We start from the raw sequence: 144,179 nt of genomic DNA on the forward strand, positions 1-144,179 counted from the left end.
TTTTATAATTATCAATATCTTTTTTGGGGAAAAAAAAACCTTCTGCAGATTTAGATTTAAAATTATGGGAATTTTTGAAGATGAATAATTTGAAAAGCTTATCCAAATGAATGTGGGGGTCGTTTTGATCCCCATAGGCTTTTCTTTTTAATTATTTGCCCTCTGGAATATGCTTAAAAAAAACAGAATTATCAACAGCTTGTAGCTGTCGAATCCAATAGGTTTATTTGCCGAGGCTTACCGTATATATTCAATATAAAATATAGGCTTCCGAATTAATATTCAAAACAATATTTTTTCACTCCCAATAAGCATTAAACTACTTGAATTTATTTGATCTAAACCATTAAATTCCTTATCGGGAGGAAAAACCTGCTGATACATGTAATTGGCTGATGTGTATTTAAAGACATAGTTGGTTAATACAGATTAGACGACTTAAATAATAACTTCAATTCATATTAATTCATTAGCTAAATAATTAAAGCAATACAGTAAAACCATGATAAGTTGTCACTACCTATAGTATTGACAATAAGAGATAGCATAATCAGTACAGAGGATTTAACTTGGACCTCAGGGGAATCTATAAGTAGTAATTCTAGACTCAAATTAAGAGTTTCCAAACAGAGTGAGTTGCAAATGGAGAAATGGCAAGAAAAAGAATTGCTAAGAGGAGAGAAAAAAAGATTACAAACATTAAAAATGTCAGTAGTCTAAGATTCCACGTTACACAAATGTAATCAGTATGGGCCCCACAATTTATGAAACTGTGTGGTTTTGTCATGTATTTGCAGTATTAGCCATTTATAACATTACGAGACAAAGATTCTTAAAATGCTCGCTACCTAGCACTTTGTGATTGAAAAAATATTAACATAACATGTATTTGAAGCAAAGGATGCATAGCTAGCATAGAAACATATCATAGCACAGCAATGTTGTGTATATATTGCTTTGCAGACAAATGAAAAATGTAAAATGTGTACGATTTGTGTTTTTCACTTATTCCTTTATAAAAAAAAAAAAACATGTGTACATGAAAATCTTTAAACAGAACATAGTGTCCTTTATCTTGGAATATTTGACACAGGATCTGAAATGTTAGTACAAAGAATAAATAAAAAGAAAATATTTTCTCACAGTAGATGTGATACGAAGAGATAAATAAAAATGGTCAAATATCTTGCTTATATTTCTAAACTGTGAAGGCATTACTAGCAGCGCTGCTTACAAAAAATGACAACAAAATGTAAAAAAATTTCTGCATTTGAACATAATCCCCACACAGAGTAAATACAGTTAAATCATATATTTCTTAAATAAAGGAAACTACTATTGCAATCTTTATCAATATGTGAATGATAATGCAATGCTGGCAGTGAAATGGTTATGTCCATTAACTTCACCCCTACAATTGTAGGAATGATACACCCCATTGAAACTTCCTTTATTGGTGTAATTAGGGGGTGAGCTTACATTTTAAGCAAATTTGTAGGCATATTATATCAATGACTAGTGGCTTCTGGTAGACATGACTATGTCACTCTGCAGGCTGGTAGTCATAGCTAAAGTATAACTGAGGATGAGTGGGGCTTTATGAAATAAATCTCATTCCGCAACATAAATGAAAATATAATGTTTATACTTGTTTATGCTGCTCTGCTTCAGTTGCCTAAGGGACACCATAAAATAATTTTAAAACAGAAAAGTAAATTCTTCCATCACTGTTCCAGTTATTTCTATTTTGTCATGTAATAAGTTCCTCTAGTAGTAGATATGGATATGGTCTCACCAATCTGTGCTACTATTGAACTTCCCCAAACATCTATATCAGGGGTAGGCAACCTTCGGCACTCCAGATGTTCTGGACTGATTCTCCCCTGATGCCTTCCCCAATATCTATATACTATTGTAATTGTATTTATTTTGTCATTTATTTGATTACATTTTATATACATATTGTGATAAGGTGCATGGTGTTATCTGTCGTGGCGTGTATATTCTTTCTAGATTTTGTAGAGAGGCATATGGTGTTTAGCCCCAGGAGAAGTATATGCTGTGTGCGACATAATGAGAAATAAGGTTATATGTGGGTCCCTGGGGTAGAGTGTTCAGAGAGTAAGGCGGGCCGGTGCTCCACTCCGCAGTTTACAGACAACTGAGAAAAACAGAGTCCAGGCCAGGAGTTCAGACTGACTCCAACACACTGCTCAGGTAAAAGTAATTAGCAACAGGAAATGAAATAAATCCCTGCTTGGTAGATAGGCAATGAAGACTTTTATTTTGTTTTCTCTTGTGAGGACTGGAATAAGCATACTTGGCTGCAAGTGAGGGCTTGAGTGCAGCAAACTCTGGCATGCTATAAGGTAGGTGAAATGTGTTTTATTAAGTTTGAACCCTGATATCTATGTAAGTAGGAGCTCAGATGAGCTAGGATTTTCTTTTGTGAATTATATTTCTACTGCTGCCTCCTGAAGTGGACTGTACAATAAATTGTCTGCATTTTCATTGATTCTGCAAGACAGTGCCTATTTAAAACCATCGAGGACTGTGCTATTTGCATGGACATAGTACCCTGTGTGGTTACATGATAACTATATATTCTGATGAAAGTCCCAGACAGGGACTGAAATGTTGATCACCTTTGACCATATGCTTCTTTAATAAACTAAATATTTCATTGGAAGACAGTGATTACATGCCTCTTGGACTGGCACCCGGAAATTTTACCACATGACAGGAGGCTTCATATTTGCATATCTTTCTTTACTGAAAACTCCAGCAGCATAGAAACATAACAACCAATCAGAAAAAAGTTATGATGCCCATAAAAGGCCCTGTCTATGACATCACTTCCTCTTTCTTTGCCGCTCCAGCCTACAACAGGTCAGAGTATTATTACCTCTCTGATGTATTTATATATTTTTAATCTACCTTCACTTTGTAACTTAATATTTATCCATCTACTGCTCCTTGCTCCCTTTCCCTGTCCCCCTGTCTCCCCATATTCAGTCTGCTACTACCACTTTATCTAATTTTGGTCGGGCGGTCCGCGGGCGTCACAGCTGTCCGTGCCGCGCTCGCCGCACGGACCTGCCCTGCTGACACTCAGGGGACTGTGTGGGGACGGGTGGAGGGTGGCCGGGGCGGTACTGCGTTTTTCCGCCACGTTTTTTCTGCTTACTCGCGGCCGCAAACGAGTAAGCACTGCTACACGCGGCCATCTTGGATCTCGCGGCTCGCGAGACCCACGACGGCCGCCTTCCCTGCTCACACGGTGGTTCGGGAATCACCCGATCACCGCTCCCTGCATCTGCATTAACCCCTTCAGGGGTCCCCCTCTCTAGGCACTTTCATTCTTGGTTGAAATAAAAAAAAATTCTTCTCTGCTGTGACTGCCATATGAATTTAACTCTCTCTTAGTGCCTTACACTGGATGATTATGTTGAGCATGCAAACAATTTAAATGTATAATGGTTCAGTCCATACAATACCACTATTACTATTCAAACAATTACTGTGACATATACAGAATCAACTATATCACTGTACCCTTCCATGGGCATATTGCGTTACTGTACCCTACACAGGGCATATGATCTTGTATTATTGTACCCTATAGAGGGTCATATTATACTACTGTACCTGACGGTGCAAATTTATGTGGGTGTCCTCTGGGTATTTTTTCATGGCACACAACCTGGGGTGACCCCCCAGATATGCATGCAAGGTCACTGGCTGACCATTACCTCTTATGTGGGTGTCCTCTGGTTTACCACGGCACGCCACCCGGGTTGAACCCCGATCATATGCACGGAGGCCTACGCCTCAACTTTACCACTGATTAATACAGGCATATATGGATGTTTAAACACTGCCTGTCAGTTTTACATTAAAGCAACAGTACCATGCTGGATACGATTTGACGGCAGGATCACTAAGGAAACCGAGTGTATTACGGTGTACCCTTCACAAGGAAGCTTATATGTATATTTTTCTGTGCCTAGTGTACATATTGAACGTGGGTGTCCTCTGGGTAATTTTTCATGGCACACCACCTGGGATGACCCCCAGATATGCATGCAATGCTTGGAAGGTACCAATAATTATAATATGGGTGTCCTCTGGGTTACCATGGCACACCACCTGGGATGAACCCAGCCGAATAGACGTGGGTCCTGCGGCTGCAGACCTTATGGAGACAGGCCCCACGCGCCTCTATAATAAGCCTGTATAGTTAAAAACCATGCATACAGCTCTGGCGTAATTTGTGGAGAACCCGGCTAACCAGACCAACACCACTACCAGTCAGTCGCGCCTGCACCGCGACTCTCAGTAGCCAGATTAATCTAATAGAGGTGACCCCTCTACACTTGGCACGAGTATTCATACTCTCAGACAAACTACAACAGGCAATTCAGACCGTTTTACCTGGGTGATCCCCAATTCTACCAGGAGTCTAGCACCCCTACGTGCTGACCCTCAAGCGCTACTCCCACTGACTACCACTATCTCCAAATAGATCGGGAACGAGTCATGGTGGACACTCTCACCCTTTCCAAGATTTCTAGGCAATGATAAACGCCACAGTAGCGGCCTCAGTGGAGAAGGTTCTGTTATAAGCTCTGCCCCACACCGCTTGATGGAGACCTCAGGCCCACAAGCCTTCGAGTCGAACGGCAAGGGAAGGGCTCCAGCCCCCCTGCCACTAAGGTCAAGGGCAAGATGCCCATCAAACAGACCAAATAGGCGGAGCATCGGATATCCAAACCCCGTCCGCCACAATCTTCCAACTAAGAAGACTATTGCCCACCACGTACTTTGGACGGACACTATGAGCTGCGCAACCCTCTGGGGATGGAAGTATGCGCATGCCTCAAGACCGAATACCCCAGACCACTGCTACCAGAGAAGTGGCAGTTGCGCCCGGGCTCAACAACACTGGGGTAGTCTTCATTGCACGCTCGGGACGAAACCCTGCAATGGTGGGGAGAAAGGCCTGAGGTTGACACACTATAAAGTACTTGATTTACCAGGCCTAATTGCAAAGATGCTCTATTTTGCGGATCTGGCGCTCAACCAGGGTACACAACTCAACCCTAACACCATAAGAGAATGGGCTCAATGCTCGATATGCCTCCTGGACGGCGCGAATGACGCACTACACGTCGAAAGACGCAAATCTGTACTGGTCCGCATCGACAACACTATTGGACTTAGGTACAACATGATTTCGGCCCAGAAGCACAAGGCCTCCTATTTGACATAGTGTTCATTGCAGAACGCAAGAAACACGTGAATTTATTCACCACACTAAATTAAACCCAAACCTCGCTAAAACAAGTCTTCCACACCCCCACGGGGAAAGGTGGTTTTGGGAGGACTGGTCGGTAACGGAACCGAGCCACCAGCCGCTTCTGGGCGACAGGTCCCAGATCGTATTCACAATCCTCATTTTTCTCCCATCTACTACACACAGGACCCCATCCGCTTCATCTACTAGTGAGTCAACCTACATAACTAACTGTTTCCAATTTTATGACCGGCAACCTGTCTCTGTTTTACAGAATTGGGAGGCGATTACCAAAGCCACCTGGGTCCTCCAGACAGTACAAGGCTATGTCATGGAGTTTTTATCACAGCCGTTCAGGTCACCCCTTCACCTCCATTACGCATGCTGGTGGAAAAGCAACACCACGTGGACAAGGAAATCCGCACCCTCTTCAAGAAGGGCGCAATTCAACATGCTCCGAAGGGGAAGGCCTCCTAACCAGAATTTTTCCTGGTCAAGAAGAAGCCAGGAGACTAATCAATGGAACTCCTACTTGATATACAACCGCTTCGAGATGGAGGACATTCATCTTCTACGAGACCTCCTAAGCGATAACGACTGGTTTGGCACATCTGGACCTCAAGGACGCACTCTTGTCAGTACCCGTTGCCCTGGACTGCCGAAGTTTCCTCCGGTTCCAATGGTTAGGACAAACATGGCAATTTACGACTCCGTGGTGCTCGTGAAGATACTGAATCCAGTGAGGGCACACATCCGTAAATTTGGGCGCGCGATGCCTCGTTTCCCTGGAAGACTTGCTGCTCCTTTACGAATCCAGGCTACGGTTGCAGACAAATTTGTCGTTCACTTTCTGGACTCCATGGGTTTTTTGTAAGTACACAGACAAAGATCGCTTCTCCATCTGAGTCGGGCCGGTTCCTCGTTTTCGACATCGGCTTGGAGAACTACGTTCCGCGCCGGTCTACGGCACAGATCGCCTCTATAAGGATAGTTGTTGGACACGCTCTAAGGTTGGATGCGATTCCTCTCAGGATACTCGCTGGATTATGGGATTCCTCTCCTCCTCTCCTCCTCCATACGAGCGATATTCCCTGGCCCACTACACTACAGGGCCATGCAACGACTGGTGGCGAGTTACGTCTGCACCGGTCACTCATACGACCACTGGATCCCACTGTCAGCAGAAGTGAGGACGGTATTTCGCTGGTGATTACTTCATATACAAACTTGGGTTGGCGAAACGATCTTTTTTTTTTTTTTTAAATTCTTTATTTTAAAGGTGCATGTCAACAATTCAAAAGCAGTGACAGAGGTTAAGCATGGTATATGGTACAAGACAGATTATTTAACTCGTCACATTGGTTTGCACACATTTTGTAATTTCTTTAACAAGTTGCGGTACACTATTGGTACGAGTGTTAACGATCTTTGAACTCTTCCTCCGGATGCGAAACAGTGGATGAACCCCTACAAGCGTGAACCAGCCGTTCTCCAAAATAGCAAGAGTGCTTCGATACACACGCACCCACAAGATATCGCTCCTGCTCATGACACCCCTCGGGCAGGGCTCGCCTGGGAATGTCTTGCGAAGACCGTCTACTACTCCCTACCTTCCCTCTACTTCCGACGGGACCTCGAGGGGAAGCCCACTCCCTTGTCATGGAAGGACAACTGGCATTAGTGGCCTGGACGATTTCAGGGGCTCCTCGTCAGTCCATGACCGATTGCATCAACTAGACCTCCTATGGGACTTGTAGGCTCCAGGCACCAGGAAATTATATATTTCTGTCGGGTCAGGCCTGGAGTGATTGGTGCGTGAAAAGGGATTCCGATCCCTTTATCGCAACTGTCCCACCGATCCTTGACTATCTGTCACGCCTGGTCTCATTGGGTCGTTCATATCGATCCCTCAACGTGATCAGGTCCGCCATATCGACGGCGCACGTTCCGGTACAGAGCAGACCAGTAGGTCAAGATACACTGGTTTGCCGACTACTACGGGGTACTGAATTATCGAGACCAATTCGGTCTCGATAATCCTTGTTTTGTCACTGAAACAATTTTCAGCCAAACTAGCCCTCTTATTATGCCTCGCCTCATTTAGACGGGTGGCGGACGTTAGGGCTTGAGATACGGATGGTTTCTCTCTCACACCAGACGGGGTTACCTTTACCATGTCGAGTCGAACTAAGCCCGATTCGTCTTCTGTGTCATACACCACACTATGCGTGGTCAGAACGCTAATGGGGTATACCGATAACACTACCCCCCTTGGTACTCATTCGACGGATCACCTCCTGACTTCTTACGTGAACACTCATGGACCGGCGTCTACTTGTTTCGGAGCCCACTCGGTCAGGGGAGCGGCGGCCTCACAGGCCTTTTCAGCCGATGCTTCCATAGCCGTCATTATACGCTGCGCGGACTGAGCGCGGGAGTGTACGTTTAGAAAGTTCTATTTCAGCAAACATCTCATGCTTCCTTCACATTGGTCAATTCAAAGCTTTAAAAATGCAAATATGAAGCCTCCTGTCATGTGGTAAAATTGAAGATTATATTAGCTTTAGTGTACTAATAATCTTAATTTTAGTAATGACAGGAGGCGAATATTTCCCACCCTATAGGATCCCTCCCATGTTTCTCGTGTTGAACAGAATATGTTCTTTATGTTCAGGAAGGTAAGTACGTTATGGTTGGTATGTTTGCTACTTAGACCTGTATCTTGAGGGTCTTGTATAGGTGAATATTAGACATGAACCTTGAATTATGTTGTGTTGATAGATTCTTAAATATCATTGCTTTAGAATTAATATGTATTGATATGTTTCACGTTCTAATGTTCGCCAGTATATCAGATGCTTAATGCTTATTGTATGCGGACAAGTTATCACGCCAGAGACAGAAACACACTAACACTAACAGACATACTCTCGCTAATGCACCTAATCATATGGGTGCCTAGAGAACATCGAATAATGTTGAGGACTACTTGCCCAACTCGAATTTGGATTTGGGACACAGCTGCCCAAAAATATGGGCTTGCGACGTTCCCTTCACCCCTGACTCCCTTTCTTCGTTACAGGGCTTTCCCCCCAGGCATCACGGCCCACAACTTTAAAAACCATAGAAAGAGCAGGATTACAAAGATTTGGCCATTTATACAAGGGAGGTGAATTCATAAAATTTGAGGACCTGAAACACAGGCACCACCTTACCCCGGCAGACTTCTTTTGATACTTACAAATTAGACTTTGCTAAAAACTCACACATTAAAGAAACGGCACATAAACACTTAACTTTCTTTGAGAGGATATGTCTGAGTGAATCCATACGAAAGGCCTAATCACCGCACTGTAAGCCCACATATGCACAGAAACAAAAAAACTGGGGCCCACTGACATACACAGAGCAATGGGGAAAAGATGAGGAATTAGAGGGCATTGAATGGCAAGAGATTTGGGAAGCCAGAAACTCCACGTCCATATGTGTATCCCACCAGGAACAATCATTTAAAAAATGTTCAGATGGTACAGAACCCCTGTTAAACTCTTTCGAATGCAAAAGACACTTGTTGGAGGGGATGTGGGCTTCGCGGTACGTACTTGCATATGTGGTGAGAATGCCCCCATATACAAGTGCTCTGGAAAGCCCTCCGAGACCTAATAACCCAGATTTTTCAAAGGGCGCCAGACTTAAACCCATGGGTTTACCTACTGAACAAGTCCATAGAAGGCTTAGCAGCTAGGAGAATGATGTCACAAGCCTGGCTGAAGCCACAGGTTCCCTCCATAGCAGTAGTTATAGTTGAAATAAAATATGCATGCCTCATGGATAACTTAACTGCATGGGTGCAGGGATCAATGAAAGCGATTGAGAAAACATGGGAACCCTGGGTGACTAGTTACCTAGCAACTGGATATCAGACTCCCCTATAAGACCCCTCAGCCCTACTGGAGATCGGGTGTGTGAATGCGTGCCTCCCGTCACCCCCCGCCCTCCTCCCCCCGGGCCGTTCTCTTCTCCATGTGTATGACCCAACTCATCTGTCTCTCTCTCCTCTCCTACCTCTACTCTTTCACTACGACCTCTACACACACATAAGCATACACAGAGGAACGCTAGTAAAAACCCTCCCTATATCTGTACCTCCCAAGTAGGGATACCATAACCTCACAATCCGAATGCAGATCAGGCCGAGCCTCTCTGTCAGTGCAATGGCTGATGCTGGGTGTGAGATACACTGCCGACGACCTACATCTTTTTTTTGTCATTCTTTCTTTTATTGAGGCAATTGTTTGTGGTGTATGCTAGTCGCGCCTGACACCTTGCGCCCTTTATCGCTGTCTTGCATTGCAACTATCTAGTTGTGTGGTACAATGTGCACTGTGCGGTTTATGCGACATGAAAAGCTATGTAGTTGCGTACCGTGTGTGCTGTGAGTTTGCTATTGATAGCGGTCAGTGGGGCATGAGGCTTAATTAAACCCATTATACTGAAGCGTGTCCTAGCGCTTACACACTGTCTGTGTTCATGTCCCAAGATGTCTGCCACCACGTTCGCACGTACGAACGCCAACCACCCAGCCAACCGATTAGAATGTTGAGGTGCTTGCGGTTACAGAGGTGTTAGCAGAGGTTAATAGGGTCAACAAGCAGCACACTCTGCATACGGGCGGTCTGTTGTTCGGTAGATTATTTGGTATTCAAAGTTAACATATGTGATGGATGTATTTCACCGACCAAACAGGCGAAGGGAACAAAGAGCTGTAAAATCCAGGGACAGGGAGGTCTGTCATAATAATTTTTTTATTTAATTTTTTACTTTCTTTTTAGTAACTTAATTTTTTATTTACAGGTTTCATCCCTAGTATTTTTGGTATTTTCAATTTTTTCTATTTACTTTCTTATCATTTGTTTCTTTCTTTATTTATTTTTTTAATTCTTTATTTTTGTAGTGCATGAGGTATACAAACTAGACAGGAGATATTCGTATAGCAATTATTGAGTTATACATAGGTCTTACATATGTTGCGGTGTGCACATTTTTTTGTTTTATAACAACATAGTAACAAAATATAAAGAGCAAACATAGTGAGGCAAACAAGCGTGTATGCAACAATCAATAGGAAGCCCTAAAATGAGTGGTTTCCGTATGTCAACGAGGGTTTTGCTTGGGTTAGTGTAGTGTGTAGACATGTGCAATTCGTTTCGGTCCGAAGTTGGAGTCTTCAAAGGCGAGAGGTGTATTGCCTTTTAGGGCTTGCATTATTTGGATTTTATCCTGAATTGTTAGGCAGCGTAGAATTACATCCCTATTCAGATTGGGTTTAGTGTGGGCTGTGCTGGGGATGCAGTATATTCCATCTACCGACCGTTTGCGTGCCATCGTGGGAGGCAGGATAGTGGCTAGGAGGTGGTACCCCCGGTTCTTGGGTGTCTGGTTCAGGGTTTGTCTCCCGCCGGTCGCCTGCTGGAGTTTGTCTGGGCAGTACAGGCCTTTGCAGCATTGCCCCAATGTCTCTGATGTACGGCCCAGGTGTGGGTTTCTGTGACCTGTGACCCATGGCTGGTATGTGGTGCTGTGTACGTGGTGAAGGGGCTCTCGGGTGGTCTGCAAAGTCTCAGCTGAGGAGTGCCTCGAGGCCAGGGATTGGCAGCGAGTGGTAGGCCCCAACTCTGCGTCGTCTTTTTGGCTGCTTTTGGGTTTGGAAAAAAGGCAGTAAATTCCGATACTGTGGATTATTGGGCTGGATTGCCCCCGAGATTGCAGATATCAAGCCGATTGCAATTTGCCTGGAGGAGCTCACTGCTGCTGTAGCCTGAGTCTTAGAGGTCTCTTTGGACATTACATAAGGATGCAATACACGATGGGAGTCATGCCACAGTGTGGAATGGCGAGTGTGTCCTTTGATATAAAATCAATTTATTTTTTATTCAACCAGGGCCTTTGAAGGAACAAGGATGGTCCCGAAGTCTCCCTAGCAAAAATGGCAAACTGCTGCATCTACCAAATATAATCTCTTCAGGACTCTGAATTCATTTAATCAGATTGGGTCACCCAACTGATTCTGCATACATACAGAGGAACTGTTTTACATGATCTACTGGCACATATATATATATATTTTATTTTTACTAATTTTTTTTTTGCGTTTTGGCTTAACAGTCATAGTACCAGCATACAAGCTTATGATTTAAGCAAATACTCGTGACATTACAGGCTGTGATATATATGTTTTATAACAGACTATAGTTTCTTGGACATTCCATTGGAACAAATACCTTTTCCCTTTAAGCATTTTGTAACTGGTCACATTCAAGTACGGGTAAAAGAAGTGCAGTACACAAATTCTACATAAATTTATGTTTAAAATATATTCAGATATTTTTTTTCTAAGAGATTATTGTGCTCAAGGAAAGAGAGTTTTCTGATATATACACAGCATCATATATTGTGAAGTTGTACTATAGTAAGATAAGAGACATATGTTTGGAATTTGTTGTAAATATCTGTTTAGATTATTTTCAGTGTTTCACATTTTGTCGTTATGGATCTCTAATACTACGTGTGTGCATCTTTTTTAAATGTCTATTCTACAACTATACAAATTTCCATTAATTAATGAGTATAATAAAGAAGCATTCGAGCATTTACACTTTATGTATATATTATTTGAGTGCGGTTTTATTTTCATGGTTTTGAAATGTCCAGGGACCAGAACAAACTATAAATATATATTGTATATATTCTTCATACATATACGCATGTATTTAAACGTGTTCCAATTTATTTTATTGCTTACTTACCTATGAGCTAATAGTGCAGGATATTTCTCTTATGTAAGTTGTCTGTGTATTAGAAACGTGAAACCCTGCTATGCCCTCTTAGCACTCACCTGAATGATTCTTTATTCTCTTACAATATTACAACATTATATACTGCCCAGAGCTTTTAAATATTTCAATATATTTGTTTCTAAATTGCCCAGGGGTCTACATTGCTGTCAGTGTCTCTGCGAAACAGTTTAAAATAACAAAAGATACAGGACAGTGATGCCCTTTAGCAACACAGTTATATATTTTATGAGTCAAACTCCTATGAAAATAAAATTAAGAAAATAAAAATATAGAAGAAAACATGGACTTTGCCAACTGGAAAACATTTGTAAAATTAAGCTAAAATTTCATACATGAAAAAATAAGAACAATATGAATTCTCTAAAGACTAGACAAAAAGTGCATTTGGTGTACAAAATGCCATGGAGAGTGTTGCACACTGACAAAGGGAGTTTGTCCCCAATTGTTTATCAGTGCGCTGGTGACAGATGTAATTTTTGCACAGATTTAACATGAGACACCGGTAGTTCCGGGCTGCCTAAGTCATGTATGTTGGGGATGTAACTAGCCTCTGTCACAAAAGTGCAAATATCTCTATATGTGCAGTGCTTCAAGCAGAAACACTGCACGTAGAGATTCCTAAGCTCTGTTTAGTGAATTTTCAAGTAGATGTTTTTTATGAACAAAGTTTATAATTAACACGCAACAGAAATTATGCTTTTTATCTATGATATCATACATTTACAACAAAGTTTATCAAGAACACACAATGGAAATTCTGCATTGTCACTTATTATTATTTCTTAAAGTAGGTATAATAAAATCTTATGGCATGTGTTCTAAACATGGGTGGAGGTACAAATGGTTGTCTCTTTTTACAAATCAGTGCAATAACAACGACTTCATGTTAATTTCTGGATAATTAATCACTGAGGTTTTTTTTTAATAATTCTTTATACATTCAACAAAAAATCAGGCTATGTGAAAGTCAAAAAATAAACACGAACAAAACTGATCTCATTTCTGACCAATATCAAAATATTGAGGACTCCACTTGCACTTTACCAACCCTTTACATTTTGCCTAGGAAAAATCATAGTTTGAATCATGCACTCAAACCGATAGAGGAAACATTTTGTATGTGTTTACAGAGCATTAAACAATTTTATCAATCTTGTTCCAAATGGTCATGAACGTTTTAATAAACAATAATGTCTATATTAGCATTTGCCATCACACATATCTACAGTTATACATTTTACAATTGTATTTGTTTAAATACAGCATTAGTATTCCTTCTTTGGTAATGTCACTGACATTCCCTGTAAAAGAAAAAAGAACGAAAAAGCTATTTTAACTTCTTTTTCATCCTTCAGCAAATGATGTTGGCCATTTGCAAATGTTGAAAATTGCTTTTCCTTGAACTAGCATACTGTGAACAAGAATACCTGACTGATTAGGTAGAACTAACCTAAACTGTAAAATGGTATGGATGTTGCTTATACAATTCAGCATGTAAGCGATTACATGAGAATCTTATATCAAAGCAAAACGTCCTTATTATATGTCATTGAAACTCTCTTTGAATTAAATTATTTTCTTCCAGAATAGCGAGAAATGAAGTGTTAAATCCTCTAGTACTAAAGGATTAATTAAATGTATTAAGCCATTTGGGATATTTTATTTGTTTCATATAATTTAAAAATAAAGTGATTAGAAAAGAATATCTTAGTATACGACACAATGAAATTGATACAATTCTACCAATTTAATAGTTTAACATTCTACAAAGATTTAAAAAGTGCTATCATGAAGAAGAGTTTATATGCTGCAAGAATTAATTTAGCTAACCATATAGTGATTCCAAAGAAATAAATGTTCTTCTTGTTTCATATTAATACTACATAAATCTTTTCTACCCTTAAAAGACACTTTTAAAAAATTCAGACTTCTTACTACCTATGTTACTGCTTTATTGTATACAGCAGAACTACAATATACATCTAGTTTGCATATCCCTTCATTGTAACTTTTGTGCTTGTGTAATATTCTCACTTTACATCAAAATTAAATAAAAAATTATACAACAAAAACACAAACTCCACAGTAAGTATATCAACTATACAAATAAACCAAGAAATGTAATGCATTTGATACGGTTAGGCCTCATGAACAGGCTGTATTTTTTGCAAAAAAAATAATTGCAGAAGTCTGCCTCCTTGGCCATACCGCTCAATTTTAGACAAAAAAAAAGCATAGCAATTGAAAGCTGAGTGAAGTTAATTGCTATGATCAATAAGCAGCCTGCTTTAGAAGAGAACACCCATGCATCACATAGTAAATAACAGTGGTGAATTTAAAGACAGTGTGGCAGAGACTCTGCTCCTAGAATTTGACTCTTTAGCCTAAGTATTTGGGCACTGACAAACTTACATCAACCGCAACCCCAAATGTACTCAACCTCTGGTGGAACTACCAGTGGTGCAGCCAGTGTGGCCACATATGGAGGCCCTCATACTTATGGCCACCCAATGGTCATCCTTGATTAGGGGGCATCCAGACTTAAATAGTGCACTGTACTTGCGGTGCTGGGAGTGAGATCAAGTCACTTCCATCAAACTGGCAGAAAGGGAGGGAGGCACAGAGAGTATGGAGAGGGAGTGAGAAAGCCTGGACTCTCAGACTTCTATAAGTCTTAGCTAGCCAACTCCAACATTCTGCAGTCAGCTTCCAATGACCCCCAGAGAAGTCACCATCTTGCACCCAAAACATTAGAAAACAGGAGAATGGCTAAACATATGTAAATTGTGACTTGCTTATGTTTGTCTACTCTATATCATACTCTGTGTCAGAGGCAGGATAGATGGGGAGAGTCATCCATCAGCCCACTCTTAAACATTTTGTTGGATTTCATCAATTGACCATGTCAAAAGATCAGGCTAACACAATCACCCTCCAGAAAGCCCAGCTGTCTGTAGTGGGAGTTCTTCAAGAAGCTGATAAGAGGCCTTTGCTTTGCATATGTCATTCCCTCGTAATTCATTTTTAGCAGGAACATAGTCCCATCACTGTACCATTCTTGAATGGTAAAATTTAAGGAGGAACTGGCTAAGACTGTAGGCCCATCCGTGCACTTCACCACAGATGTATGGAGTGCTCCTACTGGCCATCATGTCTTCCTCTCCTTGATGGCACACTAGGGGTGGCCCACAGTGCCTGGGTATGATGGTAGTGGAGTAGGTCCAACCATGGCAGACTGGGAGTGGATGTGTAAGCCAGCAGGGCTATTGATTTCTACTACCACATCCACTAGTCTATTGAATAGCCTCGTGTGTTCCAAAAATCACTTCATTAAAGTAACACACTAATGTTAATAATAAATATATTTCATTTTACTGTAAAGAGTGTTTCTTTCTAAATATTGATTACTGCTAAAAATCATCAATAAATGTACCATTATTCCAGCATCTCTGATAAAGTCATCAGTTCAAGTATTGGAAATATTCTTTTATTATGACATGCGTGAAGGAAGTGCATCTACTGGCTGTCACTTAGACAGCCACTGGAGGAGTAGTTTAGGCAAAATGTAAATATTGCAGTTTCTTAGAAATGACAATGCTTTTCATTACCAAACAAATGGAGCTGAAGGAACCGCACAATAACCTTGTAAAAGGTTAAAGTTTACAAGGCTACTTAAAATCACCTATCTCAGCAAACTAATATGGTGATTCAGTACCACCACATGGCCATATCAAGTTTAGCCTACCACTACATCACAGTACCCTAGTATGTGTAGGTCCTACACTCATTTTAATTAACGTGGGAGACACATTAAATAGTGCTAGTGCTAAATGAACTACACAGAGAATATATATAATGCAAAAGTAATGTGATAAAAATACAATTAAAAAAAATGCAGTGTCAAAATTAAATCTTAAAAGTGATAGCGCTTTGATGTATATACTCAAAATGCTGCTCTAAATCAAATAAAATTATTATTAAAGTTACATTGCTATCCAAAACCTCCTCAAATATATTATTCTTTGCTGTGGTCACCTCCAATGTGTGAATCGCTTTCTTGAGGTCATGCCACAGCATCTCAATCAGGTTGAGGTCAGGACTCTGACTGGGCCACTTCAGAAGGCGTATTTTCTTCTGTTTAACCCCTTAAGGACAGAGCTTCAGAAGCTTGACTTACGCTTAATGACACAAGCAATTTTTGCATTTTCTTGCTGTTTGCGTTCAACTGCAATTTGCATCTCTCTCATTTATTGCACCGACACATATTATATACTGTTTTTTAAAGGACAGAAGGGGCTTTAATTTGATATAACATATAAATATATAAATGCTTACTTATTATAAAAAAAATACAGAAAAATGCAAAAAAAATGAAAAATATTGTTTTTTTTTACAGTTTTTGCAATCATAATGTGTGCATAATTAGTGCAGGTTAAGGAAAGTAATTAAAAATAAATTCATTTAGTTGTTCTGATTTACAGAATATATAATGTGTCTGGGATTTTAAGTTTTTTTTGGTAGTTACAGGTCACAAAGCACAAGGAGTAAAATAAAATTTTAATATGGAGCGATTTTAGAATTTGGTATGTTTGTCTTGTAAGCCTAATAGCCATAAAATAAAACAAAATTGCCACACAAAAGTAGATATTTATATAAAGTAGACATCACAGGCTATTTACCTAAGGTTGTTTTGACACTTTCTACGTAGCCATTTTACCGCCAACCTCTGCTAAATATTGGAGTAAAATTGTGTTTTTGGGGGGTTTTCGCACACAAACGTATAACAAAGAACTTCTCATGTGTATTTTGTAAAGTTGTTGTGTGCTATTCCTGTACAAAGTTTTATTATGTGTTCAGTTACTTCTGCTGAGTACAACGGTACCCCCATTGTATGTCTTTGGCACTATTTTGTGAAGCTACAGTGCCATATAGGAGACCTGTCCTTTTCAGTATTCACAGTAGAATTTTGAGAGACGGATATAATGAGCCTATGCTTCCATTTGGGGTATTATAACAGTTTGACTGTTCAAAAACCCCCACAAAGGCCTACCATTTGTAAAAGTAGACACTACAGGGTATCTCATAAGGTGCATATTGTGCCTTAACATGCCCCCATTTTTTTACCATTACATGCCAAAGTATGTGGTAAAAAATAATTGTGTGCATTTTTTACATACGGATTGCATTTTTGCTGGGCATTTTGTATATTTCATATGTGCCACTAAGTTCAAACCCCCCAAATTATGCTCAGCTAAGTCTTCTGAGTAAAAGGACACCCCCATTGTATGTCTATGGCACTATTTCGTGAAGCTACAGTGCCATACAGGAGACCTGTCCTTTTCAGTATTCACAGTAGAATTTTGAGAGACGGATTTAATGAGCCTATGCTTCCATTCAGTGGCGTACATACCAGGGTCGCAGGGGTCGCGGCTGCGACCGGGCCCAGCCCACCAGGGGGCCCGGCCGCCCCTGCGACCCGGTATGTACCCATAGGGCCAGCCTCTTCTGCTGGGGGGCCCAGGAGCCGGCCACCTCCGGGCCCCCCGAGGCTGGCCCTGCTGTCACCCGGCTGGCGGGCGCGCGAGGGAGCACTGTCCCCTGGGTGCTCCCTCGCGCACCGCACTGAAACCGGAGCCGGAAGATGACGTCATCTTCCGGCTCCGGTATCAGTACGCGGCGCGCGAGGGAGCTGAAGAGGGAGCACCCAGGGGACAGTGCTCCCTCGCGCGCCCGCCAGCCGGGTGACCAGCAACACCACTGGACCCCAGGGAATCCCCCCAGCTCTCACACAGGTAAGGAGGCTGGGGGGATTAAATTAAAAAAAAAAAACAGAAAAAACGTGTGTGTGTGTTTAGTGAGTGTGTGTTAGTGAGTGTGTTAGTGTTAGTGAGTGTGTGTGTGTGTGTTAGTGTTAGTGAGTGAGTGTGTTAGTGAGAGTGTTAGTGAGAGTGTTAGTGAGAGTGTTAGTGAGTGTGTTAATGTGAGTGTGTTAGTGTTAGTGAGTGTGTTAGTGAGTGTGTTAGTGAGAGTGTTAGTGAGTGTGTTAGTGAGTGTGTTAGTGTTAGTGAGTGTGTTAGTGTTAGTGAGTGTGTTAATGTGAGTGTGTTAGTGAGTGTGTTAGTGTTAGTGAGTGTGTTAGTGTTAGTTTGTGTTAGTGTGTGTGTGTGTGTGATAGTGAGAGAGTGTGTTAGTGAGAGAGTGTGTTAGTGTTAGTGAGTGTGTTAGTGAGTGTGTTAATGTGAGTGTGTTAGTGTTAGTGTTAGTGAGTGTGTTAGTGAGTGTGTTAATGTGAGTGTGTTAGTGAGTGTGTGAGTGTTAGTGAGTGAGTGTGTGTGTTAGTGAGTGTGTTAATGTGAGTGTGTTAGTGTTAGTGAGTGTGTTAGTGAGTGTGTTAGTGAGTGTGTTAGTGTTAGTTTGTGTTAGTGTGTGTTAGTGAGAGAGTGTGTTAGTGAGTGTGTTAGTGTTAGTGTGAGCGTGTTAGTGTGAGCGTGTTAGTGTGAGCGTGTTAGTGTGAGCGTGTTAGTGTGAGCGTGTTAGTGTGAGTGTGTGAGTGTGTTAGTGTGAGTGTGTGTGTTAGAGTGTGTGTGTTAGAGTGTGTGTGTTAGAGTGTGTGTGTTAGAGTGTGTGTGTTAGAGTGAGTGTGTTAGAGTGAGTGTGTTAGAGTGAGTGTGTTAGTGTTAGTTTGTGTTAGTGTTAGTTTGTGTTAGTGTTAGTTTGTGTTAGTGAGTGAGTGTGTTAGTGAGTGAGTGTGAGTGAGTGAGTGTGTGTGAGTGATTGTGTTAGTGAGTGTGTTAGTTTTAGAGTGTGTTAGTGTTAGTGTGTGTGTCTGTTACTGAGTATGTTTGTGTGCGTCTGTCACTGAGTGTGTGTCTGTCAGTAAATGTGTGCGTCTGTCAGTAAATGTGTGCGTCTGTTCATGAGAGTGTGTGTGTGTGTGTGTCTAAAGCACTTACCTTTCTCCAGCGCCGGGCTCCCTTGGCGCTGGGGATCTCTCCGTCCCGATCCGCCTCTCAGCTCCGAATGCACATGCGTGGCAAGAGCCACGCGCGCATTCAAACCGCCCATATAGGAAAGCATTACTCAATGCTTTCCTATGGACGTTCAGCGTCTTCTCACTGTGATTTTCACAGTGAGAATCGCAGAAAATCCTCTAGCGGCTGTCAATGAGACAGCCACTAGAGATGGATTAACCCTCAGTGAAACATAGCAGTTTCTCTGAAACTGCTGTTTTCAGCTGCAGGGTTAAAACTAGAGAGACCTGGCACCCAGACCACTTCATTGAGCTGATTTGATCTGGGTGTCTGTAGTGGTCCTTTAAGTGTATGTGTTTATGCATGCACTGGCGTACATACCGCGGTCGCACGGGTCGCAGCCCTGCGACCAGGTGCCCGCCCGCAATGTGTTGCGGCCCCAGCCCGCGCAGAGTAAGCGGGGGGCGGGGGGGGGGGGGGGGGGCACAGATCAGTTTTCGCACCGGGGCCCCATGGGTTGTGTGTACGCCACTGCTTCCATTTGGGGTATTATAACAGTTTGACTGTTCAAAAACCCCCACAAAGGCCTACCATTTGTAAAAGTAGACACTCCAGGGTATCTCATAAGGTGCATATTGTGCCTTAACATGCCCCCATTTTTTTACCATTACATGCCAAAGTATGTGGTAAAAAATAATTGTGTGCATTTTTTACATACGGATTGCATTTTTGCTGGGCATTTTGTATATTTCATATGTGCCACTAAGTTCAAACCCCCCAAATTATGCTCAGCTAAGTCTTCTGAGTAAAAGGACACCCCCATTGTATGTCTATGGCACTATTTCGTGAAGCTACAGTGCCATACAGGAGACCTGTCCTTTTCAGTATTCACAGTAGAATTTTGAGAGACGGATTTAATGAGCCTATGCTTCCATTTGGGGTATTATAACAGTTTGACTGTTGAAAAAAAAAACCACAAAGGCCTACCATTTGTAAAAGTAGACACTCCAGGGTATATCATAAGGTGCATATTGTGCCTTAGCATGCCCCCATTTATTCACCAATATATGCCAAAGTATGTGGTAAAAAATAATTTTGTGCATTTTTTGACATACGGATTGCATTTTTGCTGGGCATTTTGTATATTTCATATGTGCCACTAAGTTCAAAACCTTCAAATTATGCTCAGCTAAGTCTTCTGAGTAAAAAGACATCCCCAATGAATGTCTTTGGCACTATTTTGTGAAGCTACAGTGGCATATTGGAGACCAAGCCATATCAGTTTTTACAGAACTTTGAATTTTGACGCTGGACCTATGTGCAATTTCCAAGCATCTTCGTAAGTTTTAAATTCAAACTACCCCACAAAGGCCTACCATTTCTTAAAGTAGACACCCCAGGGTATTTCAAAAGGCATATTTTGAACCTTAGCGTGGGATAATTTTTCCGCTAGCTTGTACCAGGTGTAGTGGTAATAAGCGTTTTTTCTGCCTTTTTGACACACAAAGTGAGTTTGCACAGTATATTTTGCAAACCTTATGTGTACCACCACTCTATAATACTTTATATGTTGCTCAGCTATGTCGGCTGAGTACAAAAATACCCCCGTATGTACCTTTGCCAGGTATATGTGGACATCGGAGGGGCACATTTGGGACACAGCCATTCCATTTTTTTTCAAACTTTACATTTTTACGCTGTGCCCATGTCCCATTTTAGAGTATTTTACCAGGCTATATAATCCAAATACTCCAGAAAGCCATACCATTTCTTAAAGAAGACATCCCAGGGTATTTCAAAAGGCATATTTTGAAAATTAGTGTGGGATAATTTTTCCGCTAGCTTGTACCAGGTGTAGTGGTAATAAGCGTTTTTTCTGCCTTTTTGACACACAAAGTGAGTTTGCACAGTATATTTTGCAAACATTTTGTGTACCACCACTCTATAATACTTTATATGTTGCTCAGCTATGTCGGCTGAGTACAAAAATACCCCCGTATGTACCTTTGCCAGGTATATGTGGACATCGGAGGGGCACATTTGGGACACAGCCATTCCATTTTTTTCAAACTTTTAATTTTTACGCTGTGCCCATGTCCCATTTTAGAGTATTTTGAACCTTAGCGTGGGATCATTTTTCCGCTAGCTTGTACCAGGTGTAGTGGTAATGAGCGTTATTAAATGTATTTTTTTACTTTTTAAAACTTTTTTTACTTTTTAAAACTATTTTTTAAACTTTTGTTTTGCTTATTCATTTTTTTAAAGTTTCCTAAACTTTCGTAAAACTTTTTTTTACAGATTTAACATTTTTCTAAGCTTTTTCTTTTACCGTTAACCCCTAACTAGCAGTAAGCAGCACTAACAGTAAATTCCCCATTTTCCCATAACTCCCACCCACCCCAGCTAGCAAAATATTTAATTATACAATATTTAAATTAGTTAATTAAATTAATTTAACCCCTGAGGGTTAAAAAATAAATAAAAGTTAATCGTCAGGGGTTAAAAAAAAATTAGATCACAGTATAATACTGTGATCTGTATTTTGATCACTGTAGGCAGTGATAGACTGGCAGGCAAGGGGTTAATTTTTATTTGGACTGGGTAAAGGGTTTATATTTTTTTTATTTTTTACTTAAACTTTTTTTATTAAAACTTTTTTTTTACTTAATTTTTTAACTTTTTAAAGCTTATTTTAAAACTTTTTTTAACGTTAACCCCTAGTTAGCCTAACACTAAATCCCCCAATTCCCCACTAACTTCCACCCTCCCCAGCTAGCTAAATTTATAATTTTAAAATATTTAAATTAATTAATAAAATAAATTTAACCCCTGAGGGTTAAAAAAAAAAAGAATTAACCCTCAGGGGTTAAAAAAAAAATCAGATCATATTAAAATGTAATCCCTGCCAATTGATCGCTGTAGTCAGTGATCAATTGGCAGGGAAGGGGTTAATTTTTTATTAATATGGGTAAAGGGGGGGTGGGATTTTAATTTAACTTTTTTTTTTAACAGCAGGGGGCAGGATCACTGAAGATCCGTCTCCCTGCACTTCACACTGAACCCGGAAGTGCAGGGAGGCGGAGGTGAGTATAGAGAGCACATGTGCCCGCTCTGGCATGCTGTCAGAGCGGGCACATGTACTCTGACAGCCCGATCCGGTGCTCCCGGTCTGCCTCTAATGCAGAGGCAGACCGGAGCACCATTAACCCCACGATCGCCGCGATTGCGGCGATCTGGGGTTAATTTTACCGCGTGACGGACAAGGTCCGTCACCCGTCGTTAAGGGCATCCCCAGGATGACGGACCTCGTCCGTCACCCGTCGTGAAGGGGTTAAGCCATTCTGTTGTTGATTTACTTCTATGCTTTGGGTCATTGTCCTGTTGCAACTCCCATCTTCTGTTGAGCTTCAGCTGGACAGATGGCCTTAAGTTCTCCTGCAAAATGTCTTGATAAACTTGGGAATTCATTTTTCCTTCGATGAGAGCAATCCGGCCAGGCCCTGACGCAGCAAAGCAGCCCCAAACCATGATGCCCCCACCACCATACTTCACAGTTGGGATGAGGTTTTGATGTTGGTGTGCTGTGCCTTTTTTTCGCCACACATAGTGTTGTGTGTTTCTACCAAACAACTCAACTTTGGTTTCATCTGTCCGCAGTATATTTTGCCAGTACTGCTGTGGAACATCCAGGTGCTCTTGTGCAAACTGTAAACGTGCAGCAATGTTTTGTTTGGACAGCAGTGGCTTCCTCTTTGGTATCCTCCCATGAAATCCATTCTTGTTTAGTGTTTTACATATTGTAGATTAGCTAACAGGGATGTTAGCATTTGCCAGTGACTTTTGTAAGTCTTTAGCTGACACTCTAGGATTCTTCTTCACCTCATTGAGCAGTCTGCGGTGTGCTCTTGCAGTCATCTTTACAGAACGGCCACTCCTAGGGAGAGTAGCAGCAGTGCTGAACTTTCTCCATTTATAGACAATTTGTCTTACCGTGGACTGATGAACAGCAAGGCTTTTGGAGATACTTTTATAACCCTTTCCAGCTTTATGCAAGTCAACAATTCTTAATTGTAGGTCTTCTGAAAGCTCTTTTGTGCGAGGCATCATTCACATCAGGCAATGCTTCTTGTGAAAAGCAAACCCAGAACTGGTGTGTGTTTTTTATAGGGCAGCTGTAACCAACACCTCCAATCTCATCTCATTGATTGGACTCCAGTTGGCTGACATCTCACTCCAATTAGCTCTTGGAGATGTCATTATTCTAGGGGTTCACATACTTTTTCCACCTGCACTGTGAATGTTTACATGGTGTGTTCAATAAAAACATGGCAACATTTCATTCTCTGTGTGTTATTAGTTTAAGCAGACTGTGATTGTCTATTGTTGTGACTTAGATGATGATCAGATCACATTTTATGACCAATTTGTGCAGCAATCCATATAATTCCAAAGGGTTCACATACTTTTTCTTGCAACTGTATGTGATTTTAAGAGGCCCTTGTAAACGTTCAAATTTTATTTTTGTTGCACTGTTCCTTAATGTGTATTTTGTGTAAATTTGGTCTCCACGACAGCACCACTGCTGAAAAACACATGTTCAGGTGTACCCCCAATTCCCTTTTTTTCTGCGCCAAAGAAAATAGGGCAAGGTCTTTAGGCCAGAACCACCAAATCAAAATTACGTAATTTTCGTAGACTGTCCAAAGAATGCACAAAGTATGTTTTCACACATTCACTTACACCTAATATATACATACATGCACTGCATTGTTATTTATTATATTTTCCAACGTACCAACATATTCTGCAGCACGTTCTATAAATAACAACTACACTGCTAGCAGTCATAACATTTGCCTTTTTAACAGGTCTCCAAAAGGCACCAGTCACATCCTACATGGAGAGCTAGAGACTCCCCTGAGCTTAACTGTGCAGTGCCCTGGCAGCTTATTGGCTGAGAAGGTCAGCATGCCTTCCGTTCTTCTCAATGGGCTGCACTACAGCTCACTGACAAGCATTGAAAAGTCACGATCATGAATCCAACACACAGGCTTCTCAGTCTCTTATGAAAAATTCTCTGGCACAAACTCAAAGTCTGTGCCAGGGAAAGAAGAAAGGCTTGCAATGGCTCCAGACAGCAAGTTTGCAGCATTTTCAAGCTTTTTTTTTTTCATATACCCCAAAGAAAACATGCAGAAAAATATAAATGCATGTTTTCTCTGGGGGTAAATCTACTAGACTTGGAGATTTGTTTCGGCCAAAAAAAGATGATGGAATGGAAAATTAAAAGAGGCATTTTTTTTTGTTTGCAAATAAACAACTTAGTTTCCATTAAGGACAATAAGTTTGTCTAATCACGAAGGCTAAATCTCTGGTTCAAATAAAAAAAAAATGACTATTGATTGTTAGGGGACAACTAGTAAATGTTGATTTTAATCACAATTCAACTGATAACTGAGCAATAGAGGAAAAAACGAAACAGTAAAACAATCTGTACTTCCAAGCAGGATTTTTCCAGACATTTTAAATGCAGCTACTGGGAGACAGACCGACAGTGATACTGTTCATGTTTTGGAATGGGAGACAGCCTAGATCATTGATTTTAGTGACTAGATAGAGCTTGCTGTTGTATTTACCTAGCAGGCTACTGCCAGGGTGCTTGAAACAACTTTGAGTTGTAGATACCCTGATTCAGTCATGCTAGTGTGAAATTGTTGTTTATCTCTAGTGCAGTGTCACACTCATAGCCACCGCCACTTAACACCAACTTGGAATCACCAATTTCCAGTTTGTCCTTTATTAAAAAAAAAAATATATCTGTGTGTTCAGTCCAGTTTGTGCTGTGCAAGTTTGCAGTGCTTCTTGAAGTCAAACACAATAACATAACAATAACAGTAGTAAATCCAGCAAGGGCAATTCCATTTTGCAAAACAAACTATCTATTTTTGCTGAACAGAGTTATGTTCGTTTACACAACACGCAATAATTAATATTCCTAATTTATTGTAATAATAAAAATAAACCCACCATAATCAATGTTACAAACTAAACCGAAGACATAATTGAGGGACGGTATGGTCCTGTTTCGCAATCCACCATCAGAAGTAGTGCTATGGCTTCTGAAGGTTTGAACACCTTGACCAATAGCTCCAATTGACAGCTGTACAGAATGCAGATCGTCTTTAAATCCAGCAGATGTTAGAATAGCATTAATGTTCTTATAATAAGAGATTCGCTGTATAAAGGGATGTACACAGAAACTTATATAGCACCATAGAACTGATGTTCTTTGTGGTCATAATAGAGGCAGATGAGGAGCAGGATGTTGATACACTAGCTAATAGTCCAGAGTGTGCAAGGAAATGTGCTGCCTTTAGAGTATGGAATCAGTAATCACAGCACATTTGGTCCGTAACGGAGTTTGTCAATCTGAGCTATGGGGCGGTAAGAGATTTCTGGACAATTAATCAACACAGACTTTAACATTAGCCTTGAGGGTGTATTGTATTATTCGACCTTGTGGCTAGAGCTATGTGTAAATTGTCTTGATTATTGCACAATTATTAACTATTTTATTGTTTTTACACAACTTTTTTATAAATATATATATATGCTTTCTATATGTAAATTGTGTTATTTTCAGTTTGCTTAGCGTTCGCAAAAGAAACATTACTTAGAACTTAGTGAGGCTGGACAACATCAAAATAAAATAGGTGCTTAACAGACCCTATAAAAATAGTAAGCTAACTTCTTCAGAAAATTTTCAAGTAATCAAATGGATACTACGGTCGTGATCCAGGTTAGTGAGCATGTATACATTACTCTTTATATGGCTCCAACATATTTTAAAGTGTCGTACAACAAAATGTGACAAGAGCCCTGTGCAAATAAGCTTACAATCTAGATTTATACACATGAAACTCTGAAAATGAAATCTGTCACTTCAAACATCATATTGCAAACAGCTTGATGAATTGCCCATGCAGTGCATGAAGGTACAGATGCACACGTCTTGGTCGGATTAAATGTGGGCTGACTAGGGTTGCAACTTTACTATTCTTTTTTACATCATAATTTTTATGAGTTCTGCATTCTGGTGGGCTGAGCTGCAAGTCTTGCTAGGATCCCAAAGGAACCACCATAATTAAAGTTAACCTGCCATCCACAAAGAGTGTAGACGACAAGTTCACCTTCAGGTATGTATAGATTTAATGTACACAGAGTGCTGCTACACAATGGACATAGCTGCAACCTACAATTGCACACTAAGAGTTGTAAAATGCCTTCTAGTCAGTTGCAAATAAAAAAATCTCGGGCACTCACTGTGATAAGTTAAGCAGGTTTAATGGACACCGCAACATTTCGACCTGTACCCAGGTCTTTATCAAGCTAGTCTAGTCAGTTGCAAGCAGGATGGCTGTTTGTACAGTTGCTCCAGATTAGCAGGCTTGCAGTCATTAGTGTAGCAGCGAAGCTGAAGTCAAGATTACATAACTTTGAACATACACATTTGCAAACAATTTGTATAGCACAATATATACTTAACATTGCAATGTCTTCACAATTTTTTTCAGAATTACGTTTTTATGGTGCTTGGAAGTTCCCAGGAGACGGCTTTTCATAAAGGGGATCAAACCATTAACAAAAGGTTTAAAACGAGCCTGGAATTCTGCGCCTGTTAACTCATAGCATGAACTTCAGAAGTACTCTAAGGTTTGAATCAGGAAGCCTCGGTCTGGGAGTCACTGACAGGTTAAGCACCATAACTATTTCCTATGAGTTAAGTTGTTATGGTGCAAGGAAGTCCTCAGGCACTCATTTACATCAAATACATATTTATTTATTCATTTTCTTGAAAATGGGGGATGTATCGAAAAACAGCATGCAAAAGTTCCAGATCTCTTGCCTGCAGCCTTTACAAATCCTCCCATTGGTAAATGGTCATGCAGAAGCCATTGGTTTTGAGCTGCAAGCTTGCGGCTTTCCAGGTAGGATAAAATGAGCCCTATGGGCATGCGCACACAAGCACTTTGCGACTTGGCGGAGAAGGCAAGTGTGTTTTGTCTAACAGAGCACTCCTACTACTTCTATTAGCTGTGTTTAGCTAATGGAATAGGGAAAATAACCTCCCTGGCTGTCTGATTGACAACTGGGTATGTGTTTCTGCAATTATTCATAAAGGTTCTGATTGTAAATATAAATAGGCGCTTTTATGAATTGTATTTAAAATGAGCTTATCCTGAAGTGCTTTATGTGTGTGTAGTGTTCATTGAAAATTATTCCACATACTGACTAGTAGAACTTTTTAAAACTGCCTGACATCTAGTAGCATTCTTAAGCATACCACGCAAAACGGCAGTGTGGCAACCTTAATGTCGACGAGAAAGGATTGAAATTAACAATGGCTGAATGAAGGAAGACAAAGATGGCTAGGCAACTAATTATTATGATATATACGAAATAAATATTTCTAACACTTATACACAAGTAGGACAATTGTTTAAACGTCTCTCACACATTAGGCCACTGTATTCCATGCTGTAATTCTGGTTTCTTATCTATCTTGATGAAGCAGATTTTGAGTGAAGCCCTCACATTCTATTATGCATCAATTAATTTTGTGGCTCCTTCGCCTCGCTCCAAAATATCAATACATATGGGTTCTATGTATAAGAAGTGGTACGAACACAGAAAAGGGAGTCACCTATGGAATGTGGCTGCCATGGTGACTGCGCCACTTTTAGTACTTTAGACCACTTTTCAGAACAGCACAATTGATATTCATAACGCCGATAGTACCTTTACAGGTCGCACAGCAAAAGCCACCATATAGATACAAAAAATTGATAAAGAAAATGCAAATCCTCCTCTTTTGCTGACTTACAACTCCCTCAAAGCATTCTAAAGGCAGGCAAAGCAATGTGGGAGTTGTAATTCATGTAGTAAGGCAATGGTGTGGAATAAGTTGGGGCTATAAAAATGGCAAAAATAATAAGGCAGCTCAACGTATTTAAGGAATTATAGTTAAAAGCAGGCAAAATATTGTGGGAATTGTAGTTTAAGAATTGCAAAGCATAATGGTAGTTGTAGTTCAAGAATGGCTGAGCATTGTGAGTGTGACTGCAATTCTCTAACAAATGACTCGTCTTTTGGCTACCCATGTTCTGAATCATACATTATCCAAAGTCATTAATCCCCTCTTTCCATTCTTTCCCTCATTTACCCCCTCTCTTTCCCTCATTTACCCCCCTCTCTCCATTCTTTCTCTCATTTACCCCTCTCTCTCCAATTGTAGTTTAAGAATTGCAAAGCATAATGGTAGTTGTAGTTCAAGAATGGCTGAGCATTGTGTGTGTGACTGCAATTCTCCAACAAATGACTCGCCTTTTGGCTACCCATGTTCTGAATCATACATTATCCAAAGTAATTTACCCCCTCTCTCTCCATTCTTTCCCTCATTTACCCCCTCTCTTTCCATTCTTTCCCTCATTTACCCCCTCTCTTTCCATTCTTTCCCTCATTTACCCCCTCTCTTTCCATTCTTTCCCTCATTTACCCCTCTCTACCCATTCTTTTTTTTTTTTTTAATTCTTTATTTTTATTGTGCAATATGGGTTACAAACATGCCCGTTATGCCACGACAGCAGTCACAGGATTATAAACGTAAACATTGTCATGACAGGATTAAGCTGCACATTTTTATAAGTAGATATGAGGATTAATAGGCGAATACATGCGATCAATGTTAAAGGTATGCAAGTTGCTCAAAAGTTAGGCTTATTAACATGTGGTTGTTGCTTTATGTTTGGCACATTTTAGTAATTATTACACTTAAGTAGTTATTAAACGATAGGCAAGTCACAGTGACATTTTATGAAAAGCATATAAGCTAGAGAAGTACTGTGCTAGTGGGTTAACTGTATGAAGCATGAGGTGAAAGCACTGATTTGAAAAGTAAAAGTAAAACCACCTAGCTACTTTAAAATCTTTAGCTTAATATGGGGACCTCAACGTTGGCTATGGGTGATGGGAGTTTGAAAAGGAAAAACACTGAATTGGCAGTAGGCTGACATAACGAGATGAGAAGTAAGTGCTTAGTGTCAGCAGTCCAGGTAGGGCTCTACCCATTCTTTCCCTCATTTACCCCTCTCTACATTTCTTCCTTCTCTAATTTACCCCTCTCCATTTCTTCCTTAATTTACCCTCTCTCTCTCCATTCTTTCTCTCATTTACTCCCTCTCTCCAATCCTTCCCTCATTTACCCCCTCTCTCTCCATTATTTTTCTCATCTACCCCCTCTCTCTCCATTCCTCCCCTTATTTACCCTTCTCTCTCTCCATTCGTTCTCTCATTTACCCCCTCTCTCTCCATTCTCTCTCATTTATCCCCTCTCTCTCTCCATTCTTTCTCTGATTTACCCCCTCTCTCTCCATTCTCTCATTTACCCCTCTTTAAATTATTTCCCTCATTTACCCCCTCTCTCCATTCTTTCTCTTATTTACCCCTCTCTCTCTATTCTTTCTCTCATTTACGCCCTCTCTCTCCATTCTTTCTCTTATTTACCCCCTCTCTCTATCCTTTCTCTCATTTACCCCCTCTCTCCATTCTCTCTTGTTTACCCCCTCGCTTTCCATTATTTCCCTCATTTACCCCCTCTCTCTCCATTATTTCCCTCATTTACCATCTCTCTCCATTCCTTCCCTCATTTACCCCCTCTCTCTCCATTATTTACCTAATTTACCCCCTCTCTCCATTCTTTCCCTCATTTACCCCCTCTCTTCATTCTTCCCCTCATTTGCCCCCTCTCTCCAATCCTTCCCTCATTTACCCCCTCTCTCCATTTCTTCATTCATTTACCCCCTCTCTCCATTCTTTCCCTCATTTACCCCCTCTCTCTCCATTTCTTCCTTCATTTACCCCCTCTCTCTCCATTCTTTCCCTAATTTACCCCCTCTCTCTCCATTCTTTCTCTCATTTACCCCCTCTCTCTCTCTCCATTCTTTCTCATTTACCCCCTCTGAATTCTTTCTCTTATTTACCCCCTCTCTCTCCATTCTTTCTCGTTTACCCCTCTCTTTCCATTCTTTCCCTCATTTACCCCATCTCTCTCCATTATTTCCCTCATTTACCCTCTCTCTCTCCATTCCTTCTCTCATTTACCACCTCTCCAATCCTTCCCTCATTTAGCCCCTCTCTCCCCATTTCTTCCTTCATTTACCCCCTCTCTCTCCATTCCTTCCCTCATTTACCCCCTCTCTCTCCATTATTTCCCTCATTTACCCCCTCTATCTCCCTTATTTCCCCCATTTATTAATTCTTTCCCTCATTTACCCCCTCTCTCCATTCTTTCCCTCATTTGCCCCCTCTCTCCATTCTTTCCCTCATTTACCCATCTCTCCATTCTTTCCCTCATGTACCCCCTCTCTCTCTCCATTCTTTCTCTCATTCACCCCTCTCTCCATTCTTTCTCTTATTTACCCCCTCTCTCCATTCTTTCCCTCATTTACCCCATCTCTCTCCATTATTTCCCTCATTTACCCACTCTCTCTCCATTCCTTCCCTCATTTACCACCTCTCTAATCCTTCCCTCATTTGGCCCCTCTCTCCCCATTCTTTCTCTCATTTACCCCCCTCTCTCTCCATTCTTTCTCTCATTCACCCCCTCTCTCTCCATTATTTCCCTCATTTACCCTCTCTCTCCCTTATTTCCCCCCTTTCTCCATTCTGTCCCTCATTTCCCCCCTCTCTCTCCATTATTTCTCACATTTCCCCCCTCTCTCTCTCCCTTATTTCCCCCATTTACCCCCTTTCTCAATTCTTTACCTCATTTACCCCCCTCTCTCTCCATTATTTCCCACATTTCCCCCCTCTCTCTCGCCCTTATTTCCCCCATTTCCCCCTCTCTCCCTTATTTCCCCCACGATCTATCAGTTGTACACAGTAACCCTTGCTGTCCCTTCACACCTCTTCTCTAATGGCTTTCACTAAAGTACAGCTATGCCCCATTCCCGGGTCTCATAATGGGATAAACCCTCAGTCAATTTGCCCCATGGAGGTATTGCCCCAGTAGGGGGTAGATAGCCTGTGAAACTCTTTGTCCTTGTCTAACACGGATTGGGGGGGTGATGGACCGCGTGCCCTACTCCCTGAGGGAAAGCGCGGGTTCTCGCGGCCAGCCGGGCGCGCGCGCTGGAACTTGCTGACTTCACCGTTTTGCAGCGGAGGAAGAGGGGGCGGGGCTTGACGACCGCGAGGAAGTAAGAAGCCGAGGGAGGGTTGGGGGGGTTTGTCGTAATAAAGTTCTATGTGAAACCCTCTCGCGCCGCTTAACCTCGCGCCATCTCCCGGCCGCGGCACGCGCCCGACATTCTTTTTTTTTTTTTTTCTTCACGCGGCTCTCTCCCCCCCCTCCCCCGTTCTCACCTCCTCCCACACCGAACTCCACAGCGCCACCTGCCGCCAGCGATACCGCACTACACCCAGCCAGCTCTGCTCCCCCCCTCCTCTTCCCCCCCTCCTCCTTTCTTCCGACTCTCAATGTTCGGCAGCCGGCCGGAGCCTGCTCGTTTACCCCCCGGCTCGGTATCTCCAGGATTCCCCTCCCCGCCGCACCGTCCATCGGCTCGAGGCTCGGCACGGGACCCGCTCCGGAGGTGAGGGAGGAGGAAGCGGTGGCCGTGGTGGTGGCACGGGGGGGGGGGGGGAAGACGGGCAGAGAGCGAGCTTTGTTCTTGTTTTCAGCCCCCGGGGGGGTAGTGAGGGGGGGGGGGGACTGGAACTGAGTTCACGCTTCACTTGGTCCTCCATGCCGATAATGGAGTCCTTCCACCATAACCACATACCGTGTGTGATTCCCCCCTCACCTTCAGCACCCCCAACCCTGTCCTCAAACCGGCTGCCATACCTCCCCCCTTCCCCCCCGGCCTTTAAACCCCCCCTCACCCCCTCCTGCAAGTACTGAGGGGGGGGGGGGGGGTCTGTCTCCAAACAGTAGCATTGGCTGGCAGTGTGCTCCATCCACAGGCAGATAACCCATCACATTATACCCCCACAGAGATATATATATATATATATATATATATATATATATATATATATATATATATAAATAGGGTTAAAGTACCCCCAGCCCCCTCCTTCCTACCCCCCCCCCCCTTAACACTGGCTGCCGAAGGGGGGGGGGGCTGGAGTGCCCTAGCTATCAGTGAGAGGGGTTAAATACATCAATCTGAAAATGGTTATTAAATGGGGAGATACCACAACACAGTCAAACGCCTCAGTGTAAATATTTACAAGGCATTAGTGACTTATGCTATTTACAGTATATGTCAAAAGTTATTATTTCCCTTTGGCTGGAGTTCTCCCAATACTTTTTTTTTTTCTCCTCTGCAGCTTTGTTGATAGCAAGGGAATCACATTTTTTTTCCAATGCTCGTTTGTTGCTTTTGCTTTCATATATTTCAGTTATAAACGGTGTGACTTAATTCAATCATTGAGAGGTCACTTAATCAGTGTGTTTTTTTTTTGTCTAATAAATTGAATGGGGGACTGTGGTTCTTTATTTAAACATTAAACCACAATTATTGTCAGTTTAGAATTTAAATACCATGGAAGCACCTTAAAAAACTTGTTTAAAAAATAAGTTTTTTTTGTATTGTGGGGCGAGCATTTCTAATGCTTACAGTAATTTTTATCTTATAAACCATATTAATTCTTCATATTAAAGTGTCATCTTTCTTCTGTGTAATTGAATTGATTGTAGCTGTCGTTACCATATGATAAAGTTGATTTTGAAAGTATTCATTCGTCTTTCATTTGACAGGTTATACTACGTATAAATATAGTCCATCAAGATGTCAAGTGATAGGCAAAGGTCAGATGACGAAAGTCCAAGTACCAGCAGTGGTAGTTCAGATGCTGATCAAAGGGACCCGCCAGTGCCTGAACCAGAAGAGCAAGAAGAAAGAAAACCTTCAGCGGTCCAACAGAAGAAAAATACCAAATTATCTAGTAAAACCACTGCTAAGCTATCCACTAGTGCTAAAAGGTAATGGGCAAAGGGAAAAATAGACATGTCACAGGATGTGAATGGAAAAATAAAACTTCCAGTGTACTCGCAGAAGGCCACAAAAGACCATTCATAAATTGGTGCGATTCTCTTGTACAATAGCCACCCGTTGATAAATTGGGCTTGGACATTGTTGAACAAGCACTTACGTTAGGATGCTAGAGTGTCAGTCAAGTACAGACCCAACTGATTTACATCAGATTTTGGACTTACAGAAAAAAAAAATCTGTGTTAAATAATCTATATAAGGGCCCTTTTGGACCATCATTAGTCATTCTATGGATAACTTATAACAGATTTAATGGCTTGAGTTATGTATATAGTCATTTTCTTTAGAATGTCCAATTCCACAACCACTGTGTAATACTTAACAGTAAATCTGCAGTTGTATCTAAGTTCTGGCAGATCTGTTTGCTTCATACATCATTTAACAAACATTTGCAAAAGCAAGTTTATTCCAGGTGAAATAAATCGCTTGGTGCTATTTTCTAATCTGCCATGTACAACTGGTGTCTGCCCCAGTTTTTGAAATATTATAGTTCACAACCTTTACCAGAAAATGAGATCTTTAAATTTTTCATGCTGATGTCCAATCAGCAGCTGCAAAAGTCTTTTTTTTTTAATTTTTACTTTTTTGTCATATATATCCGTCATATAATCAGGAATTGACTAGTAAAAATCTTAATTTTTCTGCTCATCAGACTCAAACTTTTGATCCGTCAAAGTAAGCAATATACATTATGTACACTATGTACAGCACTGTTGACTGAGACAAATGCACACTTCTTTGGTTTATTTTTATTTATTTGTTATATTTTGCTGTTAAAAGACAGCCAATCAACACTTTACTTTAAGAAGTGTATTACTTTTGCATATGCAAGATCCAGAACATTCACAAATTGTTAAATATCATGTTTGAGGTACAATGTTTGCTTTGTAACTAGGTATTAAAACGTGCATATAACCAATCTGCACTAGAAATCTGGAAAAGAGGTTAGATCCTGAGATCATTGTCAGAAGTAATAAGGTGATACATACACATGTTTAAAAGGACATTTTAGGTTGGATATGACTTATTCATTTTAATGCATGTTAACGAGTTTTAAAAATTGACTAAAATAATAAGCCATTTTAGAGTTCTTGCATTGCTGCGCTTTCAACCATGTTAAGACTGAGGCTCACCTAAAGTGGAATTTTTGTGCTTGGTTTCTGTACAATCTGGTTATGAAATTACCTATGGATTGTTGCTACTATTTAGAACAAATCCTAGTTTATTTTTCAATTTATATTGTCTGTGTAGCTGTCCTGGCACAACCAGAGAATAATGTGCAGATTTCCCAAGGGTGCCATCCTCACATTCACCTCTACATCACTATAGGAGGGAAGTCAAAGTGTTTCCCTGAACTGGTGAACTGTCTGTATATGTCAAGTGTGCTTAGGTCGTCAGGACCACCATGGGTTTGCAATGTCCCCAGTGGACACAAATTTGCAGCTGGAGTGAAGTATGTTTTTACCGTACCTCCATTGCACTACTAACTCTGTAACTACTTGAATAGAGTTTGCTGTAATCAGGGAATGAAGAATTGACTTTAAATTTCTCCAGCACTCTGTATACTACAAACAGGGCTCAATGGGCACTACAAGGGCGTACTCAGATAGTGGTCAGCTGAACTAAAGTTTAAAGTTCTATAAGTTATTGCTTCATTAAAGTAGAATTTAGGAGCAAAAAGGGAAATACTGATGGTTATGTTGGAGAGAGAAAAGGTACGAATAGGAGGGCATATGGGATCAAATATTAATAAATCAGTTTGCATAAACTGTCAATTGATTTATACAGTGCATCTAAGTTATGTCTACCTGAGGTGTCCATTTTAATATTATAGTATGTGGCTCTCTGGTAAACTTTAGGAATGCTAAATGTTTGTGCTGACTCCTAACGTTTTAGATTTTAGTGTGTTTATTTTTTTTTAGTTTTTAGATTGCACTCTGATTATTTAATTATAATGGTTTTGCTTGTAAACCAACACATACCAGTATATAGAATTGTTTGAACAGAAACTAGATTTTAAATCCCTTTTTCTCAGGGCTATTATTAAGTACACAAATAGGTTTCAGGCGAAGTTTGTTTTACTTAGCGAAAATCGGGTAAAAATCTAAAAGTGGGGCAAGTATCATGGAAACATGGAATGCTCCTAATTATCCCATTTTGTTTTTAGAGTCCGTGAACATTACTGTTCCGAAACACTTTTTAAATCTCCCTGAGACTTACTATTCAGATATGGCACTTAGAGTCATTGCAAGCCAGCACATACGTTTCTGTCAGCAGCACATTGTTCACATCTCAACTCTTGTCTCCTCTCCGCTTGTTGCCAGTTGAGTTGTCTTTTGCACTGTCTAGCAGTAATATAGTTAATAAGTACCGAATACAGTAATGTGATTTAGTAGACCCATCATCAAATGTTAAATTGTGCTGTATGCAGCATGACATATGCAATTCAGTTTAGTACACATTTTACCACAAAGCTAAAGAGTATACCTCTCTGCACATATCCACAGCTTCTTAAAATCTTTGGATTCTAAAGTTGAGTATTTTAATGTGTGGTAGCTCCTCATCTGTAGTTTGGTCATCCCAGCCATTCAAGTTTTCAAACTGCCTTACTGACTTTTGACACGTGTAACAAGTTAATTTTGTCAAGTGTCATTCATGTTAATTTGTTTTTAAATATTAAAATTTTTATTAAGGGATTCATTCATATTTCAATGAAGTAATTTTTGTTCTTTGATTTTTCTGAAGTAAGAATTAGATTAAGTTAAGCCAACACCTAAGTGAGCTAATTGATTGTTTTAATTTTTTTAGACTGTCCAATAAGTAATGTGTCCCTCAAGCATTTTTCTTCTTTTACCCCCCTCCTCCCCAAACACAGGCTGGTGGAGGGGGTAGGGGTAATCATATAGTTGTGTGTTCGCCAAATGTTTAATTGTAGAGTCTATAAATGCTTTGCCTAGGCTGAGAAGTAGACTTTTGTCAATAAAAAATATTCTACATGATAGATCTATAGATGTTTGGGAATAATGTAGAGAGTTTGTGTAAATGCTTCAAAAGATATTTGTGGTCATCTAAATACCATTTGGCCTGCATTATGCTACTTGATTTAATTTTTTTTCCTGTTTTTGCATAGAATATGCATTTTTAAAAACTGAATGTTAAAGGAACCATTTGAGATCAAAATTTATTATTATTTTATATATATTCCTTTTTTGTTTAGAAACCCAACTTGTTAGCATTTTCACTTCAGCAATTTAAGGTTTTGTATTTCCCTGGAAGAACTATAAAACATTTAAGCAAAGCTTGGTTAAAATGTGTTCTGAACTCTTAATCAGGAGTGCAGCAAATGTGGTAGGCATTCTTTTCTAAATGATGTTTAAATAGTAATAGGGGCACAATCTGTCAAAAAGCTTTCAATGCTTATGTTACAGCTTGTTAATACTGCCTCTGTAAGAGCACTGTAACAGGTTTAAAGTCAGTGTCAAATATACTGAAGTTCTCCCCCTCCCTTTTTATCTAATTTGCATATTAGCTTCAGAAGGAAATCTATCCGATAAATAGTGTCTAATTTCAAATGTCATTCACTTTTCTGAGCACGTGGATGTGATCCTTTTCTGTCCCTTACGTTTGTGAACTACATAACTGCACTGTAGGTGTTAGAATACAGCTGCAAGTTTCCTCTATTTGTAGGATTTGGGTTATGCCTCTGAGAACAAAGAGGAAGCAGCCATGTTATCGTTACTGAAGGCAAAGCCAATCTTGCATTTAACAACATCATGGTAGAGGGCAGTGTAATTCCCTGATTCATTCTGCAGACTGTGTTTGAAATGCTGTATATCTGTTCTCATTTTACTTACAGAATTCAGAAGGAGTTAGCTGAAATAACCCTTGATCCTCCTCCAAACTGCAGGTATGTAACTGTTTTCATTTACATTTTTTTGCTTATTACTAAATTACAATGTAATTGGAGTTTTGTGGTGAAATCTAATTTTTTTTTGTCTGTGTGAGTGAATAGCACTACACTATATAATAGAAAAATGTGCATCATTCCATTGTAAAGTTGATGAATGCCTAGCATGTTATTTATAAAATCAATACCATAGCTAATAGCCTAGCATTTTTTTTTGTTTGCTTTTTCTGTAAGGTTTTAAGTGTGTACTATATGACTTTTTTTTCATTAGGAATTCTTTGACTTAAGTTACATTGTTTAAGGACTTTTTGTTTTAAAATATTCCCGTTTTTAATAATTTTATTTTGCTTGCATTTGTTCTTGAAATATGTTGTTAAACATTATTTTTGCTTGGCAATCAAATTAATATTAGAGCATTCATTCGGATTCATAAGACTCACACTGAGTCAAGTAAACCGCTCAGGACTAATATTGCAGACATATTTTAAAAGCTATGGGAGAATGGGATATTTCAGCTCGTCGTTAATACAATTCCTGTAATTAAAATGATAATGCAAAGTTAGTAAGTTTCTTTGCTTTTATGGAGTATTTATTTAGCTCTTATAAAGTAAACAGCTTGTGTATTTTACCAATCTTAGAAGAATAATGCGCATCTATTTTTAAAATTATTTATTTTTGTGATAGCCCTTATGGTTTAAAAAGGTGACACTTTTGCGCTTTGAAAATCGATGATTTATGCTCACTGTTGCTGTCTAAATGGTCTGTTACTTTTTGTTTTATTTTGTCAGGACATGACCTACTTTTGTATAATATTTGAACTATTTTATATTTCTTTGAAGTTGGTTATTAGATTTTTAATTTGTTGGCCATGTATAAAAGTGGAATTTCAGTGCCTTGTATAGTATTGTAATAATGGTGCAGTATTGTAAAGCTAAGGAAAACTCTTGCAGGCAGTAGTAGTTAAGCTTCTATTAAAGGTCACTTGTATGTTCTGAAATGTGAATTAATTGTTTGTGTAGGTATCTGTTCATATTGAGCCATGTTTGTTTTAGAAAATGTAACACAGCTACTCTCAGCTGTTATTTTAATTTCATATTTGTTCTGTAGTCAACAAAAATATTTACATCCTAATGTGGTGTTTTTTTGTGCATTTTGTTTTGCACTCTTTACAAGAGCTAAACCGTGTAAGAATGCTGATTTTGTGTGTGTGTGTGTCTTATATGGCATGTTATAGAAATAAATGCATCCGCTGTTTAGAGCAGTGGTAACGTTACTGCCTTAGAATCTCGATCACATTTTCTCACCTGTAAGTGTCCTTGAGCGAGACACCCCCCCAACAATGTATATCTGCCTATCTCTGATCCTCATAGATTGTAAGCTTTTTGAACAGTGCCCTTTTCACCTCTAAATTTTTCCTTCTATATGTGTAAAACACTGTGGAATATGTTGGTGCTATATAAATGATAATAATACAACACATCTCCTTTAAAAAACATTTTACACAATAAGTTGCTTAGGTGGCAGGCGGATTAGATCAGAACAGCAAGAGACAAGTCCTTTAATCATCCATCAATAACAATGTGAGCTGTAAAATGCTCAATTCAAGAATCCAGTCTCTAAATGTGTCAAGTCTCTGACATATTTAGTGGAAATCAGGATGGCTGGCATGTTAGTGTTATTGACTATTTCACTGTATCGCAATGAGGCTGAAACCTCCCTGTCATGAATTAAGACAATATTTTAATAAAACTGGCACAGTAATTTTACCTTCCTTATTTGTATATTTTTTTAAGAAGAGTCCTATTATCAGTACAGTCCTAGGTATTCACTAACTTGTGAATTGTTGAAAGTTGGCTTGGTGCCTGCAAATTTAAAGCCAATATAGCTGATTTGGGAATGTATGTGACCTGGAGATATGTCCCCAATGTTTGCAAATGTTGCCATTCCATGGTGACCCCTGAGGGTGTTTTTAAAGCCCCTTAATGTTATTTTTATTTTTTTTTGAGATGTTGAACTAGCTGCTGCTGTATCTACCCTTTTTGTTTTAGAATATTTTTCTAGACAGTGGGTGTCCTATTTTGCCAACATAACATTTTAGGACATTTCACACACAATACTAGATAAAGGGAAGATTGTTAACCGTAGGTTTCACTGTGCCTTTTACTATATATTTTTTTATAAATACAATCTATATTATCTGTCTTTAAAGTTACTCCAAGCACAATAACTACTATCGTGAGCTGTTGAGGAGTGACATTGCCGCTTTAAATCCTAAAATGTTACTACATTTTACTCGTGGTTTTAAGTGCAAAATTCAGATGTTGATATGCACTGGTAATGAATATATTTGTTAAACTTCTAGAATAGTAGGATATTGCTACTATAGAAGAAGCTTCCAGAATAGTAGAAAATTGTTACTTTAGTGTCCCTTTAATGAAAAGGGCTTACAGGGACACTATAGTTACCAGAACAACTACAGCTTATTGAATTTGTTCTGGTGAGTATAATCATTACCTTCAGGCTTTTTGCTGTAAACACTGTCTTTTCAGACAAAATGCAGTGTTTACATTACAGCCTAGTGATAACTTCACTGGCCACTCCCCAGATAGCTGTTAGAGATCCTTCCTGGGTCATGGCTGCCTAAAATGCATCCAAACATTCAGTGTCTCATCCCTATGCATGCAAACACTGAACTTTCCTCATAGAGATTCATTGATTCAATTCATCTCTATGAGGAGATGCTGATTGGCCAGGGCTGTGTTTGAATCATGCTGGCTCCGCCCCCGATCTGCCTCCTTGTCAGTCTCAGCCAATCCTATGGGGAAGCACTGTGATTGGATCAAGCTACCACTTCTGATGTCCTGCTTGTTTTTCTGAGTCAAAGAGCATGCAGAGTTACAGCTTCAGTCTTAAATACAGTAAGATTTTGCTATATTTATGGAGGCATGAAGGGCCCAGGGGGGCTAGATGGTGGTTTTAACACTATAGGGTCAGGAATACATGTTTGTGTTCCTGACCCCATAGTGATCATTTAATTTGTGTGTAAAAAAAAAAAAAAAATCTGCTTACGCTTTGGTGTAAAAGAGTCTGTAGAGAAACACTCCTGCATTTTAATGGGATTACTTTACTAAAGCAGGAAAGTTTGGAGAATTCACATGACCTTTATCTTTGTTAGCGAGAATTCTGCAATTCCCTTGTCAATTTTCTACTATATTTAGTCTTGTGAATTAACACTTTGTATCAATTGAATGTTGTTGATTAACAAAGATGTGGAACCAGAACCAAGTAGAGATGATAAATGGTTAACTATGGCTCCCTTATCACTCCTATTAGTAAGATTGGCCAAAGAAAAGTCACTTGTCAATAAGATTAACCAGACTGTATTAAAATAAAGCTCTAGACACAAAATAAGGGAGACTAGATATTCTGGTTAAAGATATGGCAAAGTTTGTTACGATGTATTGCAAGATTACATTACTGAATATTCTAATTCTAGGTGATAACTAATCTCTGTGCTTTTTAAATAGCTCCTTTAGAATCCACAGGACAAATATGTTACTCGTTCTACTGCCAAAAGAAGAAATATAAGGCGCTTATCACATGGTATTAGCTTGGTTTGTTCATAAATCTTGTTGGTGTATTTTATTATAATCTTGTCTGGTGATAATTGTTTTTTCCTAGTAGCTCTTTAACCTAATTATACATCCTTCATTAGCCAACTAAAACAACAAGGGAAAAGGTTTGAATGAACATAAATTGTTACTGAAGGGGGTTGGGATATTTTTTCGACACACTGAATAGTATGACAACGTAACTTCTAGATTTTCATCTGGTGCGTACATTTTATTCCAAAAATTGTCCATGAAATTTGTTCATTATTTATATCAGCTACCCTAAAGTTAGGTGGAATAACTCGCGCAAACAAGAGTGGCAAAACAGAATTTTCTATATGGTTTCAGGCATATAGAGGATTTTTGTTCATTTAAAAAAAAAATAAAAAAATCAGCTGATTGTTGTATACTGCAAAACATACTGCATGCACCGCACCATATATTATCTATGATGTACAGGATTTATTTTATAGCGTCCCTGACCCTAAGTATATTTACACCTTTGTTACCTTTTTCCAGCACTGAGGCTCCCTGTCTCTCATGCAACATCACCGAGGAGGCAAGTCCTCCTCCGCGATGGGCCAGTGTAGTGCTTCTCGTAGAGGAGCATTAGGAGCCTGATGCCAATGCGCCACACACATCCAAGCATTTCTTATGGGGGTTTGCTCATCACGTTACTGAGTTTTACAATCCATGTCGTGGAAGCTCCTCTATTGGCGGTCGGTATGAGATGTAAATATTGTAGGTTATAAAAAAAACAAAACTTTTAAATGTGCAAGATTAAAACTACAGGACCACTGCAACCAGCCCACTAAAGTAACATGAAGTGTTCACGTTTGTGTTCCCTTTAAAGTGACTTCCACTAAAGGTTCTTTTCAATAAATCTGTTTAGAACAGTAACACAGATTATCTTCATCTAACAAATCTAGTTATTTTAGCTGTAATTATCACTTGAAGATCTGACAGTTTTCCAGTGTGGTATTTGTCATCTTGGAAGTGTATTCTAATTTACAAATCCCTTGTGACTAAGGCTGCAGCAAGCATATGATGCCAGTGACATATATAATTTTCTGAGCAGGTCCTGCTTTTTCACTGGCAAGAAAAAAAAAAATGATGGTATATACCCCACATGCAGGAAACAAATTGTGTAAGTGATATGTAAGGGTTCGTAGACCATTTCTGATGATGGTGACACTTTCAAATGTTTTAGAATTTAAAGAGTATGATCCTTTTCAGACTTTATGTAGCATTGATTTCTCATTTAAACTGTAAAGGGTCTGTCTTGCATCATAACTACAACTAAACGTTGAAGTGGTTATGGTTCCACAAGTCCTGGTGCCATCTCGCTGTAAATAGTCGAACACTTTTTTTTTTTTTTTAAAGGTTTGATACTTTCTGTTGTTCTTAGCCTATCCCCTTTTCAATAATTTTTGCTTTTTTATTTTTTTGAGATTTTGTTTTAATCTACACTTCTCTGTTATCAATATCAATTGTTTTCAACATGTACAGGGCAAGTGATAATCTGAGGACATATTAGTCCAGTACTCAGAGCCTATTGCTGCAGTCCAAGTTGGTCGGAATTGATGATAATGCGAAATTTACACTTCCACATTATCCAGTATACTGGTGCCAATGTTGTTTTAAAGCTGCATCGAAAGTATTTGACAAAAACTGGGGGATGGCACATAGACGCTTGGCATTGTACCCACTACACTGAGCTGTCATGGGTGCCATTTTAATATTACTAGCTACTGGTACAAGTTCTAACCTGCTATGCTGCTCACATTTAATTCCTTTTTTTTTTTCTTAATATTTTAAGCACAATAGCAGCAGGTCTGAAAGAAACCACACGTAGCCTTTCTTGTGTATATTGTACGTCAAGAACTTTGTGGACAAATGGTAAACTGCTTGGGATGTAGCTTATCAGCAGTACACCATTAACTGAAATTAGCCCTACAAACCAAGACAATTGTGCGTGTGCCTCTAAGAGACATTATTTAATTTGGGGATAAAAGAGAAACTATAGAACAATTTTAAGTTAACGCCATCCATTTCTTTCTTCTTACTTTACAAAAGTAATAGTAGCTTAAAACAATCCCACCTGCTGCTGTGTTTCTTTATATAGCTATGATTGGGTAATGTTTATGGAGAAGCAGCTCTCTATAGAAGTACAACTTTCCTTTGTCTCTTTTCCACTTTCTGAAGCTTTGCTTACGAACTATATATTTTAAAAAGCACCAGCATAGACATACAAGCAAGTTACACTAGACAAGTTTGATGTGAATGAAGAAAAATTAGTTGGGGGTTCATCTCAAGCAAATATACGATCTTTAACACTTTCAGTGTAAAGGACATTGTTGGCAGGCTGCCCACGATGCTTCATTGCAAAGCACTTGTCTGGATACTGGTTTAAATGTTCAAAATACACACTATTTTAACCATGCAATAGATACCAATCCCTCATCTGATGCATGAGACAGTCCCAAGTCCGTTTTTTCTCTTGGCTGACCTAAATTCTGGAAGTTCAAGGAAATGTTTTAACAAGCAGTGTTAAGGACAACCTTTTAAACACTCCAGAGATTGATTTGCAAGGAAACGTGCCAATAACCTCAAACGGCCCATGTTTGAATTAAATAGAAGACTGACTCAAAGTGCAGTTTTGGGCTTCTGACAGGCACTCCAAGGCTTGGGTAAATTTATTGAAACTAAAGCATCAAGCAGCAACGTTTCGACCAAAATGTCTTTTTCAAGCTTGAGTGCACTTGAAGTTGTTTGGCTTTTGAAACCTTTTACATTGTGTCTCTCAGTACAAATGTGGGAATGTATACGATTCCCTTATTCTAAAATATAGTAGTGCAACAATCCAAAACACCACATTGCATACTGACTGAATCCTGAAGCGTCAGTAGCAGAAGATGGTGGCGGTGCCCGTGAAGGACAGGTACAGCTAAGTAAAACTCCTCTATGCTCCCCCAATGCCACTGGACCCCCAGCAGAGATGTCACCGTCAAGAGTCTTTGCAAATGGGGACAATTCCACTTTAAGAACTTAGGTGTAATGTTGGAAAATATTGATTATTAAAATGGCTGTGTAAAATATGTTAAATATATCTGGTACAAGAAAGCCAGGGAGGTCAGAAACAGACAAAATTCCTAATAATTTTTCAGCTAACGGTGACTTGGTTCTAAAGTAAGCTCATGAGGTAATTGAACCTGGTTGTTAGACCAGTAATATGACCCCTGTAGTCTATGTACATAGCAGCAAAGCCAGTGGCTCAGGCTGATAAACTGTTTTAGAGAAATAAGACCGAACCCGTTCATAACCATGCACTAAGTGATAACTGGAAATCTGTTGTCTCTTTAGTGCTCTCTACATAGCCTTTTCATTCATGTTTATATCAGACCTGAAGGTGCACTCCAGGTTTACTAGCATGCTAAATGTAAATAATCTGGAAAAAAGTATTGAAACTTTTGTGTGTGCTATTAAAGGTATAAAAATACAAGATGCATTAACACTTCCGCATTTAGTGCAGTCGACAAGTGGCTTCATATGTTGAGAACTCTCTGAGCAACAAAAAAATACAGCATGTTGTAGCATTATACTGCCTAGAGTGCTCTGGTGCAATCTTGCAGTTTACCATCATACAGTTTTTCTACAGAAAGTATCGGGGCTGCTTCTACGTTCTATCAAAAATACAATCTTAAGGCATCTTTAGAGCTACCGGATGTGCATCTCCACGTGCCTGTTTATTGACAGTTTCAAAGATTTGCCATTCCCTGTTGAAACAGTCTACTTAATTTCAAATCCTCTGTGCTCAGGTTACAATGAGTTCCCTATTTAGAAAACTGTTTAAATAGTCTACTAGGGACATTCTGAAGGACCTTGTGTCAATGGTCAACTTTCTCTCTTTTCATAGGTGAATTGTGAATATGAAAAACTCAGGCAGCTACTGCAATCACCAATCTCCCAAACTGCAAACACATGAATTCACCAATCTCCCGACCTGGAACCAGGGGAATGCTCCAAACTCCCGAACAGGAAACACACAAATGCTGTAAACAGCCGAACAGGAAAAAAAACATACGAACAGCTTACACTCCTGGCAGTTGCACTGTAACCGCATACAATCCAATGCCACCCAAGAACGAGACGACACTTCCAGGGTCCAGCAGAACTGATTTACTGAGGCTACCTGCCCGGCTTTTATGCAGGTCTCCCACTTGGTGGACACTCCCCTAGGGGACCAGATGGGAAAATGGGAAACGTATTGGACATTTACAATCCCACAATGCATCACAATCCCTCCTCTCTGTCCTGGAGGTAATTGAGAAGTAATCCAATTATCTCCAAGGACAGAGGCAAAACTCCATTAGCCACATGGCAGACAAAGGACAATAAAAGACATAAAATTACATACTGTTACATTTATCACATAGAACATACACATTCTACCTATCCCCAGATAGCTTGGATCTGAGCGCACATTATTACTGGATGGCGCTCCGATCACATACATACAGTTCAATCGCCATGGAGCCAAATTCTTTCAAACAGTCTTTCAGTATACGGCTGGGCTCCATGGCATAGCTATCTGGGGTAGCATGGCTTTAACAGTCCGCAGAAAGGCACGAACCAGCCTTTCTGCAGGGAAAAAGAACAGTGTTAAACATGGGGCCATAGTCCAGTGGCAGGAGGCGGGTGACCAGGCTCCTCCAGTGGCGAGGTTGGTTCTCTTCATGTCCATCTCTATCCCATTTATGCAGGCAGATCATGCATTAAGCATCTAGAGGCTTTTTCTACAGTGTACATCAAAGGTTGACAATTTCTTGGCAGACAATCTCAGCAGAGTGGAAGTACAGCTCCTCGAACTTATTTATGTGACCTTGGTATTTGGGAAGTGATAGATCTCAACTGGATACATGCTTGTGGTTTTTTTTTTTCCTCATTGTATGTTCTCTCAGTTCTTTAGTGTTTTTCAGTTGGTTTGTCTTCCCTCCTGTGGCCTTAATTAGATATGTCCTAAAGATCAGGCAGGATAGAGCAATGGTCATTGACCACGTATCATTCTTGCCCAGGAACGTGTGGTTTACAGATCAGATGGACCACTCTTGAGTGAATTACTGAAGACTTTTAATCTTTCAAGGTTACATGGTGTCCAGGATGGAATTTAATCAAGATTTTAGACACCTTTAACTTGACAGCTTGTCATGATGATGGACTAATGCTAGCCAAGCATAGGATTACAGATAGGTGGATAAGTAGAGGTACTAGTCGGTCAGGGACACAGAGGTATGCAAAATTTCTTTAAAGTAGCCATGGTCAAACCAGGATACATACAGAATAGGCTTTAGGAACGCAATAATTGGGAACTAAGAAACCACGATAGGGCATAGAACCATGAGCAAAATGGGCTTAAATAGTGCTAATTATGTTTTGATTGTTCTACGTCACCTGTGTGACACCAGAGAGTGCAGAAACAAGGTTGCCCATATGATGTGACCAAATCAAAACTGGAAGTGATGTTGCACCCCTACAATAGTGCCCATGGAGGAAACTCGAACCGGCCATGCCTGTCAGGATGATGGAAATGAAAAGAGAGAATCAAACGAGAAGCCTGGACTTCAACAGCAGGAACCCAACTTATTAATTTTAGGCAGGAAACAAAAAGGGTCCATAAAACGAGAAGCCAGCTTCAGGGAAGAAATTCTGAGGCTGATCTTCTGATTAGAAAGCCAAACCCTATTACCTGCCACGTAAGAAGGAGCTCCACAATGATTAGTGTCAACTTATACCTTGTCGCGTAGAAAAGTTGTTAAACTTGTTACCAAGTATTACGTAAACCAGCAAAATGTGAGAGAACATTTGAGGAGAAGGTCTGTTTCTTATGGGGTATAAAGTGAGGCATCTTCGAGAACCGCTCCACATTCATAAGTATGACATTAAACCCATTGGAGGGGGTGGTCAGCAATGAAATCCATGGAAAAACAGGATTTCTGTGGTAAGGGTTGTAATAAACCTCAAGGAACTGTACAGACATTTGTGCCAAAAACAAAACCTTACATACTCTTTAACATTCCATTTCAGAGTTGGCCACCAAAAGTAACGCAATACTAACACTCTCTAGTTTTTACTTACACCAGGATGTCCAGTCATCTTGTCAAAAGAAACAAAGTGTGAACAAGGTGTAGCTGTCAAACACTGAAATCAATCACTCAAATTATACCAATGTAAAATAATCCAAGAACACAAAAGTTAACAGGGCAATAAAATACCATAGCATCCCTGAAAGTCCCAGCTTACAGTAAAGTGCCCAAAACAGTGGCCTTGTACTCCACCATAACATTTGTATAAAACACAGATACACATAATTCAGTATGTGATTAGAGGTACATGTCACTATAAGTATATGGAACAAAACACTTTCATAGAGCAGTACAGCAAAGATAAGGAATTTCATGGATACATTAATAAACTAATAGTTTGTATCACACTAACATTTTTATGAGCCTGTTAATAACTGGCTCAGGTAAATCAGGTAGTGTGTGGTACTGGTATTTCCTTGATAGGAATGGGTAGCAATTTTATCCTCAGAGGTAAAACAAGGGAGAGACACCATTCATAAATGTAAAATAAACAGCATTTATTTAAACTACGATTAAAAAAATCTTAAATTAAAGGTTCAGGAGTGTCACACGGTATTCTTAATCACACCAGAAACATACAGCACATTGCGTTGCAACGTATAAAACAGTCTTCCTCTGGTGCATGCAGGTCTCTGAATTGAGTTCCACTGTTTTAAACCTTGTTTTGGCGCCAAGGTCAGACCAGAAAACACACAATAGGCTTAAGGGGACACTATAGGCCCCCCTTCCACCTTATCTTATTAAAGTGGTCTAGGTGCAGTGTCCCTGTTCCCTTAGCCATGCAATGTTTATATTGCAAGATTAAGACTACTTTTATCGGAACTTCCATCATTTACATGGGATTTAACTTCATGAAACAACGCTGGACGTCCTCACGCTTTGTATGGACGTCCAGTGTCTTAAAAATTTCCCTTAGGAAAGCATTTATTCAATTCTTTCCTGTGGGGAAGGCCTAATGCGCGCATGGCGTACGCCGCATATGCGCAGTAACCTCTCCCCCATTGTTGACGTCAGAGGTGGTGCAATTGGAGCCAGCACCAAGGGATTTTTTTTTTATTTTTTTTAATTTCTTTTAACCCTTTCCACACCAGGGGGTGGGTGGTGGCCTATAGCCTCAGCCTTATGGCTGAGGGACGCTAGCATTAGAAATACATTTTTGCAGACTACACATTGCACCTATTGATGCCACCTAAGGACGTGTAAAGAGTGTGTCCTATTTTTTCATTTTTGAAAAAAGTGCAGATTTCAATAGTAATAGACATTTTTATAAATTTAACCTGGTTACACCCCCTGGCTTTCAAGCAGACAATCGGTCCTGTTGATTCCTGGTTTGGATAGCTCAGTGGAGCTAAACCCAAGAGGCAGTAATTGCCCAGAGCACCTGCCTTGCAATGGCTTCTCATTTGAAAGCAAAAAGACCCCCAGTATGGGCACAGAGGAAAACAGTATTTTATTAACTCGAAGTTCATTTTTCCTTAGTATTTGAAGCAGAACTATTTTCCCTTTCCCTTTTAAATTGCATTTTTACAGTGCTTGGTGTCTTGTTTGACTTTGGATCCTGGTAGTTGATAGTTGATTAAGGAGGTAACACATTTAAAAGTTTGCTGGAGCTGTCTGCCCAATTCCTATGGAAAGGACTATCACCTAAAAGTTGATGCTGCCTTAATTACAAAAAAGAAATTGACAATGAGTTGATATTCTGTTTTTTAAACCGTAATTTACCTAAAATGACATCTGAAACCTGTTCAGTTTTTTTTTTAGGCTCCTCATTATACACAAAAGAGCATCAGTATTCACTAGAATATTTCTGTGTGTTTTTTTTTTTTTTATTTAGTATAAGTAAACATGTATACAATTTTAAAGCATATATAGAATGTTATTTTAGGTTGTTTGGGGCTCTTTTCAACTTGACCGGTTTTACAGTTATTCCAGATAATTTTTCCCCAAAAGTCCCAGAGTAATATTTGAGGTTTTCATAAAAAAGTCGTTAAACATTACATCTGATTTAGTGGGAAAAAGGATTCTTACCATAAAGCCATCAGTCTTTGTTAACTCTAAATCTCCATTTGAATGTTAATCTCAAGAGAGCAATGTGCAGTAGAGCACGACAGATTAAAAAAAAAGTGTATTTGTCTTATGTTATGAAAACTGAAAAGTTTTTAAAATCCAGGATGAGACATCATTTATGGTATAGAAGTTCTTTACGTGTTCAAGATGAATCCCGGTGGCTGTTGCTGTTTTTCCAGGAAAACTATGACTGTTGTGTTTATTGAAATGTATATAATGATAATGTTGTCTCTGTTAAAGATTTCTGGGTACATGTAATGTGCATAATTAGCCTACTAAATCAGGGAATGACAAATTACCCTACGATATTATGGCTTAAGCTGCTGCAGGCACAAATGCACACGCATTAGCTCTGTATCTGTTGTATAGTGGGGGAATGAGCCGTCTCTGCTTAATGCAGTAGCAGAGATGGATTTCTCCACTCTCCTTGCACACTCAAGTGATGTATTCACTGAGTGTGGCATGTTCCTTCCTCCTGGTGCTATCCATTAAGATTCCGTATGCGTGGTGCAATAGCTGGAGGGAAAACTACCTCTGCTATTGTATTCTTTAGAGACAGCCCACACCCACTAAACACTGATAATGCTGTGGATACACCAGATCTTCTTCCTTCCCTCCTCCAGCAGCAGTGGAGATTCAAGATTTTGGGGCTAATCAACTCGATGGTTAAAGCTCTTGAGGCAAGACGGTAGTGTTCGGTTAAACTACCCAGTGTGTATCCGTCAGGGAAGATCTTTTGATCTCTCTTGACTTATAGGGAAGCATATGTTGGGAGCTAAACCCTATTTGTGTGTCACCATGGTGACATGGAATCCATATGTAAATGGTTTTTTGTTTTTTTTCTCAAGCCCTGTGTTTTATAAAATATTGAAATGTATTTTGTTCTAAAGTTTCTTTCTGACTAAAAAACAAAACCTACATTTTAAACAAAACCCACACTTTAAACTTTTAGAAAAAATGTATAACTATTGCAATGCTACAATAAATTTAATTCTTGTACCTGTCAAGTATTTCTGGATTCTACAAATTCAGGGTTGCATTATTTGTTGACCATGCCCAATTTATTTAATTTAGTATTATATTTTGTTTAACTATGTGAACAGTTTTAATTGAAATCCAGTATGATGCTGTTACGTTGCCAAATTTACATTTAATAAAGTAATGCTCTGTTAAAAATGTATGTATTTTTAAGTCAGATGTCTTCCTATTTAGTTTCTAGGTTTTTTACAAAATGTTTAAATCTAGAAGCTTATAAACATATCTATAATCCAGCACGAAGACTCCTTGTTGCATGTCAATCTGCTTACAGTGCGAGCATCAGGCTTTTGATCTCTTGTCACTGAGAAGCATTGCATATTGAATCCAGTACTTCTTTATGAGAAGCATTAGTTGCTTCCTGAAGATCTATTAAAATCTAATCTCATAAGGAGGAAATGCTTATAAAAATTGCCTGAATGCAATTAGAGATGTGTTTTTGGCCAAATGTAAACATCCCCATTTCTCACAAACCATGTCATCATTTTGGTGCTTAGTGTCTTTGTTTTTTTGTTGTTTTTGTTTCGTGTGTGTGTTAAATACAAAATTGCTAGTATATAAGGGGATCTTTGGCATACCTCCCAACATTGAGAAGTAAGAAATCCACTGCTGGAGAAGGGTGCCAGAACAGCACACTCTAAAACATTTGCCTCCTCGAAGGCATTAATGAAAATGATCCTTTGCATTGTTTTTTGTTAGATGATTCTTCTGCTCTCTTTGATCTGTGGAGTAATTGTGTTGTGATGTGACGCCCCCTTCTTCCCCAGCCCAAACTTTATGTGGCTGTTCAATCACAGACTTCTCAACAAAGCTCGTAGAGAAAAGCCTTTGCAAGGCAGGTGCACTGTGCAACTGCCTGCCTTTTGAGTTTAGCTCCACCACAGGACTGGTTTTCTAACAGCTGGGAGGTGTAACAAAGTTACTTTATAAAGTGCCAATTTGTATTGAAATCTGTACTTTTTGTAAAATTAAAAAAGGTAACCTGCTCTTCACACTTAAAGTACTTCAACAAGTTAAAGTGTTCATTTAAATATCGGCAATCCAACATAAGTGTACCAAATTATGAAGAAATCCACTAAACGGCTAAAAGAACAAAATTCTGAAACAGACGTGTTATTTATTTTTAAAATGTCAGCTGCTTACTAGATGGCTCCCTAACTTGTATCCTTATGTGCAATTGCCATATTTAAGGATACCAAATAAGGGAGCTATGTACTAAAAATAGCTATCTCCCTAATTTGGTACCCTTAAATATGGCAATTCCACAGAAGAGTATCACATTAGGGAATTGTCTACTAATTTTAATCACTGAAAGATTTGTCTGCAATCCCAAACCAAATCCACTAATGGCTGAAAAAATTTATATTCCTTCCGAAAGTGTTTTTTTTTTTTGGTTTTGGGAAGGACCCTGCACTTTAAAAGTTGCTTGCCACTATAACCCTAGACTCGAGGATCCATGTTACACTAATGGGGAATTTCTACTTGCCAAGGCTGTAAATACAGAGGTGAATATATATGAAATACACAATCCAGCGCCCCCGCTTATTCACTAAACAATGATTTCAAATCTTAGAGATTGTAATAGTTTTATTTAAAAACCCCTCACCTCGGCAAAAAATAATGGGGGTTTAGCTACATTTATATGATCATATATTGCATAAGCCTGCCACAACGTCAATGTACCCCCTACTTTAGTAGCCTAATGCTTGCTCTTATCAGATTAATCCACTTACTTGGGAATTACTTCCTTACTGGGACTCTCTGCGTGTGTGTATGCATATATATATATATATATATATATATATATATATATATATATATATATATTAAACTAAAGTCTGAATTTTCATGAATTAAATCTAAATGGAAAAACTGAGATACAAAAGCTGATCTGGAACAATTCTTCAACACAGCAATAGCCACAACTGCCTCTGGTTTTACTTTTTTCACACACAAAAATAAATAAATTGGTGTTTCATCCTCTGCCTCCCAATAGTGAGCATGTGTGTAGTGTGTGATCTGCCCTAATCTCTTCCACTAGTGCCACTATTTTAAGATTAGCTTTCTTATACACCCCCTTTCCCAAAGAAACCTGCCAAAAGAATTTCATAAATGTTTTATTTGGATTTTCTACTAAACCAACATGCAGATTTGTGTGCTCAAATAAAAACCACACTTTGGGATATACTAGTGCCAGTATTTTTGCATGTAATGGTGTCCAGGGAAAACACTGCACGGGGATTATAATGTTGACAGATTATTGTAATATATTTTTATATACTGGAATTCAAAGCAATTTTGTATGGTGCATGTGTATCAGTCTATCTATCCATCTCTGTGAATCTGTCATGTATGTGCATGTAAGTGAGGGCCCAGGGACTCCAGTCACGTTTTTAAAAACATTTTAATTTATATGGAATTACAATGATATTTAATGCATTGTAATGATTTTTAAATGTATCTTTTAAAATTATCCAGTATCTCTCTTTGTGCTCGTATTGGTGTTATCAGCGACCTGGCTACCTAAAAACACTCATGGTAAATGGACGTTGACTAGGGAACGATTAGTTAAATACACACATACGCCATGTATGACATCTGATTGATTCCAGTAGGAAGTTGGTAAGCATGCGGCATGTAGTCATAAATTACCCATACTAATTCGTAGATCCAGAAAAAGCTGTGAAAAGGCCAGGGCTTGCCTGAGAGATATGTCATTTACTGGCTTATGTGAAAGTCAGAGTAGGCTGATTTAGATCCATTAATAAAACCAGCATTACAACTTGCATGTGTGGGTTTTTTTTTTTTTATGCGTTCTATTTATAATATATAAATTTTAAGGGTAAATATATCCTGGAATCATGTTTTAATAGTTGTAACTTTTTGAAATATTTTCAACCGGTACCTGTAAGTTAAAATTGTTAAACAAAAAAGCGCAAATAATACTAAAAAGTATAAAGAATAATGGTAAAACTATAATAAATTATTAGCTGCTAAACACATAAAAGATTATTCCTAAAATCTTAAAACAAATAGTGAATTGAAAGTGTAAGCGCTTAGTAGATCGGTCCCATAGTAAATTCTAATGGGTTCTAATGCAGATATATTGGCAATGTTGTGCAGAGCCTATATAGCTATACACACTTCCCAAGTGGTGTGCAAGATATATTTAGAGTATTAGGTAGGGATATACCAATAAACATAAATTGTGTAAAATAATCAAATGTATTATATTTTAAAACACGGGTATTCCTAACTAGGAATCTAGCAGCTATTTATAGCAATAGTTAGGAATACCTGTGTTTTAAAATATAATGCATTTTGATTATTTTACACAATTTCTGTTTATTGGTATATCCCTATCTAATACTCTAAATATATCTTACACACCACTGGGGATGTGCGTATATATATATATATATATATATATACTCTGCATAATATTGCTAATATATCTGTATTAGAACCCATTAGAAGGTACCTGTAGAGGTTTATATGCTACCTGTTAACTTTTTGAATGTTTGTGGATGTACTTTAAATTGCCAAACACAAGCTTAATATGAGAGGGAGCGAATATGTATTATTATTATTATTATTATTGCCATTTATAAAGCGCCAACAGATTCCGTAGCACTTTACAATATTATTAGAGGGGGGATTTAACGATTAATAGGACAATTACAAGAAAACTTACAGGAACGATAGGTTGAAGAGGGCCCTGCTCAAACAAGCTTACTCTATAGGAGGTGGGGTATAAAACACGTTAGGGCAGGAAATAATCAAATTAGGTGGGAGTGAAGCAGAGCTGGAGGAGAGAGTAGAGTGCTGCCCTTTAGGAGAGAGCATGAGACAGGTATGTGAGGTAGAGGTTATTGTGTGAGGCCATAAGATTTCCTAAAGAAATGGGTTTTAAGGCACTTCTTAAATGATTGAAGACATAATATATGTATATATATATATATATAAAATTTCTTATAATTTTTTTTATTGCTTTAAATGAAAGTATGCATTGTATGGGGAGAAAAAAATGTTTTTTTGTTACAGTACGAACACAGAATAAAAAATATATGCACAACTTAACAAAACTCTTCATATATGAATGCTTCCATAAATGTGTAATTGTGTACTTTACTCTCTCCCAATTTACAAAATGACAAAATTTTTGTCTTGTCTTGATGCTTTGTATGCTTAGAGTAGCCTTAGGTCTGTACCATGCATTTTGAGTTTAGTTTTATTCTTTATTTGTTGCTGGAGGCTATTTCAGTAAAATAATGATTCAGTCATCCCCATTTATTACAAGAACAGGCTTTCTTTTCCCAGCAATTCTAGTTTGGTGAGAGATGATTTATACTTGTTTGCTGAAACCATCCATATATTATAAAGTTCTTACTTTGTTTGCCATTCTATCCTTTACTATGCATGAGTGAGCCTGCTAGTTACATTCAAAGGGTTACTCCTTCCCTTATTTGTGGAAGACATGTGTAACGGAGCTCCCTGTACCCCAGCTGGGTACCTCCGCCAAGGACGGCTTCCTAGCTGGAACAGGGAACAAAACGCAGCACTTCTGCCCACAGTTGCCGTCGCTTGACTGGGGCCCTGGAACCCCTCTCCTGGAGCCGAATGGGGAATTCACTCTAGACCCCTCCCCCCCCCCCCCCCCCCCAGACTCCGTCCTGGGAGCTCTAGTCCTTACAAGGACTTTCCTGTTGAATCCTCCACACTAGAACAGTGATTAAAGAGTAGCCCTTCCCCCTCCCAGTAACCAGACGACACATAGTTCTGGGAGTACAATCTCGAATACTTTAATGGCTGCCACAACTGGCATCATATGTACGTCTCCATGCAAGGGGCACTCCCCTTGGACCTGAGGGTAAAGCACAGTAGAAACAAATACACAATTACATTGGCTCTCAGGTCCAGGACACTCCCATACAAAAAACGATAATCCCTCCTCTGTGCCTGGTAGATAATTGGATCAGGAACTGTACTAATCTAATCCAGTTATCTCCAAGCACGGAAAAAAACATACTTTTTCCAAAACACCCCAAAAGTACCCTAGAAATACATAAAACCCCACAAAAGTTGCATCTCCTAATAGCACTGATCTGTGTGACCAACATATTCAAAAATCACCCATATCAGTTCAGGGGTTCAGGAATTTCCTGGAAGTCATTTGTTTGACCGACCACAAGCATGGTCCCATACCCAAAACAGTTCCATAGAATCAGGGCTAGCGGTCGGTCTAGTTCTGTAGTTTAAAAACTAACAAACTACAGAAAACGGTCAATTTTTCACAGTTTAATTTTTCTCGGCTCTACCTGCCCACCCTGTTTCCTTCAAACTATATAGCATGCTCTTCCAGCTGTTTGGAACCATAGCCAATCACCTCCTCATTCCCTTCACATGCTATCAGCTGCTGCAGTTATACTATTAACTCTCTATGCTATCACATACAAATCCCTCTGCTACCTCTTGTCTCATCTCCCCAGTTTAACCTTTAGATTGTAAGCTCACGGGCAGGGTCCTCTACCTATTGTATCGGTCTGATATTATTGTGTTTATCTTTTTCCCAATTGTACAGCGCTGTGGAATTTGTAGGCGCTTTATAAATGCCAATAATAATAATAATAATAAATAATAATGGTCTTACCCTGGAGCTTGTTCCCCTTGTTCAGACGAACGATTCCACCGAACAGTGCCCTTCTTACTTGTGTAGAACCGAACGCAGGCGATGATGCAAGTCCAGCCGTGTTCAGGAGTTTGTGTCCGATTCTAGTTCCATGAGATTCATGCCCAAACACCGCTGCCTGCATTGATGCGAACAAGATGGCCGCTACCTCGTAGTCGTCCATAGGAATTGCGGCCACCCAGACAAACACTTATTACACGGAGGTGGAATTTGTTACTTTGTAGCAATTAGGCTTAACAAGCTCCAGGGTGGTCTCCGGTTTGTGCGGCTGTTCGGTTCCCAAACCACATAATCCAAATATGCAAACTGAGACTTTTATATCACATTATATAAGGTTCATAGTCTGTGGGCAGGAGGCTGGCAAGCAGGCTCCTCCAGGAACTCGTGGCAAACTCACCTGAAAAGGGGAGTTTGTCACAACATGTTTCTATTTAAATGCCCTATTGGCTACTATCGATTAGCCCCACCTAAATTTTGCAAGAAAAACCTGCAACCAAAAGTGTTTGTTTACCACCTCTTGTCGCGGTCTTCCACACCTCCACTCAACCTCCGCAAAGGCCTTGTGCGGTCTTCTAATGGACAGATTCCTTTTGTCAGTCTTAGCCGGGGAGAGTTTAAATTGAATAAAAAAAATTAAAAAAAACACACTAGCTACAGGGAGTGCAGAATTATTAGGCAATTTGTATTTTTGAGTATTTTATTATTGAACAACAACCATGTTCTCAATGAACCCAAAAAACTAATATCAAAGCTGAATATTTTTGGAAGTAGTTTTTAGTTTTTTAGTTTTAGCTATTTTAGGGGGATATCTGTGTGTGCAGGTGACTATTACTGTGCATAATTATTAGGCAACTTAACAAAAAACAAATATATACCCATTTCAATTATTTATTTTTACCAGTGAAACAAATATAACATCTCAACATTCACAAATATACATTTCTGACATTCAAAAACAAAACAAAAACAAATCAGTGACCAATATAGCCACCTTTCTTTGCAAGGACACTCAAAAGCCTGCCATCCATGGATTCTGTCAGTGTTTTGATCTGTTCACCATTAACATTGCGTGCAGAAGCAACCACAGCCTCCCAGACACTGTTCAGAGAGGTGTACTGTTTTCCCTCCTTGTAAATCTCACATTTGATGATGGACCACAGGTTCTCAATGGGGTTCAGATCAGGTGAACAAGGAGGCCATGTCATTAGATTTTCTTCTTTTATACCCTTTCTTGCCAGCCACGCTGTGGAGTACTTGGACGCGTGTGATGGAGCATTGTCCTGCATGAAAATCATGTTTTTCTTGAAGGATGCAGACTTCTTCCTGTACCACTGCTTGAAGAAGGTGTCTTCCAGAAACTGGCAGTAGGACTGGGAGTTGAGCTTGACTCCACCCTCAACCCGAAAAGGCCCCACAAGCTCATCTTTGATGATACCAGCCCAAACCAGTACTCCACCTCCACCTTGCTGGCGTCTGAGTCGGACTGGAGCTCTCTGCCCTTTACCAATCCAGCCACGGGCCCATCCATCTGGCCCATCAAGACTCACTCTCATTTCATCAGTCCATAAAACCTTAGAAAAATCAGTCTTGAGATATTTCTTGGCCCAGTCTTGACGTTTCAGCTTGTGTGTCTTGTTAAGTGGTGGTCGTCTTTCAGCCTTTCTTACCTTGGCCATGTCTCTGAGTATTGCACACCTTGTGCTTTTGGGCACTCCAGTGATGTTGCAGCTCTGAAATATGGCCAAACTGGTGGCAAGTGGCATCTTGGCAGCTGCACGCTTGACTTTTCTCAGTTTTTTTAAGAGTGCTGCAAGATATCTCACTATTTTTGACGTTTCTGAGCCTGTCAAGTCCTTCTTTTGACCCATTTTGCCAAAGGAAAGGAAGTTGCCTAATAATTATGCTCACCTGATATAGGGTGTTGTCATTAGACCACACCCCTTCTCATTACAGAGATGCACATCACCTAATATGCTTAATTGGTAGTAGGCTTTCGAGCCTATACAGCTTGGAGTAAGACAACATGCATTAAGAGGATGGTGTGGTCAAAATACTCATTTGCCTAATAATTCTGCACTCCCTGTATATTGAACGTATAGAGTAGGGATTGACCGATATTGATTTTTTTTTTTTTTTTTTTTTTATTTTTTTTAGAGCCGATACCGATAATCTGTGAACTTTCAGGCCGATGGCCGATAACTTTTCGATATTCTGTACATTTACCATTTTGAAAAAATAAACTAATCCTAAAGGTAAATGCACAAAATATACATGCCACATGTAGTGGATGAAGTGTGTTTGTGTAGTGTGTGTATAGTGAATGCAGAATGTGTGTTTGTGTAGTGTGTATAGTGAATGCAGAATGTGTTTTTAATAATTTTTTTTTTTTTTAAACATTTAAATGGTGTTTTTTTGTTTTTGTTTTTTTAGTCCCCCCTCCCTGCTTCTTACCACGGAGGGGGGATATAGTATTCCCTGGTTGTCCGGTGGCTTGTTAAGTACTGGGGGGGGCCACAGGAAGCTGTTTCTTACCTCCCCAGTGTAAATCTTGCAGCCTTTAGTGCCGCGCGGAGCGTTGCCATGGTAACCTATTTTATGCTCAGAACTGACTTCTGACAGTCTGGGACAGAGTTTAAGGGCTGTCAAAGTCATGCATGCTGGGGAAGGAGCTATCCCTTGGCACAAACGTGCAGATTACTCTGGTATGTGCACCGTTTCAAGCAGAAATATACAGATTACTACCACCACAACCACTTCAATTCACTGAAGTGGTCATGGTGGTTGGAGTAACCATTTTACTTTGCAGTGTAATTTAATGTGATGCAATATACGTCTAGTGACTTCATTAGTCCACACAATGATTTGCTCTCCTTTGAGCTTGAGGTCCCTGTTGATTACAATATTAAACTATGAACTTAAATTATAGCAAAATATCATAAGTAAGATTTTAACTGCAGAAAAAGAAAAATTAAGACTATACTACCTTTTTCATCTCCCACATCACTTCTGGCACTCAAGGCTTTAATGAAAGGTTTGCCGGACACCTAATATTTTTGGGGGATCCTAAAGTGTAGGGAAATCTGTCGGCTCAAGTGGTTAAAAACAGGTCAACAAAGCCAAATTTGAGTATCTCTGGGGAGGCCATGCCTTCGATGATGTCGCTGGAGATGGATAGCTAATCAGTGGTGGAAAAAGGGAAGTAAAACCTTAATTTATCATATTATTTTTATTATTGCACACAGGAGGGGGGACCTGTGTATACTTGAACAGTATTTATAATATGTATAACAGTATTAGGTAAACCTAAATATTAATGGAAACTAGATTAGCTGTAATGCATGCAAAACAAATACAGATTACATAAATTGTGCAAGCACACCAGTGTAAACAAAACAAACATATGTCAGCAGCATATCAAACCAAGTGATGACAGGAGTTTTGCTCAAACCAGATTACAATTCAAAGGAATATTAGTATAATGACACTAAAGGTTATTTATGTAATCAATGCAGAAGAATGATTTTTTTTTTATTATTATCCCCCCCAACCCCCAACCCCCACCCCTAAATTATACATTCAATATTCGTTTTGCCAACCAATTCTTGCATGCTATTTAATATTCCCATTAGGAATTGCATCATTTCTTATCCACATTTATACTCTTGCTTCTAATAATTCAAGTTGCATAGCTGATGTTGCTTATTAAAACAGAACCACATAAAACGTAATATTTATGTTGGATTCAGAACTGCACCAGCTAGTCGATAACATTGATAATCGGTTCTGAAAATCGTTGTCAATGAAGATTGATTAGTCTGTGCCTGGAACGTTTGCTCATTGCATTACTTCTGTTAGGGTTTTTAAAAATTATTACAATTGCAGTCTGAAAAAACCCTAGGAAAAGGGCAAACCATGTTTTGCTGATTTTTAATATCTTGTTTTTAGTAGTCAGTCTTGACCATTAATCGAAAAGCCGTTTGCATCACCATTGTGGTATGTTTTGCTATTGTATGTTGTATTCAGTGTTGTAAAACATGAAAGCAGGAGAATAGAAGTCATGGGAGATAAAATGCCATTTACATGCAGCATGCATAATGTAAAATTTATATACAAACTGGTCAAGTGGTAAGATAGGAGTAGGCAGCAACATGATCTTATTTGGGGTTTCTATACTCCAAGTAGAAATGCGCTTAATGAGGAAGTGGTAATTATACGTCCTTAGATGTAATGATACCGGAGAAACTGACGGAAGCCAAGCACAGAGAGATGGACACAGGTTTCTTCAGGAAGGAAGAGATTCTTTATTGGATCACCGATCGGGACTCAGAGGGACTAGCGTCACCAAAATACCACAAGTTCTGAGCCCCGGACAATAGTGCAGGCTCCTTATATAGGCACATAACTCCTCCCATATTAAGCTCCACCCGCACATTCTCTTAACCAATCAACACAAATAAGAATTAACTTCCTGTTTGACCGCATGGCTTGTCCAGCACAATGGAGGAGGGGGAATACTACATCCTGTATTCTTGCACATGCTCCGTACACTACTGATCGTATCTTGCCTCGTGCAACCAACTGATCGATACGTCAGCATATGCACGTACACATGCCACGTGGTAATCTCGGCCTACTAAATTTATTTTTACCGAGATTCCACCACAATCCCCCCTTTGATGCCTCTTGATATTTCACAATTACTTGAGGCATCACTTAACCTTGGTTTGCATACACCGCAAGTTACCTTGAACCAGACCAGACTTATCTTATGATGTGAATCTTTTAACACTCATCTTCCTGCATTGGTTCTCCCTGATCTAGAGCCTTATACTTATAAATCGCCATTATCTGTGCAGCAGCCTTCCTCTCTGCTATATTTTCTATCAGGCTTTGCACAGACCTAACTACTAAGGGTATAAGACACGGCAGGAGTAGACACAACATTAAAATCAGTAGGACTCCACCTACCACTGCCTTAAGCCCTCCAAACCACTCATACCAGCTACCAAACCAACTACTTGGATTATACCCTTTCCATACCTGAGTAGGCACATGCGCTAGTTTAACCATATGGCTAGTAAGCTCAGCTATTGCTTGCCCTTCGTCATCTATTTGAAGACAGCAATTGCTCAGGTTAAACTTCCCACATACACCTCCCTCTACTGCCAAAAGGTAATCCAAGGCTAATCTATTTTGGTAGACTGCTGTCCTCATCCTGGTGTTATGCTTTGCTAGAAGATTGAGCGCTTGTGATGTCTCGTTAGTAATAATCTCAACCACCGCCTGTAATCTTATAATACGGTTGAGCATATAAATAGGGGTTCTGTAACCAAAGGTACCATCCTCAGCCCACGTGGCTGGCCCATAATAATCTATGATACGCTGGGGAGGCCATTCATTATCTTCCCAGGCGCCTATCTCTATGGGTCCCCTTTTCTTCCTATGATTCACATCATACACTTTAACACCTAAAGTCTCACCTGTTTCAATCGGTAACAAGAAGAAGGATGGTTTGAGCATACCCAACACACATGCCCCTTCCCAGTCCTGTGGCAACTCCGAATAGGCTTTCTTACCACAGATCCAGTACAAATTTGCTGGGGCTCTCCAGGTAGATGTGATGGATAAATCAAACCACACATCCTTTAAATTGGCGTATCTAGCAAACGGGTTAGATGGTTCCGAGACATTTGAAGCCGACCACCAAGTTGTATTCTTTGTATCATCATCATAAGCTTTTTGCCCTAGACAAGTTAATTCTCCTACAGAAGTATTATACATCATTCCTTTCCTTGCTATGCAAACATAACCTATGATGGAGGTCTTTAATCTCCACTCAGATTTACCTCTAACACTCATATGATAATCGGCTTGTGTAGATATTAGTTGGTCAACTGCCTCAGAACCGGACATTACCTCCTTTGCTTCCCAAGGCCATTGGTCTCCCATGTTAGTACCTCCACACACATAGCAGTTGGTAACATTAAGACTACCGGCAATACTTTCGGCTAAATCAATAAACAGGTTTTTAGCATTATGGGGATCTTATTATCTATACTCATCTCTTCATAAAAGGAATGGTATACTTGATGAGTTTGGGAGGATACCGTATCAGTCTCTATCCCTATAAACAATACTGTCCCAGGATCTAAACCCGTCCCGTATATTTGAAACCCAAATAAATTGCCATATTTGTCTAAGAACTTATCGGGGTTATTTATAAGTATATGGATGGGATTACATTCCATAGACTTACAATATGGGCTAGTCGGCAACTTAGTCACTATCATGTCTTTGTCTACTGTCTGTCCCCAAGTCGCCCACCCCACACAAGACCAATATGGGCAGAAGTTATAGTCTTTATTTGGGCATCTAGGACTCACATATTTATTTTTACTACTGGGACAAATATATTTATCATTAGACCCATACGTCCTCTCCCATCTAAGATCCCCACATACATTCCACGGCTTTCTACCACTCGATATCGCTTTACACGCATCAAATAGCAGAACACCCGAAGAATGTACGGATTCTAACACCGTCTTATTAATTATGGTCCCCTGAGGATCTCCATTCCTGAGAGTCAACCAGATTGTACGAGGTTGATACTCTGGACTGAAGCACTTAGGTTCTCCTACTCCTAAATGGCACACACTATAGTCTATATTTAAGTATCTACATCTCGATACATCTCCTTTACACTCGTATTGTGAATGCCAGATTAGGGTTTGGGAAATATGGTTACCTGTTCTTGTAGTCTTAATGCATACCTCACAGCTAGGAGTGTCGGTACCTCTACCTTCCTGAATATAAAAACACATATAAATAAACACTATCAAAAGCACATCTTTCGCCGTCATCCTCAGTCTTCGTCCGTGCGAAGGCGCCTCAGCTTCCAGGATGTGAGGGCTGCAGGGAATGGAGTCCTGCTCGTCTTCACAGGTGTCCCTTCGAGACTTTCCTGGCTTATATACTATGTGTTGGTAAGCGGACAGGCTTTATTATGGCCTTCTCACTCACGCACCAAATCCCTGTAACAATAAAATTTGTAATCCACACGATTCCTCGTTACTCCGACTGAGTAGTGCGTTTTAACCGGATCTTGCAGGGATTCTCTGGATCTGCTGTAACTTGCCAAGAATCGACTGCTGCTGGTTTAACCCTGGAGTGATGTATCCACAGAGTCACTTCGGCTACTTTTATCGCTGTAGGGGTAGACAAAAGAACAACATAAGGACCTCTCCACTTAGGCCCTAACGGTACATTATTCCACTCTTTAATCCACACTTGATCTCCTGGATGATAACTATGAACAGGGGGATAAATATTCACAGGTAATCTATCTTGTACCCATTTCTGTACCTCCTCCATAGTCTTACCCAACTCTACAACCTGCTGCCGGGTAATTCCTTCTCCCAACTGACTCAAGTCCCCCCTTAAGTTACCAAGTACGGGAGGTGGTCGTCCATACATGATTTCAAAAGGAGAGAGGCCCATCCTTCTGGTAGGGGTACTGCGGATTCGCAATAGAGCTATGGGTAAGAGAACGTTCCACTTAAGTTGGGTTTCCTGACACATTTTAGCCAACTGGTTCTTAATAGTTCTATTCATTCTCTCTACCTTACCAGAACTCTGGGGTCTATATGCAGTATGAAGCCTCCACTTTATACCAAGCATATGAGTCAGTTGTTGTAGGCACTGATGAACAAAAGCTGGACCATTGTCCGATCCTATAGAACAGGGTAGTCCATATCGGGGTATTATTTCTCGTAGCAGGAATCTCACAACTTCTCCTGCTTTCTCTGTACGAGTAGGACATGCTTCTACCCAGCCTGAATAGGTGCACACAATTACCAGCAGGTAACGATGTCCACCCGATTTAGGCATCACTGTAAAGTCTATTTGTAGATCGGACATGGGGAGTCCCCCCATAAACTGGACTCCTGGTGGTTTTACTGGTCCTTGTCTTGCATTATTTTTAGCACACGTTACACATCTTCGTACAATGGCCTGAGTCAAGTTGGACAATCTTGGTATGTAGAAATGCTTTCTGAGAGATTCTTCAGTACGGTCTCTCCCAGAATGTGTCCCGTTATGATAATTTTGGACAATTTCTACCGCTAGTGATGCTGGTATGACTATTCTTCCATCTTCTAGCTGATACCACTTGTTCTCCAAATACTTTCCTGGTTCAGTCTTTAACCACTCCTCTTCTTGAGCTGTATAAACTGGAGTCCATTGGGACAGTGGAGTTGGTATAAGAGCAGCTATATGCCCCACATACTCCTGTCTTCCTGATTCAGCAGCACGCTTAGCTGCACTATCTGCCATCCGATTTCCCTTGGTTACATCACCATCTCCTCTCAGATGCGCTCGACAATGTATGATACCGACTTCTTTCGGCTCCCACACTGCTTCCAATAGTTGTAGGATTTCAGCTGCGTATTTGATTTCTTTGCCTTCTGAATTCAGTAGTCCTCTTTCTTTATACAAAGCTCCGTGGGCATGAGTGGTTAAAAACGCATACTTAGAGTCCGTATAGATGTTCACTCTTAAACCTTCAGCCAATTGTAACGCTCGTGTTAGTGCTATTAATTCTGCCTTTTGTGCTGATGTTCCTTTCGCCAGTGGCCGAGCTTCTATCACCTTGTCTATTGTTGTTACTGCATATCCTGCATTGCGGATCCCTTCTTTCACATAACTACTGCCGTCGGTATAATATTGAACATCGGGGTTCTGGATGGGAAAATCACGAAGATCTGGTCTACTTGAGAATACTTCATCCATTACTTCCAAACAGTCATGTTGACTTTCAGTAGGTTGTGGCAAAAGGGTAGCTGGATTTAAGGTGTTTACAGTCTCTAAATGCACTCTGGGATTTTCACACAACATTGCTTGATACTTGGTCATACGGCTGTTACTAAACCAATGATTTCCTTTGTAATCCAACAACGTCTGTACTGCATGTGGGACTCGTACATAAAGTTCTTGACCCAGAGTGAGTTTATCGGCTTCAGCTACTAGCAGGGCGGCTGCAGCTACGGCTCTTAGACAAGGTGGAAGTCCGCTGGCCACTGCATCCAATTGCTTAGACATGTAGGCAACAGGTCTTTGCCATGATCCCAAGTACTGTGTCAATACTCCCACAGCCATTCTTCTTTGCTCGTGTACATATAAGTAGAATGGTCGTGTGTGATCAGGTAGACCTAATGCTGGGGCACTCATCAAAGCCTTCTTCACATCTTCAAATGCCGTTTGCTGTTCTTGGGTCCATAAGAAGGGGTCGTGCTCTGTACCTTTGATAGCTGCGTACAGAGGTTTTGCCAGTATCGCATAGCTGGGAATCCATATCCTACAGAAGCCTGCTGCCCCCAAGAATTCTCGCACTTGTCTTCTATTCTTGGGTATTGGTATTTGGCAGACAGCTTCTTTTCTCTCTGGCCCCATAATTCTTTGACCTTCAGAGATATGGAATCCCAGATATTTGACAGTTGGCAAACACAACTGAGCCTTCTTTCTAGACACCTTGTATCCTGCCTTCCAGAGAATGTGTAGTAGATCGTGCGTTGCTTGCTGACAGATCTCTTTTGTAACTGCTGCTATCAACAAGTCATCTACATATTGTAACAATACACACTCTCCTGGGATGGACTCGAAATCCAGTAGATCTTGACTTAGGGCTGAACCAAATAGGGTAGGTGAATTTTTAAACCCTTGGGGCAGTCTTGTCCAAGTCATCTGGCGTTTTGAGCCAGTTACAGCGTTCTCCCATTGGAAAGCGAAAATACATTGACTTTCTGCGGCAATTCGGAGGCAAAAGAAGGCATCTTTGAGATCTAAGACTGTGAAGTAAGTAGCCCCGCCCGGAATTAAAGCAAGCAGGTTATATGGATTGGGTACAACTGGATGTATACTAACAACCGCATCATTGACTGCTCTCAAGTCCTGCACAGGTCGATACTCATCTGTACCGGGCTTTTGAACAGGCAGCAATGGGGTGTTCCAGGGGGAAGTACAGAATTTTAGGATACCATACCGTATGAACTTATCCAGATAGGATTGGATGTTCTTCTTAGCCTTCTGCGGGATGTGGTATTGTCTTAGGCTCACTGGATAAACCCCAAGTTTTAGTTCAATTTTTATAGGTGGAATATTGCGGGCCAGTCCTGGTGGGTTGTTCTCTGCCCAAACTCCTGGTATGTTAAATAATGTCTCATCACTCCTAGGGTTTTGGCTAGTCAACACTGTATAAAGTCGCCACTCTTCTTCCTTTGGTACGGATAATGTCATGATACCTGAAGGTCCATTAAACTTTAAAGATGTTGTTCCATTTGGTAGGAACGTAATCTGCGCTTGTAATTTTGATAGCATATCACGTCCCAGCAATTGGACTGGACATTCAGGCATATAGAGGAATTGATGTTTTACTACGTGGCCTCCCAATGTACAGAGTCGACTTTTAAGAACCGGTTTTTCAGCACTTCTTCCAGTTGCTCCTATCACAGTAATAGTCCTTCCAGATGGAGGAGCAACTAGATTAGTCACCACTGAATGTTCAGCACCAGTGTCGATCATGAACGCACTCCTTTTTCCCCCTATTGATACATCGACCATAGGCTCCGCTCGACCAAGGGGGATGGAGCCCGGTCGGTATCAATAGTCCTCCATGACCGTGTCAGCCAATCCTACGAAGTCCCTGCCTTCTCTATCGCGGGACCTTTGCGCTGCTGGAATATACCTGTCTTCCCTAACACTTCCTCTGTTCCCATTACTCCCTCTATTACCATTACTCCCTCCGGGGCCTCCTCTACCTCTCGCTCTGCCTCTAAAGTTTCCATAACCTGCCCTGGGTTGGTCTCTCTCGTACTGCTCTCTTTGTGGACATTCGTTCCTCCAATGCCCTTCTTCCTTGCAATACGCGCACTGATTCCTACTCAAAGGCTCCCTATTCCATCTACTATCGCCTCTATCTGGGCCCCGTCTACGCCTGCGATCGCTACCGCTAGCATATCAGCCTTTTTACGCATCTTGCGCTCTTCCTCTTTCTTACTTTCTGTTTCCCTATTCATATAAACCTTATTCGCTACCTCCATTAGTTGGGTGATTGACATACCTGCAAACCCTTCTAACTTTTGTAGCTTGCGCTTAATATCTCCGTAAGCTTGGCTGACAAAGGCGGAGTTCACCATTCGGGAATTATCTGCGTCTTCCGGATTAAAGGGGGTATACAAGCGGTATGCCTCCAATAATCGGTCATAAAAGACACTGGGCGCTTCATCGCTTTTCTGAATCACCTCAACTGTCTTCGACATGTTAATAGCTTTCTTTCCTCCGGCTTTCATGCCAGCAATTATAGCGTCTCTATAGGCTCTGAGTTGGACCATATCAGCACCATTTACGTTCCAATCGGGATCGGTGTTGGGATAATGTGTTGCGGCCCATGCTGCTGGATTAGCTTGGTTCAAAGCACGGGCTCTATCCTCTAGTGCTTTAATGGCTGCTTGGTTAATTCTTGTCCTTTCCTCATTGTTAAACAAAGTCATTAATAACTGCTGGCAATCAGCCCATGTCGGGTTATGTGTCTGTACTATTGAGGTGAACAGATCAGTCATAGCTTGTGGTTTCTCAGTATACGAGGAATTGTGGGTCTTCCAATTTAAGAGATTGGTTGTCGTGAATGCGACATATACAAAGACTGGGTCAGCATGTGCCATTTGGCCTGCGGCATCGATATAGGCTGACCCAGGATTCAGACGAAGAGGCATCTGATAGTGTTTTAATTGTTGGGCACCGGTCAACTGTCGGGTCTGTATGGGGCTACGTGGAGGGGCGTCAGTCATAGGTTCCAGTCGGGGAGAAATAGGGTATGGGGATGTGGGAGCTTGGTTTTGGGAAAAGGTTGTAAATAAAACACTTCGAGCCGAGCTAGATGAAGCTTGACCGGAAGTCTGAAGTGGCGCCAAATCAGGATATTCGTTTTTAATGGGGGTTGGTTCTGATTCCGGAAGGGGAGATTTAGTACGAGGGGGGGTGGATCCTGTACTGGAGGAGGAAGCGGAAGTGGATGAGGGTAATGAGGGGAGGGTTGCAGGACTTCCTGCATTTGCGTCACTTCCTCTTAACGGAAAGTAAGGGGGCGGCAAAGGGATCTCGGACTCAGGGGGCGTGTCCAAAATGGGCCTAACACCAGTCCTAGTGGACAAACAAGTCCTAGCTACCATGAGGCGACACTGCTCCTCGTGGCATGTCCGGAGCCATTTTGGCGAGTCATTTACGGCCTGTCTCCAACAATCAATATAAGGAAACTGGCCGTAAAGTTCAGGCCTACCTGATACAGCCACGTGTAAGCGCTGTACCAGAGTTGGATCCAAACTGCCACGTGGCGGCCATGCCGCAACCAAAGTAGGCCACTCCCTAGTACACAAAGTGACCAAACGTACAGGAGACATCTTAACCCCAAAATCACAAGTTTTGAATCCCTTTTTAAAATTCTTCACCATACAACCTAAGGGATCCGGAATCGTTGACTGCGACGCACCCATACTTAACAATGGAACGTCGTCGACAACGAATACTATACACGCGTACTATTCAACAGTCACACCCGTTTCATCTGGCAACAGCACCACGTGGTACGGTTACCAGGTGAAACGTACACAATAACAATAAACACTCAGGGAATTCCCGTACACACACAGCTGCTACACCAGTCACTATATAATCAATATTATGCCCTTTGGCGTAACTATACAGTCACCCACGCTATAATTCTCTATATATGAATTACCCGTCTATAACACACCCCAGTAACATCGTCTTTTACAAATAGCGGTTACAGTACGGTTAGCATAGGTCAAAGCACAAGTTAAGGTCACAATACAATTATTAGTGGTTATGGTGTTAAACATGCAATGGACGACAATGATTAGTACTTATATACAGTGTCAGTAAATATACAGGGTTATGGTACCGTGCACTATAATACAGCAACACACTATTAACACTCTCGCTAGACGGCTGAGCTCGCGCTATCTAACAAGATATACACTTTACTAAACAATCGTTAACACATTTACAATTCCCAACTAAACTATTGGCCAGTACCTTGAATGGACTACCTAAAAACAATCTACATACGTTTTGGTTAGCCACACTGCCCAATCACCACATATATAGCGAGCTAGAGGACCGAATTTACACAGACGCCTCTTAGTCGCACTATCAAAAGTCTAGTGGGTTCCAAATTTACACGCCTTCCCACTTAGCCCAGATAGGTTGAGAGCTAGCGAACCGAATTTACACAGGCGCCGCTTAGTCTCCCGGTCCCTCCGACCTAGCGAACGTAATATACACCCTAGAACGCTAGTCTAGACAAGACACCGGTGTCCGGCTAGGGCTATTTACACCAGGACCCCGCCTGACTAACAAAATCAAACGGTCTGACTAAAGAGCGTTCGATCGAGCGGTGCGCCTTCGCTCCTTCCCTCCGACAGAGGGGGCAGATACACAGATTCAAACCCCTTTGGGCCTACCGCACAATCGGTATACCCCTAGTGGGTCCTGCCGTCTAAAACAGCAGTTGTCTTACCTCCTCGTTCCTGAACCTGAGTTCACACTCATCGACGGGGACACCCCAGCACTTCTTACGTAGAGGCCGATGATCTCCTGGACAACAGACCAGTGGCGCCGAGACGAAGGGAGGTCCACGCAGAAGTTCAGGGGTGCAGCCGTAGAGAACGTGGGCAAAGATAGACCGTCTCACGCCTCTGCCTCTCAGCTACCGTTGAACGATGAGCTTCCCGGCCAATGCACCAAATGATACCGGAGAAACTGACGGAAGCCAAGCACAGAGAGATGGACACAGGTTTCTTCAGGAAGGAAGAGATTCTTTATTGGATCACCGATCGGGACTCAGAGGGACTAGCGTCACCAAAATACCACAAGTTCTGAGCCCCGGACAATAGTGCAGGCTCCTTATATAGGCACATAACTCCTCCCATATTAAGCTCCACCCGCACATTCTCTTAACCAATCAACACAAATAAGAATTAACTTCCTGTTTGACCGCATGGCTTGTCCAGCACAATGGAGGAGGGGGAATACTACATCCTGTATTCTTGCACATGCTCCGTACACTACTGATCGTATCTTGCCTCGTGCAACCAACTGATCGATACGTCCGCATATGCACGTACACATGCCACGTGGTAATCTCGGCCTACTAAATTTATTTTTACCGAGATTCCACCACAGTAATAGTATGAAAGAAATACTGGCAGCCACCAGAGGAAACTAAACTGACAGATTATGATGTGGAAGACCATAGGCTTCTGAGCAATATTGGACTTTGCCATCACCAGGGAGTGTAAATGCGGACAGTTTTGTACTCCTAATGCTTTAGTATTTCTTTATAAAGCATTGATCACCTAACTCTCCTTGTGATTAACTTTTAAAGTAGATGTCATGTTGTATGAGTATGTTCTACTACCCTGTTTATTCTCGGATATCATTTAGCAGAGTAGCTACAGTGGCAAATAACTTTAAAACTGCCTAGTAACATAGGAATTGAAATTCTGAGTCCTGGTAGAAGGACAGGTAGATACAGACACGGTCTGATTGTATTAATTGAAACTAGAAGACCTAGCAGATATGTACTTAAAAAAAAAAAAAAAAAACACACACACTTAAAACATGTGTAAATGTTTCCACTCTTTTATCCCTATTTAAGAACTTCAAGTCCAGAGAATACCTTGAAATGTTGCAAAGTACAAAAACTAATCGTTTGATAAAACAAGCTTAGGTTACTGAAAAATAATCTGCATTTCATGTTCTGTAGCAGTCTAAGTAACTTGAGCTTTGAACATTGATGCTTACCATTCATGTAAGTGTCTCTTTATTTACAATCCGCCTGGTTTTCTAAAAGCAGTGTTGAAACAGACTCTTACTACATCCATTATGTCAAACATTATTTGGATATACCGTAATTGTACTTCGTGAAATAGTACATTGCTGTCATAATGGAGAGAAAAAGTCAATGAATAAAAAGAGTCTGACTATTATAATCTTTAAAAGAGCAGATCTTCAGTGGAATTGCAAATGTGTCAATAAGTACCGTTTCCTAAAGGTACTTGAAAACTTTGACAGAAGTCCCTGCAGGCCCAAAATACACTGAAGTGAAGTAAGCAGGTCACACTTTTGACTGGTCATGTAGCAGTAAGAAGGTAATCTCGAAGATGGCAAAATAAGAAAGAGGCTTCTTGTCTGGGTCATGAGGACTACCGGATTCTGGAAGGAGGTATCATGGACCGATTAATCAAAATTTTACTTCTTTGGCTGGTCATGCAGGTTTTTTTTTTTTTTTTTTTTTTACAGCCGTAAGTGAAAATGATTGTTCCTCATTTTGTGACACTATCTATGGTTTAGTGCTATTTTTTTTTTTTTTTTAATATCAGTAGAGCCATGCAACACGCTCCTTCTATGTCAAGTTGGTCAGGGATTAGTATAGTAACCAGATAATGGTGCAATAGAGAACACCAACCTATGTCAGCACTACCTATAAAGTGGGCTTGAAATCTTGGCATGGCAGTCAGTCTCCAGACTGGTTTTGGTTGAGCTGGGCAGAAGAGGGAAAATAAAACAACTGGCAAGTGCAAACACATATGTTGTAACCTTACCTGTAAAGGACTGCCTGAAGGTATATGCCATACAGTGCTTTAATGCCCATAATAGCATAGATCTCTAGATCCTTGTTGGTACCATGGAGCCCCGGGTATAATTCGATACATGCAGCTCCCCTCTGTCAGCATGGACCAGAATTAGTGTCCCCAGACTGACAGATGAGCTGTGTGCAGGGCTCAAAGTGCGGACTGCACACAGCCCTTTAAATACGCACCAAAGAATAATCACGTTCAGCCATAGTGATTATCTTCCAATCCTGATTTCTGGTTCTTTCTGCATGCCCTGGCAGTGATGGGCGCTGGACTGTACCTTTTGCCCAGCACAGATCATTGGCGGATCCAGGGGGGGGCAACGGGGCAATTGCCTCTGAGAAAATATTGCTGCCCGAGGCTCTCTCCTGCCGGCCCATGCAGGGCTGGTTCTATCCAAGCACCAGCCCTCCTGATTGCCATCACGGACCGGAGGGGAGATCGGTGATCTCCCTCCCTGGCCCACAGGCACATTGCTGGACCGCCGGCAGGGGAGGGAGAGGGAGGAGAGAACCCGGAGAAGCTCTTACCTTAAGCTCCGCCGGGTTCTCTTCTTGCGATCACGGTTACAACGGCAACGCTCCATTCTCGCGAGAGTGAACTCTAGCCTGAGCTGCAGGTTAGAGTTCACTCCCCCACTAGAACCACCAGGGACTGGAACAAAGCAATGTATCCCCCTCCCTCAGCAAAGGTAAGAAGGAAGGGGGGGACATTAGCTATATTTATTTAATTATTTAATAATATAAAAAAAATATCTTTAATCTGCCCCCCTATCCCCTCACACAAACTATAACCCCCTACACACTGCACCACACACAAATACACAGCTCCCCCTTACATACACAGCCCCCCTCTTACATACACACAGCCCCCCCTCTTACATACACACAGCCCCCCCTCTTACATACACACAGCCCCCCCCCTTACATACACACAGCCCCCCCCCTTACATACACACAGCCCCCCCCCTACATACACACAGCCCCCCCCCCTACATACACACAGCCCCCCCTTACATACACACAGCCCCCCCCTCTTACATATACACACAGCCCCCCCCTCTTACATATACACACAGCCCCCCCCTCTTACATATACACACAGCCCCCCCTCTTACATACACACAGCCCCCCCTCTTACATACACACAGCCCCCCCTCTTACATACACACAGCCCCCCCTCTTACATACACACAGCCCCCCCTCTTACATACACACAGCCCCCCCTCTTACATACACACAGCCCCCCCTCTTACATACACACAGCCCCCCCTCTTGCATACACACAGCCCCCCCTCTTACATACACACAGCCCCCCCTCTTACATACACACAGCCCCCCCTCTTACATACACACAGCCCCCCCTCTTACATACACACAGCCCCCCCTCTTGCATACACACAGCCCCCCCTCTTACATACACACAGCCCCCCTCTTACATACACACAGCCCCCCTCTTACATACACACAGCCCCCCCTCTTACATACACACAGCCCCCCCTCTTACATACACACAGCCCCCCTCTTACATACACACAGCCCCCTCTTACATACACACAGCCCCCCTCTTACATACACACAGCCCCCCCTCTTACATACACACAGCCCCCCCTCTTACATACACACAGCCCCCCTCTTACATACACACAGCCCCCCCCTCTTACATACACACAGCCCCCCCCCTCTTACATACACACAGCCGCCCCCTCTTACATACACACAGCCGCCCCCTCTTACATACACACAGCCCCCCCCTCTTACATACACACAGCCCCCCCCTCTTACATACACACAGCCCCCCCCTCTTACATACACACAGCCCCCCCCTCTTACATACACACAGCCCCCCCTCTTACATACACACAGCCCCCCCCCTCTTACTTACACACAGCCCCCCCCTCTTACATACACACAGCCCCCCCCTCTTACATACACACAGCCCCCCCTCTTACATACACACAGCCCCCCCTCTTGCATACACACAGCCCCCCCTCTTACATACACACAGCCCCCCTCTTACATACACACAGCCCCCCTCTTACATACACACAGCCCCCCCTCTTACATACACACAGCCCCCCCTCTTACATACACACAGCCCCCCTCTTACATACACACAGCCCCCTCTTACATACACACAGCCCCCCTCTTACATACACACAGCCCCCCCTCTTACATACACACAGCCCCCCCTCTTACATACACACAGCCCCCCTCTTACATACACACAGCCCCCCCTCTTACATACACACAGCCCCCCCTCTTACATACACACAGCCCCCCCCTCTTACATACACACAGCCGCCCCCTCTTACATACACACAGCCGCCCCCTCTTACATACACACAGCCCCCCCCCTCTTACATACACACAGCCCCCCCCCTCTTACATACACACAGCCCCCCCCTCTTACATACACACAGCCCCCCCCTCTTACATACACACAGCCCCCCCTCTTACATACACACAGCCCCCCCCCCTCTTACATACACACAGCCCCCCCCTCTTACATACACACAGCCCCCCCCTCTTACATACACACAGCCCCCCCCTCTTACATACACACAGCCCCCCCCCCTCTTACATACACACAGCCCCCCCCTCTTACATACACACAGCCCCCCCCTCTTACATACACACAGCCCCCCCCTCTTACATACACACAGCCCCCCCCTCTTACATACACACAGCCCCCCCTCTTACATACACACAGCCCCCCCTCTTACATACACACATCAGCCCCCCCTCTTACATACACACATCAGCCCCCCCTCTTACATACACACATCAGCCCCCCCTCTTACATACACACATCAGCCCCCCTCTTACATACACACAGCAGCCCCCCCTTACACTCACTGCCCCCCATACACAAAAACACACTGCGCCACTCACACACAAACACATTGCTCCCAAATACAAATTGCTACCCCATACATAGGCGACACACACACTGCACCCCTCACACACATGCACACTACAACCCCTATCCCGGCAGACCTGGGTAAGTTATCAAACGTTTTTTTAAACGGTTTGATTACTTACTCTGAGAGGGTGCTACAGCAACTCCTGGCACAAAAACCACTACAGAGTGCTGTAGTGGTTATTGTGCCTGGATTGTTTCTTACAATAATCTGCCAGTGCCCCTCCCGAGATTAGCTTCTGGATCCGCCACTGGCACAGATGAGTAATTGATGGGTACAGCAGGGTGGAGCTACAGCATGAGTTTTCCACTGCAGAGTTTTCTGTGCTGTATTGGTAGGGAAATCACTCTGCTGATGTCAGCAAAGGGGATCACTCTAAATTAGGGTTGATTTTAGGGAGGTAGGAATAGGCTTTAGCTTAAATATAGTGCCAGTGTTCTAACACTGTTTAGTATTCTGATATTGATAGTATCCCTTTACAAAACTACATCATTCTTAGTAAGTGAAAACTATCCAAACTTTGTAGGTGCCTGCCTGCATCCATGGCATCGGGGCATTACTGCTTCAGCCAGAACGCTAAAGTACCGAGAAAGTAAGCAATAGCATTTACTGTGGTCAAATAACTTTTACTTCTCCAAGTGTAACTTTTTCTTGACTGATAGGACTTTAAAGCAGAGCACTGAATTAAAATTCTGTTTTGTCAGTTTTCCAAAGTTTGTAAAACGTAAGGGTACAGGGACAGGATTCTGGCACCATGAGCACTCCAATAAGCTGAAGTGCGTTACAGTGATTTAGAATGTCTCGTTAATTGTGGATTTCTTGCTGGTGGTGAGGAAAAAACAATCTTTCTCCGGTAGATCTTAAAACCTAGAGAGAGAGTTAAATAATCTAATGTACATGTTATAAATCCTGCCAAAATAAATCAAATCTACTATTCATAAACAATAGTTCAGCACCGTGTGATTAATGGCCTTTACCTAATGATGAAACAAGTGGTATAACCTCTAATCTATAATTGTGAAAACAAGGAAAATTTGATCAATCTTAACTTGTATAAAATCACACAGAATAAAGTTCTGTTTTATATCCCCTAACCTCATCCATGGTATAAAAAAAAAATTCAATTAATTGAATATTTGTAGTAAATGTCATTTTAAATATCCTTATTTGGATGTTTTTTTCTAGTTTTTTTATGCTGTCATTGCTCTATTATCAGGTACCAACTTGGCTGCCAAATAGCCATGTATACTGTCGAGCAAGTGACAGCCTGGGCCTTCTCCTTCCTGCTGGCTGTTTGCCAGCTACTTAATTGAAGTACTGTTTTCTGCCTGTCAGATCTTCCAATTGACAATTGTATCCAGCTAAGCAAATATTTTGAAAATACAGCAAACTAGAGCAAAAATGCAATAGCCTATAAAATGCCAAATATTTGGACGTGCTGACATTTGTATCCTAGACTCATCAGATTTGCACCTTGGTGTGTTTATGGGAAAAGACTTGCAATTGTTAATTACTGCCAGAGAGAACACTGTGTAAGTTGAAGCTTTTTAACCCCTTAAGGACACATGACATGTGTGGCATGTCATGATTACCTTTTATTCCAGAAGTTTGGTCCTTAGGGGGTTAAAGAGAGAATAGATATGTATCCTTTAAATGTGGTCACCAGAACTTGACTGCTGCCACTGTGTAAATTGTACATGAACTGACATTTTATGAAGTGCCTTAAATATATTGTTTCCTGTTCTGCTATGTGTCTTCTGTTTGTGTTTTTTTTTTAATTATTATTATTATTATTATACTGGGTAAACTGGATGATGGTCAGAAACACCTTGGCTACCGAGGTTAAAGGGATAATGTAGACACCTAGACCACTTTATTTAAAGTGGTTTGGGTGCAGTGCTCCTGCCTACCTAACCCTGCATTGTAAAACTTGGCAGTTTCAGTTATCTTGTAAGTTTAATTCCTCCTCTAGTGGCTGTCTTACAGACAGCCACTTGAGGTGCTTCCTTGTGCTTCAGAGTCTAGCTCTGTGAAACACTGGATGTCCTCACGCTTGGCATGGGGACATCCAGTGTCTTGAAACTTCCCATAGGAAAGCCTAATGTGCATGCGCAGGGAGTGACATCGCGGGAGATATCAGGTAAGTGAAAGACTTGACTGACTGAATGCGGGGGGAGACTCTACTGTGTTATAAATAGTTTTGTATTCCCAATACTATAGAGTTCCTTTAACCATCAGTGCATATTCTCTTTATAAGAATCTTTGCATATGCTATATAAGGGTGCACACAATTGTGTCGAATCTGGACCCTATTTTAAAAATCGAAACTGCTTACTGCCAGCACTAGTAGCCAAGCAGACAAATTATTTAAAACCCCTTGGCTAAAAGTAGGAGTAAATGGATGACCCCCAAATAACTATAGGAAGAATTAAATTCTCCCTTATGTCTTCATCACTATGCTGCGAGTAGGTGTATATCTTCTAACTGTTAATACCCCATCTCCTGGGCAGTGGGATGGTGTATTAGAATAAGTGGGCCCATTTTCAGGCCCTCTTTATCCCATGTGTCAACTTATCAATTAATGTAAATAATCCATAAAGATAGAATCGTTCTTAAATAGTCACATTGACTGTGTTTGAATTTCATTGAAATTTCAATTCGGTCAAAAGATATCATGAGAGAGAAGGTTCCTTCTTTCTATCATGATGACAAAGAGCAAAGGTTCCAATGTCAGGTTTTTCAATTCCCTTGCTATCTCTAGCAATGGCTGTGAGAATCCGGCTTCTTTTGCAGATCATGAGACTGTCAATGGAGGCTCCTTTGGTCTCATGGGATCCTCCATCAGCATTAGTGTTGTAATTTTCCACATGCGCGGGAGTACACTATTGATGCAGCTCCTGGCTGATGAAGGAACAGGAGCTGAAGACAGAAGATGTCCTTGTCTGTGTGAAAGAGCTTCAGCTAGAGCTTTCTATGTTTCTAGACAAGCCTTTTAGCCACTACAGTGGCTAAAAGGCTTGTCTAAATAGTCAAATTATTTTAGAATGGCTTGACTTCTTATCTGGGCTCAGCCTGCTGCAGCAGTGCAGAGCATAGCTCACGCACAGAGAGCGATATGGGTAACACTCACAGCCAATGAGCTAGCCCTCACTGTAGGGGTTAGCTTATACAGAAAGCTAACAGAAGCTTTTGTGGAGGGGACAGATGGTGCACTACAGGTGAGAAGTCAAAACATTTTTGACTACTTGTTGGGATAGGGCAGTTCACTGTAGTATACATACATTGTGCAGTAGTGATTATGGTGTTATGAATTGTTTCTTTAATAGTAATCTTAGAACTATAACATTTTACATTTTTAAAAATTGGAATTCCTATATATTCTATCCTATATAAATTGTTATTTGGAACATATGTCATCTAATAATTTAACAAGTGTACCAAGAACAATTTGTTACAAGTTTTATTATATCCTTTGAGCATATTTAAGCACTCTGTAGAATTTTGAGTATGTTGGCTTATGACTACTTCTTGACCCATGAATTATAAGTCAAGAACTGGTGTAATGAATTTTATGACCCCCTTTGAAGATGGGCAGATTTTAATCTCTTATCGCCATTTCTCAGTGAGCTCCCAGAGCAATCAGGATTGCTACATAAGTTATTTATGACAGGATCATGTTATTTCTATCAAAGGACTGGCCTTTTAATATGAAAACTGTATATCTGCCTCTTAAATGGTTCACTGTTTTAACACTTGCAGTGCTGTTTTAAAAATGACAAATCATGCTGTCTGCATTACATACCTCTCAAGTGTCCCTATTTAGCAGGGAACAGTCCCTGTTCTCTTTGCTCCTGGCACTCAGTATAATGAAAACATACAGGGATGAAAAGAAATTAAACATTATTCAACTAATTTGCAATCTGCTCTGCATAAACTGGATTTTGACATTTGTTTTGCAGATTTTTCATACACATTAAAGAAAACTGTGCTTAACCCCTTAGTGACCAGACCGTTTTCAATTTTGTTACCATTTGGACCAGGACTGTTTTTACATTTCTGCGGTGTTTGTGTTTAGCTGTAACTTTCCTCTTACTCATTTACTGTACCCACACATATTATATATTGTTTTTCTTGCCATTAAATGTTCTTTCTAAAGATACTATTATTTTCATCATAACATATAATTTACTATAAAAGAAATTATATGATGAAAAAACACTTTTTCTAACTTTGACCCCCAAATCTGTTGCGCATCTACAACCGCCCAAAAACACCCCTGCTAAATAGTTTCTAAATTTTGTCCTGAGTTTAGAAATACCCAATGTTAACATGTTCTTAGAATTTTTATTTATTTATTTATTTATTTTAAGTTATAGGGCTATAAGTACTTTGCTATTTCCAAACCATTTTTTTTTCTCAAACTGAACACAAGTTACAGTGTAGCACTGATATCTGTCAGGAATCCCTGAATACCCCTTCACATGTATATATGTTTTAAAAGAAGACAACCTAAGGTATTAAACTTGGGGTATTTGATTCTTTTCATGCAACCATTTTACCACCAATCTATTCCAAATTAAAAAATAAATAAATAATAATTGGTGATTTATTTGACACAAATAGCAATTTAAGAATACATGTACTGAGAACTTTAAGGGTTACTGCCAAAGAACACCCCAATATGTGTTCAGCAACATCTCCTGAGTACAGTTATACCACCCATGTATAGGTGTATCTGGTTCTCTGGGAGCTAAAATACCTTATTTGGAGGGTGCGCATTCCAGTTTTCCAACTTGGAATTTTCACAGCTTGTCATCATGCACCCATGTCCTAGTTGGGACATTTTTGAAGCCGGCCAATGTAATTTACCCCCATCAAACCATATATTTTTGAAAAGTAGACAACCCAGGGTATTCTATATGGGGTATGTCTAGTCTTTTTTAGTAGCCACATAGTCACAAACACTAGCGAAAGTTGGCATTTATATTTGTGTGTTAAAGATGCAAAAAACTATTATGAACGCTAACTTTGGCCAGAGTTTGTGACCAAGTGGCTACTAAAGACTGGACATACCCAGTCCTTGGACATACCCAATACCTTGGGATGTCTGCTATTGCAAATGGTATGCCATCATGGGGGTAATTCTCATTCCTGGGCTACCATACGGTCTCAAAGGCAAAGTAACCACTCTGGTGAATTTCAATGTGAAAAAACTGAAAAATGTAACCTGCTATATTTGACCCTGTAACTTCCCAAAACCCCATAAAACCTGTACATAGGGGGTAATGTTTTACACGTGAGACATTGCTGAATACAAATATGTGTATTTTATTGCAGTAAAAGCAAACCATATTATGACATTCACATTTAAAATGTCACGCAGAACTAAAATATTTCTTAATTTCTCAAATTTTTTATATTTTAGTTATGTTTCATAGCTAAATATGTGATGTTAACTTAAATCCATATTTCTCATGAATAAAATTATATATACAGGGAGTGCAGAATTATTAGGCAAGTTGTATTTTTGAGGATTAATTTTATTATTGAACAACAACCATGTTCTCAATGAACCTAAAAAACTCATTAATATCAAAGCTGAATATTTTTGGAAGTAGTTTTTAGTTTGTTTTTAGTTATAGCTATTTTAGGGGGATATCTGTGTGTGCAGGTGACTATTATTGTGCATAATTATTAGGCAACTTAACAAAAAACAAATATATACCCATTTCAATTATTTATTTTTACCAGTGAAACCAATATAACATCTCAACATTCACAAATATACATTTCTGACATTCAAAAACATAACAAAAACAAATCAGTGACCAATATAGCCACCTTTCTTTGCAAGGACACTCAAAAGCCTGCCATCCATGGATTCTGTCAGTGTTTTGATCTGTTCACCATCAACATTGCGTGCAGCAGCAACCACAGCCTCCCAGACACTGTTCAGAGAGGTGTACTGTTTTCCCTCCTTGTAAATCTCACATTTGATGATGGACCACAGGTTCTCAATGGGGTTCAGATCAGGTGAACAAGGAGGCCATGTCATTAGATTTTCTTCTTTTATACCCTTTCTTGCCAGCCACGCTGTGGAGTACTTGGACGCGTGTGATGGAGCATTGTCCTGCATGAAAATCATGTTTTTCTTGAAGGATGCAGACTTCTTCCTGTACCACTGCTTGAAGAAGGTGTCTTCCAGAAACTGGGAGTTGAGCTTGACTCCATCCTCAACCCGAAAAGGCCCCACAAGCTCATCTTTGATGATACCAGCCCAAACCAGTACTCCACCTCCACCTTGCTGGCGTCTGAGTCGGACTGGAGCTCTCTGCCCTTTACCAATCCATCCATCTGGCCCATCAAGACTCACTCTCATTTCATCAGTCCATAAAACCTTAGAAAAATCAGTCTTGAGATATTTCTTGGCCCAGTCTTGACGTTTCAGCTTGTGTGTTTTGTTCAGTGGTGGTCGTCTTTCAGCCTTTCTTACCTTGACCATGTCTCTGAGTATTGCACACCTTGTGCTTTTGGGCACTCTAGTGATGTTGCAGCTCTGAAATATGGCCAGACTGGTGGCAAGTGGCATCTTGGCAGCTGCACGCTTGACTTTTCTCAGTTCATGGGCAGTTATTTTGCGCCTTGGTTTCTCCACACGCTTCTTGCGACCCTGTTGACTATTTTGAATGAAACACTTGATTGTTCGATGATCACGCTTCAGAAGCTTTGCAATTTTAAGAGTGCTGCATCCCTCTGCAAGATATCTCACTATTTTTAACTTTTCTGAGCCTGTCAAGTCCTTCTTTTGACCCATTTTGCCAAAGGAAAGGAGGTTGCCTAATAATTATGCACACCTGATATAGGGTGTTGATGTCATTAGACCACACCCCTTCTCATTACAGAGATGCACATCACCTAATATGCTTAATTGGTAGTAGGCTTTCGAGCCTATACAGCTTGGAGTAAGACAACATGCATAAAGAGGATGATGTGGTCAAAATACTAATTTGCCTAATAATTCTGCACGCAGTGTAGTAAGTGTGGGTGCACTTAATATGAAAGAGGTGAATTGCAGTTGAACAGACATATAGTCAAATTCCAAGTTTTGTTTACGTTTTATTTTGATCAAAACATGTACATTTGGCTTAGTCCTTAAAGGGTTACAGTCTGTAGTAGTTCATTAAGATATTGGCAGATCTTGTTATCCATACTTTGTATACATTGTTTAATAGCAAAAAACACTTTGTCCACAGGTAACTTTCAGGGCATTTTTAATGTAAAATAAGCTTTAAAAAATAGTTTGATCATGGCAATTTTAATTTAAGATGTGTATATGGTTTATACAACTTTAAGAGATTTACCGGATCTGAATGATAATTTCCACCTTTCAAAGAAAGTAGTTATTGCAACATTAAAATTACTAATCTGGTCTATTTCCATGTAGAATATAATCCTAAAAAAAATAAAATCTCTTAAAGGGACTCTCCCGACAATACTACTAATTCAGTCTATTTGATAGATTTTGACCTCATTAACATGCTGTATTTTTTTGCATGCTCAAATCTCTAGATTTTGCATAACATGTTTTGCAGAATGCTGCGCCATAGTAAGCCTGCATTTTTAGCTACACTCTCTTTCAGTCCAGAAAAGACACCCTTATCAAAAAGGTATGCACACTGCTCAGCCACTGACGGTACTGAATGTTCTGAACAACAAACCAACCTGAATAAGGATAGGATACCCAGGGAGGCATATAGTAAGGATAGAACTGCCTGTTGGTAGTTTCACTGTCTGCTGCCAGGTTGTGATCTAAAAGCAACTCACCCAATGCTGTTGGGGCTCACTTTTGTAAACAAAAAATATATATATAAAGATTTGAGCATGCAAACATACAATACAAAATAAAGTGTATAAATGTTGCATTGGTGATCTGTATGTCCCTTTCATTCAATCGTAATGGATGGTAAATGACACAGCATGGCCATAAGGCTCTCCTTAAAATTGTATATTTTGACTCAAAACATGCATATAACAGAGGGGGGGCGTGGCTTGCCGTGCATGGAGTGAGTCGCACACCACAGGAGCTCCGCCGCCTCGGACCACAAAGCCCCATATCAATGCCACACTACACCACAACGATGGGCAGAACGAAGCGCCAGGGCACCCCGGGACCATCTGGGTCCAGCCCGCAAAGAAAAACCGCAGGTCCGCTAGATGAATTCCTCTCCTTTTCTGATAGCGCGAGACACGCGGACAAGATGGCGGCCGCTTCCCCAGGGGCGGAGAGTAACGCAAGCTCGGAGCCAGGGGCGACCGGCGGAGACCCTCTTGCGAGGATCACTGCCGAACTGGCAACCATCTCCGCTAACATGCTCTCAAAGTCCGATAAGACTGCCCTAGTGGCGGAGCTGCGGTCGGCGATACGAGAGGAGATACAGGAGGTACGGAGGGACCTTTCAGCGCTAGAGGAGAGAGTCTCAGAACTAGAAGGGGAGAACCTCAGGGCCATACAACACTCCCAATCGGCAGACCATGCCACAGCGAGGCAAGGCTCTGTGCTGCTTGACCTCCGAAGACAAGTGGAGGACCTGGACAACAGGGGGAGACGCAATAATATTAGAATTCGAGGCCTACCAGAAACTGACCAAGAAAACCTGACCTCAACCCTCACACAGTTATTTACCCACATCCTGGGCGACAACGCCCCAGAGGACTTTCAAATAGAACGTGCTCACAGGGCCTTGCGCCCCCCCAGGAGAGACGGCCTACCACGAGATGTGATCTGCTGCCTCCTGTCCTTTCAACTCAAGGACGCCATTATGAGAGCGGCGCGCCCTCAGACCATCACCTTCCAAGAGGCCACTATCTCGCTGTATCAAGACCTATCCACCCTCACTCTAGATGCACGAAGGGCACTGAGGCCTCTCACGCATGCTCTCCAAGAAAAACGTATTCCCTATAAGTGGGGCTTTCCCTTCAGCCTCCAGGCCAAGCGAGGGAACACGTGGTGCACACTGAGGTGGCCCAACGACATACCTAGTTTCCTGAGGACGATGGACTTGCCACCGGTTTCCATCCGCAACTGGATCTTGGACCAACCTCCGGCCCGCCCGGACAACCCTGAAGTACCGGCACCGCTACGTAACCAGGCACGGAGCGACACACAGCCCACGCGATGGGGAGGCCCTGATGAACCCGAAGAATAGACTGACCCACACGGGCCCCGGAGCTTCCCTGCCCTCCTGCACTGACTTAACCTGCTGAGGTTACCCCATGGCTTCGCGATACCAGATAAGTACCCACACTTTCATCCACTGGGGTGCTGCCACATTCCCCATCCTGCCAAGGGTAAGGGGGGCCTGGGGCCTATAGTTCTGAACACCACGGGTTATTGGGGTGGGCCTGCACTTCTTACGATCTGACTGTCTCTTGGGTGGGGTACGGGCGAGGGATTCACCGATGCCTCCCGGGTCAGCCGTGTAGCGGAACTCACCTTACCGGGGTTCCTGAGATGAGGTATCCTGGCTTTGCTTTCCCCTCATGCCATGCCGTTGCCCTGGACCCCTCTCGCGGACCGACTTAATGGAGGTCTGCCTCCCCTCCTGCCCCGCCGACCACCTCACCAGTAACTGTTGACCCGCATGATAACCCATAAACTGGGGCCGAGTAGACACACACTGAATCAGGGTTGGGTGGTGGGGGCCCGGGAATATTGGGGGTTCTTTGCTTAGACTGGAGTGTCACATGTTTTGTGAAATGTAACCTGCCCTGTTTATTACACACCCGCATGTTATCGGTTGATCTTATTGTTTGGGGCTCTTGGCACTTTGAGCAGAATTGATGGCCACACCGCTACGACACTCTAGCCCAAGGGCACCAACTGCCCCCCACCCATACGATGTGCCGCTCATATGATTCCTTAGCGGGGGGAGGAGGGGGGGCTCCCTGGGGTGATCTGACCTACCCATGGTATTGTGTTGAATATGCTCGTCCCCCAGTCCTGTTATATGTCTGTTCACATGCCTCCACGCACCCATAAAGTTTGTTTTCCGTTAATTGCCTTTATGTTATGCTTGCCATGCTGCTGTTGTATTTTCGCTCCCGGGGCTGAGCGGGCCGCCCGTGCTGGTCATAGGGCGGCCCGCGCTGCCTCGGGACAAGAGGTTCTGGGGGCGGGGGGACCTGGGCATGGTTTCATCCATTGGGAATGTCGAGAGCAATGTATGACTTTGCATGATAAGTACTGTTTGTGAAAACCCGAATAATCCTGCCTCTGTGTGAGACGATCCCTGGACTGGCCTGACTGAGGTACCCACCGGGTCCCCTTGGCTGGGTCGGTGCTGGGTCGCGCCCCCCCCCCCCCCCCCCCCCCGCCCCCCCCCCCCTCTTCTACTACCTCCCCGGCCGCCCGGAGACGGCTCATGAACCGGGACACGAATATATTCACTACACCCGACCCACCACGGCATGGTTGGATAGCCCCTACCGTTGCTACCCCCCTAGAGACATAGCATAGGACATAGTGCCCCCCTCCCCGGTGCCCGTCGCCCGAATGCTCTGACGATCCTGACGGTTTACGGTGGGACGCCCCTGGGGATACACGTTAATCCCGCCCGCCCACACCAGATTACTGACGAGACCCCCAGAAGACCTGCTGAACGATATCGTGGTCCGAGGGATCGCGGTCCCTGGTATCTCCTGACAGACCACACCCGCTCGACTTCCGAGACCCCCTGCGACCGGCCCTCTTGTAAATTAGGTCACCCTAGCTAGACCTAGGGCTACTGTTGCCTATACCACAGAGCCCCTTCACGGGCTAGCACCCTAACCTCTCCTACCCACCCCCCTCCCTACTGCCCCTCTCTGCCCTTTGCATCCCTTTTCCCCCTCCTCCTTACCCCCGGCGCCCCGCTCCCTCCAAGAGTATGGTGCCACTGCTCGGACATGGCGTCGGGCTTCAGACCCTCGCCCTTGCTCCTGCGGTCACATAATGTCCGCGGTCTCAACTCCCCTAATAAAAGGCGCCATCTGCTGCACACTCTATGGTCACAAAAGGTTTCGGTAGCATTTCTACAAGAAACTCACCTGAAAGGAGGTGATGCCCCGCAGATCAAAGACAGGAGATTCCCATTAGGATTCTACGCTAACCACCCTGATGCTAAACGTGCGGGGGTTGCCATCCTCTTCTCCCACAACACCCCGTTTCTCAGCTCAGCAACACAGGCTGATCCCATGGGCAGATTTTTATTCGTTAAGGGCACAATAGCTGACCACAAATACACGTTCGCTACTATCTACTGCCCCAATAAAGGGCAACACCGATTCCTGGCAAAAACTCTCGTGAAATTGGAGAGGTTTCGGGAGGGAACTTTGATCCTAACCGGTGACCTCAACATCCCCCTGGACCCCCTGATGGACTCTTCCGCGGGCTCTAGCGCCATCCCCCCGCACTGTATCCGACAAGCTAAGCAAGCCCTGTCCAGATCGGGCCTGGTGGACTGCTGGAGGGTGGCGCATCCTGATGATAAAGATTTCACATGCTACTCAGCAGCACATAATAGGTATAGCAGAATTGATTATATCTTCCTAGCACAGGAATACCTCCCCTTCCTCATGTCCTCCTCGATAGGGCTACAGCACGACTCTGATCACGCACCGGTCCGAGCCACCATTAAGTCACCGCTCTTCAAACCCAGTGACCGCCACTGGAGGCTAAATGAAACTATCCTGACGGACGACGCTATCGCCACACAAATAACCCAGACTCTGACCCAATACTTCCAAGACAATGTTAGGCCAGACACTGCACCCCTCACGGTCTGGGAGGCACATAAATGCGTAATACGGGGACACATGATTAAACTGTGCTCCCGGCGGAAAAAAGAGCGCTCAGCCAGAACGCAGGAGCTGCTACGCGAAATAGCTACCTTAGAGACGACACATAAAAGCGACCAGACGGACGAAACCTACCGACGCCTCACAGACACACGTAGGCAGCTTAGAGACCTGTTATCCCAGAACTTACTTCAAACCATACGCAAATCCCACAGACACTTTTATGAGTTTTCTGACAAATGCGGTAGGACACTAGCCCGCACACTGCAGCAGAAACGGAGACAACACCATATCCACCAGATTAAAGGGAAGGATGGGACACTGAGAAGGACACCGTCGGATATCTTGCACACGTTTAGGCTTTTCTATGAGGAGATATATAATCTAGATACCACAACACGACGCTCAGATAAACCCCAGCACCTGCACAAAATAAATGCCTTCCTCACAGAACACATAGGCCGAACGCTCCCAGAGGAACTAGCCGAGGAGCTAGAACAGCCTCTGACGGGGGAGGAACTCGCCGCCGCACTAAAAAGCTCTAAGTCGAATAAAGCACCGGGCCCCGACGGTTTGACGGTCTCATACCTGCGAAAGTTCAAAGACATACTGTTACCACATCTGTTACAGGGTCTCAACTCCTTGCTGGACGGTGGGCGGTTCCCGACGGACACCCTCCGCGCCACGGTCACGGTCATACCTAAAGAGGGGAAAGACCCCACTGAATGTGGGAGCTATAGACCGATCTCGCTCCTCAATGCCGATCTTAAGCTCTTCGCAAAAACCATAGCCGTGAGACTCGCCCGCGTCCTCCCCACTCTGGTCCACCCCGACCAGGTGGGGTTCATTCAGGGACGGGAGGCTCGAGACAACACCATCCGAGCCCTACACATGGTCCACTCTGCTAGATCGACAAATAGTAGCCTAATCCTGGTCTCCACAGACGCGGAGAAGGCCTTTGACCGGGTCGACTGGCAGTACCTCGAAGCCACCCTCAGCCACATGAGGTTTGGCCCCCACATACGCTCGTGGATCCTCGCCCTGTACACAAACCCGACGGCCCGCATTCGGATTAACGGCGGTCTCTCAGCCCCCTTCGCCATTCGGAACGGTACCAGGCAGGGCTGCCCCCTGTCCCCCCTCCTGTTTGCCCTCACTCTAGAACCCTTCCTAGAGGCGGTCAGACGGGACGGGGGTATCACCGGGTATAGGCACCACCACTCAGAACATAAAGTTGCCGCCTATGCCGACGATATGCTGTTTTTTCTAGATAACCCCACGGTCTCCTTCCCTAATCTCCTCCGGGCCTTCCGAATCTTCGGTGAGATCTCTAATCTCAAGCTAAATCTCAGCAAATCGGAAGCCTTGCCGATCTCACTCGCCGCCGAGAGAGTCGCGCACTTAAAGTCGCAGTTTCGCTTTTCCTGGTGTGATACGAAACTCAAGTATCTCGGCGTCTGGTTGCCCAGTGACCTAACACTCCTGTTCCGGTTAAACTTTCTTTCCATCCTCTCAGTCCTTCAGGCGGATCTTCATCGCTGGAAAGGCCTCTACGTCTCTTGGTTTGGCCGAATTAATGCCGTGAAGATGAATGTACTCCCGCGCCTCCTGTACTTGTTTCAAGCCATCCCCATTACGATACCCAGGTCATTCTTCCAAACACTAGACACAGCGATACGGCAGTTTGTCTGGAACGGTAAGGCAAGCAGAATAAGCAGGAAGCTCCTAGAGCGCCCTAAAAGTAAAGGAGGCGCGGGACTCCCATCTCTCCGGGGATACTATCATGCGGCACACTTACTCAGGGTTGTTGACTGGCACGCACGTCCCACGGCCAAACTGTGGGTCCCCATGGAGCGGACGCAGACGGGAGGAACACTCCCCTCCCGCCTGTGGCTCAGTTCACTCACTCTAACAGCGCTACGAACAGGTAATCCCCTGACCGACGCCACACTGCGAGTCTGGTGTAAGTTACGGTTCCCGCACCAACTCACCACCACCGACGGCCCCCTTACACCCATCACACATAACCCACGGGTGGGAGGGGGACTCACGCCTTCAGACTTACGCGCTTTCACAGACACTGGCTGGCTCAGCTCTCGGCAGTTGCTGCGGGGTACCCACCTCAGACCTCTCACCGATATACTGGGGGACAAGACACCAACTGGAGTTGATCACTTTCACTACGCCCAAATCCGAGCTTACTACGCGACCTTCCCTAATAAACATTGCCTGACCAGACCGCCCACGCAGTTCGAATCCCTTTGTATAGCACAAACCCATCCGGAAAGGGGGGTCTCGCAGCTATATGCGACCCTGCTCAACGGCGAACATCAGCCCCATCCGAGGTACATCGCGAGATGGGAATCAGAGACAGGGTCCACGCTCACAGAGCAGGAATGGGACAAGATCCTAATACTGACTCACAAATGCTCCATCAGCTCTAAGCTTCAGGAGACTAGCTTTAAAATCCTCACACACTGGTATAGAACCCCGGACATCATACACCGTATAGACCCGAGTATACCAAACGAATGCTGGAGGTGCGGGGCCCCCGATGGCTCTTTTATACATATCTGGTGGAGTTGCCCTGATATCACTCCCTTCTGGTCAGAGATCAGGGAGACCATCCGTCTCATAACGGATATTACCGTTCCTCTCCAACCCCTCGCTATGCTCCTTCACCACACAGACATGTCCATCTCCGCATACAAAAAATCACTACTCAAACACCTGTTGTCCGCGGCAGCGGCAATAATCCCAACTAGGTGGAAACAGAAGGATGCGCCTACCCTCTGGCAGTGGCTGGACAAGGTGGGAGAAATACACCATATGGAATCACTCACGGCAGCGCTTTATGGGAGGCTAGAGAAATGTGATCGTACCTGGGCGCCATGGTTGTGGTACCTTATGATGGATGGAGCGGGAAGCCGGAGGCCTCCACCCCCTCCCCCCCCCCTCTCCTCCCTCCCCCTCCTTCCCTGTCATGCCCCCCCTGACCGAACAATGGACAATTAACCAGTCGACTGAGTAAGGACTAACCCTACCTCATAAACGCCCTCCCTCAATGGACGCCCCCTGTGTTCATATGTTCCAACCTCCACCGTACCCCATACCTACCGCTACATACTTGTAAGGCCTTGAGATGACCGGACACTGACAACGTCAATGCCTACAATGCACAGGTCCATTGCCTGAGTGCCGCCCGCACAAATCCAGACGTGCGACTTGCTCCCAGACATGGCCAGATACCCGAAAAACGGACCTAAGAGACCGGAACTACCGACATAGTATACCCACACGTACCAACCTCAGACAGGATGATAGCAATAACTTGACAAACAAGACGGTTCTCACTTACCAACTGACTGAAAAATCCATCTCACAGGGTATAAGCAACTTGATAACCGTGCAACCCTCCTGCGGTACTGACCTCCTCATCTCGCCCTCGGAACGTCCTACCCGCTAGCGGGGGATAGCCCCTAAAGCGCCCCCTCTGGTAGAGACGCCCGAGTTCCCGTTTCCCTGTACAATTGCTGTCACCCATATTTGGTAGGAAGCAATCCCTGTTACAAGTTTTACCTTCTTTTGATGTTACTGTGCATATATAACGAATGAATAGTAGACTCTGATGTTACTAAACCGATGTTAACTTTTTCATCCAATTAACCTGTTTTCAATGACTATTGATAAATGTACACTTGTATCACCCTCTTGATGTATGTCAAATATAAAACGAAAATAAAGATTGTCTAAAAAAAAAAAAAACATGCATATAACAGTGCAGAGTAAAAAACTGTCTTGAGTGAATATTTGCATTACTAACTGGGTCTGTGTTTGTGCAAATATGCATACAAGACATGTGGTGTGTGTGTGTGTGTGTGTGTGTGTTTTACTTGCACTGTTGTGTGCATGTTGTGTGGTGTATACATTACAAAAGCATAGTTCTGTAGAAGAAAAGTTAAACCGCAAACATAACCACCGCACATGCATCCATATCCTTAAATACTAGATAAAATTCAAATACAAGCTAATAGATTAATGCAAGGTCTTCATGATGCAAATCAATGGAAAATGAAAGGCCTAAATATATATATGGCTTAGAGCAGAGCTGGGTTTGTTGTGATATTACAGAATTTTAGCTTCAGCATGATCTGTTATAAAGACATTATATATTTGTAAAGGGCACATTTTGTATATAAATGAAATGCAATGCTAAGAAAAAATACTCTGAATAGACCTCAACAAGTTGTAGCCTAGACTAATATGGAAGGTATAAGTCAAGCAGGATTTACCGCAGAAAACAAGTTCATTTCAGTCACACCTCTGTGAAACTCCTGTTGAGACAAAGAAAAATATAGGGGGGTCAACTAGAATGCCATGGCATGATGCATAAATAAAGGGTAATAAACTAAAAGGTTTGCTTTCCTTCAATAAATTGAAGTAGGACTGTTGATCTCTTGCATTCTAGTTGCTCGTGTTCTTTTTCTTTGTCTCTTGGATTTCTATATACTGCTGACTGAGCAACAGTGATTTGGAATTTATAGCAGCACTGAGTCAATTAAAAAAATAAAATAAAAACATTTTTTGCAAGGAAAAGAGATTTTAATTAGACTCGTACAAATATTAATTTCAGACAAACCGTCTGAAACTATTTTTATTTTTATTTTTTCCTCCCAAGTTTAGCTTTAATATGAATTCCTCTGTATAGCTGATGTGAATTTGACATAATTGGATGAAATGCTGAAACTACTTACCATTCCTTTTTAATTTGGCTCTACATACTAATACTGATCCTAATCCTATTCGTGTGTGTGTGTGTGTATTTGTTTTATTTTTTTTAGTTATATGGTTCATAATCATCTGACTCAAATCATGCCCTAGAGAGCAACTTATTTGTAAGAGGCAACCATCCTCTTCCCATGTAATGCACCCAATGTAGCCCTCTCGTATTGGAGATGATTAACTTATGCAAGCAAATGTATCATGTAGTGCGCTATTGAATGATTGTTGAAGTACGTTAATTCTCTTAAAATCATATATATTAAATACTTGTTTTAGGGTATGTTATCTCAGTGCTGCAATTAATGTAATTAAAACCTAAATTAATAAAAAAAAAAAAAAAATACCTAAACATCTCTGTGTGATTCAGCTTTCTTGGTGCCACAGGGTAAAAAATTAAAGGACCACTCTAGGCACCCAGACCACTTCAGCTTAATGAAGTGGTCTGGGTGCCAGGTCCAGTTAGGGTTAACCCATTTTTTTTATAAACATAGCAGTTTCAGAGAAACTGCTATGTTTATTAATGGGTTAAGCCTTCCCCCAAATCCTCTAGTGACTGTCTCATTGACAGCCGCTAGAGGCGCTTGCGTGATTCTCACTGTGAAAATCACAGTGAGAGCACGCAAGCGTCCATAGGAAAGCATTGTAAATGCTTTCCTATGCGACCGGCTAAATGCGCGCGCAGCTCTTGCCGCGCGTGCGCATTCAGCCGACGGGGCGGAACGGAGGAGGATCGGAGGCAGAGAGCTCCCCGCCCAGCGCTGGAAAAAGGTAAGTTTTACCCCTTTTCCCCTTTCCAGAGCCGGGCGGGAGGGGGACCCTGAGGGTGGGGGCACCCTCAGGGCACTCTAGTGCCAGGAAAACGAGTATGTTTGTTTTCCTGGCACTAGAGTGGTCCTTTAATTAAGGTTTGTGCTTAGATTTTATGTATTTAAAATGTTTACTTCAAATTGCATGAATAATGTAATTATTAGACAATTGGAACTCTGTTTTAAAGTCTGTTAGAATGCTAGATTATATTAGCCATACTAGTTCAGTGAGTAGACATGTCATTGGTAATATAGAGATTATTCACAAGTCTGAAGTTATAATAAGAAAATGATGGCAAAACACACACTATTTGTTATACTATAGTGCTTTATCCTAAAAAAAATTGTGGTTGGGCAATTGCAATTTGCCTCATTCAATTGTCTCCTGCAGCACCCTTACAACAGAAAATTAAAGGGACACTATTGCATTACAGCCTAGTGATAACTCCACTGGCCACTCCTCAGATGGCTGCCTGGTGCACAATGAGCAGCACTGCCATTTAGTGTCTCCATCCTCTGCATGCAGACACTGAACTTTCCTCATAGAGATACATTAATTCAATTATTCTCTATGAGGAGATGCTGATTGGCCAGGGCTGTGTTTGACTTGTGCTGGCTCTGCCCCTGATCTGCCTCCTTGACAGTCTCAGCCAATCCGATGGGTAAGCAATGTGCTTGGCTCAGACCACCACTTCTGATGATGACCGCAAAGGCAGCAGCTGCAGATTTGAATGCAAGTAAGCTTTTACTGTATTTAGGATTGGGGGGGAGGACTAGATGGTAGAAAACATGCAAAGTACACTATAATCACCAGAACAACTACAGCTTATTGCATTTGTTCTGGTTAATAGAATCATTACCTTTGGGCTTTTTGCTGTAAACACTGTATTTTCAGAGAAAATGCAGTGTTTACATTACAGCCTAGTGATAACTTAACTGGCCACTCCTCTTATAGCTGTTAGAGATCCTTCCTGGGTCATGGCTGCCTAAATGCATCCAAACATTCAGTGTCTCCACCCTCTGCATGCAGACATTTTCCTCAGAGATTCATTGATTCAATTCATCTCTATGAGGAGATGCTGATTGACCAGGGCTGTGTTTGAATCATGCTGTCTCTTCCCCTGATCTGCCTCTTTGTCAGTCTCAGCCAATCCTATGGGGAAGCATTGTGATTGGATCAGGCAACCACTTCTGATGATGTCAGCAGACTTCTTGTTTTTCGGAGTCTAACAGTATGCAGAGTTACAGCTTCAGGCTGGAATACAGTAAGATTTTTACTATATTTATGGAGGCATGAGGGGCCCAGGGGGGGCTAGATTGTGATTTTAACACTATAGGGTCAAAAATACATGTTTGTGTTCCTGACCCTATAGTGATCCTTTAAGGACACAACTTCTGGAATAAAAGGAAATCATGACGGAATATTTCCGTCATGTGTCCTTAAGGGGTTAAATAATTGTTTTTATTGTAGATTGTTGTATTATGTTATCCAATATAGTATCAATTATATTTTGTAATCAATTGATTTAAAAAAAAAAAAGACAAAATAACAAATCACATTTTTAAGTATGTAGGATTTACTATGTTGATTTGTAGCTGGTGCTTGGAAATTAGTGTCTGAATCATTTTACAGATTTGACACACTTCCTGCTGCATGCATAATACTTATTTTTTTTGTACTAAGCAGAGTAATTACGTTTTTATAGATTAAAGGCTGGAGGGAGTTCCTCTTTAATAGACAGCCTGTTTAGCCTTCTGCAAGATAATCATTGCGCAAATAAAACACTGTAAAATTGCCTGACACTCCATTACTTTTTAAATGAGTACAATCCTATTTTAGCTGTGTTTTTTTTCCAAATATAATATATTATGAGGCTGAATGTTAGTATTCCATACTCTTCAGGGATAGACCATATTAATATTGCTAAGTTTTTTGTTTTGCTTCACCCCCCACCCCCAATGATATATGGATTTATAACCGTGTTAACAAAAAGGTGTTTAAGACCATCATATTTTAGCAGAGTCTACTTTGTCTGTGAAATGTAACTCTGAGCTATATCCTAAGTAGTGTCCGTCCACCAAGACTTTGTATGCAGATTTGTTCGGGGTGGGGGGGGGGGCGGCTATTTGCATCAAGGGGCTAGCTGTCTGTTTGGCTTTATGCACAGGTGAAAATCCTGCGGATTACATCTCATATTGCCATGGCAATGCTTGGAATGTGTGTGTGTATGTTTGTGTGTGTGTGTATGTATATATATATGTATGTGTATACAAAGTAATGCCTTTGTAAAAAGTAATAACCTTTTTTTTTTTTTCTTCTACTTTCAATGTTGCAGTCTTCAGGACACAACACTTTGCCACATGATCTCTAAAGGAGTTTTTGAACCCCAACAGAAATCTAAAAAATGCTTTTCACATTAGTACAGGCACCTCCTACAACAATAATTTAGCATATTTATTTATTTATAACTGGCATTTTAAAAGTGCCAACATATTCTGCAGTGCTATACAATATACACAAGCAAATCTAAAAGGTAAAGAGGACTCTGCCCATGAGCTGAGATCTAGCCATTGAAGCTTTTATACAATGTGCTTAGATAGCCTGCAAGCTTTAAATCTGTGGGAGATTTATTGCCTAAACAGATTAATTTCATCTCAACGGAGGTGGGAAAAAGTACCAATAAAGCTGTATTTTAAATATGCAGTTGGGATACGAACTCATGTGGACATTTAGTGTGACTGGTTAATGGAGCTAGGGATGATGGATTTTATTATCCCTTTATGGGCGTCCCTTATCCCAAGTTTCTACCTTTCACTGTGTGGTTTGTGTTTCCAAGCAGTCCTCTCTTGAATATGGACACTTGATTAAATGTGACTAGATGCTGTAATGAACAGTGTATTTACTTTTTAAACAGACCAGGTTTTTTTGCTTGGGCTTTGGCTATATAAGAAGTCATTGGATTTATTTTTTTCAGGTGATTAAAAGATTGTCTACTTTGAACTGTAATAGAATAAATGTAGCTGTTCAAATGCTTCAGTGCTGTAGGAAACTAAAAGATTATTAAAACCTTGGCATTTGAAAATAGCGCTTTCAATTCTTATGTTGATAAAAGCTAAGTAAATCAATTTGGTGTGCTTTGTGTGTGTGTTTAATCCAGGGTGATACAATTTAAAAACACAGAAATATCTTGTGGCATCTCGAGTACTCAAACGGGGAGCTATGGGTTTAGTTAAGGAGTCTCCACCCTTTTAAGAATTCAACATTGTTTGGTAAAGCCATGTCATCCCCACATTACCTATTTGGTATTTTAATGTTTAATGGACTTCAGGATCACATATCCAACACATTCTTTTGATGATTCATTACAATAAAACAAAATTGCTGTCTGACAGCCAGGAAGGTGTGACTAGGGAGTTTTGTAAAGTTGGCGATTTCTCTTTAGTATTAATTACACCTAGAGCGCTTAAGCCAAATGCTTTAGATGCTTGGAGTGTTTGGTTTTTTTTTAACACATAGTGACAATGAACAGAATAATGTAAGCTGACCCTTTCAGCCAGTCCAAATGAACAGATCAGTACTATTTAGTTTGACTTATTTCTGTTTATACATTTTAAGGAAATTTAGCTCACGTTTCTAATTTTCTTAATTGACATTCACTAAGTAAAAGTAATTTTTCCCTTGATTTGACTAAATATTTCTAGAACAAAGGTTAAAGTGGATTATTTAACTGAGCACTTCATTTTAGTTTATTTTGACATCTTGACAAAGCAAAGCCAGAAAATTAAATCACATTGTTTTAAATCATTAATTATCATTAATTTTGTTTTTTATTGATTCTACCAGTGCTGGACCTAAAGGCGACAACATTTATGAATGGAGATCTACTATTCTTGGACCTCCAGGATCTGTATATGAGGGAGGTGTATTTTTCTTGGATATTACGTTTTCTTCAGATTATCCATTTAAGCCACCAAAGGTAAGCACTTTTTAAATCTTTAATTGGGTCGTTGAATTTTCGGAAGCTGATGAGCTTTCTTTTATATTAACATCTACACCCTCATGCTTAGTTTTGGTGTGAGCTAACCAGCAATCCGGATGATGCACTGTGACGTGATATTTTGCATTCAAAGGAGCATCAGTAGAAGCAGATTCTCCCAACAGAAAGATCCATGTATATGTAGTTTTTATCAGCTCATCAACCACTTGCGGGTAGAATAACCTAATTTATACTGTTCTCCAGACTAGATTTTTACAACATAACTAGAGTAGCTAGTTAAGAAAATGGCAATTTTTTTTGTATATCTGCATTGCTTCAAAAGTTAAATTTTGTGAAAGTTGAAATGTGTTCCATGAGGTTCCACATCTTTGCAATGTAATTTTTGGTACCTGTGGCTTCTTTCCCTGCTCACTTGTAAATCCCATTGTACAGCGCTGTGGAATATGTTGACACTTTATAAATAATAATATAATGAAGCTGCTTCAGTACAGATTTTTATCAATTCTGATGAACTCTGGCAATCCAGTTCTTTCCCTTAGGAAAGCATTGGAAGGCTATTAGGCATGCGTGGCAAATCGCTGTGCCAATCGGCATATCCTTTTAGGGATGCATTGAAGCAATGCATGTCCATGGGGAACGTTCAGCACCTCCATGCTTAGCGTAGAGACACTTAGCGCCATTGCTGCACACTGTGCAACACTGACTCAGGAAGCACCTCTAGTGGCCTTCTGATGCCCACTAGAGGTTTAATTGGCCAGCAGTGTAAACAGGTTCTTTTCTCCAAAAAGGCAGGGTACTAAGACTGCAGGGACAGGCTATAAATTTCAGAACCAGTACATTAAGCTGTAGTGGTTAACGTGACTATAGCGTCCCTTTAAAAGGAGAATTGTTGGAAGTGAATTTCAAATTTAAGGCTAAAATAGGTGAATTTGAAAAATTCTCAATCTTGTATGCTTCCAGTTAAATTTTTGCTTTTAATTTGAAATTCTTTGAGCTCCTGACATTTCTCACTTTGGTGATTTAGTTCTTTTAGGGTCTTTATCCCTCTGTCAAGACTCCTAGTTTCCGGGAATTTCAGCTCAGGCTGTGCGGGTCAGTGGCTGAACTGTGTACCTACACTGTTAAAGTAATTTTTTTAGAATGGGGGAATCTTGGCAAAGGAGTCAGATACATGGTGCAGAATTGAGCAAAATATTTTATTTTTCTAAAAGCTACAGATGCGTTCATCCCAAAATACAGTACCGTATTTTTCGCTCCATAAGACGCACTTTTTTTTCCCCTCAAAAGTGAGGGGAAATGTCTGTGCGTCTTATGGAGCGAATATGAAGCTTTACTTACCTGTCTTGCAGCGTTGGCCGGCAGCACAGGGCGCACCGCGGTAGTGGAACTTGAATTTCATGTTCCGGTTTCCGGCGGGACTGAAAGGAAGTGTGCACAAGCTGAGTGCGCACTTCCTTTCAGTCCCGCCGGAAACCGGAACATGAAATTCAAGTTCCACTACCGCGGTGCGCCCTGTGCTGCCGGCCAACGCTACAAGACAGGTAAGTAATAATGGGACAAGGGGAGGGGGACAGTATGGGAGAGAAGAATATGGGGAGGGGGATGAAGTCTATGGGGAGGGGGATGAAGTCTATGGGGAGGGGGGGGGATGAAGTCTATGGGGAGGGGGGGGGGATGAAGTCTATGGGGAGGGGGGGGATGAAGTCTATGGGGAGGGGGGGGGGATGAAGTCTATGGGGAGGGGGGGGGATGAAGTCTATGGGGAGGGGGGGGGATGAAGTCTATGGGGAGGGGGGGGGATGAAGTCTATGGGGAGGGGGGGGGATGAAGTCTATGGGGAGGATGAAGTCTATGGGGAGGGGGGGGGATGAAGTCTATGGGGAGGGGGGGGGATGAAGTCTATGGGGAGGGGGGGGGATGAAGTCTATGGGGAGGGGGGGGGATGAAGTCTATGGGGAGGGGGGGGGATGAAGTCTATGGGGAGGGGGGGGATGAAGTCTATGGGGAGGGGGGGGGATGAAGTCTATGGGGAGGGGGGGGATGAAGTCTATGGGGAGGGGGGGGGATGAAGTCTATGGGGAGGGGGGGGGATGAAGTCTATGGGGAGGGGGGGGGATGAAGTCTATGGGGAGGGGGGGGGGATGAAGTCTATGGGGAGGGGGGGGGGATGAAGTCTATGGGGAGGGGGGGGGGATGAAGTCTATGGGGAGGGGGGGGGGATGAAGTCTATGGGGAGGGGGGGGGGATGAAGTCTATGGGGAGGGGGGGGGGATGAAGTCTATGGGGAGGGGGGGGGGATGAAGTCTATGGGGAGGGGGGGGGGATGAAGTCTATGGGGAGGGGGGGGGGATGAAGTCTATGGGGAGGGGGGGGGGATGAAGTCTATGGGGAGGGGGGGGATGAAGTCTATGGGGAGGGGGGGGGGTGAAGTCTATGGGGAGGGGGGGGATGAAGTCTATGGGGAGGGGGGGGGATGAAGTCTATGGGGAGGGGGGGGGATGAAGTCTATGGGGAGGATGAAGTCTATGGGGAGGATGAAGTCTATGGGGAGGGGGGGGGATGAAGTCTATGGGGAGGGGGGGGATGAAGTCTATGGGGAGGGGGGGGATGAAGTCTATGGGGAGGGGGGGGATGAAGTCTATGGGGAGGGGGGGGGATGAAGTCTATGGGGAGGGGGGGGATGAAGTCTATGGGGAGGGGGGGGGATGAAGTCTATGGGGAGGGGGGGGGATGAAGTCTATGGGGAGGGGGGGGGATGAAGTCTATGGGGAGGGGGGGGGATGAAGTCTATGGGGAGGGGGGGGGGATGAAGTCTATGGGGAGGGGGGGGATGAAGTCTATGGGGAGGGGGGGGGGGATGAAGTCTATGGGGAGGGGGGGGGGGATGAAGTCTATGGGGAGGGGGGGGGGGGATGAAGTCTATGGGGAGGGGGGGGGGGATGAAGTCTATGGGGAGGGGGGGGGGGATGAAGTCTATGGGGAGGGGGGGGGATGAAGTCTATGGGGAGGGGGGGGGATGAAGTCTATGGGGAGGGGGGGGGACACTATGGGACAGGGGAGAAAAAAAATATTCTGTACAAACTGTCCCATAGTAAGAAACACTATGGGACAGTTTGTTCAGAATATTTTTTTTCTGGGTTTCTTCCTCAAAAAACTAGGTGCGTCTTATGGTGAGGTGCGTCTTATGGAGCGAAAAATACGGTATATCATTGAAGCCAAAATAGTATATGCAATAAAATTAGGTTGGTCCCTGTAGTGTCATTTTTAACATATTTTTATGAGTTTGGAGGCTGCTAATAAAGTTTTTGGTTGGGTTTTTTTTTTAGCCATAGACGGTCAGATGTGAAAAAAGATGAGGTATATCAAGCCATGCTTTCTAGAATGAACATATTTGTTTACTGACATTTATTATTTAAGGCTTCATTAGTACTGTTAGTCAAAGTGTGTGTGAAAATTTGTTCTGTTCAGCCTATTTTTGCTTTTCAGTTTTAATACGAAATATTATTTATATAGGAGTTTGGGCTTTGTTACTCTCTATCAATTATTGTTCTAAGTTCAGCCCTTTGTATTTGGAAGCCTGCATAAAAAGAGTATAACTAGACAAGGAGAAAGAGAGAAAGTACATGCCTGCACTGAAATGGATTGTGGATGGATAATTTATAAATCTTCCATTTACATTTAATTGAAAACAGAGCATAACATCAAAAAAGGTTTACGCAAGTTATACATTTTCAATGGTTTAAAGGGACATCATAGTCACCAGAACAACTACAGCGTATTGCATTTGTTCTGGCTAGTATAATCATTCCCTTCAGGCTTTTTGCTGTAAATACTGTCTTTTCAGAGAAAATGCAGTGTTTACATTACAGCATAGTGATAACTTCACAGGCCACTCCTCAGATGTCTACTAGAGGTGTTGCAAAATGTCTCCACCCTCTGCATGGAGACATTGAACATTTCACATACAGATGCATTGATTCAATGTATCTCTATGAGGAGATGCTAATTGGCCAGGGCTGTGTTTGAATTGTGCTGGCTCTTCCCTTGATCTGCCTCCTTTACAGTCTCAGCCAATCCAACGCTTTCCTATGTGAAAGCATTGTGATTGGCTCAGATCATAACTTATGATGATGTCAACCAAGTAGGCAGATCAGAGGCAGAGCCAGCAGCAGCAGACTGGAATAAATGTAAGATTCTATTATGTTTAGGGGGAAAGGGAGACGGGGGCTAGATAGTGTTTTTAACACAATAGAGTCAGGAATACATGTTTGTGTTCCTGACCCTATAGTTTCCTTTAATTTTCAGATAAGTGACGGTGTGAGAAATTGTCTTATAGGAAAGCCAGAATCTAGTTTCATTGTATTGTCACAAAATGATGACTCTATGCTTGCTCCTTTTTGGTAGAGAAGGTGTGTGTGGTTATGTACACTCCAGCTTCACTCATTTCTTTAATGCATACTGCACTGCTGAAGAAAACTCTGAGCACAACTGTGGCATCATGGGGCAGCAAAGTCCCCCACGATGCAAACAACTTCAGCAGTGGTAAGTTGTATTTTGAATACTGTGCTTCATTACTTTTATTTACTGGAGTGACCTCTCTAACAGTGACAGTTTCTCTTTAGCGTTTCAGGATTCATAGTATTTATGGCCAGGTCTGCTACACAAATGTATAACTTATTAGAAGATTATGGGACATGTACCGCTGTCCTCTTTTCTTTGATAGTGTCTCCAGTGTGGGAGCCAGTGCAGTGTGGGGAACATATCACATATCCCAAAAAAGCATATGTTGGTTTGCCAGGCCTGTCTTGCACTAAACCGCTCTCCATAGAATGCTGAGTTTCATTCCGCTCCAGAAAAATTTTGTTTCCATTAACTTGTACAGGGAACTCTATTTGCATTTTTCATGTATGAAGCTACTCATGGCTGGATCAGTAGCACACTATACAGCTCACAATAAGCTATCCAGATAGCATATTACAATCTGCTGTGTTTTAGTGAATTAAAAGCTTGCACAGTCTCCTAAAAAGTGTCAAGCAATCATTGAGGTGTTATAAGGGATAAATGTTTAAAGGACACTAATAATAACTTCAGCTCATTAAAGTTGTTACAGTGCCTTAAATATTTCCCCTCTTCTCCTGTCCTCCAGTGTTTCACCAGTTTAAAGGCTTGAAAGTGCTGCTTCAAGCCCTCTGCATAGGAGAGCCAGGACTCTTTATTCTCTATCCAGTCATGTGATGTCACTCGCGCATGCAAAGTCATTCACAGCTTGTCATACGGAATCATTATATGCAGTGATACTCTGACAAGATTATGTTGGCAGACATAACCTACGGTCCACAATGCTTCTGCATGAGAAGCATTGGATTCTACCAGCACCCTGGAGGGGATGCCTCCAGGATGACTTTGCTGGAGGTGGAATGGACAGCAGCGTAGTATTGATATTGGAGAAAGGGTTATTAAACGTTTTTTATTTTCTTTAAAATATATTTTCTACTGCGGGACGGGGGTAGAGGGTTATAGGAGTCTATAGCTATAGGAATACATGTTTGTATTCCTAACACTATAGTGTTTCTTTAAGGCTGTCCTGAAAGAGCATGCAATTTGAGCTTTTGGTTAAAGGTGATCATGAGAGAAAGTAGTGGACAGTTAGAGGGGTAAAAGGGTACAAAAGAAAATGTATTTCTGAGGACTTTTTTTTGTATAATTGTCAAGCAAGAAACTATATAAATGCTGGTGCCTCTTTAATGCTTGAGATTGTATATATGCAAACTGTTGCATAAAACCCCATACCTTTCTGTACTTTTTGTATGAAATAGAATAGCTATTTTCACATATGCATTGTGCTTATTAATATTTCTGAAATACAGTTCAAGAAGGCATTCTTGTTATAATATATTTGCTTGATTTCAGGTCACTTTCCGCACCAGAATCTATCACTGTAATATCAATAGCCAGGGAGTAATCTGCTTGGATATTCTTAAAGACAACTGGAGCCCAGCGTTGACTATTTCAAAGGTTTTGCTATCTATTTGTTCACTTCTGACAGACTGTAATCCTGGTAAGTAAAACTAGAATATAATGTGTGAGTACACCATGAACAAAACTTTCTGGCAAATTGTTAATGTTAAGAATTTCCAGGAATGAGAATATTAAATTGATTTTATATGAAGTTAAATCTTATTACAAATTGATGTATAGAAGCAGCAATATACAGTTTGGCCTATTCCTTAAAGGGGATCACCCGGAAGTCACTTTTTTAAATTTTTTTATTTCACGGTTTATAAATACCCTTAGAATGAAGTACCGTATATACTCGAGTATAAGCCGAGTTTTTCAGCCCATTTTTTGGGCTGAAAAACCCCAACTCGGCTTATACTCGAGTCAGAGTCTGTATTATGGCAATTTGCATTGCCATAATACAGACTGGGGGAGAGGGGGGCTGGCAGAGCTGTACTTACCTTTCCTGCAGCTCCTGTCAGCTCTCTCCTCCTCCGCGCCGTCCGTTCAGCACCTCGGTCAGCTCCCAGTGTAAGTCTCGCGAGAGCCGCGGCTCTCGCGAGATTTACACTGGGAGCTGACAGAAGAGCAGAACGGACGGCGCAGAGGAGGAGAGAGCTGACAGGAGCTCCAGGACAGGTAAGTACAGCTCTGCCAGCCCCCCTCTCCCCCCCACTGAACTGCCACTGGACCACCAGGGAAGGAGAGCCCCCCTCCCTGCCATATATCAAGCAGGGAGGGGGGCCGGAAAAAAAAAAAAATAAGAAAATAAGAAGAAAAAAAAAAAAAAAAAAATTAATAATAAAATAAAAAAAGGGGTATAAGGACCACTATGGGAGGGAGGGGGTGGGTTAAGGACCACTATGGGAGGGAGGGGGGTATAAGGACCACTATGGGAGGGAGGGGGGGGGGGTAAGGACCACTATGGGAGGGAGGGGGGGTATAAGGACCACTATGGGAGGGAGGGGGGTATAAGGACCACTATGGGAGGGAGGGGGGGTATAAGGACCACTATGGGAGGGAGGGGGGTATAAGGACCACTATGGGAGGGAGGGGGGGATAAGGACCACTATGGGAGGGAGGGAGGGGGGATAAGGACCACTATTGGAGGGAGGGGGGTATAAGGACCACTATGGGAGGGAGGGGGGGTATAAGGACCACTATGGGAGGGAGGGGGGTATAAGGACCACTATGGGAGGGGGTGGGATAAGGACCACTATGGGAGGGAGGGGGGGTATAAGGACCATTATGGGAGGGAGGGGGGGGGGGTATATGGACCACTATGGGAGGGATGGGGGGGGATAAGGAACACTATGGGAGGGAGAAGGGGGATAAGGACCACTATGAGAGGGAGGGGGTGGGATAAGGACCACTATGGGAGGGGAGGGGGAAGTAAGGACCACTAGGGGAGGGGAGGGTAAGGACCACTAGGGGAGGGGTGAGTCAGGACCACTGGGGGGGGAGTGAAGGAACACGGGGGTGGGGAGGTAAGGACCACTGAGGGAGGAGGAGGGGAAGTCAGGACATATGGGGGGGGAGGGGGCGGCAAAATTTTTTTTGCCTACGGCGGCAAATATCCTTGCACCGGCCCTGCACACACTGCATTCACACACTGCATTCATGCACACACACACTGCATTCATGCACACACACACTGCATTCATGCACACACACACTGCACTCATACACACACGCTGCATTCATTATACACACACTGTAAATAAATATTCAATTAATATATTTTTTTTAGGATCTAATTTTATTTAGAAATTTACCAGTAGCTGCTGCATTTCCCACCCTAGTCTTATACTCGAGTCAATAAGTTTTCCCAGTTTTTTGGGATAAAATTAGGGGCCTCGGCTTATATTCGGGTCGGCTTATACTCGAGTATATACGGTAAATGCTTTTATTTAAAAATAAATATTTTTTAGTAAAGTTCTGAGATGATTTATTTATAGGGTGTTGTTTTGCAAATTTAGGAGCACCTCATTCTGGTCTAAATTAGTGCTATGGGAATCTATCTGTACAACCTGTGGCATTATGTATAGCATCGTGTTAACGGGAGGGAACACACAATCTGAAGAAAAACTGTTAAAAGGAGTTAAGCAGAAATTTATTATATGCAATTTGAAATTGGTGTTTTCAGTTTTTCTTTTTGTTTTTTATCTTAATCAGACAAATTTTTTAGATATTTGGTAGGTGGATGAAAATGTTTGGTATAATTGTGATTAGGGTTGCACCAAAATGTAAATTCTGGGCTGAAACCAAAAATACAGGATGTCCTTGGACGGAAACCGAAAATAACTTTCCCCCCCAAATGATTTGTGTACGTTATGTAGTGTGTGTATGGAATATAGTGAGGTGTGGGAAACGGATGTAGTGTGTGTATGGAATATAGTGAGTTGTGGGAAATGGATGTAGTGTGTGTAGGGAACACGATGTGGTGTGGGATAGGGATGTAGTTTGTATGTTTGTAGGTTATGTAGAGTGCATAATGCGGTGTGGGCTAGGGATGTGGTGTGTGAAAATGGTGTACGGCACATAGTGTGGGGTGATAGGAATAGCAGAGTGAGGGGGTGGCATGTTAAGGGAGGGGGTATCTAGTGGGAGGGAGATGGCTACTGGTGGCTGAGGGAGGGGGCGACTGGTGACAGTGAGGGGGTGACAGACTGAGGGAGGGAGAGGGTGACAGTGACTGGTGAACAATGACTGAGGGAAGGGGGTGACTAGTGACAGTGAGGAAAGGTGTTTAAAATACCTTTATTTTTTGTTTCCCTGGTGGTCCAGTGTCCAGGCTGCAGACTGTGCTGTCTCCCCAGTCTGAAGCTCCGCCTGGTGTGAGCTGCAGACTGTGCTGTATCTCGTGAGCTCCAGAAGTCAGTGTTGCCATGGCATCCCACGGCAACGCTCTGATTTGCCAGAGATTGCGAGATACAGCTCAGTCTGTGGCTCACACCGGGTGGAACTGCAGACTTTACTGTCTCTCTCCCAGGGCAGATGGGAGGGGCCGGCGACACACAGGGCAGGCTGCTGGGCCCCCTCCCGATGTCGGGTCCTTGGTCATGACCGGTTACTCTGCCCTATTTTCAGCAAATGTAACCCTTTTTTAGCCGAAATGGGATAGACCCATTTTGGGCAGCCGAAATTTCGGTGCATCCGTAATTGTGATATCACATTAGTGAAAGAATGCAATGTTTATATTGATTAACAAATGTAAATAGCAAGGAAGAATAGTTTCACTTGTGATCTATTCTAAAAAAAAACAGATTTGCTTGATTGAGTACACTTGCAGATTTGCATTGATTATATTTGACTGTTGTAAATTATGTTTTTACGTTAATAATTTCAGTAGAGAACAGATGGTGAATGTTTAATGTGTATATTAAAGTAACCCAAGCTGCCAAATGTGCTCGGTGTACCTATGTAAGAAATATTTGTGGTTTAAATACAGGTCTAAAGGGAATCTATTATAGACAGTATTATTATTCTTGCATTGTAACTAAATTCTATAATTTCACAATGCTTGTTACAGCTAAAATATGATCTAGGAGTGTGGTATAGCACAATACCAAAAGGCAAAATAGTTTAAAGGGACACTCCATGCACCCAAACCACTTCTGCCCATTGGAGTGGTCTGGGTGCCAACTCCCATTACTCTTAACTCTGCAAGTGTAATTATTGCTGTTTCTAAAAACTACAATAATTACCTTGCAGGGTTAAGTCCTCCTCTAGTGGCTGTCTACCAGACAGCCACTAAAGAGACTTCCAGGTTCTTAAAACCCGAAAAGTGTTTTAAATGACGAAAGACGTCCTCACGCTATGCACGAGGACCTCCAGCATCGCCAGAATCCCTATAGGAAAGCATTAAATAATGCTTTCCTATGGGGAGGTCTAATGCGCGTGCACCCATTGCCGCGCATGTGCATTAGTTCCAGTGCCAGATGTTTTCCTGGCACTGGAGAGTCCCTTTAACCTAGTGCAGCTATTGTGTGTAAACTGCTGTACCCCAACAGCAAGCAAAATATAGCAATCCACAATATTCATCTACAAAGCGCAGATTAGTTATAGAGGTCCACTCGTGCAGCCCAAATTTATTCAAAGCACAGACGTTTCGGGACAAATAGTCGCCTCCAAAAAGAGTCATATTTAAAATCTAAACCTCAACTTAAAAAATGCAATTGGCGTTACTTTACAAAAAAATTGTATTAATTCCTTTTAAGAGGTTAAAACTATAAATGTAGCCGAGGAGGTTGCGCTCATCACATCTACTCTAGTGACTGTCATGGGCAGGCAGAAAATATTATTGAGATTTAGATATGTGTGCAAATATAGATATTATTTTTCAATACAGCATGAATAATATTTTCCAATTTTCTTCCCTTCCAGCGGATCCACTGGTTGGAAGCATAGCCACTCAGTATTTGACCAACAGAGCAGAACATGACAGGATAGCCAGGCAGTGGACCAAGAGATATGCCACATAAATTCATTGTGAAAGAGTAAAAGGCATCTGTACAATGTGCAACAAATCTTTATAACCTTTACAATATGGACTTCTGTGTATATGTTATACTGATTCTACTCTCTGCTTTTATCCTATGAAGACTGGTATACTGCCCCACAAGGTAAATGCTATGAAGAGTAGAACTTTGTAGCTGTAGATTAGTAATGTTAAAATGCCTACTTGCAAGTCTTGCTTCTTTGGGATATCAAATTGTATTTTGTGATGTACTAAGGATACTGTTCCAAACCAAATATTATAGTGCATTCTAGCCTAATTCATTATCTGTATGGCGTTATTAAAGTTAGCTGTAGATTACTAGAAATTGTCATTTGTATTAAACCCAGAAATATTTCCAATTATGTGGTACACGCTGTTGTGAAAACTGTTTTATCTTTGTCAGTTTGTACTGAAAGGATTTCCTTTTATCCCTTTGTAGCTCAGAGAGCACCCAATGTATTATCCCAAACACAATAAACATGTTCCCTAAGGTGTAGTTTCTTTGTTTTCAAATGTGAATTGATTAAGCAAGGTACAATGGGTATAAAATGCAAGCACCATTAATGTTGGTATAGAAGTGTATAATTGTCATTTTTTTTAATAGACTTTCTACCATTGCATAATTTAAAGGAACTCTCCAAGCACCACAACCACTGCTGTATACACTTAAGTAGTTGTGGTGCTAGAAGTGCCTTGGCGTCACACCACTGTAACTAGTCAAACGGTTTTTGAACAATTTGACTTGTTATATTGGTGCTGCTCCCCACCCTCCTCAACTACCAAGAAAGCTGCATGCTCCTGTTAATGAGTTTCTGTAAGCTCGCCTGAACTAAGACCTGCGCTGCCAGTATTATCTCAGACAACGAGCTTTCAGCTGGCCTGGAGGCTGTAGTGGATGCAGGGTACAGCACTCAGTGGACCGCAGGTAATAAATCAAACTGTTCTAACAGTTTGACTACTTATAATGGGGAATTAGGGCACTCCTGAATCACAATGTAGTGGTTATGGTGCGCGCCATATTTCTTTAACAAACTTCAATATGTGGAAGAGCAGAACATGAAAAACGGTATCAAAATCATTCATCTTGGCTCCTAAAAGAGTTTAAATGGTGTGGGATTTTGAATTTTTTTTTGTTTTGTTTTGTTTAACATTAAAAAAAAAAAAAAACCATTCACACGTCTACTAAAATATACCTCCTAAAATGCAGTAATGAGACTGAGTATGTCTGGTTCCTGAAAACCACCGATGTTTGTCATTTAAGTAATAAAGAAAATATTTGCACCAATCACACCATTGAAAAAAACACTGAAAATCTTATAGCTTGTTTCAACCTTTTTCTGTGATGTTCTGTTTTCTTTAAAATTCATATTAAAGTTTTGGAAAATTACATCACAATTGAGTTTAGTCCAAAGCCAGGGCAAATGGGAGGAGAAATGTTTAATTACTCCTCTTAATGTTTACAACTTTGTTTGACTACAAACTAAGATAGAGGTGCCAAGTTGCAGGATAAAGAGGGGTTAAATGTTGCCTTTTTTCAGTGGTTAGCATGCTGGCGACATATGTCAAACATGGACTAAAATGACACTGCCAGCCTGGTACTCTTGTTCTGGGCTGGCATATGATGCACCAAAGAGTTACACAGAAGTTAAAGGACCACTGTAGTGGCAGGAAAACAAACTTGTTTTCCTGGCACTATATAGTCCTTAGGCCCCTCCTGCTGGGCTGAAGGGGTTAAAACCCCTTACCTTACTCCAGCGCGGGCTCCCTCAGCACTGGTGACCTCTCCCCGTCCGATGTCGGCTCCCAAGTGGAGCCAAATGCGCATGCGCAGCCAGAGCCGCATGCATTCAAACCACTTTTCGCATTGAACATCGCAGAAGCGCCTCTAGCGGCTGTCAGGAACACAGCCACTAGAGGCTGGATTAACCCTTCAATGTAAACATAGCAGTTTCTCTGAAACTGCTAAGTTTACAGCTGCAGGCTTAAAACCTAGGGGACCTGGCAACCAGACGACTTCATTGAGCTGAAGTGGTCTGTGTGACTATAGTGGTCCTTTAATGTATTTGTGTGTAGTATAACAAGTCAGTAAAATAGCAAAGGTGCTTGGAGTAACAATTGAAATATAATTCATAAGTACATAAAATAAGTCAGTTAACAAACCCACAGTGTTGCACTTTTGTATCTCACATGGTAAATAGAGTGCAGAAAAACACAAATATTTCAATAAAATACCTTAATATAAACTTTATAAAAACGGATTGTGTATACCTTTTAAAAATGATAAATATACCCAATAGTGCAAAAACCTATATAGAATCAATGTATATAGTGTGACATGGAAACACTCACATATTTGAGCTAAAAACCTAGCTCTAATGTTAACAGCAATCGGGTCCGTTTAGGCGACCGTAGTTATAGAACTTTGTAGATAAATTAAGGTAAATTAGGTACTCCCAGGATTAGAGCAAGCAGCACACTGTGTGGTGTGGGACAACACTCCCTCCTTATAGATGGCAGGAAATGGATACCAAAAATAAAATATACAATCAAATTTATTGAATATCCAATATTTAAAATCAATGTAACAAATCTTTAGAAGTCTCCAGATCCTGGCACACATAGTAAAAGACCTGGGAATTGACTGTTCACCTTCAACGCACCAAAATTTTGCTAAACTAATGTTTATGAACACTTTGTTTTCTGGTTGTAACAGTCCTTTTACTTGAATTGGGTTGATAAACTCTGTAAGGATCTGATTATTTAACTATTTGTTTAAATAGAGATCTTTGTTAGAATATGCATATTATATGCATCTATTAGTAATGTTTCCATCTGTAGACGTCATCTTTCCCCCTTCCTTCCTCTCTTTTTTTTACACAAACAACATATTTTATAGGAGCTCTCCAAGCACCATAACCTCTTCAGATTATATAAGGGGTTATGGTTCTGAGAGGCTATGGGTGTAGGGTATCTTTGAACGTCTGGTTCCCTGTATTAAAATCAATTCAGTTTAGCTGAGGGCTGGAGCTTTATTGAATCCACTTACCTTGATGCCTACAGCTTCTTCTTGCAGTCACTCTGTTTTCTGTTGACTTACTACCTAAAAAAAATATATAAACAAAAACATGTTGAGACACTAACATTTTGAACAAGGGATTAAAATGTATTTTTGTCTCCAAGAAATCAGGATTCAAAGAATTCTGGGTGCACAATATATACTTACCTCCAAGCCTTTTTCAAACAAGTTTACTTGCTAATCTGCACTAACCTGTTTTACCTGGTGAGTTGTCAACAATTAGATCGCAAATTTAAGACCAAAAGAATGGAAAGGCCTCCGAGAAAATATCCAGCAGTTTGCAAATCCCAGGTTCATTTCCAGTTTAGGGAGTATTGCTGACAGTGTTCACTATTTACCTTGCATTGGATTTGGTTTGAGGGCTTTTATTGTTTAGAAATGCTGGATAAGGGGTGACAACTCATATCTTCATCATGGAGTAATTGGCATACATTTACCCAGTAATTGTCTCAAATGGGATCATTGTTAGAATTTTGTCTGCACACACTGTATCTTGGGTCCTTGGAGCATTGTAACCCATGCAATATCAATAAATCAAGAGTTATGAAAAAGACACAAAAAAGGGAATTTGTATCTGAACTAAAGTTGTCCTACTAGCACAATTACCACATACATTTAGCATTTTAGCTTCCGCAAGCAAACTAATGTCATATTAGCATGCTATACAGCCCCATACATTCACATGCAAATCATTTGTTGATATATACAATTATTTATGTATTACATTAGCTTGGCATATATGAAGTATCCTGGTGTACATGAAGTTTAAATGTGTAAACATCTTTTTTATCTACAATTTACTGTCCCTTTAATTGTATCTATATGTTTCTAAAATTGGATGCAATGATGTGGATATTTGTTTTTATTGCACTTGGCTTCGTGCCCAGAAGTCAGTTACAACACTCCTCATCTTTGCAGAATGTTCAGACTGTTAGTATGGAGAGTTTACTAATCGCATTTCTCTTATAACATGCATACTTATGCGTACTTTATCACTCTGACAATTTTAGGCTTCTTTTGGCTCACGATTAAAGATTCCTACAGGCAGTTTTTACAATGTAAAATTGAGTGGTATATTAATGCAGATCTCACCTATTAAGTAGGTGAAAAGGATTACTGCATCCAAATGTCTGGCCTAAATGTAAAAAGGTGTAAACATTTCAAAGTACAATAGACTATGTTGACATGTTTAATATATAAGCCATAATAGATTATTTTTACTGCAGTTTGGTAAAGATGTAATGTAAAATGTTGCAAATGTATTTCAAAATGTGTATATTTTTGTCTTCATAGAGATAATGAACAAACATAAATAACCATTACTAATTAAGCTTCTGTAATTTTATCTCTGGTTTCATGATATCTATTTAACAATTCCCCTTGAGAACATAGTATGTAAAGGAAATCTATTCCTATACAGTGCCTGTGTGGCTGCTTAGGTCCCTGGTCCCCCGTAGGTCTCTCTGAAAAGGGGAGTTTAATCACCTTTTCTCCCACGCAGAGATGGTCTCTCCATGGCTGGTCGTGGCTGAGGTCATCAATTTTGATGATCTCCGCAAATCCGATGGGAAAACATTTGGAGCCTATTGTGCATACACAGCAAAATGCTGCGCCAATCAGCATCTCCTCCTAAAGATGCATTTGAATCAGTTCATCTCTCTGGGAAACGTTCAGCGCCTCCATGCAGGGTGTGGAGACGTTGAATGCCTGTGCCCACACTGTGCAGCACTGACACAGGAAGCACCTCTAGTGGCCATCTGAGTGACTGCTACTAGAAGTGTTGCTATGCAACAATGAAAAGGCAGCATTTACTTTGAAAAGCCTACAGGGGACAGGTTGTAGACACCGGAGACACTGCATTAGGGGTTCTCTGTAATATCACAATGGCATAGGTGGTCATAAATTTAATTCATACTTGCGTTACTTTGCTAGTAAATTATCCAGCAATTAATTCAGCTGTATTGCAAATAAAAACACCAGTTAGTGATAATGGATATACATTATTTTATTTTACTTTTTACCAGATCCAGAAATATTGAGGTTTTTATATAAATGATATGGGCGAGTAGAATAATTGTGTATCTTTTTTGTTTTTTTATTAATATATAATCCTTTTTACAATCTGTACATTTTGTACTTCTTGACATTATTTCACTGACCAGGCAATCTGTCACTTGAAATCTTGTCATTAATTTTTAAATTTAGAGTGCTTTACTTTTACTTTATATTTCATAGATGACTGCTTGTCAGGAAAGGGGCAATTAACTGTCTAATCTTTTTCAGAATCGAAGTGTGTAATGGTGTGTGTGTGTGTGTGTATATAGTTTGTGTATGTATAATATGAGTGTGAATTGTTTAACAGACTGAATGACATTGAATGTTAACCTAGTGGACTTGGTTCTTGGTATATATGGGTACATTAAGGGTTACCCTTACCAACTATCCAGTATTGTGCATGTCTATTTATACCAGATTCTGACTAATATACAATACACAAGATCCAGTGCACTCACTGTTTTCATATTTATATATATATATATATATGTATGTATGTATGTATGTATGTATGTATGTATATTGGGACTGATAGAGTTTTTTTAATTAGTTGCACTGAATGTGTACAAATTATAAGCAACAATTTGAAAAGAAATTATTTTTATTTTTTGGTTTTGGTTTTCCTCTTCCCGTTTTAACACTTAAAATGTAATATTGTGTTAGGTACATATGTTAGGTAAATGAAAACTCTTATTTTCCTTTAAAAAAATAAAAAATAAAAAAATGTATGGGGGCACTTACAGAGAAGACCTTAAATTACTGTGGAACAAACCTATAGCTCAAATTAAAGGTTTTGTTTTGGTTCAGAACATGGACAATTGCCTCCATCCTTAATGGGTTAAAGACACATTACTGTGAGTATTATTGCTGTGGGGATCTGTTATACACTCCAACACACAGTATTCTGAGCTTCTAGAAAAGGACATTGGGATAGAAAAGAGGGACAGAGGGATTCTCTCCTAAATACGGAAACTTGGGAATTATGTTTTTTAATATCTCTAAGCATGTATGTCTTTAAACAGGTTTATTGCAATGATGGTTCATGCACATATTTACATTTTTTCATAATGTATTTGTTATAATGTATGCTATTTCAAATATAAATCGGTGAAAGCAAAATTAGAAAACTAACAACCACCATATAATTTTTTATTACATATTATCTATCAATACAGGATTCTGTGTTTTAATTTATGTATAAATGTGTGTATCTCACAGATTTTTAACAGTTTATTATTTTATTTCTGTGTGTATTTCTGTTGGAGTTTTATAATGTTGGTGGACATAATCAAGCTTTCAATGTAGCCTTGCCTTGCTTAAGGAGAACCAATGTTTTGTGATGGGCATAAATGCATTTATTTATCTTATTTATGGTTGCACATGAAAAATAATTGTGTAAGGTTGGGTTTCAGTTACTGCCACTGGAGTTTAATAAATGAACCCTCGGGAGTTGCATACTAAAAGAAAGTGATGTCTAGATATTAGGATACAGATGTACAATGGTTTTATCCATTTAAATGTTCTTTACCTTCTCTTAAGAAGAAGAAAAAAAAATATCGACTTTCTACTCAGTCTAGTGGACATTACTAATTGAAATGATGATTCTTAAACACCTCCAAAAGCTCTTTGTCATAGCTTTAAAAACTGCTTTAAAACATTTCTTCAGTGTGAACTCTGTAACATCATATGATATATAAAATGCTAAAGGATAATAGTATAAGTAAATCGAGGAGCCACAGCTTGGAAACATTTCACACCTCATGCTTGCCATTTATTATTTAAATAGACCACTTTTTTTTGTTATATAAATCTAGTTTGTGCTAATTACGGAAGAGGTATATGTAAACAAAGCAGGATTATTACTAGATATGTATTTTTAATTTTTTTTTTTTATACAAAGCTTTTCATTTTTATTTTTTTCTTCCCCCAAATACTTGTCAATCTTTTAATATAAAAATACAAATCCTGACCACTAATGATAATTGGCTGCTTCAAAGGGTTAAATCTCAGTGCTCTTAGTGTGCCTTGTGCACTTGGAAAATGTGGTAATATCTATCTTAGAGTAGTACAGTTAAAATATTTACATTTGCAGAGTTTAAGGATTTATAGATGTATGTCTCTTAAATGAAAGCAAACTCACTTTAAGTTTTAGGTTCCCAGGCCTAATCTTTTATTTTTATGTTTTTAATTATTAAGCAGAAAGACATATGGCTCTGAAAGTCAAGTTAATCATAAGCTTGTAACATTGCTGAGAAAGTAGTTACAATTGTTTTTCAGCTCTACAACAAAACTACCTCTTGGTTCATCATACCTGAGATTGTATATATGCTACCAGCTGCAGATCTTGTAGAGAAAGGAAGGGGTCGGTACTAGAAAAGGGAACTTGAAAAGGGAATCTGTTCGAACACTGAGCAGATCAGAAATAGTGATACCTTTAAAATAGAGAGAGACTGAGGAAGCTTTGTATCACATGCCCCGAGAGCAGAGAAGGTGGGAGAAAGTTTCGAGACTTCAGATGATATCCAACAGTCGTATTTCCATTTGTCAGACTATTGGAATCCATCACCAAAAGGGAAACCATGAAAATTGTATGTAAAGGTATGTGTAATTGAGATAAATAGGTAACATTTTCTCACTCTGATATAGGCAATAATCTGAAAATAAAAATCACAAAATTAGTGCAGATGTGGACATGTGAGGGGCATAAGCATAGAGTAATACTCACACACTCTATATTACCATTGTACTTATAACAGTTGAAATAAAATACTTTAAAATATATTTTTGTTTTCTTTTAACGTGGCCCATGCAGAAAAAGATTGCAAATTTTAAGCTAAAGTAACAGAGCTGGGAAAGCGGAGCAACATTTTTTTTTTCCTTTTCAGATATCTTGTGCACTTGTCTCCAATTTCTGGTTTAGTGAATGAACTCGCCTGAGATTGATTGTTTCATGCTTTTAGTTACATCCATGGAATCCTGTGTTATCACCCAACTCAATGGCGTTTATAGTATGGAAAGTAGACAACTATGTATTAATGGAAATCTGACTATGAATGTTCTAACCAACTGCACTGGTATTAGAGCAAATGAGAACTTATCATCATGCTGTCTTTATTTAGTGTTTTTGTTTGCCCTACTATTCCATTGTATTGTTTCTTCTTACTTCGGTCAGCATATTTCACATGAGCTGCATTGACTGCAGGAAAAGGAGCACACTGGTATAAATACCAATTTATTGTTACTGCATATTACATGTGTGATCTAATGGATGCTGATAATATGGCTACATTATAGGTACTTGGATTCCCTTGACCTGCTTTAGGAACAGATCTAGGGGATTGAATGGATACATGGTGGTTTTTTGGTGGGGTTTTTTGCGGGGATGGGGGAGTGAAATCATTACTCGAAGCTGGCCTTGCTGTGAAATATTTTTACAATACCACAAGCTAATATATACTGGTAAATGTAACATTGGTATATAGTATTTTACTTCTGTGCTAATCTTCACATGGCGTTTGTCTGACACCAACACACAATATTCAAACATTTGACCCCAACAGGATAGCTAAAGGGGTCAGTTTACTAATACGTATATTAAATCAGTTACATTTTATTTTGCCATATGTGACTGAGCCAATGAAATTGACATCCCTTTTGTGTTTAGTTTCTTAAAAGGATCATTGTATCCCTTCATACACCACACCTGTCTTGGTCAATTGTGTCATGTCGTTTACGTTACTTAGGATTCTTATTTCCCTTAATTACTTAAAATGTTTTTGTATCTTTTTGCAGTTGCTCTGAAAACAGTTAAAGGAACACTATATTCTGACGCATAACAATTTATGTATTTCTTTGCTCCAAGCAGAGGGGCCACTTTATAACAAACCAAAGCTATTAAATTAACCCAGCACCAAGACAGCCCCGTCTCAGCAGCCCGGTCCGCCTCCTCTGTGATCATCTGTCTTGATGAGCGTTTTGTTCATTCAAATGCTTCTTATAGAGAAGCCTTGTGGACTTGATGCACACGTACAACACACACACACACCATTACATGAGGATGTTGAATGTCAAGAAATTAGTCTAAATCAATTCTCACTTTTAGCACTATTTAGTGGATGGCAGTGTAACAGCAACTTGAGGTGTATTTAGCCCCATGATGTAAATATTGCTGTATCTCCAAAAGAGCAATCTTTTACATTGCGGGAGGTAAACACCAGGAGCATAAAGTGTGAACACCAGGAGTGATAAAGTGGTTTGGGTGCTTATGTTGGTCCTTTAATTTTATGCTTTGTGTTTTTCTCTTTTATTAACCCCTTAAGGACACATGACATGTGTGACATGTCATGATTCCCTTTTATTCCAGAAGTTTGGTCCTTAAGGGGTTAAAATAGTCACCAATTATCCAAGCTATTTATGAATGTGACATACCTGGTGGCTACAAAGTACAAAATTGTGACCAATGTCGTGTCAGCGATGGCCTTATTAATATGTCTTTTTTTTGCATGATCACATTTTTTTAGAATAGTATTTGCATTCAAAATACATGTTTTGCTGCATTCTGCACACACAGATCATCTCCTAACAGCACTGAATGAGCTGCTTTCATTTCACAACCAGGCTGCAGACTGACAGTCGGAGAAACTACAAACAAATAGTGGTATCCTATGTCTCACTATAGGTGTCATGTCCATTTGATGCATCTTTGTAGTTCAGATCACTCAGTATTGTCAGTATTTGAGCTGTGTGCATACAATTGATAAGGTAGTCTTTTCGTGGAATGAGAAGGTGTGCATCAGGAGGAAGCATTCTCTAAATGGATTCAAGTACATAGTAAATCAATTTCGTGGTTATAACAGGCATATTGTGATGTGGTAAAATTACTGCATACAATGCTCTGAAAAGCTTATCTTTGGGGAAAAAAAGGTATACTTTAATGAGGTAAATTGAATTTGCAGGCTATAAAAGGTAAGATTAAGGCATATAAAACTGGTGTTTTCTATAGTTATGTATATCAGTCTATAAACGGATAAATAGAATCTATCAAAATTAAAGTTTAGAAATGTAAATTTATATGTCCCTCATTTGACCGTGTAACTTCACAAAAAAAAACCCAAAACCATATGAAAGTAATTTCCGTGCTGTGAGAATACAGCTGGCTGCAAGCAAGTGTAAGTAAAATGTATTTTAGTTAGTTACACTCCTTCAAAACTGTTTATCATAATGTTTATAAAACTGGTGTTTTCTGTGTTACAGTTGTATTCAAATTTATTCAACCCCCTTAGAAATCCGGTTTATTAATTTTTTTTACAGATTTGCAGCTGTTTGCAATAAACAAATCAAGCTAAAACAATTGTAATAGCTTAACAGAACGAATGTTTCAAGTAGTTTCCCTAAATTCAATTGAAAATGCAATTTATAATGACTCCTTCATTCTCAAAATGATTCAACCCATTGAATAGAATACCTCACAATAGCACAAATATGCAAAACAGGTGTTGTCTCAAGCACACCTGATACAACTAATCAAGGGCTTCATTCGTTGCACCAGGTGTGCTTGAGCTGGAACGAACTGGCTAGGAGTTTGTTGGGTGCCATGTTTGACTGCTGGTTAGAAATATAGCCAAGTCAAAAGAATGGTCCACAAAGTTAAGAGAAGAGATTGTCCTTCACCAACAAAGAACAGGATACAAAACGATAGCAAAGGCATTGAATGTTCCTAGTGACGCCATTTGAAGCATAATTCACAAGTTCTAAGTTGAATGAACAGTGGTTACACTACCCGGATGAGGCAGAAAAAGGAAATTATCAATGGCTGGAACCAAATTTCTGAGAAGGCAGTTTGGAAAACCATTGAGTGACTGTACAAGACCTGCAGCAAGACTTGGTGGCAGCAGGCACTGAGGTTTCAGTGAGCGCATACTAAATGCAGAAGATTTACATGCCAGAACTGGAAGACGTACACCACTGCTGACCCAAAAGCACAAGAAAAGTCAGCTCCAATACACTTAAAACCATATAAATAAGCCACAGAAGTTTTGGGATTCTGTTCTGTGGACCGATGAATCAAAACGGAAACTTTTTAACCCAATGGATGAGCGGTATGTCTGGAGGATTATGCATACGCTAAAAAGAACACTCTGCATACAGCATAGTGGTGGCTTGGTGATGCTCTGGGGCCACTTCACATCCTGTGGCACTGGAAACCTTCAGTGTGTGGAAGGCAAGATGGATTAATTATTAATTAATTGTTAAGTATCAGGAAATCCTAGAAGAAAACATCATGCCGTCTGTAAGGAAACTGAAGCTTTGGTGTCATTGGACCTTCCAACAATGATCCCAACCATTCCTCAAATTCCACTAAAGCTTGTTTGCAGAATAAGTCCTGGAAAATTCTACAGTGGCCATCACAGTCACGTGACTTGAACCTCATAGAAAATCTCTGATGGGATTTGAGCAGCACACAAAGCCAAGAATATTACGGAACACGGGGCCATTGCTCATGAGCAATGGGCTAAGATTCCTCAGGAACACTGCCAGAAGCTGGTGTCTGGCTATGCATCTCGTTTGCAGCAGGTCATAACTGCAAAAGGGTGCTCTTCTAAGTACTAAAAACGCTTGCCATGAAAAGGTTGAATAATTTTGAGACTGGAGAAGTCCATATAAGTTGCATTTTCAGTTGAATTTGGAGAAACTACTTGAAGCATTGATTGTGTAAAGCTATTTCAATTGCTTTTGTTTGATTTGTTCGTTGCAAACAGCTGAATGTTGACAATAAACCTTATTTTCAATGGGAGTTGAATAATTTTGATTACAACTGTATACTTGTCCATAAACAGATAAGTAGAATCTATCAAAATTCAAGTTTAGAAATGTATTTTTTTGTTGTTGTGAAGTTAATGGCTTAATGAGGGACACACATTTAAAAACATATGAAAGTAATTTCCGTGCTCTTAGAATACAGCTAGATGCAAGTAACTGAAAGTAAGTTTTATTTTAGTTTGTGACACTCCTTCAAATCTGTTTATCATAATGGTAATGAGTCTTTAAATTTAAATCAAAACTTGGGATGAAGCCCGGTTGAAGCTTCATCCCAAGTTGTTCTTGTTTTAGCAGGAATCCGAGGCACAGCTATTTTTAGCACATACGATTTTTACCCATGAAATCTTATAACTTTTCAGTTTCAAGTATTGTGAGTGTCTACAAAAAATGATAAAGGAAAGAGTTGTCCACAATCTCAGACACTGAGGATGTGAGTTTTCAAAGGGATTTTAGCCTCCCGACCAGAGTCAACCAAAATATCACACAGAGGGAGTTACAGCACACTGTGAAATGTTGCCAATCCACTTGACATTATGAAACAAATCGTGGACTCCACAGGGTAGGTTTAATAGAATTTAGTTTATTTTGAAACAAGGAAAAGACAAAAAATGCAATGTTTTTGAGATCTATATAACGTATTAGGAGCAATTGGTATAGTTTACACGTAGTTCGTGTTGAGGGACTGGCAGGTTTATTCACTAAATAGGGAATTTGAAGTGAATTTAAAGGGACATGCTTCACTTTGCGACGTCTTATTGAAAAGTTTTAGTTTTGAGTAAGACCGCTGCCTCACACTGCAGGCTGAAAAAGCAGGTAAATATGATTTACCCAATTTTTTATTGCAATTCACAAATGTTTTAATCAGTAATGATAACCTATCATTAGATACATGAAAGAACAGAATAAAGAATTAGAAGAAAGGGTGAGATCGAAAGAGTAGCGATAGGGAGAGAGGTGGGGTGGGTGGTATATTGAGAATAGAACCTTTAATGTGAAGTCCTCGGACATTGTTCAGACTTGGCCGTAGAAATCTGGTATGTTTTTCCTTGGCTGGGGAAGGATGGGGGCTGCAATAGCAGCACACACGTATATTGGGATATTTCTAGTTTCCTCAGTGTGGAGGGTTAGATCCATGTTAGTATTATTTCCTTGTCATCTATATGGTAAAAAGGGAGACTATTAACAGAGATATATGATGATGGGAGAAAATATAAACCTTTTGGGAAACCCTAATGGGTATGTTGATACATATATTTATTTCATGTTTTTTGATATTCCTGTTTCCTCACCTTCAAGATAGCCCAAGACTTCTTTTTCTATTTTGTTTCTTTTACTAGCTTCATGAGTCACCTAATAAATAAATGCTCGGTCTTCATATTCCCTTACTATACGTTCTAGATTTCGTGCTCCCTACTTTTGAAAATGTTTTATATTCAACATTTAATCTTTTGTAATTAATGATAAATTCAGTTTTTTTTTTTATTATTGGATCTCCCTGGACCTTTTGGACATGTTGCTACAGTACTCTGATCATTGTTTGTTGGTTTATGCCTTGTTACCACCACCTTTGATCTTCCTTTTTTTTAATGCAACCTCTTAATATTTGATATAATAGTTTTTGCATTTTTACGATTAGACATTATTCTGATGGTCACAATTTGTTACTAATTTCCTTATTTATGTCAAATCATTAAATAATTCAAATAAAGAATAAAAACATTAACGTAATAAAAGCTGTGGCTGTTACCATATTTTAGTTCTTTGTTTAATGTTCATTGTTAAAATATATTTTTTTGAGCATGCTGAATTTATGCAATGCCCATGGGCGCGATGGTGGACACTAGCATTTCCAACCCCATTATTAATTTGTACATAACCCACACACATTTAGCCTGAGACATGGCGGGTGAGAGGCATAAGAGATGGTAAACCTTTCTTATACCAATATAGGGGTCATATTGAACTCAACAGGCATTATTTTTTCTCTCTCTCTCTCTCACTTTCTTTTTTTTTTTTTTTTTTAATATTTTTACTGTGGTGGCTGGCTAGCGGGTATGCCATCACCGGATTAACTCTCATGTCACCAAGTATTTTATAATTAGATGCCCATTGACTAGAAGTGTTGCCAACAAGTAACTAGTCAGGATTTTTAATTCCAAACCATGACACAAATAATATGGTTCATCCTTTGCGATATGTTTTTGTCCATATTCCGTTTCGGAGATTGTTGGCCACCTAAAACCAAATGCACAAGTCTGAAATCTTTGCATACTTTTGGTACTTAATGTTTAGTGAAATTGAAGCAACCGTTTCAGGCTAAAAAAAAGAAAAATCACTATTTAGAAGTTATATCTCCAATGAAAACATTTATTAATGCATGTTGGCATTGACGCTATATCTAACAAAAAAAAAAAGTCCTTCCCTTTTTCTCAATCATATATTTCCTCAGCACAGTCTTTCAGCCTGTGCAAGGGAATTGGCCGGTCACCAGATTCTCATTGAGAACCATCTTATTCTCAGCCATAAGCATGCATGTGCTGTGACAGGTAGCTAAAGAGGATCCTGGAGCCATGGGGGATCAGGAAAAGGAAGACTCAGGAACCATGGACCTCTAGGATCAATGAGCCCTGTAGATGCGTGCTCATACAGTCTTAATATTTTACTTGGCGGAGGCAGTGACAGGCACGCTCTATCAGTGGATCTAACAAGAGAAAGCAAACCTCCCTGAGTGTTTGACTGACAGTCGAGGAGGCATTTATTATTCTTTTAAATATATATTTTATTAAAGAGAGATTTTTATAATAACAAAAATAACTTTTACAATGAAAAAGAAAATACCACATATGTTATACATAAAAATAATAAATATCAGTGTATCCAGTCCTTATGCAAATCAATGATGAAAGTATTGAACAGGCACTTTATAGTCAATTTTCATTGTTATAACATACTGGTATGAATAAACTATACAATTAAATTGCAATGCTAATGAGTACAGATATTCCTCACTCACCGACCGGGTTCCGTTCTTACGACCTGGTCGTAAAACAAATAGGTCGGTAAGTGAGGTCTATGTTCGGGGAAATTTCCCGAACATAGATTAGATGGATTCCCTGCTCTGGTGCATTTTTCTATGTTCAGGGAAATTTCTCCGAACATAGATTAGAGGAATTCCCTGCTAATTTCCCCGAACATAGAAAAACACACCAGAGCAGGGAATCTATCTAATCTATATTCGGGGGAAAGTCCCCTAAACATAGACCAGGCAGGGAATCCATCTAATCTATGTTCGGGGAAAAATCCCCGAACATAGACCAGCTCTCTAACATGGGGAATCCCTTGAATCCCCATGCTAGAGAGCTGTTCGTAAGTGCCATCCGTCGTAAAACAGGTCATAAAGTGACGACCACCTGTAAAAGAAAAATTGGAAAGGGCGGGGGGGCGGGGGGGACAAAGGAAGAAGAAAAACTAAAAAGGGGAAGGGGAGTGCATCCATCCACAATAAGTTTGTTCAACATACATTCTAATGACTATAACCAATTCTAGTATACATAACATGACACAACAATACCTAGTTCAGATAGTCTCGTAATAGAATACATTTTTTTGCTGTCAAACTATTTTCCAAATAAATTCCTTTATATAAGCAATCAAAACCTGTATTTTCTTTTAATCTATTATTCTATTTATAAAATTGCAGATTTCATAACGATATGGACACTTTTAGAAAGTTCAATTAAAATGGGATGCTAGAAAAACAAAGTATTTCAGGCTGAAGTGCTTAATGTGTGGAGAGGTCTTTTAAGTATTTTCTAGATTTCTGTTTCAAGATATGTGGTCTGACATGTGTGTGCATGCAAGTGTATTTATAGCATCAGCTGTCTATCCAGCTTCTTTACAGAAACTACCGTGGAAGAAATGGTATGCAATTATTATATTAACCATCGTGAAATGCTTAACTGTGCACTCCCCAGCATTTTATATCCTTGTACATATTTGCCTTCCCTCTCTCTAAAATGTTTTCTTTGTAATTTTGCAAAACCTCTTTTCATTTTTTCACGTCATCTCTGCCCCAGCCATTTTTTTGTCTGCCATCTTTATTTTCAGCCTTTATGCCCTCCAGTACAATATTATTTTCCTTCTATATTTGTATTGTGCTTTCTTTCCTCTGCCATTTATTTATATCCCAGTCTGTCTTTCAAACTCGTACAAAACAAAGTTTGTCTCGTAATAAGTGCTGAATAAGTCACAAAGGTATTATGTCAATAAAATAAATCGGTTGAAATGGAAAGCATGATGATAAAATGAAATATTCTACACTAGAGATTATATGGAATCCGAGGCATGTAATGTGTAAATAGAAGAAACAGCAGTAAATTGTAAAAGATGCAGAAATAACCTTCTATACAAAGGGGAAAAAACCCATCACCCCCTTCCCCCTCCCCAAAAAAAGACCATTTCAACATATCTGATAATTGTGTTTGGTGATCCATGTGGTGTTGCTGGAAGCATGGCAGTAAATCTTTCTTATCACATTTTTTGTATATTTTTATCATTTCAATTTTTTACAATAACAGCATTATTTTCTAAAGTGTTTGGAATTACAATTTTGCCAGATGTGGCGAAAGCCACCAACGTAAAAGCGTGGTCTATTGGGAGTTTGTGTTTTGAAATCCTGATAACAAGGAATAGAAAGTGCATATACATTGTGCATTTTCTAGAAGGCATGCCTGCCCACACATCTCGATTTATATAACTCCCAATGTTGCGATGATTTACCATGTTGTCCCAGGTTTTACCTAGGGATGGTCGAAATCCACAAATCACGTTCTACCTTGCTGGAGTTCGAAGTAGAAATTAAGTTCAGAGGTAGATACATTCTCCTGGCAGGTGACAATTCTTCAATTCTCCAATGTACTATCACTGTCCTTTCCATTAAACAATTTTGTGATCCATTTTTAATGTGGTACTATAATACTATCCATGTATATAAGATATTTTATTGTGCGATAATACAATACAAAAATTGCTAGGTCGCAAAGAGCATAAAAAATGTGTTGTGTTTTTTTGCTTTGTTTTGTGCCAATTTTCTTCCTTCTTTCTTAAATTTCCATCTCCCTTAGCTTGAATTTTGTGTGGATTCAGGTACCATAACCTTCCTACAGCCTTTTAATACAAAAAGAGCTCTAGAGGTCAACTTGTGTTTCCCCAATCATATGAAACTTTTAGTGGTACTTTTCAGCTACTTCATATACTGGTATTCAAAAATACAAGACATTTGAATACTGTATGGTTTGATATATCTGTATTGTTACTGTAACTGTTATTTTTCGTTTACATACATAATTTATGTGCATCAGATTTTATTATACTATATTATTGCATAATGCACCTTTTCAATAAATGCTAAATGAGGAAAAAAAAATATTCTGAACTTAATGGTAGCGTATATGTTTGTGTTAACAGGCTAAATGTCTTTGATGTTCTATTAAACTGCTTTCCATTATATTTGTAACACAGTGACAGGGTGGAAATAATCTTCTGAATGAACACAGAGTGGCAAGAGTTTTTAATAGACAATAACCAATGTTACCTTGCCATGCCCCAGTGTTAGCCATCAGGATAGGTTAGGTTTTCAAACAGCCAGCTATATAAATGAAGAAGAAGAAAAATAACAATTGTTGAATAAATTAGGTAATATGACTGTATTTGTGGAAGATAAATAACCAAATAATTGGTTTTATTAGTAGCGCAAAGTCTCAAATAGTGTGTAATAATTAATAGGAAAATAATTATGTCATAGAGATTAAAACAGCTTGCATTAGTCCTCATGAGGCTGAATGACATCAATGTGGCCCGTGTGAAGGATGACTGATGGAAAATCCAGTTTAAACAGGCCGTCAAATAATACTGGTGAAAAAAGTATTATATGCCATTTGCATCTGCGCAAGAACATGGCGCCCAGTTATTTGTAGGCATTAAAAAGTCTCCAACAAATCACCAGTGACATTTATAAAACTTTTTTTGTTTTTTTGTTATAACATGATACTTTACCTTGTTGCTGCAACACAAGCTGAAATGAGACGGATGTCATCTATCCAGACACAGCTTAAGCTAATGGAACCGACTTCTTAGAACCTCAGTTGGGTGGAGTCTTTATAGAACTTGATGTCCACATGGAAATTTCTGTAGTCTTCGAAAACACCTTACCCCAGGCTTTATATTATCACACTGTGGATTTTGTAACCAAGATATTTTCTCTTTGAATATATTGCTTTTAACAATCTGTATTTTCTGTATTTTTGCCAAGTAACTGCTCATAATCTGTAGCCAACTGAGAAGATACTTTGATGAGCTCCAAAAATATTGCCACATGGGATCCAGTTGTTTTTTTCATGATTTTACCTCTCTCATCTATATATTTTAATACACCATCTCAGTGCATTGTGACTTTTTTTTTTCCACACTTGGTCTATGTGCTTTTTAATGCTGCAAAATATTTTTTGTCCTTCTTTCACTCTTAACTTCTATACCACCTACAATTAGTGTTAGTTATACACTATGGATCAAAAATTGTTACTGATCTATTTTTCCTAAATGGTTTTATATAAAAACTTTTCAATAGAAATGTCTGTCGTTGTCCATCTGGATGCCAATACGTTGGATGTGGTCTCCAATGTTTTTGAAATCGAATCGCGTTTGAAATATCAAATTCAGTTTTTCATAATGTCACAACTGTAATAGTGTAATAGACTATATCTTCTCTCCACAATACAATGTGTGCATTCTGAAAACATTTGGCTCCTTAAGAATTCAAAGTAGTTAGAGCAGTGATATAATGTCAGTACCTTAGAGCTAGGTAACCAATGGTTGAATCCCAATTAGACATCATCAAGTGTCCTTGGGCAGGAAACCTAATGATATATATCCTCCTACATTAAAATCCTCATAGATTATAAACTTGAGAATGGCCTTTTATACCTCTAAAGATCCCATGTCTTTAATTGTAAAATTCCTTCGAATATGTTGGTGCTCTACAACTATATAAATGATGATAAGAAAAGGTACCATAGAAGGATGGTGACATACATTCATTTTTCACTTAATTCATGAGTGATTTTAGAGCACTTTTTGCCACATTAATTATAAATATTGCCCAGAGAGAAGTCCTTTGGGACATTATGCAAGGAGTGTAATTCTTTTCTCTCTGTGGTGTCATGTTTATAATTTGATGGGTTTTTTTTTCACTTTACTATTACACATGGACCATAGAGTGAAACATATTTCTGAGATTCTGTTATATGGACTTTGCATATAATTTAAAGATATATGCTTAGCACCATAACAGCTACAGCACACCGTAGTGCCTGTGGTTCCAAGAGTCCACTAGCACTGACCAAAGGGTGTACCCATCCTTCCAGTCTGAGCTGGTATGGTAAAGCTCAAATTTGTACTTCATTATCATACGAACTCGGGACATTATTATTAATTGGCAAGGGTGCTCAGGGAGACTGTATGTAATGGAATTTGTGAAATGCATCTTATCTTTTTGTAGTTGTATATCTCATTTCATATTCAAAATTAGTTTTCTGAAACAATTATGAATTAGAAGATCCTTTCAGAAAATGTTCATATAGTAGGGGTGCACACTGCCAACATGTATGCTATCATATGTAATGCCTTGAGCTACTATATATCTGTGCTACTATCAGCACTACCTTTAAAGGTATAATCATGGTCATCTATCATTTGACATTTTCTGACATCATCTGTGTCTATCCAGTGTTGTGCACCATAAAACTGGTTGAGCTAAATGGGTAGTCCCCTGGATGTCTTAGCAGGAGAGGTATGATGTAAAAAAAGTGGAATAGTTTGGTTATTAAGGTCAATTTACCACTTTCAACCTTCCCTACAAAGATTTATGAAGTTCAGACTACATTCCATGTTCCCCATACACAGATTTGGAAAGGGTAGTATAATATTGTGCGAGCAATGCAGACTTAAGCATGTATTGTTCACATTCTAAATGTTTAATATATATGAAATTTTGTTAATGCTGATTCATTACATTGTCACAAAACAAACTATGCGTGGGCTATAAAAGCAGCATGCTGCACAGGGAATTTAAATAAAATAAATGTAGAACTTATTGTGTTATGTTACCAGTGGATAATTTAAGGCTTAAGTTGCCATAGATATGTCCCTTAAACATACAAATGATTTGCTGTTATTCAGTTGATTACAAAGAATGGAAGAAAGTCTATATTAAATTGGAATTAAAATGACACACCTGGGGCTATCACTGCAAAGAATGGAAAAATGTTTGTAAAATATGTGTAGGTGGGAATTATGTTCAATAATTTCGATGAACTAATTTTTTTCCGATTAATCTAAATCTCCCTGTCTGTGTGACCTTCACTAAACTAAAGGGTTGTACTGATAGTAATCAGGTCATCCAATTTTAAACAACAAGACACATGTGGAACTACATGTGTAGAGTAACTCTTTATCAATATGGCACTATTCAAAATAATCTCTTCTAGTGACGATGCATTTGCACCACTGTTGAACCCACTTGTCAAAGCCACTTTGGAAAAAGTATTTAGGGCACTCCTTCAACCAGCGTCATTCACTTCACCTGCATCATCTAAGCATCGCCCCAAAGACTTTCCTTTATTTGACCGAACAAGTGGAAGTTTGAGGGTGCGAGATCGGGGCTGTAAGTTAGATGTGGCACCACTGACCATTCCATTTTTGCAACAACCTGCGACGTTGGCAAAGAAAGGTGAGCTTGTGTGTTTTCGTGGTGTGACTGACTTTTTTCTTTAAGTTTCCAGAGTAATGCAATGTAGTGAACGCTATTCGTTGTTGTCCAACGAATGAGGAAATCAAGCCAATCTGTGCGAATCAAGTTTTCCACCGTGTTTTGGTTTTTATCTATAACTGCTGTCGATTGCCTTTCACAGCATAGTTTGTCTTCAACACTGGTTTTGCCTTCTTTTAACTTTTTCACCCATCTTCGCACATTGCTCACATCAGTTGTTACCTCACCATCCACATTTCTGAACCTTTGCTGGATGTCGGCAGTAGAACAGCCTTCTTTTGTCAAAGAACTCGATGACAGCTCCTTGTTTCTGCTTAACATCCATGGTTGTGCTAAACCTAGAATTACAAAAAACCTTTCAGTCTTGAAGGAGGGTTACTGTGGTGGTGTAAAGACATCACATTTGAGTTAATAGTTTTAAAGCAAATAGCAAGCAGGCATTACTTTCAGAACAACTCTCATACTGGCACTATAGCTTCCCCTTCTGTCAAGGCCCCCTCCCGTAGCACTGAATGGGGTTAATAACCCTTTCAGTCAATTACCTGGGTCCAGCGCCGATGTCCCTCAGTGCTGGATCAGGCACCACCCACGCTCCTCTCCCGCCGACGTCCCCTGGCGGGGGAGACCTAATGTGCATGCGCGGCAATGGCCGCGCTTACATTAGGATATCCCCACAGGAAAGCATTATTCAATGTTTTCCTAGGGGAAAAATCTGACGCTGGAGGTCCTCATGCAGAGCAGGAGGAGGTCCAGCGTCAGATAACAGACCAAAAGTCAGTTTGGATACCGGAAGTCCCTAGATGAGGAGTTAACCCTCAGAGGTAATTTATGAAAACTGCAATTATTACCACTGCAGGGTTAAGGGTGATGGGAGTTTGCACCCAGACCACTTCAATGAGCTGAAGTGGTATGGGTGCATACAGTGTCCCTTTAAGCCTATCCAGAAATGTTCATGAATAGATCAGTGAACATGATTTTGGAAATCTGTACAAACCATCACATCTATTTATTTTATGGCAGGGTCACACGAAGTCTCTTAACCCCTTAAGGACCAAACTTCGGGAATAAAAGGGAATCATGACATGTCACACATGTCATGTGTCCTTAAGGGGTTAAAGCAGTGAATATATAATTTATTGTATTGATAAATTATATATATCCTTGCTTTATAAAATCTTAATGCCATTAAATATATTACTTGCCTTCTATCTAACACCTGAGGCACATCTGTAGCCTACATGCTGCCCTCCTACCTAATTGGCTCTGCTTGGAGTCGTTTTCCCAAGTAGATAGCACCTCCTCTAGAAAAATTTAATGATATCTCGATTACTTCAGTCCAATATTCCTCTGTAACAGGACAAGACAAGGTAGTTGCTGAGACTCAGAGCAAGAGAAGCACTTGTAGAAAAAGTTCTGCTGTTCTTCCACATCACTCAATAAGTGACTAATGTATCTTTTTACATTTAATAAAACATCTATACATTTGCTATCAATTTTGTAAGCACAATATATACATAAAATTAACTTAATAGTAAGCAAGTAAAAATAAAATGTAAAGCAAATACAATGAAAAAAATAAAGAAACAAACACACAAAATAGAAAATGTATAGTTGCATATTGCTACATAATTTTCTATAGGTTACTTTTTTTTGGTTCCGTGCTGTCCTTTGTCTGTATTTTCTATAGGTTACTAATTGTGGCAGCTTGCTTACACAACGCTAGGCTAGCTATTTTTTGTTTTGCTAGCCTTTTCTGTGTAGACATATCAATAGACATACTGCATCCCTCAGACGTGCTTCCTGCCGCCAGAGTCTGGAAGTGTAATTTTTATGGCTGTCAGAAGTCCTGTATTTTGTAAAAATGCAACAGAAAGAAAGACCGTTGTTGGAAAACTTACTGACCAAGTTAAAATGAAAGCTGTATTCATAGTCAACTCATTACTAAGTGTTTTCCTCCATTCAGAACACAGTGCTTTAATTTAAAGTAAAAATAAATTAAAATAAAATAAAAATAATGAAAATATAAGAATAACCTAATGGTATCCCGGCTGTAGACGTTCCGGGACAATACAAGTTAAACACAGGCATTTATGATGACTGTCACATATTTATTTGTTTTTCTGTGAATAATCCTTTATAAAAATTGAGCTGGAATTATGGCATTGATGTTTCTTTAACTAATGAATAATGGAAGAGTGTGTTTCTGGTAGAACCTGTTTTTTAAAGTTATTATAGAAGGTTCAGCCAGATGCAGAATATTTGATGTTGTAGCAGTCTTGCTGTTCTATTTTAAAGTTACCCTTTGATTTCAGACAACTGGGTTTTACCAAAATCTATCATTGCTATGATTCATAATGGTTTATGTACCTTACGGTATAATACTGTATAATTACCTAATCATTTTAGTGATATGTTTAATTATTAACAAGGAGAGATCACTTGCAATATTGATACTTACTAAGATTACAATCTTCAAGGACCATTACCCTTCCCACATTTAGGAAATCACTAGATAGTAGGTAAATAACTTTATGAATCATAAATTCTCCCCAAAGCTCGTTAGTTAAAGGAACACTACACGCACCATAATCACTACAGCTTGCTGTGATTGCTGGGGTGACAGGAGTTGCCCCATTGTAAAGAGTTAAATTGTTTTTGAACTGTTTGGTATCGTATTAGTAGTCTACCGGGTGTCTCTCCCCAACTTCACTACAATCTCCGAAGCTCTACTCTACTGAGCTCAACCTTACAATGGGGTGCAGCAGGGCATTCCTGGCACCATAACCACTACAACCAGCACTTGTGTAGCTGTAGGGTTTAGAGAAAATACATGTGTGATTGGTTACCTACATTTCAAGGGATTTGGTTCCCTGAATCTCCTGTAAAAGAAACACCTGTCTATTTATGGTGATCTAGTGGAGGTGGGAGGTTCCCATGGCGTCTACTCGTGATGGTACCAAATACCTCCACATTCTCAATCTCTAATGTGATGTATTGGACAATGCCTGCATCACATCCAGGTCCACCTCCCTGCATACACCTATTTACTTAGTCACCTACACCTACCTCATACACACATTGCACACAACTTATATATGCAGTAATATGCACACATTCGTAAGAAATCCACACCTTTTGGCTGGTTTAGGGTGTTGAGAATAGGAGATTTGTTCCAACACCTGTGGAGTTATCACTGTTAGTCATCAATACTTGTGACCACAGATTCCCTAGATTTTAAAGAACTATATTTTCCATGAATCCCTTTATTGTGAAAGAGGCAGACATGAAAAGGGAGGGGGACAAGATGTGGAAAGTGAGGAACAATTTAATTACATCTATACAGGGCACTGAAACGTCAATCACTTACATATAAGGGACCTTGGCTCACCTTTGTGTGTGGCTAAGGGAACAGAAATATCCCTACAGCCTTCACTACAGGCATTTAATTTAGCATTGTGCTCCCAATTTGTTTCCGGGTGGTGGGAGGGAGGGCAAGTTGATTTTTTTCCTGAATAAATACATTTTTAGAATTAAAAATAGTAAAATAGTAGAATAAATTAATCTGCAATGTATTTTTATATGGTTTCGTTATAAGGAACTAATAAAAAAAAAATTGGGTGTATCCGCAATATTGGGTGTATCCTTCCTGTAATAAAGTAACAGTTGTAATCATGAAAAATCATTAAAAAAGAAAAGAGCTTTTGGAATGCAGGACAGGTTCACAGTGCCTGTGATAAATGTGGGCATTTTGCAAAGTTTAGGTTTCACTATAGAGCAATCTAGAATTACACACCCTTGGAAGGCGAGAGATTGTTATTAATATAATTACTATTAGTCACTCTTTCTTTTAAATGGACACACCAAAAGGAATGTAATTCTCAATTATTAATGTGATGTAGATAATGGTTTAAAAACTAACAGCAATTGTAAACAGAATGAAGAAAAAATAATAATATTAAAGAAATCTTTGACATTATGATTTGCAGTTTACAAGGTCTGCAATCCCGGCTCCTGCCTCTGTATTAGGTTGGAGAACCGAATATGTTCTATAAACAACTAGACAACAATATTTTGAGCATCTATAGTTCAGAACAAAAACATATATGAATGAACACACTGTATAGCTTAATTAACGGAGCTAGTCGCTGATGTAGCATAAGCTTTATCAATGCATAGCTATTTACAAAACCTTTACCTTTAATAAATCGTCAATATAAAGGTTAAATAGTTTATACATGTTTCCAAAACCCCAAGATGTTATTTTCCCTTAATACATGTTTCAACATTTTGTATTGTTTGTTTTACATGCTATTTTTAGACTAGGCTTAGTGCTAATGTTTGACTTAGGGTAGTATAAGCGTAACAAGATTAATCTAAGCACCATAGCGACTTTAGTGTGCTGTATCTATTATGGTGCAGAGAGTACCATGCACCGTGCTACTATAAGATGTCAAACCATTTTAACATGGTTTGACAACTTGCCTGGGTCCCGAGGGGCACCCATGTTGCAGCTGCTGCATCCGGTCTTCTCCAGCAAGGAGGGACCAATATAAGACCTGGTAGAAAACTGGATGCAGTAGATGTATCACAGGTGCCTGGTAGAACCCAGGTAAGTTGTACAAGGGCACACCTGGTACCAAAACCACTAAATCAGGCTGTAGTGGTTATGGTGCTTGTAGTGTTACTTTAAGACTGAGTATTATGCTAGTGTAGGTAATGACAGAGTAGAGGTAGTGTGATGCAGTGTAGTGTAGGGATGAATGTGGTGAAAGTGCAGGTCAGGGGTATCCAAAAGGTAGATTCCCAGATGAACTCTTCAATTCTCTGCATGTCTTTAGTATACATTTAGATTGGCAAAGCATTGTGGTAGCTGTACTTTTAAAATGTAAAGATCTACCTTATGGGCACCCCTGGTGTAGGTTTTAAAAGGAGGGCTTTACTGTTAGGTAAGCAAAAGGATCACATTGCTGCTGTGTAGGAGTTGCAGTCCCAAACACAGCTATTTCAGCTGTTCAGGAGTGTGACTCTCACTTATCTTGGGCAGCGGAGAGATTTGGATCCGTGCATTTTTTCACACCTTCATTACAGGAGATAACTGCACCAATGAAGTCAATACCCTTGAGTTACTTGTGGCTACTGTCTAAATGAAAATATGAATGTAGACATTGAAAAATAACAAGACATTCTAGTAATCACAATTGCAGTAAAAACAACTCCAGAGTTTTTACTAGAATTATTCAAAATTAAGATGAAGAAAACAGTGAAACAGTTAAAGACCCACGAAGAGGAGCTAAAAAAAAAAAAAAAAAGAGGGATGGTTTAAGAGGTTAGTCATGAACACTCCGGATCTTACAGTTGAGAAGCATAAATTGTCAGATGTTCCACTCGGTTACCACCCAAAGCCCATTCATACTAAGTCTGAAATCTTCATATACTTACAGTGCTATCAGTGAGCAATGTTAAACAAAATGATCTAGACATAACTAATATGTAGATATTTAGGGCAAACTAATAAAAGCACAACTGTTACTACCTTTTTTTGTAGGCAAATAAGGGCTGTAGAATAATTGACAATATAATCATGTAGACGTAAAAATGTATGGAGGCATAAACCCAATTGTTGCTGATTCTTGAATTAATATAAGCTAATTTATTTCATTGTATGTACAGGAAGAAAAACTTATTTGTTAAAGCTATTCATAGAACATAACAAATGTACAATTGAGGTTTTGTTAATTGATATTCATTAGAGATCATAGAACTTTGTTAAGGCTTATTGTCAAAACATTTTTCAGTGTTCCTAGGTTGCCAATAAAAGAGAATATTATAAATAGACACAATGAGTGCTGGATATTCACTGAAACTCTAAATTGGCTATGGATTGTTTAACATCTAGATGAGAGTGCAGTCACATATATGTATGCAAAGAACGCTAGCTTTTTCTTGGAAATGTATGCATTTGTGTAGGCAGATGGAAACAATTGACACTTTGCCTGATGGAAAAATAAATCTCATCAAAATGATTTATAAAGCAATAGTCAAAACACCTTTATTTCATCATTTTGCACATTGTAATCAGTCTGTTCTGTATACATTAAAAAAATACAATAGAAATGTAACATCTAAAAATAAAGACTGAAAATAAAATTCTAATTATTTATTATTTCTGTCTCAAGGCTTGTGTGCAATTATCTCCTAAAAATCAGATTGCTGTGAATCAATAAGGACTATATGCTTCCAATATTTCTACATAGAAGTATATCACTTTAATGCTTTATTATGTTTTTAAATATGGGAGGAAATTGTCAACCCGAATGCAGTACACAATTCTGTTATGGAAGACTTAAACTATTTGACAAATTGACAGTTTAAAATTTTATTAAGACACGGAGGCTCCTATTATGCTGCACTCTTTCTTTATTTCCCTCAGCAGCAAAGAAAACTTTAACAATGATATGAACACAGGAAACAGTCCTTAACACATATCTTCCCTGACAACCAATCAGCCAATCAGGTTCCACTCTCCAGCATAATAGGCGGTATTCCCATGACAATTTCCTCTTTCTTTGCTGCTCCCTCAGTTAAGTACACTGATCCCATAGTTCTTAACTCTGGGATTATTATTATTATCATTACTATTATTATTACTTTTATTATTACTAGCATTATTCTATTATTATTACTATCGTTGTTACTATTATTATTATTCCAATTTGTATTATTATTGCTAATATTATTGCTATCTTATTATTTACAATTATTATTATTTTACTGGTTGTTTCTTTCATTCACATTGTCTTATATTCTGTTCTTTGTCTGATTGGACTCCCTCCTGTTTCTGGGGCACCGGGAGGACACTCCATTATTCTTATCCCTCTAAATGTTTTACTGGCATTTGTCTTGCCTCGCGGCACTTTCGCACCATTTTTTCATCTAATGTAACGGTCTACCTGCTCCTAGATTGGAGCAATAGTACAGTTCGTGTAATCTGCCGTTCGGCAGTTTCCTATCATTCACCAGTTTTCCCTTTGTATGTGGCGTGCGTTCGCATACTTTTTCACGTTCGCATGTTTTTTAGACGAACTGTGCATTCATTCGCACAGTTCGTCTCTTTTGCCGTTCACGCCTTTTTTACAGTTCATGAGTTTATCAGTATTTTACTGTTTTCATACGAACGGGCTGTTCGCAAAATTTTGCACTGTTTTCTCCTAGAAGCTTGCCCCTTCCTGTTTCCCCTTGTTGGGGTTTAGTGTCTTGGCGAATGGACGGCTTTCTATCTCTCTCTGTGCTTCTGTAAGTGATTTGTTTCCTTTGCAGGATATTTTTTCCCATAGGTATTCTTTATTTTACTAGCAAGTTACAATAGTTCAATCCACAAAAATAATGCAGTCTGACAAGGACCAAACGGTGGCTTTTAGGTTACATGTGACACCTCAGATTTCCCAGGGTAACCCGGGAGAAGCGACTGAGTGCCATGATCTATCCGCTACTGCGGACATGCAGGCGCTATTCGACACCTCAGTTTCTGGGGCACCGGGAGACACCCCTTGTGGACATTTCTTTTATTTATATGTGTTTATTTTACTTTTTACTGTAATATACTGCTGCTCCTTATCCCTACTGTGGTGATTTTGAAAGAAAACATCCATCCAGGAGGGCACATTAACTTGGAGATACGCTGTTTTTATACTTCTTAAGTGTAAGTGCGACCAATAAATTTGTTATACATTATTTTATACGTACTTCACTATATTTGATCTTTTTATTTCATATATCTGGTTGGAAGAATTTACATCTCATCTCATACTCATCTAATACCCCGGAGTGGGTGAAAGGCCTGATTATCTCATTCGTTTGTGAGTGCATTCATATCACATTTATTTCACATCCTTACTACATACTATTTTACGCTATGTTAGCTATTTGATTTATTCACACAGAGCATATGTCTGGAGAATTCACCTAAATACAGGTCATTCTATTATATATTATATCTATACGTATTCTGGGTGATTTCCACTTTTTTTGTATATGTATATCCCAGGCTATGGCTTCCGCTATGGGCGCTGTGTCGACGTCTCTGTCACACAGTATTACACAGGCCATCTTGCAGGCCCATGAATCTGCACGGCAGCCTGACACGTCAACTGCATCTAATGTACCAAAGGTCCCCCAAGGTTGCAAAGCTACAGCTAAGAACAAACATTCCTCAAAAATTGCTTTAAGTGACAGCCTCACTCCTGTCTCAGATGGCGCGCAACCACCACCGTGCAAAAGAGCCACTAGCCGGGCAAAGTTGACTAGACTGTGGAAGCGGGCGAGAGCCCGACTAGAGTGGTCTGAGTCAGAGCTCACTGACATTGAGGAGGAAATTAATGAGTCCAATAAGGACGATTTAGAGAGTCAGTCCGAATCAGACTCCGACAGTGCAATGGATGAGTATTCCACCTCCTCCTTCGGCAACTTCCCTGTGACACTGTCAGGGGCCCAGGTAAGTCTGTCGGGGTCTAGTTACGACTCCAGGATTTTAGATTCTAGGGGGGTACCTCTGTTCGAGACCTGAGGAACTCAGACACCAGCGTTCAGCGGAATAGCGTCCCTCGGAACATGTGGCAAAATACATCGCCTCTAGAGTACGTAAGCCCCTAGACAATGCTACCAGAAATAAATTGAGGGCAGAATGCCTCCATCCCACGGTCCCAGATGACACGTGCAAAACGCCCATCGTAGACCCCAAAATTGCCCAATTCCTTTGGAAAACCAGGTGGAAACCGAGGAATGGCCTCGACTTGAGTAATTTACAAGATAAGGCTTTGGATATACTGGGCACCGCGGCAAAAACATTTGAGGTGGTTGAAGATGACCGAGACCTGGACAGGGATGTCATCCGCGGATGGATCCAAAGGATCATTTGCCTAGTAGGGAACATAAATTCGTCATTGGCTACAGAACACAGCAAATCTATCCTGCTCAAAATCAAGCCTAAGCTAGTTAATCTAGCAAGTAATGAGCCAGGTACCCAGGCTAAAGGGCTTTTATTTGGTGATTCCTTTGTAAATGAATTAGGGTATTTTGTACATACTTTTACGACCCTAGATAAGGCGCAGAATAACATGCGCAAGATATTCCACCAAAAGGTTTTTGCCTGGGCCGGAAGAGGAAGGAGCCGTCTGTCCGGCCGTATTCAGAGAGGTTCCTATACCGGAAGAGCTGGATTCCAAGAACAGATGGCCACACCAGCTTTCTTCCTCCAAAGGGGCAGACCCTGGGTCGCTAGTGGCATCCAAAGAGCTCCTTCTGGAAGAAGACCTTATGGTAAGTGTCTACTATTCCCCTTCTTCCCTTCAGGTTGTGGGGGGCAGACTCAGACATTTTTTCTCATGTGTGGTCACATCTGACATCAGATGCTTGGGTCCTGCAAGCTGTAACAGGGTACTGCATCGATTTTGTATCACACCCGACTTAACTCTCCCTACCCAGGGAGATTGTTTTTTCCCAACACGATGCTATCCTTGTATCCAAGGAAATTCACAATCTGATGCACAAACAAGCCATCACAGAGATCCCATTCAATACTCCGGGGTACGTCAGCAACCTCTTCCTGGTACCCAAGAAAGGCGGAGGAATGAGGTCAGTCATATATTTGAAACAGTTGAACGCCTACATGGCCTATCACCACTTCAAAATGTATGACATACTTTACCTGCGTGACCTCCTACAACCCAAAGATTGGATGGTCAAGTTAGACCTACAGGATGAATACCTCATTATACCCATATCAGACAGATGCCAAGATTTTCTCCAATTCACGTGGGAAGGAAGGAAATGGAGGTTCACATGCCTCCCATTCGGACTGTCATCAGCCCCATGGTGTTTCACAAAGGTTATGAAACCCATGATTACCCTACTTTTGAGTCGAGGAGTTCGGCTTATCATCTACCTGGACGATATCCTCTTTCTAGCCCAGTCTACCGGCCTTTTCCACACACATCTCGCATGGACTCTGACACTGTTGCAAAACGTAGGTTTCCTTATAAACTGGGAAAAATCTATCCTGACACCGGCTCGGAACATCGAATTTCTAGGACTGGTGATCGACTCCACTTCGCAGACATTACACCTCCCAAAGTCAAAATTACTGAACATCAAAAAAGAAATCAGACGCACATTTTCCGTTCCCCAATTCTCTCTCAAACACCTGGCACGACTCATCGGACTCCTGGCGGCTTCCATCCAGGTCATATTCCCAGGTCCGCTCCATTATCGGGCTCTACAACGACTTCAAGCCTCTCACCTCAGAGGCGGTGCATCATACGGGGATATGGTAACGCTAGACGAAGAAGCGAAAGACGAACTTCGCTGGTGGCTCCTCCACAATAGGCGCGCTATTTTCGGAACAACCTAAGATCTGACCATAGAATCAGATGCGAGCTTACACGGCTGGGGTGCGCGTTGTGGAGATACCTCCACGGGAGGCAGATGGTTGGATCTCGAAACGACACTGCATATCAACTGCTTAGAACTTTTAGCTGGGTCCTTTGCAGTACGCAGCTTATCCCCAAATCATTCGCATTGCACGATTTTATTGAAGATGGACAACGTGTCTGCAGTCAGATACATCAACCATCTGGGAGGCACGAAATCCAAAGTGTTAGCAAACATGGCACGAGACTTCTGGCAAATCTGCCTTATGCACAATATCTCGGTGACATATTCCCGGACTTTCAAACACCACTGCGGATTGGTACACCAGACTTCAGCGACTGGTGTCTGCACCCAATGACATTCAAGAACATCACAGATATCTGGGGCCTCTGGGAGTAGACCCCTTTGCCTCCCGGTTGAACGCTCAACTCCCTCGGTTCTACAGTTGGAGACCAGGTCCTTCAGCTCTCGCAACAAACGCCTTCCTCCAGGATTGGACCACGGAGAAGAATTACACATTCCCTCCGTTTGCAATGATCCCCCGTTGCCTTCTACATTTACAGTGCCAAAAGGGCACGTTGGTCATCGTGACTCCCCTATGGCTGTCCCAACCATGGTTCCCTCACCTTCTGGAAATGTCAATAGACTTCCCATGCCTTCTCCCATCGTACGATTCTCTTCTTCAGGACCCGGATGGACAACCTCATCCCTTAATTCTCCAAGGCCTTCTCAGGCTTATGGCGTGGCTGATTTCAGGGGACCTTGGTCAATCGAAGGCGTTCCGCAAGCAACTCTCTGGGCACCCGACACGCTTATAAATCTGCTTGGAATGCATGGAATAGTTGGTGCGTGGGAAGAAATCTGGATCCCTTATTGGCTCCTTTGACACCCATGCTACCGTTTCTGACCTCACTTTTTGAAGCAGGAAAAGCCTACCGCACAGTTAACCTGTACCGTTCGGCGCTTTCCGCTGGACATCAAGGCATCGACGGGACCCCTGTTGGATGTTACCCCTTTGTCTGCCGCTTACTACGTGGCATACAATTTTCCTGTCCACCGCTCCATCGTTACTCTACACTCAGGGATGTTTCCATTGTCCTCCGCTTTCTAATGTCATGGCCGGACAACTCTTCATTATCACTCAAACAACTGTCAGCAAAATTAGTCATGCTCTTCTGCCTTATTTCATGCAAAAGAGTCTCGGATGTACGAGCTTTGGATACAGACGCTCGATCCTTTATACCAGAAGGTGTTCTTTTTGATATCTTTAGAAGGACCAAAACATCTTCTAAGTCAGTACTGTACCCAGCCTTTCCACAGAAGCCTCTATTGTGTCCAGTGGCATGCTTACGGGAGTATAAAATCCATACAGCCCGCTCCGCAATCCCATGAGACTGCAATTATTTATCTCTGTCCGCAAACCACATCTTCCAATATCATCACCCATGACTTTGGCAGGCATAGATACTTCCGTGTTCTCTCCACATTCTGTTTGTGGAGCCATGGCCTCAAAAGCCTCCGCGGTAGGATGTCGCTTGGAGGATATCTTAAGAGCTGCCGATTGGTCTTCGGAATCCACTTTCCGTTACTTCTACTTCAAACCGATCGAACACTTTGCTGGAACAATTATAGCACAGCTTTAAACCAGCATAATAGGAGCCTCCGTGTCTTAATACAATTACCAGATTTTACTATTTACATGATATAAAGTCATGATTTTATTAACGACACGGAGGCGAGTATTATCCCTCCCCTGGATGGTGGTTCACCTGGGTAAGTTAGTACGGTAAGTTTACTTGATTCAGATTTCTCACTGGTAATGTGATGGGTTTGTATTCACCTCGTACAGATTGACTTAATATTTGTTACAGTGGATATTGCCTCATAAAGTATAACACAGTATTTATGCAAACAACCATTTTTTTATTTTTTTGTCAATCTTTCTTTTATTAAGGCATGAAGAATGGGGTACAGAAGAAAAATTGGGGGAAACATTCAAGAGATTTACAGCATAGGGTTGTTACGTCAATCAGAGAGTAGATAATGTTTCCAGGATTGCGATGCCTCATTTTTTAAATTTTTGTTGTTAAACTTTAGCTTGAAAATACAGGCTATGGACCATAAGATCCGATTGGTAAGTCGCAGAATTATTATAACCAGACATCTGGAGAAACACGGTTAGACAGTATACGCTCAAATCAGGATTAACAGAACAAGCTTATCTTAAGTGGTACAAATTAAAGTAAAGATGTCAGGGTGATGATCAATATAGATGATATACACGGCCTAAGAGCGCAGAATCTTGGCAGTAACAGGCTAATAATTCGTCTAGTAAAACATGGGTAAGAACACGCTGGGAATTTGCGCCAGGCTTAATAACAAGAAAATCTTAATCATCATGAGGATAATTATCCGAGCCCAAGAGTGTTATAGAGTAAGAGACAGCAGGGTGGCATGCATAGTGGTAACGAGAACGGCAAAACTATATGCACTTATAATATCGTAAATTGTAAGCTTTTTAGTGTAACTGATGCGAGGAGACACAGTGAAATCAGCATGCTAGCACAATTATAAAGAAATGCTAACATTGTATACTCTCAATCCTACCTAGAGGTCTGATGATAGAACTATGCTAGTTTACACCATGCTCTCAATTCTAACAAGCGATTAGGCCCAAGTTTACCCTGCTTAACCAGAGAGTGTTTAACACGGTTCCCTGTAGGCAAGGCAGTCAGTCAGCGACCTACTGTCATTATTTGGACATGAATTCAACGCAAAGCAGGTTTTAAATAGAAAATTAAAATATAACATGAAGTGGCATCAGTTCAGATTCATCTGAGGTGTGCGTGTTAGGTAAAACCTGGTCAGCAGTGACAGCAGGGGAAAGTCCAGGTTTGAGTATGAGCTGTATTAAGGGTGCTAGGTGGTCGGTTGATCATGTGTAGTGTCATGTCAGTCCGCCATCTTGTCGTGAGTGACCCCTTTTACCCTATACCTGAGGTCGGCAGGCCTCTGGCATAGGTCTGCAAGCAGTCCGAGGCTTCCTGTGTGGGGGCTATCTCCTGCGTCGCTACTGTGTGGTTTCGGCTGTGAGCAGTCGCTTGGGCTGGGTGTTCAGCTTGGCCGTGTGCGGTGAGGTTTCGCTGGGGCTGGGTAGTAGTTCGTTCCGGGGCTTTCACCGGCAAGTGTGGGCGCTTGAGAGGGGGAGCGTCGGCGTCTGGGGGGCGATCTGTTGCCTCTCGTTGCTTTGTTCTCCGCCTTCGTCCCCTTCTGACGGTTTCCCTGGGGGCCCGTTGTGGGCATTTACTCAGTAGCCGCCGGGTAGCTGGTCGGACCCATGCTGCCATTGCTTGGACCGCTTGTCGAAAAGGCCGAACCTTACGATGGAGTTGTGACCATAAATAGCAGCAGAGCTGGTCAAAGAACTCCTGGATGTGTTTAGGTGGAGTGGCAAGGGCTTTGTTGGTACCTCTGTTCGCCATTTTTCTCCCTTTTGCTGAGTGTCTGTCGTTGCTGTAATGGGGCTGTATCAGGCCACATGTGGTGATGCTGGGATCGTCCGCCATCTTGGGCGCCGCCGTTTCCCTCCTGCTTGAAAGTTTAGTGGCTTCTGCCGCTATGTCTCTGCTTGTCGTTGCTCGTGCTGGTGGGGACCGGGATATCCCCCACCGGTCCAGAGGGGGGGGGGAAGCGGTGTGTCCCCTCCTCAGCCTGAGACCCGGGAGAGCGGCCGTCTCTCCACGGCTCCCACCCGTGCAGGCCGCGGGTCGAGAAGTGAGTTTTTCCGCGGCAGAGAGACCCGAATCGGGTATCTCCAGTTTCAGCATTCCCTCCTGTATGCGAGGGTGTTTGTCCGCTGTCTGCACGATCCGGTGGCCGGGCATTATGCCCAGGATCAAGGCGTCGGATGCAGGAGCTCCCGCCATGTGCGTCCGGCTTGCTCGGCTGGTAAGCTCCGCCCCCCAAACAACCATTTTTATACTTCGATATTACCATATTCTACTCTCTTTTACAGCCTAAATTGAAAGTTCATCCATCGATGACTTCTTTCGTTGTTTGGATTCCTTCTTTCGTTTGGATGGCGGTACAAATTCGGGATCGCAAGAAAGAACAAATTGTCATGGGAATACCGCCTATTATGCTGGAGAGTGGAACCTGATTGACTGATTGGTTGCCAGGGAAGATGTGTGTTAAGGACTGTTTCCTGTGTTCATATCATTGTTAAAGTTTTCTTTGCTGCTGAGGGAAATAAAGAAAGAGTGCAGCATAATACTCGCCTCCGTGTCGTTAATAAAATCATGACTTTATGTCATATAAACAATAAAATCTGGTAATTTTGTTGTCAACTTAAATGGACACCAGAAGAACTACAACGTAATGTAGTTTTTCTGGTGTGTATAGTATGTCCCTGCAGGCTTCTTAATTTAAACACTGCCTTTTTAGAGAAAAGGCGGTGTTTATATTACTGCCTAAGAACACCTCTGATGGAAGTCAATCAGACAGCCGCTAGAGGTGCTTCCTGGGATAGTGCAGCACAATATGTAGCACTGACATTCCCCATAGAGATGCATTAATTCAATACAGCTCTATAAAGAGATCCCTTATAGCACCACAATGCTTCTCTATGGCAAAGCATTGGATTGGCTGAGATCATCAAGTTTGATTATATCAGCCAGGGAGGCAGAGTGGGGGTGGGGCCTAGTCCTCTTATTTAAAGGTTTATCAAATATCAAAGTATTTAAAGGAACACTAAAGGGTCAGGAACACAAAAATGTATTCCTGACCATATAGTGTTAAAACCACCATCTAGCCCCCTGATCCTCCCGTACCCCTCAAAATCAGGTAAAATCTTACCTTTTTTCCAGTCTGCTGCTGCTGGCTGTGCCCCTGATCTGCCTGCTGGCTGACATCATCAGAAGTGGTGTTCTGAGCCAATGACAATGCTTTCTTTCCCTTAGGATTGTCTGAGACTACCAAGGAGGCAGATCAGGGGCAAAACCAGCACAAACCAAACACAGCCCTGGCCAATCAGCATCTCCTCATAGAGATTTATTGATTAAATGTATCTATATGAGGAAAGTTCAGTGTTTCCATGCAGAGGGCGGAGACACTGAATGGCAGTGCGGCACAGTGTGCAGCATTGCCCCGGGAAGCACCTGTAGCAGCTAACTGCGGAGTGACCAGTGGAGGTATCCCTACGCTGTAATGTAAACACGTTTTTTCTCTGAAAACACAGTGTTTACTGCAAGGAGCCTAAAGGGAATAATTATATTTACCAGAACAAATACAATAAGCTTTAGTTGTTTTGGGGACTATAGTGTCCCTTTAATGCAAAATATAAATGGGGATATGAGATACAAATCAACCAAAATAGGTATCAGCATAAAACATGAGCAAAGCACAGCAGTTGTTATTTTCAATTAACCAGTGCCCAATGCAAATCAAATTAATTTTATCATATATTATTATGTTTTAAAGAAAAATCAATTATACTTTGTCCGTTATATAGTCGGCACAACTGACTTTCCTTTGTCTCTCTGAAGACCAGTTCCGCCTGGTGCCACCTGAGACTATTGGCTCATTATAAATCAAGTGAGTTGTAAAACTAAAAATCCCAGTCTTGCAGTAGGATATAAAATGATTTAATATAAAGATCTATATTTCACCATTTATTGTTATAATAATATACAATAAAATTTAAAAAATTATATATTATTTATAACTATACATTTTGTAAAGATACCTAGTTGATGCCGAAATGATACATTTCTTGTTCCTCGTTGTTAGTCATTTTTGGTGTTTCATTTTTGTTGTTTTACACTTGTATTTATTATTATGGTTGAGTCTTACTTTCATAACCAATCAGTCCACCTTATCACTGAGGTTTTAGCATTAAATGTTTTTTAATCATAAACACTTTAACAAGCATAACAGGCCTCACTCACCATGATTAACTCAATAGAGCCCTTGGGGCAAACTAATAGCTTATTAGAGAGTTCAGTATCCTTGATGGGTTTTCTTCCAGCCTAGCCTAACAAAATTTTATTAAAATATATGCAAATAGAATCATGACACATTGTAAAAGCTCTCCTGCTTTTCCGATTGTTCTATCTTGATATTTTTTCTGTGAACTGAGAAAGTGTTTTCAACTTATATACATTCTAAGGCACGCTTATTCCTCCTAATTTAACTTCTCATTTTCAAACCACTGTGTTTTGTGCCAGTGTACTCTAGTCTAATACCTGCTATTATGTCAGCTAGAAAATTGCACGCAAAACTATACAACCAGCGACATTTTTTTCTCGGTGTACTGCTTTTTATTAGACATGACGTGTTTAAGTATTATCTTAGAACCCATCAAATCTATTGCATTTAAAATCAATTTGTTCTGGAAGAACATAAAAGCCTCCATCTCTGCCTATAAAGGTCTTAAGCTTCATCTCTCTGGATACATTTTCTGCCAAGTAGTATGATGTTTTTACAAAATCTATAGGTTTTAATTTACAAGCAAGTTGTGTACACTAGACAAATACATTTCTTCTACAATCAGAAGTGCCATTAAACTCTCAAAGTCTAGCAAGAAAAAGTAATCAAAAAATACACATAATATGATGACATTATCACAAAACACTGAAAATACGTATACAGTGGGACCTTGGTTTACGAATTTAATGCGTTCTCCGGGACTTTTCTTATTGAGAAACATTTTTAAACCGAAACGCGGTTTCCGATAGG

At 40.9% G+C, this 144,179-nt stretch overlaps 1 protein-coding gene across 1 annotated transcript; it reads left to right on the forward strand.

Moving 5' to 3' along the window:
- The first annotated feature begins 31,620 nt into the window (after window positions 1-31,620).
- On the forward strand, window positions 31,621-106,741 carry UBE2E3 (ubiquitin conjugating enzyme E2 E3). The gene is made up of 6 exons (XM_063428676.1): window positions 31,621-31,777; window positions 32,947-33,171; window positions 37,098-37,148; window positions 95,594-95,726; window positions 101,658-101,805; window positions 106,131-106,741. Exons 2-6 carry the CDS (start codon window positions 32,978-32,980, stop codon window positions 106,226-106,228), a joined length of 624 nt encoding a protein of 207 aa, XP_063284746.1. The 5' UTR covers window positions 31,621-31,777; window positions 32,947-32,977; the 3' UTR covers window positions 106,229-106,741.
- Window positions 106,742-144,179: the final 37,438 nt, after the last annotated feature.

This window comes from Pelobates fuscus, chromosome 8, assembly GCF_036172605.1.
Source record: "Pelobates fuscus isolate aPelFus1 chromosome 8, aPelFus1.pri, whole genome shotgun sequence".
In the NCBI taxonomy this organism is placed as follows: domain Eukaryota; kingdom Metazoa; phylum Chordata; class Amphibia; order Anura; family Pelobatidae; genus Pelobates; species Pelobates fuscus.

Bases quoted from the DNA above. Each gene is read 5' to 3' on its own strand.
- UBE2E3 (XM_063428676.1), top strand. From the start codon at position 32,978: ATGTCAAGTGATAGGCAAAGGTCAGATGACGAAAGTCCAAGTACCAGC. The intron at 33,172-37,097 runs GTAATGGGCAAA...TTTTACTTACAG, and splicing joins CTATCCACTAGTGCTAAAAG to AATTCAGAAGGAGTTAGCTG. The intron at 37,149-95,593 runs GTATGTAACTGT...TGATTCTACCAG, and splicing joins GATCCTCCTCCAAACTGCAG to TGCTGGACCTAAAGGCGACA.